This window comes from Pristiophorus japonicus, chromosome 5 (assembly GCF_044704955.1).
Source record: "Pristiophorus japonicus isolate sPriJap1 chromosome 5, sPriJap1.hap1, whole genome shotgun sequence".
Classification (NCBI taxonomy): domain Eukaryota; kingdom Metazoa; phylum Chordata; class Chondrichthyes; family Pristiophoridae; genus Pristiophorus; species Pristiophorus japonicus.
In genome coordinates this window covers 153929138-154073316 of record NC_091981.1, presented here as the reverse complement: position 1 = coordinate 154073316, position 144179 = coordinate 153929138, and positions in this window count along the sequence as shown.

The following is a 144179-nucleotide window of genomic DNA, read 5'->3' as shown; positions in this document are numbered from 1 at the left end:
TTTCAAGGTTGAGGGGGATTAAAATATCAGAATCGGATAACCTGACCTCATTTTTGCCCCTTTAAATTTTAAAGTGCAGAATTCAGCCCATGGACGAGGCTCCTACAAAAGGCAGACGGGAGCCAAATTTACACACTAAATAGCGGGCTGATGACATCATTGGTGACATGACTTAAATTTCACAGTGAAATTTACACTAAATTAACATCGCCCAACTCCAACCCTGCCTCAGTTCATCTACTGCTGAAACCCTCATCCATGCCTTTGATAACTCGAGAATTGACTATTCCAATGCTCTCCTGGCCAGCCTCTCATCTTCCACTCTACATAAACTTGTGCTCATCCAAAACACGGCTGCCCATATCTTAACTCACACCAAGTCTCGTTCACCCATCACTCCTGTGCTTGCTGACCTACACTGGCTCCCGGTCCAACAACGTATCAATTTAAAAATTCTTATCCTTGTTTTTAAATCCCTTCATGGCCTCGCCTCTCTCTATCTCTGTAACCTCCTCCAGCCCCACTTGCCTTCGAGATCTCTGCGCTTCTCCAATTCTGGTCTCTTGCGCATCCCTGGTTTTAATTGCTCCACCATTGGCAGCCGTGCTTTCAGCTGTCAAGGCCCTAAACTCGGGAAATCTCTCTCTAAACCTCTTTGCTTCTCCACCTCTCCTTCTCCACCTTTAAGATGCTCCTTAAAACCTATCTCTTTGACCAAGCTTTTGGTCATCTGTCCTGATATCTCCTTCTGTGGCTCAGTGTCAAAAATGTTTTTATTGATAACGCTCTTGTTAAGCGTCTTGGGATGTTTTGCTATGTTAAAAGTGCTATATAAATGCAAGTTGTTGTTGTTGACTAAGGGGGGTACCCGGCCTATGGGATTCCCAGCAGCTGAACCGAATCATGAGCTACCGGTTCCCCAAGGTAGATGGTTCTTTTAACACTCCTTGTGGGTGTGCTCCCTCTAGGCCCCACAAGGAAGCCTTCAGCCTCCCCCCAGCCCTGACCTCCAGCCTCCCCCAGCCCCGATCTCCAGCCTCCCCCAGCCCTGATCCCCAGCCTCCCCCCAGCCCCGATCGCCAGCCTCCTCCAGCCCCAATCTCCAGCCTTCTCCAGCCCCGATCCCCAGCCTCCCCCCAGCCCCGATCCCCAGCCTCCCCCAACCCCGATCCCCAGCCTCCCCCCAGCCCCGATCCCCAGCCTCCTCCCAGCCCCAATCTCCAGCTTCGCCCCAGCTCCGATCTCCAGCCTCGCCCAGCCCCGATCCCCAGCCTCCCCCCAGCCCCGATCTCCAGCCTCGCCCCAGCTCCGATCTCCAGCCTCGCCCCAGCCCTGATCCCCAGCCTCCCCCCAGCCCCGATCTCCAGCCTCACCCCAGCTCCGATCTCCAGCCTCGCCCCAGCCCCGATCTCCAGCCTCACCCCAGCTCCGATCTCCAGCCTCGCCCCAGCCCCGATCTCCAGCTTCGCCCCAGCTCCGATCTCCAGCCTCCCCCCAGCCCCAATCTCCAGCCTCACCCCAGCTCCGATCTCCAGCCTCGCCCCAGCCCCGATCTCCAGCCTCACCCCAGCTCCGATCTCCAGCCTCGCCCCAGCTCCGATCTCCAGCCTCGCCCCAGCCCTGATCTTCAGCCTGCCCCCAACAGTCCTTATCACGGCCTGGAACTGATGCTATCTCCCCAGTCCCCAAGGGCCCCCAGTTGCAGCTTCCTGCCATTAGTGTTCCCTCCCATCCGCCGGCCAGGCTGTCAATGTGGCCTCTGCCAGGCAGGAGGAGGGACTGCAATACTCTATTGAGGCCCTACCATTAAGATCAGCAGGGCCTCCACGTCCCCAGTCTTGCTGGGTTTTCCCCGCGGTACAGTGCTCACCCACATCCTCCCCGCCAATATTAGGACCTCAGTCTCTTGACGATATGTACATTTTAGTACAGGCAAAAGTCAATATTTGACTGTAGTTACCCAACTTCATTAATTAATAAGTATCTGAGTCTCTGAGTCTTTCCATCAGCACTGCTTTAAGTCAAACTGTTATCAGCAATGATAACTAAATTTAAAATCCTTTCTTCTCCTTTATTTCTGGCTTTGAGTATTGTCCCCCAATGGGTTAGTAAGCTTATGATCAGCTGACCCACATGAACAGGTAAATCCTAGGTTTGATTGCAGGCCTTTGCTGTGTTAGCTGATCTCAGCCAGGGCAATTGTAGGCATACTATTGTTGTCCTGAGCAACCCTGGTCCACAGAAGAGCAAAATGTCCAGGGTTCACATGACTAGTTGCTGTCCAATGACTTCAGTCGGAAAGTGTGTGTGAACTCAGCTCAGTTGTGATGCGCTCACAGTTGAATACTCTTCTGACATTAACTTTTAAGGTTCATATGTCAACAATCGCCATATGGCGCCCATGGAACTATACCTCAACAAGAAATTTACACCTTCAGGAGGGCTGGGATGCGGCGGGAGCAGGGAGAAATTAGTGCAGAAAATATAAGGAGAGAACATATCTTGTCCTTCTATCTTAAATATCCTGATTATTCTTTCTGTTCAAATGGATTTCCTATTAGGTGCTTTATAATTGCCATTATGATAAGATTGTCAGGTCAGGGCGGGGAAATGGAGCTGAGTCCATGATCAGATCAGCCATGATCTTATTGAATGGCGGAGCAGGCTCGAGGGGCCATATGGCCTACTCCTGTTCCTATTTCTTATGTTCTTATTGTCATGTATCTTACATTATTATATATAACTGTATCCTAACATGCTATACATGACTGCAATAAGATCTGACCTGTAACCACCAGCATACCTTACCACCAGGGGTGCACTTGCAAGAGACAGGTATATAAGGACAGGTCTCAGGCAAGTGCAGTATTCCAGAGCTGTGAAATAAAGGTGCAGGTCCAGAGTGACCTTGACTTCACTACATGCCTCGTGTCAACCTGTACTGAGGGGACAGGACTTTACACTTATAATCTAGGGTTCTGAAAACAAGTACAAGCAACTTTAATAAGCACTAAGGGGGAAATATTTGGGTCATTTGCTCCTCCCATTAACGGGGTGCAAACGACCTTTTGCCCAGGCACGGCACTGCTACCGACTCCCGCGAAATTCCGAGGGAGTATAGAAGCAGCGCTAACCGGTAGCGTACCGCTCCTGCTGGTAGCACCCTGGGCCGCTGTGCCAGCAATGACAATGTCATCACCATGCACAGCGACCCGCTTTCACCTTGGAGCAAAAATTCGGTAGCACCCTGTGAAGCTGTCATTGGCAATGCTTTAGGCCACTCCCGGGGCAAAAATTAAAGGGGAGGTGCAGCGCTGAAAATTTACAAAATGACCAACTTATCAGTCGCGGCCTTCTCATCTTCATGTCGTGGGGTCTGTGCCGCGATGTTACAGCCCAGCACTCCACTTCTGTATCGGCTGCTGCCATGGCACCCCGCTCCCTGGCAGTTTAGCGGTGGCCCCCTTCTCCATAATGCAGAGTCTGCAGCGTGCCCTCTCCTTTAATAGACGGGGTGGGCCTGTGTTCCCGCCAGCGCTACACGCCTCTCTGCGTAGCACTGGAAAATTCACGTTGGTTAGTGCCCCAGACTCACCCCCAAGAGGAAGTGGAGCACGGTACTTCCTCTCGGGGACAGTAAGCCCGCTTTAGCTGACGGGGTGGGACCTCTGCGCCTGGTGCAGGAAGTCTCGCCTCGCAGCTGTTACCAACCCCAACTGGCCTGGTACACAATTTCGCGCTCTAACAAATACCAGAATAGTTTGTATTAGTAGCAGACTTTAGGGCTGATTTTCCCAGGCCCCTCCCCGGGGGTTATACAGGACCAGTGCACTCGAAGTGCACTGTACCATCCAGCTGCAGGATCACCTGGATCTTGTTCTTTTTCCTGACCCTTACGACATAGGGAACTGAGTGTCCAATGGGGACGGAGCCTAATAAATTCATCCGTTTAAGGTTATTCTTGATTTAGTACAAAATCGCAACTTTTGATCCCAGTATTTTCCTATTTTGTTATGTTAAAATGTAGACTTAAGGGGGGCAAAATTGCCCCCCAACTAAGAGTAGACACACTTACCAATATTTAAGATTTTTCTCCGCCACAATCCATGGTCATGGTGGGGCGGTGCTAAGGTGCGGAAGTGTCCTTCAGTCGAGTTGGACGCCCCAACAAGTCATCAGTGCTGCATCATGCTGCCGTGTCACAACATCCCTCCTCTTTAGTTTACTTAGGCCCGCTGGGCCACCAGAGAGGGTTTCGGCCTGATCAGCGACCTTGCATCCAAGAGGAGGTGCCGGGCTACCTGTTGGCGGCCTGGCCGGACCCGTGGCCACTATTGTCGGACTGACCTCAGAGAGGGCCCGACAATTAAATTAAAATGGAAGTTCCGGCCCTCCCATTTAAAGGCGGACGCACCGCCCAGGCATGCACAACTTCCCGCAGGGGAAAGCTGTCGGGGGTACCAACCGGTGACCGTGCCGCTCTTGCGGGCCAATTTCCCACTAGGGTCAGTAAGGGGGTTGCCGCTGGTCGGTGTGGGGTCGGTACATGCCTGACGGGGCAGCAACACGGGCGCCGCGGAAACCCGTTCCCGCTATTCCCAGCCCGGGGGCAATTTCGGATGGGTCAGCTCATCCGCTCCATTTCTGCCACTTCAAGGCAGTAATGGAGCTTAGGGAGGTGGGCAATTTCAGCCCCAAGATCTTTGAATCACATTATGTAGTTCAATTCATGATTGACAGCATTATCATAATATATTCAAGTGGATTATAATCCACTAAAACGCTATTATGTTTTTCAGTTTAAAGCTGTCTTCCTGTCATGTGAAAAGATCAAACATGTTTTCTAGTTTGAGAAAATATTTGATCCAGCATCACTTCACAGGGAAAGATCTTCCTGATACATGATACAAAGGAGCATGTCAAAACTCAGCAACAGAAAGAGGAAAAATATGGCATTGTAACGGGTAGTACGATTCCTCAATTAGACAACTGCAGCGCTTGCTGCGAACACTGGTCAGGACATTGTGGGCCATCCATCCATGATTTTCATTCTATGTGGGTGATTTTCATTTTGGCCGTTTATTGTGTGAGCTCTGCTTTGCTCTGCAGTTGGTGGGAGCACGATCAATTTTCATGGTCGGGCCTTATTAACATTGAATAGGTGAGCTGCCAGCACTAATGATCTCTTTATAGGCAGTTGCCAATTGGAAGTGTAGGAAATCCAGTTGGGTGGCCTCTAATTAAGGGCAGACCTCAGTCCCTTAAAGGGGGGCTGCACTTTTCAATGGATTTTAGTGGGGAGTGAGTTGTTGAAACAGCAGGTAGAATGACATAACAACATAAGAAATAGGAGCAGGACCCCTCGAGCCTGCACCGCCATTCAATAAGATCACGGCTGATTGGTCTTGGCCTCAACTCCACTTCCGTGCCTGTTCCACGTTACCCTTGCAACCCATGACATTCTCCAGGGCCCACCAATTCTCTGATGTAGCTGCGAAGGTGCTTGTCGAGTAAGTGATCAAGAGGAAGGAGGTTGTCTTGACCTCCGATGGGCGACAGATGCTCCATCAAAGTAGTTTGCAGAAATGGAGAGAGGTAGTTGATCACGTCAATGTAGCAGCATTGTACCTGCAGTAAAGAAAAACATTTAATGTTTCCACCAGGATTGCCAAGTTAGGACTCCCCTACACAGCTCTCTTACTCTCTGTACTACCCTACTTTAGCCCCAGCACTATCAATACTTTGCTTCTCCACTTCTCATGCCTCTCCTCCAATCACAATGGGACGTTGCACTACATCTACTTCTGCTTACACTGATGCACTCAACACCTACTATTGCCCTCACAACTACTCTAGCTCTTGGCCACATTTTCATTTTACTTGCAGGAAAAGCTGGCATACAACTGAAGGGACAGTACATTAACAGAAGGCGGTCCCAATACAGTGCAAACTCTAACACTAATGGAGGAAGTGGTCATTAATGCATACAATAAATGGGGAGACCCAAGGCTGCCCAACTATTGGCTCTCAGGCCTCATTACAATGGAGCCGATGTGGCATCAGAGCTCACCAGTGAAGAGTAGTGTAAACTCGAGCAGTTGCGAATGTCGCAGCAGCTCTCAGGTAAGTGGGTCCGAGGGTCGGGTCCGCGATCAAGGCCATAGACTGAAGGTAGGGCCAAGGATTGGGGGAGGAGGTCGAGAATTTCAGGGCCTGGGATTGGAGGGCCAGCGAATGCAGGGTCTCAGAGCCAGGGATCAGTCGACCAAGAATCGGAGGGCCAGCGAACGCGGGGTTGGGAATCTTAAGGCTGGGAAATTCAGGACATGGGATCAGGCTATATCTCACCATGTTGGGTCCTTAAACGGGCACTGCATGGACCAATTTATAGGCCCATAGCGAAGAGTGACCATAATAAGACAGAATTTTATATTGAGCTTGAAAGTGATTAGTGAAATCCAAAACTAGGGCCTTAAATCGAAACAAAGCAAACCACGTAGGTATGTGGGGTGAGTTGTCTAAGGTAGATTGGGAAACTGTTTAACAGTAGACATGCAATGGCTAGCATTTAAAGAATTAGTACATAATTTACAACAAACGTACATTATTTTCAGGCCCAAAAATCCAACAGGAAAAGTGGTCCAACCCTGGGAGCAAGAGACGTTAAATATAGTATTAGATCAAAGGAAGAGGCTTATGTTGACAAAAAGAGCCATAAGCCTGAGGATTGGGAAGATTTTAGAATTCAGCAAAGGAGGACCAAGAAATTGATAAAGAAAGGGAAAATAGAATATGAGAATAAACTAGCGAGAGACATAAAACAGACTGTAAAAGCTTCTATAGGTATGTAAAGTGGAAAAGATTAGTGAAAATAAATGTGGCTGCCTTACAGGCTGAGACAAGAGAAATTATAATGGGGAATCAGCAAATAGCAGGGAAATTAAACAAATACTTTGAGGGAGAAATTCGGGAGCGGCCTGTTTGGGGCACTAACTTTTAATACTCGAAAAAATTAGCACCAGGAGCTAATCTTTTTCTGCTTTTAAAACCTTCGGGGGGTAGCACTCCACGAAGGAAGTGCAGTGCTGAATCAGATGCTCCACTTCCTTCCTGGAGTGCAAGTGGCAGCAGGCGGGGCGGTAAGTTGAGCAGCACTGCCGCATTGAAAGTCTCCTTCTCTCCCCTAAAGGGAAGGGAAAAACTTATCTTCTCCCCGACGGCAACCACGATCCAGTCCAATCAGCCTGATGCACTGAAGTAGAGTGCCGGGCTGATCGATCACAGGCAGAGAAGAGCGACAACAAACCTGAAAGAGAGTAGGTAAAAAAATGTTTACTTACTTTGGCCACCTCGCCTTTAATCATCGCTCCCAAAGAGTCTGGCCTCCCGATGGACGCCTCCTGCAGCTGTCATTGCTTTCACCCAGCGATGCTGCAGGGAGCAGAACCCAAGTTCGGGTCCGGGGTGCTACCGGGGCGATGCACACGGCGATAATGTCACAATCTCTGGGTGAAGGAGATCGGGCTGCAACGCTGTACCACCACCGCAAACCTCCCGCCGAATATGGCAGGAGTCGATGCTATCGCCGCACACGTTCGGTATCTTGAAAGCCCCTTGGAGATGATAATGGGAGGCGCTGAGGCTGGCAATTTCTTGGCCTTTGTGTCTGTCTTCACGGAAGAAGATGCAAAAACTTCCCGGAAATAGTGGAGAACTAAGGGACTAGCGAGCATGTGGAACTGAAAGAAATTAATATGAGTTAAAAACATTGTACTGGAGATATTAATGGCACTGAAAGCCGATAAATTCCCTGGACCTGGTGGCCTACATCCTGGGATTTTGAAAGAGGTGGCTGTGGAGATAGTGGATGCATTGGTTGTCATCTTCCAAAATTCCATAGATTCGAGAACAGTTCCTGTGGATTTGAAGGTAGCAAATGTATGAAAGGAGGGAGAGAGAAAATGGGGCACTACAGACCAGTTAGCCTGACATCAATAGTAGGAAAATGCTAGAATCTATTATTAAGGACGCGGTAACAAGGCACTTCGAAAATAATAATAGGATTGGGCAGAGTCAACACGGATTTATGAAAGGGAAATCCTGTTTGACAAATCTGTTAGAGTTTTTTGAGGTTGTAACTAGTAGAATAGATAAAGGGGAACCTGTAGATGTGATGTATTTGGAATTTCAAAACTCATTTGATAAGGTTCCACACAAAGGTTATTAAACAAAATTAGGGCTCATGGGATGGGGGTAATATACTAGCATGGCTTGAGGAAGCAGAGAGTAGGAATAAACAATAAACAGGTTATTTTCGGGTTGGAAGATTGTAACTAGTGGGATACCACAGGATCAGTGCTTGGGCCTCAGTTATTCACAATCTATAGCAATGATTTGGATGAGAGGACCAAATGTAATATACCCAAGTTTGCTGATGCTACAAAGCTAGGTGGGAATGTAAGTTGTAAGGATGGTGCAAAGAGGCTTCAAGGGGATATAGACAGGCTAAGTGAGTGGGCGAGAACATGGTAAATGGAATATAATGTGGAGAAATGTGAAGTTGTCCACTTTGGTAGGAAAAATAGAAAAGCAGAGTATTTGTTAAATGGTAAGAGATTGGAAAGTATTGGTGTTCAGAGGGACTTGGGTGTCCTTGTACACGAATCACTGAAAGTTAACATGCAGCTACAGCAAGCAATTAAGAAAGCAAATGGTATGTTGATCTTTATTACAAGAGGATTTGAGTATAAGAGTAAAGACGTCTTACTGCAATTATATAGAGCACTGGTGAGACCGCAACTGGAGTATTGTGTACAGTTTTGGTCTCCTTACCTAAGAAAGGATATACTTGCCATAGAGGGAGTGCAACAAAGGTTCACCAGACTGATTGCTGGGATGAGTGGATTGTCCTATGTGGAAAGAATGAGTAGACTAGGCCTATATTCTCATGAGTTTAGAAGAATGAGAGGTGATCTCATTGAAACATACAAAATTCTTACAGGGCTTGACAGGGTAGATGTAGGGAGATTACTTCCCCTGGCTGGGGAGTCTAGAACCAGGGATCACAGTCTAAGAATAAGGAGTCGGCCATTTAGGACTGAGATGAGGAGAAATTTCTTCACTCAGAGGGTGGTGAATCTTTGGAATTCTCTACCCTAGAGGGCTGTGGAGACTCGGTCATTAAGTATATTCAAGACAGAGATTGATAGATTTGTGGATATTAAGGGAATCAAGGGATATTCAGTCAGGAAGAGTCAGCATGGATTTTTGAAGGAGAAGTCATGTTTGACAAATTTGCTGGAGTTCTTTGAGGATGTAACGAACAGGGTGGATGAAGGGGAACCAGTGAATGTGGTGTATTTGGACTTCCAGAAGGCATTTGACAAGGTGCCACATAAAAGGTTACTGCACAAGATAAAAGTTCACGAGGTTGGAGGTAATATATTAGTATGATAGAGGATTGGCTAATTAACAGAAAACAGAGAATCGGGATAAATGGTTCATTCTCTGGTTGGCAACCAGTAACTAGTGGGGTGCCGCAGAGATCAGTGCTAGGACCCCAACTATTTACAATCTATAATTAACGATTTGGAAGAAGGGACAGAGTGTAACGTAGCCAAGTTTGCTGATGATACAAAGATGGGAGGAAAAGCAATGTGTGAGGACACAAAAAATCTGCAAAAGGACATAGACAGGCTACGTGAGTGGACAAAAATTTGGCAGATGGAGTATAATGTTGGAAAGTGTGAGGTCATGCACTTTGGCAGAAAAAAATCAAAGAGCAAGTTATTATTTAAACGGAGAAATATTGCTAAGTGCTGCAGTACAGCAGGACCTGGGGGTACTTGTGCATGAAACACAAAAGGATAGTATGCAGGTACAGCAAGTGATCAGGAAGGCCAATGGAATCTTGGCCTTTATTGCAAAGAGGATGAAGTATAAAAGCAGGGAAGTCTTGCTACAGATCTATAAGGTATTGGTGAGGCCACACCTGGAATACTGCATGCAATTTTGGTTTCCATATTTATGAAAGGATATACTTGCTTTGGAGGCAGTTCAGAAAAGGTCCACTAGATTGAATCCGGGGATGCGGGGAGTGACTTATGAGGAAAAGTTGAATAGGTTCGGCCTCTACTCTTTGGAATTTAGAAGAATGAGAGGTGATCTTATCGAAATGTATAAGATTATGAGAAGGCTTGACAAGTTGGACGCAGAGAGGATGTTTCCACTGATGGGGGAGACTAGAACTAGAGGGCATGACCTTAGAATAAGGAGCCGCCCATTTAAAACAGAGATGAGGAGAAATTTCTTCTCTCAGACGGTTGTTAATCTGTGGAATTCGCTGCCTCAGAGAGCTGTGGAAGCTGGGACATTGAATAAATTTAAGACAGAAATAGACAGTTTCTTAAACGATAAGGGGATAAGGGGTTATGGGGAGCGGGCGGGGAAATGGAGCTGAGTCCATGATCAGATCAGCCATGATATTAAATGGCGGAGCAGACTCGAGGGGCCGTATGGCCTACTCCTGCTCCTATTTCTTATGTTCTTATGTTCTTATATGGGGATAGTGCAGGAAAGTGGAGTTGAGGTAAAAGATCAGCCATGATCTTATTGAATGGCAGAGCAGGCTCAAGGGGCCAAATTGTCTATTCCTGCTCCTATTTCTTATGTTGTCACACATGATCTAGACATTGAGGAAAAGGAAGCCTTTTCTGTTGAAGATGTTGAGGGGTTAATTGTAGAAGCAATTTGTGTGCTCCTCAGTCCACAATCAAATACTAAGGATTCCTGCTTCTTGACCTTGCCTATTCTTCATCTGGTTGTTCACTCACTCCCTCTAACTCTGGACAATTAATTTCTCTCACATATTCTTATGAGCCAAGAGTAGCTAGAATACTAACCACACCCTTTTGGTGTGGTGTCAATAAATTGCTAAATCATTGCTGGGAGTAGCTCCAAATATAGATTGAATTAGAGAGTTAATTACTTTAAATCAACTTAATTAATATCGGCAGACAGTACAGAAATTGTTCCATCCTGAATGATGAGTAAACAAAATAAATAAAATAAAAGAGGGTTGTTTTAATTGGACTTGTGATTGATCTTTTAAAATTATTTGTGTCAATATGTAAATAAAGTGAATGCGATAATTGAATTTTCCAGGACATGCCTGTCTTGCTCAAAGTAAGATAAAGGGATTCATTCTTTTTGGTCTTGTACCTAGTCACATTAAATTTTATATTTAGAGCCTAATTTGAGAGATACAATTTATGGTACATTTGTTTAGTTCGATGAAAACAAATAAACGGGTTTGTTCTCCTTGGTCTTATGGCCTGGAAAGAAAACAAAATAATCATTAAAGTCACACTATTATACTACATATTTTGACATGCACAACTTTAGAGGAAAGTTTTCCTTAACTGAATCACCTCTTTCAAAATTACTGATGAAAATGGATTTATTTGCTCTGATTGGTTCAGTTGCCTGCAGTGATGTGAAACTGTTGTAGTTTAAGGTATTTAAGGTCAAACATCCTTCACCGACATTGGAGAAGACTTTTGGCAGGATTTTTTAATATCAGACGGTTTTGAAAAGAGAAAGAAGATTGCCAACCAGGAACATGAAAAATGAACAGAAGAAACCTGAAACAGCACATTATCAAAACAGACTGAATTATTCAACACTTCAGCTAATCTGCTATTACCTGAAAACAGATCATTGGGTTGAAATTGCCCCTGTTGAAAAGGCCCATTGGCACTTCCTGCCAGTGCTAATAGGACAATAAGTGGGTTGCGCCCGGGGGCAGGCATCGGGAGCGATGTAGCCGGAATTGCCCTCGGGATGCCAGGTGAGGAAATGGCTTTGTGCCACGCCCCGACCAAAACCCTCCCTGGTGGCCCAGTGGGCGCCACGGAGCCCACGCTACACCTCTCAGCATCCCTTCCCTTTAAGAGAGGGGGAGGGACGTTGCGACGCAACAACGCCACACTGACTCGCTGCGCCATGCTGACACCTCCCTACCGCCCCAAGATCGCCAGCGATGCCAACAGGAATTTTTGCGTTCTCAGAGCCCAATTCCGGGGCTCATGTGTCTTCCTGGTGCCAGGCATTAAAACTTCGGTTTATTCAAAATTACTGCCCCAAACCCAACACGGGACAATTTCGGCCCCCATATCTTTTGCAATTAAAAAATTCAAAGTTAGAGACTTAAGCATATTAGTGCTTCTTTGGACTTTGAACATGACTAGGTGTGTGCTGTAACCTTGTAAGCTGATGATTAACTTTAATATTGGTTTAAACAGAGATAATACTGTGATTTTATATAGTTCAGATTTTGTTATTTTTACTGTGATCATTGATACTGAACCTTATTATAGTGTTATAGATATAGTTAAAATAAAATCATTATTAGTAGTACATCAGTTTTATGTCATGTTCTTGAAGTTTTCTAGTGTGGTAAGAGTTGGGCCGGATTTTCGGCAGATTTGCAACCTGGTTTTCACCACAATTTGACCCTCCGCGGCGCAAACCTGCTCGCAAAGCCTGGGCGGGATCCTCGGGTACCTGTTTGCGGCAGCACTTTCAAGTATCACTGGGGAGAGGTGCGCCGACGTGTAACGACGTGAATTCATTGCCGTCATACTTTCAGCACCCTCCCGACCCGTATGCCGCGCTCAGGATACCGACAGGTCAAACCTGTCAGTCATCATAGGCAGTCCCTCAGAATCGAGGAAGACTTGCTTCCACTCCTGAAGTGAGTTCTTTGGTGGCTGAACAGTCAAATACGAGAGCCACAGACTTTGTCATAGGTGGGACAGATAGTCGTTGAGGGAAGGGAGGGGTGGGACTGGTTTACCGCATGCACTTTCCGCTGCCTGCGCTTGATTTCTGCATGCTCTTGGCGCTGAGACTCGGGGTGCTCAGCGCCCTCCCGGATGAACTTCCTCCACTTAGGGTGGTCTTTGGCCAGGGACTCCCAGGTGTCAGTAGGGATGTTGCATTTTATCAGGGAGGCTTTGAGGGTGTCCTTGTAACGTTTCCATTGCCCACCTTTGGCTCGTTTGCCATGAAGGAGCTCCGAGTAGAACACTTGCTTTGGGAGTCTCGTGTCTGGCATGTGAACTATGTGGCCTGCCCAGTGGAGCTGATCAAGTGTGGTCAATGCTTCAATGCTGGGGTTGTTAGCCTGGTTGAGGACACTGATGTTGGTGCATCTGCCTTCACAGGGGATTTGTAGGATCTTGCGGAAACATTGTTGGTGATATTTTACCAGTGACTTGAGGTGTTTACTGTACATGGTCCATGTCTCTGAGCCATAGAGGAGAGTGGGTATTACTACAGTCCTGTAGACCATGAGCTTGGTGGCAGTTTTGAGGGCCTGGTCTTCAAACACTCTTTTCCTCAGGCAACCGAAGACTGCACTGGCGCACTGGAGGCGGTGTTGGATCTCGTCGTCGATGCCTGCTCTTGTTCACAAGAGGCTCCCGAGATATGCGAAGTGGTCCACATTGTCCAGGGCCACGCCATGGATCTTGATGACTGGGGGGCAGTGCTGTCAGTACAACCCTGCCAGAAGCGGTATGTATGAAAACCTGCAAAAAGGTAAGTTAAAGATTTTATTTTTATATTTTTTTCAGCGATTTGCTAGCTAAGGGTTTTGTGAATGTTTTTGGAATGTTTTTTGCAATTTCTTTTCCCCCTCCCAAGGCCTCTATCGCAGCACAAATGACCATGGACTAAAATTGACGAAATTCGCATTTTGCACCGCGAATAATCGTGCAATGCTTCCTTTACCGGTGTGATACATAATGGCCAAAAATTCGGCCTAAAAACGGTAGTGCAATGTAAACGTTAATTTTCACATATCGCTACCGTTTTTGCTGAAAGACCCCGAAAGCCGAAAATCCGGCCCGATAGGTAATCATTGCAGGACTGCATTATGTTCAGGTTAGCCACTGGCAGTGATAGCCTCTTTAAGTGAGGCATCTCATGCAGGGTGACACCCAAGCCAAACATATAAAACTCCAGACATAAATGGTATTTCCCACTGCAATTTTTCCAACAGGATTTTGAATTCAGTTCTTCCAACATTAATCAGCCACATCCTTCTGACATCATAGAATCATTGGGCCCAAAAATTTTTGGAGCAACTTGATTTTTCTGGAGTATCTTAAAAATCCCCATTTTGCACATTCAATTTGCGCCAGTGTAAGTGAGTTAGTTAGGATTTTTTTAGTTTAGTTTAGTTTTGTTCAAAAGGGGGCGTTACCAGCCACCTACGCCCATTTTGGCCATTTAAGCCAGTTTGGACAACTAATAGTTGCTCCAAACTAACTTAGGCCAGCATATGTGGCCACTTGTGGCGGCACAGAAAACCTTGGCGGAGAGTTAAAAAATCAGTGCAGGTAGGTACTTAATGACTTGACTGACGAATGTGAATAGGATCAAACAGCTATACAGGACTGATAAACTTCGCAAAGTTAATTTACTATACAACAGAAGCATTCATGGAAGCTTAAACTACAAAAAGTAAAGAGACAAAACATATTTACAGAATTTTTTCAGAATATCCAAATAAAAAATAGAACTACCTCCTGCTTGTAGAAAAGTATTTTCATCAACAGAGTTAAGGAAAGTCTTAAGTTCATTAAAATTACTGGCTACACAGTTATCCGCCCCTCCCCCCCACTTCCCCATCAAAACTTTCCTCTCTCCCCCCCCCCCCCATCAAAACTCTCCTCTGTTGCCCACCCCGCCATCAAAACTCTCCTCTCTCCTCTCCCCCGGATCAAAACTCTCCTCCTCCCCGTCCCCCCCACCCCCGATGAAAAGTCTCCCTACACCAACCTGTTTCTTGTAGCCCTCAGCGCGGGAATGCAGCGGGCCGGCCTGTGCGGCAGGCCACTCGGCCCGGGTTAGGGGTGGGACATGTCGGATCCCATGCTGCAGGCATGCATCATCATAATCATGGGAGGAGTTACTGTGCATGCGCGAATGCTCTACTGAGCAAGCGGACAGCTGCCGGCACTCTTTTAGGCGCAGGGCCCTAGCTCCGCCCCCCCCCAATGGACTCGCCACACTACGCCAAGCCCCAGGAGAGTCACCAGAGGGGCCGGAATCCGGGGACATCTTTTTGGCGCCGTTTGGATCATAGGAAGTCGCTGCATCTCACGTGAGTGCGCCGTAAACATGGGTGAGCCAAATTTGGGCCCATGGAACCATAGAAATTTACAGCACAGCAGGAAGCCTTTTCAGCCCATCGTGTCCACGCTGGCTGACAAAGAGCCTAATCCCACTTTCCAGCTCTTGGTCTGTAGTCTCGTGGGTTACAGCATGACATCAATAATTTTCTAAAATGACAATAATAGAAACATAGAAACATAGAAGCATAGAAAATAGGTGCAGGAGTAGGCCATTCGGCCCTTCTAGCCTGCACCGCCATTCAATGAGTTCATTGCTGAACATGCAACTTCAGTATCCCATTCCTGCTTTCTCACCATACCCCTTGATTCCCCTAGTAGTAAGGACTTCATCTAACTCCTTTTTGAATATATTTAGTGAATTGGCCTCAACAACTTTCTGTGGTAGAGAATTCCACAGGTTCACCACTCTCTGGGTGAAGAAATTCCTCCTCATCTCGGTCCTAAATGGCTTACCCCTTATCCTTAGACTGTGTCCCCTGGTTCTGGACTTCCCCAACATTGGGAACATTCTTCCTGCATCTAACCTGTCTAACCCCGTCAGAATTTTAAACGTTTCTATGAGGTCCCCTCTCATTCTTCTGAACTCCAGTGAATACAAGCCCAGTTGATCCAGTCTTTCTTGATAGGTCAGTCCCACCATCCCGGGAATCAGTCTGGTGAACCTTCGCTGCACTCCCTCAATAGCAAGAATGTCCTTCCTCAGGTTAGGAGACCAAAACTGTACACAATACTCCAGGTGTGGCCTCACCAAGGCCCTGTACAACTGTAGCAACACCTCCCTGCCCCTGTACTCAAATCCCCTCGCTATGAAGGCCAACATGCCATTTGCTTTCTTAACCGCCTGCTGTACCTGCATGCCAACCTTCAATGACTGATGTACCATGACACCCAGGTCTCGTTGCACCTCCCCTTTTCCTAATCTGTCACCATTCAGATAATAGTCTGTCTCTCTGTTTTTACCACCAAAGTGGATAACCTCACATTTATCCACATTATACTTCATCTGCCATGCATTTGCCCACTCACCTAACCTATCCAAGTCGCTCTGCAGTCTCATAGCATCCTCCTCGCAGCTCACACTGCCACCCAACTTAGTGTCATCCGCAAATTTGGAGATACTACATTTAATCCCCTCGTCTAAATCATTAATATACAGTGTAAACAGCTGGGGCCCCAGCACAGAACCTTGCGGTACTCCACTAGTCACTGCCTGCCATTCTGAAAAGTCCCCATTTACTCCTACTCTTTGCTTCCTGTCTGACAACCAGTTCTCAATCCATGTCAGCACACTACCCCCAATCCCATGTGCTTTAACTTTGCACATTAATCTCTTGTGTGGGACCTTGTCGAAAGCCTTCTGAAAGTCCAAATATACCACATCAACTGGTTCTCCCTTGTCCACTCTACTGGAAACATCCTCAAAAAATTCCAGAAGATTTGTCAAGCATGATTTCCCTTCCACAAATCCATGCTGACTTGGACCTATCATATCACCTCTTTCCAAATGCACTGCTATGACATTCTTAATAATTGATTCCATCATTTTACCCACTATCGATGTCAGGCTGACCGGTCTATAATTCCCTGTTTTCTCTCTCCCTCCTTTTTTAAAAAGTGGGGTTACATTGGCTACCCTCCACTCCATAGGAACTGATCCAGAGTCAATGGAATGTTGGAAAATGACTGTCAATGCATCCGCTATTTCCAAGGCCACCTCCTTAAGTACTCTGGGATGCAGTCCATCAGGCCCTGGGGATTTATCGGCCTTCAATCCCATCAATTTCCCCAACACAATTTCCCGACTAATAAGGATTTCCCTCAGTTCCTCCTCCTTACCAGACCCTCCGACCCCTTCCATATCCGGAAGGTTGTTTGTGTCCCCCAGTTCTGAATGAATAATTTATTAGACCTCCTTTACTGTGGTGCTATACTGAGGTAGTTCTGCCATTGCAGCATTTTCAGTATTTTGATGACAGCAAGGCTGACTTGGGAATGGGAATGGCAATAAAAACAAAAAATGCTGGGAATACGCAGACCTTTCGCCAGAAGGTCATCGACCTGAAACGTTAACTCTGTTTCTCTCTCAACAGATGCTGCCTGACCTGCTGAGTGATTCCAGCATTTTCTATTTTTATTTAAGATTTCCAGCACCTGCAGTATTTTCCTTTTGTAATGGGAACAGTAATGTTGGGAAAGATAAAAATGGTTACCGGGATTTGAAACTGACTTAGGATGAAGAAGAAGGGGAAGAGAGTGGGCAAAGTGGAGACATGCTGGGAGAGGGCATAAATAGCAGCAGGAAAATCTGAGTAATAAGGACAAATCTTGGAGTTGCAACGACACAAATTGAGCAGGAATAATATCAGTAGCTGATGATTTTTCACACTTTTACCAAATACAATTCTGTGTGTTTCTGTGTGAGTGAGAGATTTTTTTGATCCACAAGATGTCAAACATGCACATAAACCCATCACACTGGTTAATGGTCTAAGATGCGAATTTAAGATAATCACAAAAAGAATTAAAAGGGGAGGTGGAAAAAAATTATTTACATAGAGCATAATTACTTTATTGCATTTTTCTGTCACAAACAGATTTTGGGGCTAACATTCCAGCTTCGCTAGGTCCGTGTGAAGTGTGCACGGACTCGCAAACTCTGGTTTTCGGAGCGTGATGCACATGCGCCGAAAACGAGCTTTTCTGATCTGTCAAAATTTGTCTTTGACTGATCCTCCACATCCCTGGGAGAAGGACATTCGCGCGGGAGAGATTGGGCTATTTGCCCAGTGAATGCCCAGCCAATGTCCTTCAGACTTTTACGCCTGATTAAAAGCAGGCATATAGCCTACTTTTACCAGCGTAACAGTTTTAAAACATATAAAAATTATATTTAAAAACACATTTTATGTTAAAAATTCTGTCCATTAAGGTGAGTTTATTTTAAACCGTATCAAAACACATTAAAAAAAAATCAAAAAAAATATTTTTTTCTAGAACATTTAATTAACTTTAATTTCAATTAATTTTAAATATGTGAGATGTTTTATTTATATATTATGTTGTTTTAGGGTGTTTTAGGGATTTTTCTCATTGATAATAATGGGAACTTGCACAGAGTTCCCGTTATTATCAATGAGAATATTGCATCTTGATTGGTTGTCCAGGCCCACGTGACTCCAGCTTGGATTTACGTACCTCGAAGACAGGTCCCCATGCGCTGCGCAGTGAATCTAGACCTCCGACCGGGATTCTACGTTTCTCCGGGACCAGCAGGTACTTCCATAGATTTTTTTCGGGTCGGAGGCGTTCATACGAAGGAAGCATCCGACCTCAATTTTAGGCCCATGAAAACAAAGGCCAAAAATACTTTCAGAAGGGATTTAGATAGCTGCTTGAAAAAGAGCAATATTAAAAAGATTGTAGAGTGGCACAGGTGCAAAAAGGCTAGTGGTCACCTAATGTGCTGCAATTTCTATGGCCGCAATTTTCCCTACCTCGGCAGGTCGGTGGTGGGTGATGTCGGTGAAGGGTCTCGACCTTGCTGCCGGCCAGCTCCATCTCGACCTCTGACATGACTTTCCCCTGATTGGGCTTGTTAAGCCTGCCCTGCGAGTTTCCCAGTCAGTTGAAGGAGACAGGGGTCTGATGTCGTAGTTTATGATGCGTCATCAGTCGGTTTCTTTAAAGGGACCATGCGCAAATTTACTTTGACATTTGAGTTGTCAGGTTCTACAGCATTGAGGTGCAGCAAACACTGACAAGCACTGCACAGAGATGCAGGGCTGCACCCAGACTTTTCCATGACTCCCTCCACATGCTAATAGAGGGAGTCACAGCATGCAGGGACGTCCTCTTCCCTTCCCATGGGCGGAAGAAACCACCTCAGAAGGTACCCACACTCAACCTCATCCTGCTGTGCCACTCATCACACTGCCTTCCCTACTCTACTGCTGCATCCTTACTCACACCAACTTACCTTGCACCTCCACCCATCTTTCTCTATCTACATTATCACATTCCCATCTCACTAGCCACCCCTCAAATTCACCCTCATTCTCGTCCAATTATACCAACTAACAACACATGTGCTCTCAAACATTGAAATCTTTATTTTTGACACTTTGCATTCTTGGACAGATTTGTGTGCACCTTTGCAAGTGGCTTGGTGAGTTGCAATGAATAGTGAGACATACGGTAACCCCCGCAATGCTGATGTGTGAAAGGAATGGTTTGCACATTGTAGGAATGCTTTATGCTGTTGGTGTGCACTGGTGCCAAACAAGCACATCGTGTGGCAAGTGAAGTAAATGTGGCCATGCTGAGGCCATCCCTAGCATCCCAGGCATCAATGTGATTGGGTGCTGATGCCCCCTGTCCTGTGCAGCATCAGGTGATTACGGAGAAGGTTGGAATGGTTGTTGGTGCTGCTGGTATGTCTGGTGATGCTGGTGTTGGGGCTGATCGTGGTCAGATTCTGTAGACCAAGGTGAGAGAATATAAAGTGCAACCATGTTGATGGAATAGATGGCCGGTGAAGTAGGCATGACAGAAGTGATCTGTCAATGGTAATAGAGGTAATGAGGTCAGACTGGATGGAGACTTGTGGAAAGACTTGCAACATGCTGAATCTGTTGTGGAAATGTAATTTAAAGAAGTTAGTGCTTAAAGGAAGATGTCTTAATCAGCTGTGAACTTTGAGTTGACATTTGAAGCTTCACTGACGAGGTCCAGGCACAGAGGGAAACTCATGGGAGACCTGTGAAAGTTAAAAAGCTGGGGAAGGAACCATTGTTAAGTGGCTGTAAGCAAACCACGAATGATTTGAATTGGGTCCCCTGCTGCTGCTGGTCGGATCTGCTTAGTGGTGACAGATCTGACATCCTGAGTTCCCGACCCAGTGTAAATCATTTTAAATTTCACAGCTGAGGCACCACCAATCTGATCTGCTGAGTGCCGGCAAAATTGTGGCCTATAATTCTATGATTTCCACCTTCTCCTAATCTCAAAATATAAATACACAGCTTGGCTCAGTCACAAGTGTGCAGCTTCAGTAGCAATTGCTTACTTTTTGCATCCCAAATGTTATGTATGTGAATTTTACTAGTGTGTAAGACTTGCCACCAGGGTGCACACCTGTTGGAGACCCAAGGGTCACCTGCACACCCCGGGCAAGCAGACATAAAAGGCAGTCTACCATGCTACTTCCTCACTCTTGAGTTACATTAAAGAGACCAAGATCACAACAGTTTGAGCTTACAGTATACAGTTTTGTGCTGTTATTCCGAACATAACAACTTTTTCACGCAGTTATGGCAGCTGTTGGTATTCTTGAGAGATTTGTCGAGGGTGATGATTGAGAAGCCTTCGTTGAGCGTCTTGACCAGTACTTCGTGGCCAATGAGCTGGTTAAGGACAGTAATGCAATCAAGCGCAGGGCGATTCTCCTCACCGTTCGTGGGTCTACGATATATGGCCTCATCAAAAATCTGCTAGCACCGATGAAACCAACGAAGAAGACATATGAAGAGCTGGGCACACTGGTTCGGGAATACCTCAAGCAGAAGGAGAGCATCTTAATGGCCAGGTATCGCTTTTATACGCGCCATCACTTCGAGGGCCAGGACATGGCGAGCTATGTCGCCGACCTAAGATGCCTTGCGGGGCCGTGTGTATTTGCTGGATTTTTGGGGGAAATGTTGCAGGACTTTTTCATGCTTGGAATCGACCACGAGGTTATTCTTCGCAAACTGCTGTTTGCGGAATCCCGAGATCTGAGCAAGGCCATCACGATAGCCCAGGCCTTCATGTCCACGAACGATAATACTAAACAGATATACTTGCAGCATCGAAGCTCAACGGCAAGTACTGCGCATAAAATAACACCTTCAGCAGGCAGAACTGTACATGGCAGGGCCGACACGCCTGCAGAAGCCAGACCGAGGATAACTCAGAGTCCGCTGTGGGGCGTGAATGAGAATCCATTAACACCATGTTGGCGCTGTGGGGGCAGTCATAGAGCCCATCAATGTCGATTCAAGCACTACGTGTACAAGGGCTGTGGAACAATGGGACACCTCCAGTGAATGTGCAGACGTGCTGTGACTCACCACGTGGCAGAGTCAGCAGAAGATGTCCGATCCGGCGCGGATCATGCTGAACGAGTAAGAGAGGCAACTCAACCCGAGGCTGAAGAGGAAGTGTATGGGGTACACACCTTCACCACCAAAAGCCCTCCGACAATGTTGAAAGTCAAATTAAACGGCATTCTAGTTTCCATGGAATTGGACACGGGGGCGAGTCAGTCAATTATGAGCCAGAAGGCTTTTGAGAAACTGTGGGGCAACAAGGCACAAAGGCCAAAACTGAGCCCGATTCAGACAAAGATGCGTACTTACACCAACGAGCTTATACCAGTCATTGGCAGTGCGGCAGTGAAGGTATCGTACGATGGAACTGTGCATGATTTATCACTATGTATTGTGCAAGGCGATGGCCCAACGCTGTTCGGCAGAAGCTGGCTAGGAAAGATCAGATGGAACTGGGATGACATCAAAGCACTGTCTTCGGTGGATGATGCCTCGTGCGCCCAAGTGCTAAAAAAAATCCCGTCCTTAATTGAGCCAGGCATTGGCTACTTCACAGGCGTCAAAGTGCAGATCCATCTAGCCCCTAATGCGTGGCCTGTCATCACAAGGCCCGAGCAGTTCCATAAATGATGCGAGAGAAAGTCGAGATCGAGCTGGACAGACTTAGAAACATAGAAACATAGAAAATAGGTGCAGGAGTAGGCCATTCAGCCCTTCAAGCCTGCACCACCATTCAATACGATCATGTCTGATAATTCCTTCAGTACCCCTTTCCTGCTTTCTCTCCATATCCCTTGATCCCCTTAGCCGTAAGGGCCATATCTAACCCCGTCTTGAATATATCCAATGAACTGACATCAACAACTCTCTGCGGCAGGGAATTCCACAGGTTAACAACTCTCTGAGTGAAGAAATTTCTCCTCATTTCAGTCCTAAATGGGCTACCCCTTATCCTAAGACTGTGTTCCCTGGTTCTGAACTTCCTCAACATCGGGAACATTCTACCTGCATCTAACCTGCACCGTACCGCCAGAATCTTGTATGTTTCTATGAGATCCCCTCTCATCCTTCTAAACTCCAATGTATAAAGGCCCACTTGATCCAGTCTCTCCTCATATGTCAGTCCAACCATCCCGGGAACCTTCTCTGCACTACCTCAATAGCAAGAACTTCCTTCCTCAGATTAGGAGACCAAAACTGAACACAATATTCCAGGTGAGGCCTCACTGAGGCCCTGTACAACTGCAGTAAGACCTCCCTGCTCCTATACTCAAATCCCCTAGCTATGAAGGCCAACATACAATTTGCCTTCTTCACCACCTACTGTACCTGTGTGCCAACTTTCAATGACTGATGAATCATGACACCCAGGTCTCATTGCACCTCCCCTTTTCCTAATCTGCTGCCATTCAGATAATATTTTGTTTCGTGTTTTTGCCCCCAAAGTGGATAACCTCGCATTTATCCACATTATACTGCATCTGCCATGCATTTACCCACTCACCTAACCTGTCCAAGTCACCCTGCAGCCTCTTAGCATCCCCCCTCACAGCTCACACTGCCACCCAGTTTAGTGTCATCTGCAAACTTGGAGATATTACACTCAATTCCTTCATCTAAATCATTAATGTATATTGTAAAGAGCTGGGGTCCCAGCATTGAGCTCTGCGGCACCCCACTAGTCACTGCCTGCCCTGCCTACCCCGACTCTCTGCTTCCTGTCTGCCAACCAGTTCTCTATCCACGTCAGTATATTACCCCCAATACCATGTGCTTTGATTTTGCACACCAATCTCTTGTGTGGGACCTTGTCAAAAGCCTTTTGAAAGTCCAAATACACCACATCCACTGGTTCTCCCTTGTCCACTCTACTAGTTACATCATCCAAAAATTCCAGAAGATTTGTCAAGCATGATTTCCCTTTCATAAATCCATGCTGACTTGGACTGATCCTGTCACTATTTTCCAAATGCGCTGCTATTTCATCCTTAATAATTGATTCCAACATTTTCCCCACTACTGATGCCAGGCTAACCGATCTATAATTACCCGCTTTCTCGCTCCCTCCCTTTTTAAAAAGTGGTGTTACATTAGCTACCCTCCAGTCCATAGGAACTGATCCTGAGTCGATAGACTGTTGGAAAATGATCACCAATGCATCCACTATTTCTAGAGCCACTTCCTTAAGTACTCTGGGATGCAGACGATCAGGCCCCGGGGACTTATCGGCCTTCAATCCCATCAATTTCCCTAACACAATTTCCCACCTAATAAGGATATCCTTCAGTTCCTCCTTCTCACTAAACCCTCAGTCCCCTAGTACTTCCGGAAGTTTATTTGTGTCTTCCTTTGTGAAGACAGAACCAAAGTATTTGTTCAATTGTCTACCATTTTTTTGTTCCCCATTATAAATTCACCTGAATCTGACTGCAAGGGACCTACGTTTGTCTTCACTAATCTTTTTCTCTTCACATATCTATCGAAGCTTTTGCAGTCAGTTTTTATGTTCCCGGCAAGCTTCTTCTCGTACTCTATTTTCCCCCTCTTAATTAAACCCTTTGTCCTCCTCTGCTGAATTGTAAATTTCACCCAGTCCTCAGGTTTGCTGCTTTTTATGGCCAATTTATATGCGTCTTCCTTGGATTTAACACTATCCTTAATTTCCCTTGTTAGCCACGGTTGAGTCACCTTCCCAGTTTTATTTTTACTCCAGACAGGGATGTACAATTTCTGAAGTTCATCCATGTGATCTTTAAATGTTTGCCATTGCCTATCCACCGTTAACCCTTTAATTATCATTTGCCAGTCTATCCTAGCCATTTCAAACCATCGTAGTTACTTTTCCTTAAGTTCAGGACACTAGTTTCAAAATTAATTGTGTCACTCTCCATCTTAATGAAGAATTCTACCTTGTTATGGTCACTCTTCCCCAAGGGCTCTCGCACAACAGGCTTGCTAATTAGTCCTTTCTCATTACACATCACCCAGTCTAGGATGGCCAGTTCCTCGACATATTTGGTCTAGAAAACCATCCCAAATACACTCCAGGAAATCCTCCTCCAGCTCATTGCTACCAGTTTGGTTAGCCCAATCAATATGTAGATTAAAGTCACCCATGATAACTGCGGTACCTTTATTGCATGCATCCCTAATTTCTTGTTTGATGCTGTCCCCAACCTTACTACGACTGTTTGGTGGTCTGTACACAACTCCCACTCGCGTTTTCTGCCCTTTGGTATTCCGTAGCTCCAGTCATACCGATTCCACATCATCCAAGCTAATGTCCTTTCTTACTATTGCATTAATTTCCTCTTTAACCAGCAATGCCATCCCACCTCGTTTTCCTTTCTGTTTATCCTTCCTAAACATTGAATACCCTTGGATGTTGATTTCCCAGCCATTTAGAGTAAGCGTCCACTGCTACATGGAACATCTTTCCTAGAAGGGGGCCAGCAAAATCTATGTGGACCCTGGACCACGGTTTGGAGGGCCATGACCATAGACTCAGTGGGGCCTCCCTTGGTGCATTGTTCAACTGTGAGCAAGTGTTACATTGGTGTACGTATGACTCCAATTCCAAGTCAAGGTCGGGCCACCAAACATGCGACCTGGTGATAGCCTTCATCATGACTATGCCTGGGTGGGTACTGTGTAGGTTGCGTATCAACATTTCCCTGCCTTTTTTTGGCAAAACCCCGCGATTCCCCCAAATGAGACAATCCGAATGGATGAACATTTCATCCATGCGTCGGTAAAACGGCTTAATTTCATCTCGCATTTCCCTGGGAACAGCCGACCAGTTCCCATTAAGGACGTAGCTTTTTAATAGTGATAGCACCGGGTCCTGGCTAGTCGAGGTCCTGATCTGGCGAGCTTCGACGGGTGACCCCTTGCTCTCAAAAGCATCCATTACCAGAAGCAAGTCTGCGGGTTGCGCCATTTCCACCCCGGTGGTGAGAAATGGTAGCCGACTCAGTGCCTGGTTTTTGGTGGATTACATAGTCATACGCAGATAATGTTAGTGCCCATCTTTGGATGCGGCATGAAGCATTGGTGTTAATACCTTTGCTTTCTGAGAACAGCGAAATGAGCAGTTTGTGGTCGGTTTCGAGTTCGAACCAGAGTCCAAATCGGTATTGGTGCATTTTCTTAACCCCGTATACAGATGCTAATGCTTCATTCTCAACCATACTGTAGGCTCTTTCAGCCTTAGCTGAACTTCTGTACGCATGTGCACCCGGTTGCAGTTTGCCTGACACATTGGCTTGTTGTAACACACAACCGACCCTGTATGAAGATGCATCACAATCTAGTACTAAACATTTACATGGGTCATACAATACAAGTAACTGGTTGGAACATAGCAGGTTTCTGGCCTTATTAAGGCTGTCACTTGAGATTTACCCCAAACCCAGTCGTCACCCTTGCGTAGCAATAAATGCAAAGGTTCCAGCAAAGTGCTCAACCCCGGTAGAAAGTTACCAAAAGAGTTGAGGAGTCCCAGGAACAAACACGGCTCCATCACATTCTGTGGTCTGGGTGCATTCTTGATGGCCTCCATTTTGGAGTCCGTGGGTCTGATGCCATCCGCCGCAATCTTTCTCCCCAAAAAGTCGATCTCTGGCGCCAGGAAAACACACTTGGAACATTTCTGCCTGAGTCCCACTCTGTCCAGTCACTTTAGAACCTCTTCCACATTGTGCAAGTGTTCAGTGGTGTTGCGACCAGTGATCAGGATGTCGTCTTGAAACACCACGGTGCGCGGAACCGATTTCAGCAGATTCTCCATGTTCCTCTGGAAGATGGCCGCAGCCGAGCGAATCCCAAAAGGGCATCTGTGGTATAATGAATAGTTCTTTGTGTGTGTTGATGCACATCAATTTTTTCGAAGGGTCAGCCAGCTTCTGTGTCATGTAAGTAAAGGTTAGATCCAGCTCGGTGACCGATTTCACCCCTGCTGGCGTTGTGAACAGGTCACCTGCTTTGAGTAGTGGGTACTGGTCCTGTAACGAGATTTGTTTGATCGTTACCTTGTAGTCCCCGCAGATTCTGACCATCCCATTGCTTTTCAACACCGGAACAATTGGACTGGCCCACTCGTTGAACTCGACTGGCGATATGATTCCCTCTCGATGCAAGGATGAAATGTCCATCCATTCGGATTGTCTCCTTTGCAACACTTGCTCACAGTTGAGCAATGCACCAAGGGAGGCCCACTGAGTCTGTGATCATGGCCCTCCAAACCGTGGTCCATGGTCCACGTAGATTTTGCTGGGCCCCTTCTAGGAAAGATGTTCCTTGTAGCAGTGGACACTTACTCTAAATGGATTGAATATATAATAATGTCATCATGTACGTCCACTGCCACCATTGAAAGCCTCCGGGCCATGTTCGCCACCCATGATTTGCCCGACATCCTTGTTAGTGACAATGGACCATGTTTCACCAGCTTGGAATTCAATGAGTTCATGACCCGCAATGGCATCAAGCATGTCAGGTCTGCGCCGTTTAAGCCCGCATCCAATGGTCAAGCAGAATGGCATTCCAAACTATCAAGCAGAGCTTGAAACGCGTGACGGACGGTTCCCTGCAGACCCGTTTATCTCGGGTTCTGCTCAGCTACCGGACGCGACCTCATTTGCTTACTGGTGTTCCCCTGCAAAATTGTTAATGAAGAGCGCACTCAAAACCAGGCTCTCCTTACTCAACCCAGATCTCAATGATCATGTAGAAACCCGGCATCACCGGCATAACGTGTACCACGATCGCGGGGCTGTATCGCGTGACATTGAGATTAATGACTTTGTGTTTGTTCTTAATTACGGTCATGGTCCCAAATGGGTTGCTAGCACTGTTTTAGCCAAGGAGGGGAATGGAGTGTTTGTTGGCAAACTTTTGAATGGACAAATGTGCAGAAAGCACTTGGATCAGACCAAACTGCGATTCGCTGACAACCAAGAACAGTTTGAAGAGGACATTACCATCATTGATCCACCAACACACACCCAACCAGCAACCGACCTCGCTCTCAATCACGAGGATGAACCCACCATGCCCGACAGTCCAATCAGACCAGCTGCGCAGTGCAGCAATGATCCGACCAACTCACCCATGCCGGGACTTCAACTCAGGCGATCAACCCGGGAACGTAGAGCTCCGGATCACCTCAAATAGTAAATAAATTGTATCTAAAACTTTGGGGGGGGGGAGTGATATTATATACGTGAACTTTACTAGTGTGTAAGTCTTGCCACCAGGGGGCGCACCTGTGGGAGACTCAAGGGTCACCTGCACACCCCGGGTAAGCAGGTATATAAACAGTCTACCATGCTGCTTCCTCACTCTGAAGTTACATTAAAGAGACCAAGTTCACAACAGTTTGAGCTTACAGTATACAGTCTTGTGGAGTTATTCCGAGCATAACACCAAACATGGTAAACACCAACGTAAAACTATATATATATGGGACATGTTCACAAACCTTGCTTCTAGATAATGGAGAAGAATAGCTATTGTCCCAAGTCTCAGAGATTCCACAGCAGCTGTTTGACATACACCTGCCTAAGTACCTGTGCAGGACAGCTCGCAACCTGTTAGCCACTTTGATGTTCAAAATGTCTAAATCTAATGCATGCACCAGGCTCATGCTAATTTCAGGTTTTCACAGCAAAGAGCCATGCCCACATCTGACACATTCTGCAGACTGCTAAGGGATGGGCTGGTGTAGGTTAGAGTTCTCCCTCTCTGCAAACATTACCACAAATACACTCATAGCTTGGTCATTGATATTATCTCATAGTTTGGAGCTCTTACATATGTGTATGAAAGAGGGGAGAATGTGGAAAGACAGAGAGATGAAAGAGAAAGAGGTTGGAATAAAGAAAGACTGAGAGAGAGGGTAACAGAGATACAATATACAGTACTGCAGTCTGGCCAATTAGGGTCAGCTGTTCGCTGGTGAATTAGTTTGCTTCACGGATCACTTCAGAGACAATAATTAAATAAAGCTCCATTGTCACACCTTGACTTTGAGTCAATAAGTGATTAAATAAATCACTTTTCCTCAAAGCTAATTAGTGTCCCTCCAGTTTGATTAAGACCTCATTCTTGATTCCACTATGTGATTCTCCATTATTGATGCTGTTGTCCACTCTGTCCTCAAATTTCAACTGTTTTGTCTTCCTCATCAGTAGATGTCACTTCTAATTAACCTCATAATGATCTTTTTCCATCCTATTCTTATTTTCTTCATCCTCCTAACTTGTCACTCAGTTTTTTCCCTCCTCTACATATTATCCCTCTTAGGTCACTTGCCAGCTACCTTGCAACCCTAACATAGGAACAGGAATAGTTCAGTCAGCCCAACGAACTTGTTCCACCATTCAATTTGTTCATGGATGGTAGAGTTGTACCTCAACTCCATTTATGGCTTTGATTCATTAACCTTGATACCCTTATCTAACAAAAATCTATCGATCTATTGACCCAACATCCACCGCCTTTTGGGGGTTAGGATAGAAGGGGATGGGGGGAGCGGAAAGAGTTCCAGATTTTCACTATTCCTTATTGAAAAAGTGCTTCCTGATTTTCCTCATAAATGGCCTATTTCTAATACCTTTTGATCCACTGCTGTGTTTGACCCAGTGCTCCTTCGTTTTAACATGAATATATGTTACCTATTGTTATTTGTCATTTAACTGCCTGTTTCTTCTTATTCCTCTTTTAACTCATTGTGAACATACACATACAAATGTTTTTTTATCTTAAACCTGTCATGGTCATCTATGATACATGTCAATCATTGAGCCTGCCTACTTTACTACCATATGGCCCTTTTCCTGAGTTTTTTCTTGCTTTTTCTAGAACCTTTCTCATTACCAGTTTTCTCTTTCGGACCAATTTTGTGATGCTGAGGAATATGGCCCCACGGTATTGCAGTCCATGAATCTCTCTTGTGATTGTGAACTGAGATCTGACCTCATTAGATTCAGTGAGGTCAGTGAATTATCAGAGTCTTAATTTGCTCCCTATGTGTTTTCCACCTGTGCAGGAGCACCATGGCTGCAAATGTGGAGGTACTAGTAACTGCAGCACTTCTCAAAGGACTGATGCTCCTTTCAATTGCAGAAGACTTCTATTGTTGGCTGAAAGAAAGAAAATGTATTGTCACCAAGGACCAAGTGCCGGAGCTGGCCCCTTTGATGAGGGTTACTAAATACTACTTGATGGAAGAGATGCAACAGAGGAAGATCTTCATTTTGATTGGAAGAGGGGAATCATTTTCTCATAGCCAATGTGTGCACAAGCATAGTGGGAGGAAGCCTCACAAAGTCAATGCTGTTTTCCATGTCCAGGGCATGGGATAAAATCAGGAAGGTTTTATGGCCTGAAGAAGAATGTCCATGTGTGGTTGACTATAATAAAATAGAAAATACTGGAAATACCCAACAGGTCAGACAGCATCTGTGGAGAAACAGAATTAACATTTCAGGTCGATGACCTTTCATCCACCACTAAACACATCTTCCCCTCCCCTCTTCTTTCAGCATTCCAAAGGGACTGTTCCTTCCGCAACACCCTGGTCCACCCCTCAGTCACCTCCAACAACCCCTTCCCTTGCCATGGCACCTTCCTGTGCAAATGCAGGAGATGCAACAGCTGCCCTTCTACCTCCTCCCTTCCTACTGCTCAGGGCCCCAAACACTCCTTCCAGGGGAAACAGCGATTTACTTGTACTTCTTTCAATTTAAGAACATAAGAATTAGGAACAGGAGTAGGCCATCTAGCCCCTCGAGCCTGCTCCGCCATTCAACAAGATCATGGCTGATCTGGCTGTGGACTCAGCTCCACTTACCCGCCCGCTCCCCATAACCCTTAATTCCCTTATTGGTTAAAAATCTATCGATCTGTGACTTGAATACATTCAATGAGCTAGCCTCAACTGCTTCCTTGGGCAGAGAATTCCACAGATTCACAACCCTCTGGGAGAAGAAATTCCTTCTCAACTCGGTTTTAAATTGGCTCCCCCGTATTTTGAGGCTGTGCCCCCTAGTTCTAGTCTCCCCGACCAGTGGAAACAACCTCTCTGCCTCTATCTTGTCTATCCCTTTCATTATTTTAAATGTTTCTATATGATCACCCCTCATCCTTCTGAACTCCAACGAGTAAAGACCCAGTCTACTCAATCTATCATCATAAGGTAACCCCCTCATCTCCGGAATCAGCCTAGTGAATCATCTCTGTACCCCCTCCAAAGCTAGTATATCCTTCCTTAAGTAAGGTGACCAAAACTGCACGCAGTACTCCAGGTGCGGCCTCACCAACACCCTATACAGTTGCAGAAGGGCCTCCCTGCTTTTGTACTCCATCCCTCTCGCAATGAAGGCCAACATTCCATTCGCCTTCCTGATTACCTGCTGCACCTGCAAACTAACGTTTTGGGATTCATGCACAAGGACCCCCAGGTCCCTCTGCACCGCAGCATGTTGTAATTTCTCCCCATTCAAATAATATTCTCTTTTACTTTTTTTTTTCCCAAGGTGGATGACCTCACACTTTCCGACATTGTATTCCATCTGCCAAACCTTAGCCCATTCGCTTAACCTATCTAAATCTCTTTGCAGCCTCTCTGTGTCCTCTACACAACCCGCTTTCCCACTAATCTTTGTGTCATCTGCAAATTTTGTTACACTACACCCTGTCCCCTCTTCCAGGTCATCTATGTATATTGTAAACAGTTTTGGTCCCAGCACTGATCTCTGTGGCACACCACTAACCACCGATTTCCAACCCAAAAAGGACCCATTTATCCCGACTCTCTGCTTTCTGTTAGTGAGCCAATTCTCTATCCATGCTCATACATTTCCACTGACTCCGCCTACCTTTAGAATACTCTGTTCGCTGCTCACGATGCGATCTCCCCAAATTGGAGAAACCAAACACAGATTGAGTAACTGCTTTCCGAAACATCTCTGTTCAGTCAGTGTGACCTCAAGCGTCCAGTCATTTTAATTCTCTGTCCCACTCCCACTCCAACCTCTCTGACCTCGGCGTCTTATATTGTCCCAATGAAGCTCAACTTAAGTTTGAGGAATCTTTCGATTAGGCACTTTACAGCCTTCTGGACTCAACATTGAGTTCAACATTTTCAGATCATAACTTCTGTCCCCATTTTTTTGGATGGTAACTAGGAGGACAAGGGAGTCAGGTGCATGGGAACACCATCACCTCCAAGCTCCCTCCAAGTCACGCACCATCCTGACTTGGAAGTATAGTGCCGTTCCTTCATCGTCATTGGGTCCAAATCCTGGAACTCCCTCCCTAACAGCACTGTGGGAGTATCTTCACCACACGGACTGCAGCGGTTCAAGAAGGCAGCTCACCACCACCTACTCGAGGGCAATTAGGGATGGGCAATAAATGCTGGCCTTGCCAGCGATGCCCACATCCCATGAGCAATTTTTTTAAAAGCTGTTGATGATTCTGCTATTCCCATTTACGTCTCATCTAGACCCATCTCTTGTTTCTTTACTGGTCTAATTACCATCTCCTTCTGCCTTGTACAAGAGTTTTAAGGACATTCGCTGGGCAAGATTTGGGCAACTAGCCCAAATCTGCACCCGCAAAGGCTCTTCTCCCGGATTTCGACACATGTATTTTCCGTGTCTAAACCCAGAACTTGTGGGGCCTCTTCAGACACGTGCACACATCGTACGCACCTGGAGAGGCCACAATTTATGGCCCAATGTCTCTCCCAGTAGATACAAGTATGAAGCAGGCAACTTATGAGTGCCCAACAAGCATTCAAGATCCTGCAGACACAAGCTCACATTCCTGTACCTCAGGAGAATCTAAATAGGACAGTCAATAAGCACAATCTGGTGAGGCACAACTGAGGAGAAGCAAGTGGAATAGCAGTAAGTGAGAAAGGAAGGACTAAGGCGAGACTTGCATCTGCTGCAAGACTGATGAATTTGTATACAGGGCTGAAGTAATTGATCAGCAGAATCACTTCATGCAGTGCTTTGAAGATCTTCAGAGCTCCCTACATGTTATGACAGTGACACACACGTGCAATTCTGATATGTGTGAAGAAATGTAAGAGGCTTGAGGAAATCATGGAACAAATTGTAATTCCGTGGCCTTCTGCAGGGGACCCCTAATGACTCAGGAAACATGAGCCCAACAAGCTTTTAAAAATTGCTCCTTAACTCTTTATAATATGAGGAGAGATATGGGGCTAGACTTTCCATTATTTTTGCAGTGGATACCGCCCACTTAATGTAAATTTTAATGCTAAAATTAGGTATAACATCCATATATCGCCCATTTAGCCACAAAATGGAAACTAACGCCCATTTCTCGGTCACTTATCGGCGAGCGTTACTTTCGGCATTAACTTAACATCGATAAAATATAATACCGCCCGCTCACTTTTTTCGACGGATAGATCAGAATGGGCGAAACCACGCCCTTCATATCACCCAGTGTTAAATTCGGCATGTAATTATCACCGAGATTTAATAATACCGCCCGCCCACTTCTTTTTTTCATAAAGATCGCATTTGCCGAAACTAACGCCCAGAAAATCGCCGAGCGTTACTTTCGGCACCTCGCACACATATTGCCGACAATATCACTCCCCGCAAACTGCTGTGAAAAAGTTGCTCTCACCTGATCTAATCACAGCGGTATGGATGCCAATTTTTAAATCGCAGTCGCTTCATTTAAAAGGCTGCTTCAATTTCAGGGGAGTTTGGATGTACTCTGAAGTTCTTTAAAGGTGATGTGAACATCTTAACAAACATCTTATCATACTGTGGATGATTGGAATTTAGTTCAGATGACTTAGTGGGCAAATTTATTGTTTGTGTACAATAGATGTAATGTGATACTTATTGCAATGGGGCCTGTCATTTTTCAGTCTGTCTTGATGAGTATGCACATACTGCAGTCTAGAGATGGCAGAAGGTATATTCGACAGCATTATGTGCACAGTCTAAGACGGGCCAGACTGCTGAGGACGACGAGGCTTTAAATCCCTCGCAATTACAGGGAGAAGTGGTCTTACCTCAATTTGTCCGATATTACCTGCCTTAGGAGACTGCGCTTCCACAAAGAGGTTATCAGTGAGATATGCCAGCTCATCAGGGGAGACCTGCAGCCTGAGAGCACCATCAGGACCACAATGTCCGGTGAGGTCAAAGTCACTTTTGTTCTATGCATCGGGTTCCTTTCAGGCCACAGCTGACAACATTTGCGCTGTATCTCAGCATGCCACACATTGCTGCATTTGACAGGTCACTGAAGCCCTTTACGCATGCAGGATGGACTTTATCAGCTTCCCTATGACCATGGAGGCTCAGACTGAGAGGGCGCTAGGATTCTACCGAATAGCTAACTTCCCCAAAGTGCAGGGAGCTGTAGACTGCATGCACATCGCCATGCGGACACCTTTTCAGGATGCAGAGGTTTTTCGCAACCGAAAAGGATTCCACTCCCTGAATGTGCAACTAGTTGTCGACTACCAGCAAATAATTATGGTAGCGAATGTCAAATTTCCGGGCAGCATCCATGATGCTCATATCCTGCGTGAGAACACTGTATCTGACATGTTTACCAGTCAGCCCCAAGGTCAATGCTGGATACTTGGTGACAAAGGATATGGCCTCGTCACCTGGCTGATGACCCCACTGTGTGACACCGACACTGAAACCGAGAAGCGATACGAGAGCCACAGAGCCACATGCAATATCGTCGAGAATACCATTGGAGTGCTTAAGCAGTGCTTTAGATGCCTGGACCACTCAGGAGGGGAGCTACAATACCACCCTGAGCAGGTGGTGTGCTCCATGCTGCACAACTTGGCTATCAGGAGAGGACAAGAATTGCCAGAAGGGACTGCCGGTCCACCTCAGGAGAGAGAGGAAGAGAAGGACGAGGAGGTGGATGCTGACCTCGGGCCAGACAATCAGGCTGACGCTGAAACCATGCCCATGTCCCCCTCTAGACCACAGGAAAGGGCCCGTGGTGGCTACATAGCTGCAAGACTCTTACGTCAGCAGCTCATAAATGAGCGCTTTACTTGAAAGAACGTTGTTGTTATTTACAAAGCTGCAACACTGCTGGGTGTGCAGCTCATACATCAATGGTGTGCATCACCTTGGTGACAGTTAAAGTTTAAGTTGATTCAAGTGACGTTGAATTATCCCCTTTCATGTTAAGGAATCAGCAGTGTGTAATGGTGCAGCTATCTGAGACAATGCGCAACAACGTTATGTTACATAAAAAACATTTAATCTGAACATTTGCGTGAAATCATAATTATAACTGTAAAAAAAAAACACCCCACCCTCACCCCACCCCACAACAAATTGATCACATTTAGATCATTCAAATGGTCAACATTTCCAGCAACACAGAACATAAGTGCAAACCAACAAGGTAGCCCTCCTCGCCCCTTCCCCCAACCCTCCCAACAAAATAGCACCAACAACATAAAAATATTCCCAAGACAATACCTGAGGCCATGCACCTCACTTTCCTTTCCCCCCGCCCTCCCCCACCCCCCCCCGCCGCTTCTCCTCCCCACCTCTAGCCCTTCCCCTTCCCCTCCTGACTCCAAGCCGTCTGGCCAAGGATCTCGTCATGTGCTGTTTCATTGGGGGGGATGACGGCAGAACTGCTGCTTGGAAGGATACGGGAAAGGATGGTCCCAATGTGGGAACGTGCTCTGAGCCAGAAGCAAGATCTTCCTCCTAGCTCTCATGTGTCATTGGCAATGGGGGTGTGGCACCTTGGGGTGCAATGCCGTGCTCCGGGACCACTGGGAAACCTCTGCCACCAGTGTTCCTGGTTATCAGCTCCAGGGCCTCCGCCATCCGCGGCACGTACTCCATCATGGTGGCGGACATGCTGGCCAGCTGGTGTGATATGCCCCCCATTGTCTGGAGGATCTGCTGACCTATGTCAACACTCCTCCTGGACAAGTGTACCATGTTCCCGCTCAGATCTGCCGCTTGTGGAGCAGTCCTGCTTTGTTGAACCAACCTCCGCTTGGTCAGCGCTGACCTGGAAACACCTGGGTTGCTCTGTGGCAAGGTGCTTGGGCCCGGTACCTCCATGGTGGAGGTGGGAATGGCCGCAGGAGCACTAGATGTCATTGGTGTCGAATGGATTATAGAGCTTGGCCATGCAGGCTCCTCAAAGTCAGCACTGTCATTTGTTGAGAAGGGACCCAGCAGATCCCCGGGCAAGAATCGGGGCTCCTCAGCACCAGATGGAGGATCGTCCAGCAAGTCCATGCCTCCAGCTTCTGGGCTCAGTGTTCTTGCATGGGACTGTGCTGCTGGCTGAGCTGCAAAACATAAATGAGGTTATTAGAGGAGAAGGGGGTGCTAGGGTCACAAGGTGATTCCAGCGCTACACACAGCATATGCACGACAAAAGCAGCATTGCTATCAAAATCATCCCGGACATCACATTTCATGACCATCACCAAATTCTGCATTGCAATGATTATGAGGCCATCATTATTTAGAGAACACTTTTATGATTCATCTATCATATATTATTGGTCGGATATGAGTGGGTGTGGCATCTATTGAATTTATATCACGCAACGGTGTATACTTTACTCACGTGGCATCACATCAGGTTCTGCAGCTGCATGCGTGGCCAACTGGGAGTGACTCCCTACAAGTGCCAGCACCCACTCCTGATATCGGTGAGGTCGATGATGACTGGTGGCCCGCCACCCGTTTGCCTCTGCTTGGCTTTATTCTTGGAAAGCTTCTTCTGTAAAAGGTAACAACAACACGACATGCCATGAGATCATTGCTAGGTACTGTCACAGAAACTGATACAACACATAACCGACAGAGTGTAATCATGATTATTATGAAACTTATCATTCTTTACCTAAAGACGTACACCGTGAATGCAGGCTTTGAGTACAACATTCCCAGTATAAGTGCAAGACATCACATCTGATTTTAATCACTCATTACACTTACAATTCAAATTATATAAATATATAAGTACATGTAAATAAATGTAACACTTATTCTGGCAGATCTGACAAGGTCATTCCAGCGCTTGCGGCATTGGTTGCCCTCACGCATCTCGTTGGTTGCCAATGAGACCACCTCGGGTATATCAGCCCATATCTTCTGGTAGGCCTTTGAGATGGGTTTCCCATGCCCTCCCTGGGTCAATTGACCCCAGCATGACTCGAGCTCCTGCATGAGGGAGGCATTTGCCTCATCCGAGAACCTCCTCGCTCTTTTTTGTCCTCCCAATTGTTCCTCTCCCAGCTCACTGCTTTCGCCAGCATCAGTCTCCACAGTGTGCTGTGTCGCCTCCTCCATCCCTTCCATTTTAAATATTATTTTTGCGACAAAAACTCGCTGCCAGCTATGTTCTTTGTGCTCAGTAAGCTTTTTGTTACTGGTGAATCTCCCTCCTGCCTCCCACAACAGCCAAACACCCACACAACATACCTACACATGCTTTCAGTTCCTCTCTGCTCCCTCTCTCTCTCTGTCTTCTCTTATGCGCATGTAATGATGACCCCTGACCTCGTGAAATGCAGGAAACGAGCATTGTCATGCCGTTGCTATGGACGCCGACACTTTACGGAAGAAGGTCAAAAAAAATTTAATGCCAGCACCCATTTCAGATCACTCGCAGTATCGCACATTTAAAAAAATAGAAAGTTAGGGTTTTGAAAATGGCCGATAATCCGCCGATCTCAAAACCCATATTTACTGCCCACGTTGGGAATAATGCCCATTTTGGGGCGATCTGCACAAAAGAGGAAAGTCTAGCTCATGGGAATTAAAACATTTCTTTTTATTATCAATAACAGAACACACCAACACAAGGTGATTTTATTTCACTTTTTGAACACATTTTAAATGGGTATCCTGATGATTCTGTGAGTTTATCTACTGAGAACCTGAATAATACAGACCAGGAAGGCTCTGAATTTAATCTCTAGCTGTGCTGGATTAGATGGTCTAAATTAGGACAGTGACATTTGCTGCTCTTTCTACTTCTATTTGCCAGCTAATGATCTCACCTGTGTAAATGTAAGGTGGGAACAGGATGCGCTCAGCTGTAAAGCCCTATAATCTTGGTTGAATAGCCTGTTGATACTTACTGTCAAGGGTCACATATGATTAATGATGACTTGTGCAAGGTACCCAAAGCTCGCCCTTGGAAACATATACCAATAAGGAATTAAAATCTGCAGGAGAGCAGAGGCAGGGAGGGATGAAGATTGGCAACAAAATCTAAAGATAATCAGTAACTCCCATTTCAAGAATATAGAAGTGTATATCCAATCTCTATTTTCTCAACATTAACCATCATGTCAGACTAAATGTACTTAATTTAACAGAAAATCGGGGCGAAATTGTGCGTGTGATATTTGTATTTGAATATCTTAACATGTTCATATGAAATTCCTCTGCCCACTACTTAACTGAAGGCATTAACTCGTGCATTAAAATGTCCGTATGCTAATACTTATAGCACATTTTCATGCCACTTATACTTGACAAGAGAAAACTGAAATGTAGACTGGCTAAGTGTGAATGAAATTCTGGTGATAAAACACGACAAGTCAATTAATTCCCAGCCAACTTTGACAATTGTAATGATGATTGATATTGAGCCTGAATTTGCGGTCGGCGGTGAAGCTAAGGAGTACGCCGCTGACAAGTATATCCACACCTACCTTGTGTGAGAACTTCCTTTAAAAGGCAGCAGCATTCCGCGCAGCGTACACCCCAGGACCACAGAGCCAAGGACTGCACCGTTGTGCGTATGCAAACCTGGGATCACATGGGGTGATGTTCATTTTACTTCCTGATTCTTATCCTGTAAGCTACAGCTGAGCACTTAAATGCGAAGTGACAAGAGGAGGGTTTCAATCATATAAGATAAGAATGGAAACGAAATTACGAGACAACTGGAAGATTATTAATATTGAAGGCCATCTCCTTTTCTTTCACTAATTTCATTTTTTGCATGGAAATCCTTGCATTATAACAGTATAACAAAAGACAAAACGAATATTTTAAATTCCATCCTAATTTCAAGAGTTCTAAATTTTCACATCTGAATTGTATCAATTCCAATCATATTTAGGACAATTTTGAAACTAATTTAAGCCAAGATCTTTAAAAGCTGATGCATTACATAAGAATATAAGAACATAAGAAATAGGAGCAGGAATAGGCCACCTGGCCACTCGAGCCTGCTCTGCCATTTAATAAGAACATGGCTGATCTGATCATGGACTCAGCTCCACTTCCTTCAGAACCCTTTACTCCCTCTTCGCTCAAAAATCTGTCTATCTCCATCTTAAATGTATTCAATGACCCAGCCTCCGCAGCTCTCTGGGGCAGAAAATTCCATAGATTTACAACCCTCTAACAGAAGAAATTCCTCCTCATCTCAGTTTTAAATAGGCGGCCCCTTATTCTGAGACTATGTCCTGCAGTTTTAGTTTCCCCTATGAGTGGAAATATTCTCTCTGCATCCACCTTGTCGAACCCCCTCATTATCTTATATGTTTCGATAAGATCACCTCTCATTCCTCTGAACTCCAATGTGTATAGGCCCAAACTTCTCAACCGATCTTCAGAAGTAGAAAAAGGAGACAAAAGCAAAAGACAGAAAGGAGATGAGTAAAAGTGGAGGGCAGAGAAACCCAAGGCAAAAAACAAAATGGGCCACTGAATGTAAAGGGGCTGCAGGAGGGGTCAAAAATAAAAATCATGGTTTAAAAACTAGTATTAAAACACTCGACCTAAACGTATGCAGCATTTGAAATAAAGTAAATGAGTTGACGGCACAAATCATTACAAATGGGTATGATTTGGTGGCCATTACAGAAACGTGGTTGCAGGGTGGCCAAGACTGGGAATTAAACATACAGGGGTATCTGACAATTTGGAAAGATAGACAAGAAGGGAAAGGAGGTGGGGTAGCTCTGTTAATAAAGGATGATATCAGGGCAGTTGTGAGAGACGATATTGGCTCTAATGAACAAAATGTTGAATCATTGTGGGTGGAGATTAGAGATAGTAAGGGGAAAAAGTCACTGGTGGGCGTAGTTTATAGGCCCCCAAATAATAACTTCACGGTGGGGCGAGCAATAATCAAGGGAATAATGGAAGCATGTGAAAAAGGAACGGCAGCAATCATGGGGGATTTTAACCTACATATCGATTGGTCAACTCAAATCGCACGGGGTAACTTGGAGGAGGAATTCATAGAATGCATACGGGATTGTTTCTTCGAACAGTATGTTACAGAACCTACAAGGGAGCAAGCTATCTTAGATCTGGTCCTGTGTAATGAGACAGGAATAATAAACGATCTCCGAGTAAAAGATCCTCTCGGAATGAGTGATCACAGTATGGTTGAATTTGTAATACAGATTGAGGGTGAGGAAGTAGTGTCTCACGAGCATACTATACTTAAACAAAGGGGACTACAGTGGGATGAGGGCAGAGTTGGCTAAAGTAGACTGGAAACACAGGCTAAACGGTGGCACAATTGAGGAACAGTGGAGGACTTTTAAGGAGCTCTTTCATAGTGCTCAACAAAAATATATTCCAGTGAAAAAGAAGGGCGGTAAGAGAAGGGATAACCAAGGAAATAAAGGAGAGTATCACATTAAAAACCAATGCATATAAGGTAGCCAAGGTTAGTGGGAAAATAGAAGATTGGGAAAATTTTAAACGACAACAAAGAATGACTAAGAAAGCAATAAAGAAAGGAAAGATAGATTACGAAGGTAAACTTGCGCAAAATATAAAAACGGATAGTAAAAGCTTTTACAGATATATAAAACGGAAAAGAGTGACTAAAGTAAATGTTGGTCCCTTAGAAGATGAGAAGGGGGATTTAATAATGGGAAATGTGGAAATGGCTGAGACCTTAAACAATTATTTTGCTTCGGTCTTCACAGTGGAAGACACAGAAACCATGCCAAAAATTGCTGGTCACAGGAATGTGGGAAGGGAGGACCTTGAGACAATCACTATCACGAGGGGGGTAGTGCTGGACAGGCTAATGGGACTCAAGGTAGACAAGTCCCCTGGTCCTGATGAAATGCATCCCAGAGTATTAAAAGAGATGGCGGAAGTTATAGCAGATGCATTCGTATAATCTATCAAATTCTCTGGACTCTGGGGAGGTACCAGCGGATTGGAAAGCAGCTAATGTAACGCCTCTGTTTAAAAAAGGGGGCAGACAAAAGGCAGGTAACTATAGGCCGGTTAGTTTAACATCTGTAGTGGGGAAAATGCTTGAAACTATCATTAAGGAAGAAATAGTGGGACATCCAGATAGGAATAGTGCAATCAAGCAGATGCAGCATGGATTCATGAAGGGGAAATCATGCTTAACTAATTTACTGGAATTCTTTGAGCATATAACGAGCATGGTGGATAGAGGTGTACCGATGGATGTGGTGTATTTAGATTTTCAAAAGGCATTCGATAAGGTGCCACACAAAAGGTTACTGCAGAAGAGAAAGGTACGCGGAGTCAGTGGAAATGTATTAGCATGGATAGAGAATTGGCTGGCGAACAGAAAGCAGAGACGTGGGATAAATGGGTCCTTTTCGGGTTGGAAATCGGTGGTTAGTGGTGTGCCACAGGGATCAGTGCTGGGACCACAACTGTTTACAATATACATAGATGACCTGGAAGAGGGGACAGAGTGTAGTATAACAAAATTTGCAGATGACACAAAGATTAGTGGGAAAACGGGTTGTGTAGAGGACACAGAGAGGCTGCAAAGAGATTTAGATAGGTTAAGCGAATGGGCTAAGGTTTGGCAGATGGAATACAATGTCGGAAAGTGTGAGATCATCCACCTTGGGAAAAAAAACAGTCAAAGGGAATATTATTTGAATGGGGAGAAATTACAACATGCTGCTGTGCAGAGGGACCTGGGGGTCCATGTGCATGAATCCCAAAACGTTAGTTTGCAGGTGCAGCAGGTAATCAGGAAGGCAAATGGAATGTTGGCCTTCATTGCGAGAGGGATGGAGTACAAAAGCAGGGAGGTCCTTCTGCAACTGTATAGGGTATTGGTGAGGCCACACCTGGAGTACTGCGTGCAGTTTTGGTCACCTTACTTAAGGAAGGATATATTAGCTTTGGAGGGGGTACAGAGACGATTCACTAGGCTGATTCCGGAGATGAGGGGGTTACCTTATGATGATAGATTGAGTAGACTGGGTCTTTATTCGTTGGAGTTCAGAAGGATGAGGGGTGATCTTATAGAAACATTTAAAATAATGAACGGGATAGACAAGATAGAGGCAGAGAGGTTGTTTCCACTGGTCGGGGAGACTAGAACTAGGGGCACAGCCTCAAAATACGGGGGAGCCAATTTAAAACCGAGTTGAGAAGGAATTTCTTCTCCCAGAGGGTTGTGAATCTGTGGAATTCTGTGCCCAAGGAAGCAGTTGAGGCTAGTTCATTGAATGTATTCAAGTCATAGATAGATATATTTTTAACCAATAAGGGAATTAAGGGTTATGTGGAGCGGGTGGGTAAGTGGAGCTGAGTCTACGGCCAGATCAGCCATGATCTTGTTGAATGGCGGAGCAGGCTCGAGGGGCTAGATGGCCTACTCCTGTTCCTAATTCTTATGTTCTTATGTTCTTATGTAAACCCCTCATCTCCCGAATCAACCTCGTGAACCTTCTCTGAACAGCCTCCAATGCAACTATATCCTTCCTTAAATACGGAGACCAAAACTGTATGCAGTACGCGAAGTGTGGCCTCACCAATACCCTGTACAGTTGTCGCAGGACTTTTCTACTTTTATACTCTATCCCCTTTGCAATAAAGGCCATTTGCCTTCCTGATTACTTGCTGTAACTGCATACTAACTGTCATGTATCTTACATTATTATAGATAACTGTATCCTAACATGCTGTACATGACTGTAATAAGATATGACCTGCAACCACCAGCATACCTTACCACCAGAGATGCACTTGCAAGAGACAGGTATATAAGGACAGGTCTCAGGCAAGTGCAGCATTCCAGAGCTGTGAAATAAAGGTGCAGGTCCAGAGTGACCTTGACTTCACTGCATGCCTCGTGTGACTCTGTACTGAGGGGACAGGACTTTACAGTGGCGACAAGGATGGGATCGGACGCGTTTTGCAACATGTCAATAGTGCGGGCAAATTACAACCCATAGCTTATGCCTCCAGGTTACTTTCGCGGGCGGAGCGCGGGTACAGAATGGTAGAGAAGTAGGCGTTCGCGTGCGTGTACGTTGTCAAAAAGATGCACCAATACCTTTTCGGGGCCAAGTTCGCATTAGAAACCGACCACAAGCCCCTCACGTCCCTCCTATCCGAGAGCAAGGCAATAAACGGCAACGCCTCGGCGCGAATTCAACGGTGGGCACTCATGCTGGCGTCCTACGACTATACCACAAGGCACAGACCAGGCACAGACAACTGTGCCGACGCGCTCAGCAGGCTACCCTGGCGACCATGGAAGGGTCTGACAAACAGGACTGTGAGATAGTCATGGCAATCAATGCCTTTGAGTCCACAGGTTCGCCCATGACGGCTCGCCAAATCAGAGCCTGGACAGCCAGCGGCCCCACGTTATCCTTAGTAAAAAGATGTGTCCTAATCGGTGACTGGGCAGAGGTTCGCGATGCCTGCCCCGAGGAATTAAAACCCTTTCACAGGCGCATGTATGAGCTATCACTACAAGCAGACTGCCTGATGTGGGGCAGCCAAGTAGTCATGCCTCTGAGAGGCAGAGAGGCATTTGTCCAAGAGCTCCACCGCGAGCACCCGGGGATCGTTCTCATGAAGGCCATAGCCAGATCCCACGTCTGGTGGCCTGGTATTGATGCGGACTTGGAGCTCTGCGTCCAAAGGTGCACCATTTGTGCCCAACTCAGCAATGCCCCCAGGGAGGCTCCCCTGAGCCCCTGGCCCTGGCCTACCAAACCGTGGTCGTGGGTGCACATAGACTATGCGGGCCCATTCATGGGCAAAATGTTCCTCGTAGTTGTAGATGCATTTTCAAAGTGGGTCGAATGCACCATTTTAAACTCGAGCACAACCTCCACCACTGTGGAGAGCCTCGCAACCATGTTTGCAATGCACGGAATCCCTGACATATTGGTCAGTGACAATGGTCTGTGTTTCACCAGCGCAGAATTCCAAGATTTTATAATTGACCACGGCATAAATCACGTCAAGACGGCACCGTTCAAGACGGCCGGCAACGGCCAGGCGGAGAGAGCAGTGCAAATCATTAAACGAGGCATGCTTAAAATCCAAGGTCCCACGCTGCAGGGTCGCCTGTCGCGACTGCTGCTGGCATACAGATCTCGTCCGCACTCACTGACTGGGATCCCCCCCGCGCAACTGTTGATGAAAAGGACTTTAAAGACAAGGCTCTCATTAATCCTCCCAGACATGCACAAAATCGTTGAGGCAAAGCGCCGTAAGCTGACTGAGTACCATGACAGAAATTCAAGGGAGAGATGGAATGAGATAGGGGACAAAGTGTTTGTACTAAACTATGGCAGGAGTCCCAAATGGCTTGCAGGGACAGTAATGGGCAAGGAAGGAAACAGGTTACTGGTAGTACAAATGGACAATGCAAAACCTGCCGGAGGCATGTAGACCAAGTCAAAAGCAGATTTACCAACAACACTGCGGAACCAAAGGCAGACTACAATGTGGAACTCGCACCACACCTGGTGGACAGACAGAGGGAACAACCTGAGGAAAGGGCAATCCCAACAGACTGCCCAGGCGAGTCAACAACAATCACACCAATCGAAACAGACAGCCCAGGCAAGATACCAGCAACCACACCCAAAGAAAAACAGACACCAAGGCAAACAACTGAACCACAACTCAGACGCTCCACGCGAGAGCGTAGACCACCTGAGAGACTGAACCTATAAAGACAATAAGATCTTGGGGGAGGGTGATGTCATGTATCTTCCATTATTATATATAACTGTATCCTCACATGCTATACATGACTGTAATAAGATATGACCTGTAACCACCAGCATACCTTACCACCAGGGGTGCACTTGCAAGAGACAGGTATATAAGGACAGGTCTCTGGCAAGTGCAGCATTCCAGAGCTGTGAAATAAAGGTGCAGGTCCAGAGTGACCTTGACTTCACTACATGCCTCGTGTGAATCTGTACTGAGGGGACAGGAATTTACACTAACTTTTTGTGTTTCATGCACAAGGACGCCCAGGTCTCTCTGTACTGCAGCATTTTGCAATTTTTTTCCATTTAAATTATAATTTTCTTTTCTATTTTTTCTGTCAAAGTGGATAACCTCACATTTACCCACATTATACTCCGTCTGCCAAATTTTTGCCCACTCACTTAGCCTGTCTATATCCCTTTGCAGATTTTTTGTGTCCTTCTCACAATTTGCCATCCCACCCATCTTTGTATCATCAGCAAACTTGGCTACATTATACTCGGTCCCTTCATCCAAGTCATTAATATAGATTGTAAATAGTTGAGGACCCAGCACAGATCCCTGCGGCACTCCATAGTCACTGTTTGCCAACCGGAAAATTACCCATTTATCCCAACTCACTGTTCTCTGTTAGTTAAGCAATCCTGTATTGATGCTAATATATTACCCCCAACCCCGTAAACTTTTATTTTGTACAGTAACCTTTTATGTGGCACCTTATCGAATGCCTTCTGGAAATCCAAATACACCACATCCACTGGTTCCCCTTATCCATCCTACTCGTTACATCCTCAAAGAACTCCAGCAAATTTGTCAAACATGATTTCCCTTTCATAAAACCACGCTGGCTCTGCTTGATTGAATTATGCTTTTACAAATGTCCCACTACTGCTTCCTTAATAATGAACTGCAGCATTTTCCCAACGACAGATGTTAGGCTAATTGGTCTTTTTTCCCTGCTTTTTGTCTGCCTCCTTTTTTAAATAGGGATGTTACATTTGCGGTTTTCCAATCCACTGGAACCGGCCCCAGAATCCAAGGAATTTTGGTAGATTACAACCAATGCATCCACTAGCTCTGCAGCCACTTCTTTTCAGACCCTAGGATGTAAGCCATCAGTTCCAGGGGACTTGTCTGTCTTTAGTCCCATTATTTTACCGAGTACTACTTCATTGGTGATAGTGATTGTATTAAGTTCTTCCCTCCCTATAGCCCCTTGATTATCCACTATTGGGATATTTTTAGTGTCTTCTACCATGAAGATCGATACAAAATATTTGTTCAACTTCTCTGCCATTTCCCTTTTCTCCATTATTAATTCCCCAGTCTCATCCTCTAAGGGGACCAATATTTACTTTAGCCACTCTTTTCCTTTTTATGTACCAGAAATTCTTACTATCTGTTTTTATATTTCGGGCTAGTTTACTTTCATAATCTATCTTCACTCTCTTTATCATTGTTTTTGTCGTTCTTTGCTGGCTTTTAAAAGTTTTCCAATCCTCTGGCCTCCCATTAGTCTTGGTCACATTTTATGCCCGAGTTTTCAATTTGATACCATCCTTTATTTCCTTAGTTAGCCACAGATGGTTATCCCTTCTCTTACAGTCTTTCCTTCTCATTGGGATACAAAAATCTATTTAGTTGCATCATTGAGCCGAGGGAAATGGCTGAGCCCTTTCAGATTACAGTTGATAAAAATAACCTGAGACAGAGCTTCAGAGATTCAGAGACAACCCGAAAGCAATAAACGTTTCCAAAGTCCGGCTTGGTGGTGACCACTTTCCCTGCAAGAATCTGAAATTCCTCATTTCAATTTTTGCTATTTTACAAATTAAAATTAAATGGAACATATCCTGCTGTGAATTTCCAATATTTTCTATTCTTTTTTAATGCAAGATTTCCAGCATTCTGTTCTAAAAAAACATCTGTTCCAGTCCCTTTACGCTGTGTAACAGGCTTCCTGTGCCTGTTTGCACAAGACTAAGGGCGAGAACCTCCACTTTTTTTGCCTGCTTACCACCCACTTAACGCCCATTTTACCGCTGAAATGAAGTATAACGCCCATATATCGCCCATTTTGGCACAAAATGGAAACTGACGGGCATTTTTCAGAAACTTATCGCCGAGCGTTACTTTCCACATGGGCTTAACGGCGATAAAAAATATTACTGCCCGCCCACTTTTTTGGGATGGAATCAGCAGAATGGGCAAAATCAACGCCCATAATATCGCCCAGCGTTATTTTCCACATTGATTTAATGCCGTGATTTAATATTACGCCCACCCACTTTTTTTTGGTCGTAAAGAGCATATTTACCGAAACTAGCGGCCATGAGATCGCCCAGCATCAATTTCAGCACCTCCCACACTTATCGCCCACAATATCGCTCACCCAAAAAAACACCCACAGAAAGTGGAACTAACCGGAACTAATCACAGCATTATGGACGCCATGTTTTAGATCACATAATCGCATCCTTTAAAAGGTTGCTCTGCTTCAACCTCGGTGGAGTTCGGATGTACTCTGCAGGTCATTGGAGTTGATGTGAACATCTCTGAAAACATCTTGATCATACTGTGACCGATTGTAATTGAAGAGTTGTCTTCGTCGAGACATTCCTTGTTTGTGAGCAATCGGTGGAAAACAGAGAGCGACTGCAATGGGCCCTGTCCTTTCTCAGCCTGTCCTTTCTCACCCTCTCTTGGTAACCAAATTCATGCAGCAGACTCGACATCACCGAAGGAATGCTCCACTGCATTATGTACCCAATGTAAGACGTGACAGACAGACGAGAAAGACCAGACGTTACACCCCCCGCAAGTATAAGGAGAAGCATTCTTACCTCGACTTGCCCAACACCACCTGCCTTCGGAGACTGCGCTTCCACAAAGAGGTTTTCACAGAGGTATGGCAGCTGATAAGGACAGATCTGCAGCCTGCCAGCACCATCAGTACTGCACTGTCTGTCGAGGTCAAAGTCACCGCGGCACTGTCGTTCTACGCCTCGGGTTCTTTTCAGGCCACAGCTGGCGACATTTGTGGATTTTCACAGTGTATTGTATGAACAAAGAGTCTGACCAGATACTGTGAGCTCAAAGTAAAGTGTGACCGTAGTCTTTTATTACAGGTCTCCAGAGTGCATTTCCAGCCTGTGAGGCCTCCTTAAGTACACGTGCTCTCAAGGGATTGTGGGATCCCTTGTGACTCCAGGGGATGAGCCCTCTAGTGGTTAAACAAGGTATTTACAGGTTTACATATATAACAACACTCCCCCCCCAAAGTCAATCGTGTAACTATTTACAAGGTGACTCGATCTGGGGCCTTTCTTTCCTTGGTTCATTGTCTCGGTGCAAATGCTGGTTTTGATGATTCGCTTGTTGGACCCTCCCTGGCCTGCTGTGCAGCTGGCCTGGCTGGGCTGCCTGGTGTGGTGAGTCCTGCTGGGCTGCTGCAGGTGATGGGTTCTGTTTCATGGTCAACCGCTGTGTCGGTTGCCACTGGTGTGTATGTTGGGGGATCAACAAAGGTAGGATCTAAAGTGGGTTGCTCTGGATAGTCCATGAATCTGAGTTTGGTTTGGTCCAAGAAAAAGATTGTTGAAAACAAACGTAGGTCCCTTGCAGTCGGACTCAGGTGAATTAATAATGGGGAACAAAGAAATAGCAGACCAATTGAAAAAATACTTTGGTTCTGTCTTCACGAAGGAAGACACAAATGACCTACTGGATATACTAGGGGACCGAGGGTCTAGTGAGAAGGAGAAACTGAAGGATAAACTTATTAGGCGGGAAATTGTGGTGGGGAAATTGATAGGATTGAAGGCCGATAAATGCCCAGGGCCTCATTGTCTGCATCCCAAAGTACTTAAGGAGGTGGCCCTAGAAATAGTGGATGCATTGGTAATCATTTTCCAACAGTCTATCGACTCTGGATCAGTTCCTATGGACTGGAGGGTAGCTAATGTAACACCACTTTTTAAAAAAGGAGGGAGAGAGAAAACGGGTAATTATAGACCGGTTAGCCTGACATCAGTAGTGGGGAAAATATTGGAATCTATTATTAAGGATGAAATAGCAGCGCATTTGGAAAGCGGTGACAGGATCGGTCCAAGTCAGCATGGATTTATGAAAGGGAAATCATGCTTGATGAATCTTCTCGAATTTGTTGAGGATGTAACTAGCAGAGTGGACAAGGGAGAACCAGTGGATGTGGTGTATTTGTACTTTCAAAAGGCTTTTGACAAGGTCCCACACAAGAGATTGGTGTGCAAAATCAAAGCACATGGTTTTGGGGTTAATGTACTGACGTGGATAGAGAACTGGTTGGCAGACAGGAAGTAGAGAGTTGGGATAAACGGGTCCTTTTCAGAATGGCAGGCAGTGACTAGTGGAGTGCCGCAGGGCTCAGTGCTGGGACCCCAGCTATTTACAATAGTCATCAATGATTTAGATGAAGGAATTGAGTGTAATATCTCCATGTTTGCAAATGACACTAAGCTGGGTGGATGTGTGAGCTGTGAGGAGGACGCTAAGAGGCTGCAGGTTGACTTGGACAGGTTAGGTGAGTAGGCAAATGCATGGCAGATGCAGTATAATGTGGATAAATGTGAGGTTATCCATTTTGGAGGCAAAAACACAAAGGCAGATATTATCTGAATGGTGGCAGATTAAGAAAAGGGGAGGTGCAATGAGACCTGGTTGTCATGGTTCATCAGTCATTGGAAGTTGGCATGCAGGTATAGCAGGCGGTGAAGAAGGCAAATGGCATGTTGGCCTTCATAGCTTGGGGATTTGAGTATAGGAGCAAGGAGGTCTTACTGCAATTGTACAGGGCCTTGGTGAGGCCTCACCTGGAAAATTGTATTCAGATTTGGTCTCCTAATGTGAGGAAGGATGTTCTTGCTATTGAGGGAGTGCAGCAAAGGTTCACCAGACTGATTCCAGGGATGGCTGGACTGACATATGAGGAGAGACTGGATGAATTGGGCCTTTATAGACTGGAGTTTAGAAGGATGAGAGGGGATCTCATAGAAACGTATAAGATTCTGACGGGACGGGACAGGTTAGATGCGGGAAGAATGTTCCCGATGCTGGGGAAGTCCAGAACCAGGGGACATACTTAGGATAAGGGGTAGGCCATTTAGGACTGAGATGAGGAGAAACTTCTTCACTCTGAGAGTTGTTAACCTGTGGAATTCCCTGCCACAGAGAGGCGTTGATGCCAGCTCATTGGATATATTCAAGAGGGAGTTAGATGTGGCCCTTACAGCTAAAGGGATCAAGGGGTATGGAGAGAAAGCGGGAAAGGGGTACTGAGGTGAATGATTTGCCATGATCATATTGAATGGTGGTGCAGGCTCTAAGGGTTGAATGGCCTACTCCTGCATCTATTTCCTATGTTTCTATATTTCTAGTCAATTTATATGCCTCTTCCTTGGATTTAACACTATCCTTAATTTCCCTTGTTAGCCACGGTTGAGCCACCTTCCCCGTTTTATTTTTACTCCAGACAGGGATGTACAATTGCTGAAGTTCATCCATGTGATCTTTAAATGTTTGCCATTGCTTATCCACCGTCAACCCTTTAATTATCCTGTGCCAGTCTATTCGAGCCAATTCACCCCTCATACCGTCGAAGTCACCTTTCCTGAAGTTCAGGACCCTAGTTTCCGAATTAACTTTATCACTCTCCATCTTAATAAAGAATTCTACCATATTATGGTCACTCTTCCCCAAGGGGCCTCACACAACAAGATTGCTAATTAGTCCCTTCACATTACACATCACCCAGTCTAGGATGGCCAGCTCTCCAGTTGGTTCCTCAACATATTGGTCTAGAAAACCATCCCTAATACACTCCAGGAAATCCTCCTCCATCGCATTGCTACCAGTTTGGTTAGCCTAATCAATATATAGATTAAAGTCACCCATGATAACTGCTGTACCTTTATTGCACACATCCCTTATTTCTTGTTTGATGCTGTCCCCATCCTCACTCGTACTGTTTGGTGGTCTGTACACAACTCCCACTAACGTTTGCTGCCCTTTGGCATTCTTGAGCTCTACCCATACAGATTCCACATCATCCAGGCTAATGCCCTCCCTTACTATTGTGTTAATTTCCTCTTTAACCAGCAACGCCACCCCGCCTCCTTTTTCTCTCTGTCTATCCTTCCTAAATGTTGAATACCCCTGGATGTTGAGTTCCCAGCCTTGGTCACCCTGGAGCCGTGTCTCCGTGATGCCAATTGCATCATATCCGTTAACTGCTGTCTGCGCAGTTAATTCGTCCACCTTATTCCGAATACGCCTCGCATTGAGGCACAGAGCCTTCAGGTTTGTCTTTTAACCACACTTTGCTGGTTTAGAATTTTGCTGTAATATGGCCCTTTTTGTTTTTTGCCTTGGGTTTCTCTGCCCTCCACTTTTACTATTCTCCTTTCTATCTTTTGCTTCTGCCTCCATTTTATTTCCCTCTGTCTCCCTGCATTGGTTCTCATCCCTCTGCCATGTTAGTTTAACCCCTCCCCAACAGCATTAGCAAACACTCCCCCTAGGACATTGGTTCCGGTCCTGCCCAGGTGCAGACAGTCCGGTTTGTACTGGTCCCACCTCCCCGATAACCGGTTCCAATGTCCCAGGAATTTGAATCCCTCCCTTCTGCACCACTCCTCAAGCCACGTATTCATCTGAGCTATCCTGCGATTCCTACTCTGACGAGCACATGGCACTGTTAGCAATCCTGAGATTACTACTTTTGAGGTCCTACTTTTTAATTTAGTTCCTAGCTCCCTAAATTCGTCTCGTAGGACCTCATCCTGTTTCTTACCTATATCGTTGGTACCTATATGCACCACGGCAACTGGCTGTTCACCCTCCCTTTTTAGAATGTCCTGCACCCGCTCCGAGACATCCTTAACCCTTGCACCTGGGAGGCAACATACCATCCTGGAGTCTTGGTTGCGGCCGCAGAAACGCCTATCTATTCCCTTACAATCAAATCCCCTATCACTATAGCTCTCCCACTCTTTTTCCTGCCCTCTTGTGCAGCAGAGCCACCCACGGTGCCATGAACTTGGCTGCTGCTGCTCTCCCCTGATGAGTCATACCCCTCAACAGTACCCAAAGTGGTGTATCTGTTGTGCAGGGGGATGACCGCAGGGGACCCGTGCACTACCTTCCTTCCAATGCTCTTCCTGTTGGTCACCCATCCCCTATCTGGCTGTGTACCCTTTACCTGCGGTGAGACCAACTTGCTATTCACGTCATTCTCAGCATCGTGGATGCTCCAGAGTGAATTCACCCCTAGTTCCAGTCAGGAGCTGCAGGCGGATACACTTCCCGCACACATAGTCGTCAGGGACACCGGAAGCATCCCTGACTTCCCACATATTACAGGAGGAGCATAACATGTGTCCCAGCTCTCCTGCCATGACTTAACCCTTAGATAAACTTAATTTGGCAACAACAATGCTAAATGTTATTTACTGAAAAGAAAAAAGAAAAGCTACTCACCAATCACCAGCCAAGCACTTACCCTCTTGGCTGTGATGTCACCTTTCGATTTCTTTCGAATACTTTTTTGCCTCCCTGCTGCAGCTGCACCGGCTGGCCTCTCCGACTCACGAACTCCCGAGCCTTTCCTCCATGCTGGGCCTTTTGTAGGGAAACGAGGGATATGAGTGGCTTATGGTCAGTTTCCAATTTAAATTTGAGCCCAAACTGATATTGATGCATTTTCTTTACCCCATAAACACACACCAACGCTTCCTTTTCAATCATGCTGCAGGCCCTCTCAGCCTTAGACAGACTTCTGGATGCAGAAGCAAAAGTTGTAATTTCCCAGATTCATTAGCTTGTTGCAATACACACTCGACACCATATGACGACGCATCACATGCTAGTACCAAACGCTTACATGGTTCATACAACACAAGCAATTTGTTTGAGCAAAACATTTTTCTAGCTTTTACAAAGGCATTTTCTTGGCTTTTGCCCCATACCCATTTGTCTCCTTTACACAGTAAGGTGTGCAGTGGTACTAACAGTGTGCTGAGACACGATAAGAAGTTACCAAAGTAGTTCAGGAGTCCTAGAAACGACCACAGCTCCGCCACGTTCTGTGGCCTCGGTGCGTTCTCGATTACCTCCGTCATCGAATCGGTGGGCCTGATGCCGTCTGCCGCGATTCTTCTCCCCAGGAACTCTACTTCAGGTGCCAGGAAAACGCACTTCGAGCATTTTAACCTGAGCGCCACGCGGTTGAGCCGACTGAGAACCTCCACCAGTTTCTGCAGGTGCTCGACTGTGACCCGACCTGTAACCAAGATGTCATCCTGGAAGATCACAGTGCGTGGGACCGACTTCAGTAAGCTTTCCATGCTTCTCTGGAATATCACCGCGGCTGATCGAATCGCAAATGGGCATCTGTTGTAAATGAAGAGGCCATTGTGCATGTTGATGCAGGTGAAGCCCTTCGATGATCCCTCCAGCTCCTGCGTCATGTCGGCCGAGGTCAAGACCAGCTTCGTAAACGTCTTTCCTCCTGCCAGTGTCGCAAAAAGGTCATCTGTCTTTGGTAGTGGGTATTGATCCTGCAGGGAGAAATGATGGATAGTTACTTTGTAATCACCACAGATTCTGACGGTGCCATCTCCCTTGAGGACTGGAACAATCGGACTGGCCCACTCATTGAATTCGATCGGTGAAATAATGCCCTCTCGTTGCAGCCGGTCCAGCTCGATCTCCACCCTCTCTCTCATTGTGTACGGTGCTGCTCTCGCCTTGTGATGGATGGGTCGCGCCTCCGGAATTAGGTAGATCTACACTTTTGCTCTTTGGAATTTCCCGATGCCTGTTTCGAACAGTGAGGGGAACTTGTTTAAGACCTGGGCACACGAAGTGTTGTCGACAGACGAGAGCGCTCGGACATCGTCCCAGTTCCAGCGTATCTTCCCCAGACAGCTCCTGCTGAGCAGCGTGGCCCATCGCCCGGTACCACCCAGAATGATAACTTGTGCACCACTCCATCATAGGAGACCTTTACAGTAGCACTGCCGATTATGGGAATCAGTTCCTTTGTGTAAGTTCTCAGTTTAGTGCGAATGGGAGTCAGGACTGACCTTGAGGTCTTGCTGCACCACAATTTATCCAAAGTCTTTTATCTCAAAATGGACTGGCTCACGCCCGTGTCCAGCGTCATTGACACTGGGAGTCCATTTAATTCAACCTTCAGCATTATCCGGGGACACTTTGTGGTAAATGTGTGCACCCCATATAACTCTGCCTCCTCGGTCTGAGGCTCTGGTTCATCATGATCTGCCGTAGATCTGTCCTCCTCTGCAACTTGGTGGTTTGCAGAATTAGTAGGATTTACAGCTCGCCTGCACATACGTTGGAGGTGTCCCATTGTTCCACAGCCCTTGCAAACATATCCTTTGAAGTGGCATGAATGGAATTGATGATCACCCCCGCAGCACCAACAAGGTGTTAATGGCCTAGCATCATAACCCTTGATGGTGGACTCTGAGACATCTGCAGACGTGCAGCTGCAGGCATGTGAGGCCTGCCCTTTATGTTGTGATTCGAAAACAACATTACTTTGTTCACAGTACTTGTAGCAGCACTCGTGTGCTGAGAGATTTGCTTGGCATTGTCATTGGTGGCAATGAACACCTGGGCTATTGCTACGGCTATCCTCAAGATTGGGGTCTCTACAGTCAAAAGTTTGCCAAGTATCACTTCAATGCCAATGCCAAGTACAACGACGTCCCTGAGCATGTGTCCCAAATGTCATTCAAAATTCACAATCTCCTGCAAGGTGTCTTAGCTCGGCGACATACCTCGCCACTTCCTGGCCTTCAGACCTTTTGTACATGTAGAACTGGTACCTCGCCATCAGAACGCTTTCCTTCGGGTTCAGATGCTCCCGGACCAGCGTGCACAAATTATCATGCGATTTCTCTGTGGGTTTCGCTGGAGCAAGCAGATTTTTCATGAGGCCATACGTTGGTGCCCCGCAAACGTTGAGGAGAATTGCCCTTCGTTTGGCCACGTTCGCTTCTCCTTCCAGCTCGTTGGCCATGAAGTATTGGTCAAGTCGCTCCACGAAAGTTTCCCAATCATCTCCCTCCGAAAATTTCTCCAGGATGCCCACTGTTCTCTGCATCGTTGGGTTCATCATCTGTATCTTGTCGGCAGTTGTTATGTATGAATAAAGAGTCTGACCAGATACTGTGAGCTCAACGTAAAGTGTGACCTTAGTTTTTTATTGCAGGTCTACAGAGTGCCTCTCCAGCCTGTGAGGCCTCCTTAAGTACAGGTGCTCCCAAGGGAATTGTGGGATCCATTGGGACTCCAGGGGATGAGCCCTCTAGTGGCTACACAAGGTATTTACAGGTTTACATATATAATACTCAGCATGCCATACATCGCTGCATTAGACAGGTCACTGAAGCCCTGTATGCACACAGGAGGGACTTGATCAGCTTCCTGATGACCAGGGAGGCACAGAGTGAGGGAGCTCTAGGATTCTCCAGAATTGCAAACTTCCCCAAGATGCAGCAAGCAATACACTGTATGCACATCACGATGCGGGCACCTTTTCAGGATGCTGAGGTTTTCAGGAACCGCAAGGGTTTCCACTCCCTGAATGTCCAACTGGTTGTCGACCACCAGCAAATTATACTGGCAGTGAATGCTCTATTTCTGGCCAGCATCCATGTTGCTCACATCCTACGTGAGAGCACTGTATCTGGCTTGTTTAACAATGAGCCACAAGGTCAATGCTGGATGCTTGGTGACAAAGGATATGGCCTCGCCAACTGGCTGAAGACCCCCTGCGTGACACCCACACCGAGGCTGAGAGGCAAAAAAACGAGAGTCACAGAGCAACTCGCAATATCGTGGAGAAAACCATTGGAGTGCTGAAGCAGTGCTTTAGATGCCTGGACCACTCAGGAGGCGAGCTCCAATACCACCCTGAGCAGATAGCTCAATTCGTGGTGGTGTGCTCCATGCTGCACAACTTAGCTATCAGGAGGGGACAAGAATTGCCTGATGAGTCTGACAGTCCAACTCACCAGAGAGAAGCACAGGAGAACGAGGAGGCGGACGCTGACATCGGCCCAGACAATCAGGCTGACGCTGAAGCCATGCCCCCGCCCCCCTGTAGACCACATGAAAGGATCCGTGGTGGCATGATAGCTGCAAGAGCCTTACGTCAGGAGTTCATCAATGATCGCTTTGCCTGAAAGAACGTTGGTGTTATTCACAAGGCTGACACATTGCTGGGTGTACAGGTCATACATCAATGGTGGGTATCACCTTGGTGTCAGTTAAAGTTTAAGTTGATTGAAGTTAAGTGTGATTATATCCTTTGATGTTAAGGAATCACCAGCGTGTAATGGTGCAGCTATCTGAGCCAATGTGCTGCAAGGTTTTGTAAAATAAAAAACATTTAAATCGAACATTGGTTTGAAATCATCAGTATTTCTGTACAAACCAATCCTTCCCCGCCACCTACCTGCCCCCTCCCCCCCGCCCCGCCACTTCTCCCCCCCATCTCAACCCCTTCCCCTTCCCCTCCTGACTCCAAGCCATCTGGTCGAGGAGGTGCTCAGGTGATGCTTCATTGGTGGGGGCAGGGTGACGGCCGAGGCACTGCTTGGACGGCTACGGGAGAGGACAGTCCCGAGGTGGGAACGTGCTCTGAGTCAGAAGCAAAATGTTGCTGCTGGCTCTCATGTGTGGTTGCCAATGGGGGTGCGTCACCTTGGGGTGCAGTGCGGCACTCCGGGACCACTGGGAGCCCTCTGCCACTAATGTCCCTGGCTACCAGCTCCAGGGCCTCCACCATCCCTTCCATGTTATATCTTATTTGTTGGACAAAAACTCGGTGCCAACTATGTCATTGGTGCTTAGAAGGCTTTTTGCTACTGGTGAATCTCCGTCATGCCTCCCACAACAGCCAGACAAGCACACACCACAGCCACACACGCTTTCAGTGCCTCTGAGCTCCCTCTCTCTCTGTCTCTTCTTCTGCGCATGTCATGATGACCCTTGACCTCCTGAATCATGGGAATCGAGCGTTGCCATGCCGTTGCTAAGAACGACCACACTTTACGGCAGAAGGTTAAAATAATTTACCGCTACCGTCCATTTGATACTGCTCGCGGTAACGCCCATTTTCAAAAATGGAAACTCGGTGTTTTGAGAATGGGCGAGAAGCCAGCGATCTGTAAACCCTTTTTTAATGCCCACGCCGGAAATAACGCCCTTAAACATTTTCAGCGTAATTGCTTCAGAGTAGCTGGAAATTAGCCCAACTTTTCACCAGCATATTGATTCCTATCAGGAGGTGAAAGACGCAACAAGACCTCTGTGTATTCTTAACTTGACAGATTGCAAGTTCGGGATTTATCACATGTGTAAGTGCATGTGGAAATCCCGAAATTGCAGTAAGTTTCAAAGGCGCTACGATAGCGTACTCCGATAGTTCACCGTCATACCCAGCCCAATGTCAGGACCATTAATTGTAATAACCTTTTGAATGAGAAAATAACTGGAATCACAGCATTGTGAATGGACACCAGAGGGTGCTGCAATTAATGACATTGTGGATCTCCAGCACCAATAAGTACAGGTTGAGTGCTAACAAAAGTGAAAAGTGAAGATATATATTGTATACAATAGAGTGATATATAGGGATGCATTGTTTAAAACTAAACTAATTCTATGAATCTTTTTTCCTGTTAAATATATTATTTTCTTTAAACAAAGGTACAATAAAAATCAATGATACTGTTTATCCCATAGGCCACTACTAAAGATTTCTACTTTGGCATGCAATGTTTTGAATATTATCAAACATAAGGGGATTTGGCATCTATAGAATATAATTAAAGCTTCATTCATCAATGTTAAACATGAGAGGCATTCTGTAAATCTACAAGATAGTTATAATTCCTATGGAACTGTTGATGCACAGCTTTCTATTGCAATATATTTTTAGTAATATCCCGCAACTCCATCTTTGAACCTCTCCAATTAGCCTAGATTCCAACTAACCAAGGAAAGGTTCAATTTAATCTTTACCAAACACCCATCAAACAAACATCTTGCTTGGCCTCATAAAGGTGTTGTTACCTTCTACAGACTCAGGGGAATGGTATTGGACATATTGGAGAAGTGAGAGTTAATAATCTGAACTATAGTAACCATAACTGGTTGATGGACCAGCAGTTTGCCCAGAAATACAAGAATAGATGAAACATGGAACATGAACAAAGGGGTTCTATTCTCTCCAGATGTCCACTTATCAACTAGAATGAAAAGGTGTGCTGGCTAGAACCGACATCAACCATGACTGATTAATGTAACACTATAGTCCATAGTATAACTGGAATACAGGTGCTTTGCAATAAACATAGCGGCTTGAAATATCTGCTCAATTGCTTTGATTTTTTCGGCACAATTTGGCCAAAATTGGCGTAACCGGTGCAAAAGATCACAGAATTTCAAGTGCAATTCGTGTTCAATGCAACTCAAGTTTCTGCGATCTTTTGTGTTCGTTTTTAAAACATTGTGCTCGAAACAGGCCCTGCCCACAAAATTGTCCACACCCCCAAGGTGAATTAATCACCATTGGGAGTTTCTGCTAATTGCGCTTGTTTGCAGGCCTTCGAGGTGGCTCCCAAAAAATAATTGATTCTTTTGGGTGCAAGGACTCTAAAAGGTACATTTTTAAAGCTTCTGCGCTCTATTTTTGCCACCGTTGGGTGCCGTTTTTTTGGTGTCCACTGATTTTTTTTGCAATTTTCCTCAAAATTTGTCAACATTATAGGCAGTCCCTCGAAATCAAGGAAGACTTGCTTCCACTCTAAAAGTGAGTTCTCAGGTGACTGTACAGTCCAATGCGGGAATTACAGTCTCTGTCACAAGTGACGCAAACAGTGGTTGAAGGAAAGGGTGTGTTGGGAGCCTGGTTTGCCGCACGCTCCTTCCACTGTCTGCGCTTGATTTCCGCATCCTCTTGGCGAAGAGACTCGAGGTGCTCAGCGCCCTCCTGGATGCTCTTCCTCCACTTAGGGCGATCTTGAGCCAGGGCTTCCCAGGTGCCGGTGGGGATGTTGCACTTTATCAAGGAAGCCTTGAGGGTGTCATTTAAACGTTTCCTCTACCCACCTAGGGCTCGCTTGCTGTGTCGGAGCTCTGAGTAGAGCACTTGCTTGGGGAATCTTGTGTCGGGCATGTGGATGATGTGGCCTGCCCAACAAAGTTGGTCGATCGTGGTCAATGCTTCAATGCTGGGGATGTTGGCCTGAGTGAGAACACTGACATTGGTGCGTCTATCCTCCACCTGCTCCACGATGACATGCAAGCCGTGATCCTGACCAATGGATCCACCACAGATGCAATCTACGTCCAGACTGGGGTCAAGCAGGGCTACATCATCGCATCAACGGTTTTCTCGATCTTCTTTGCTGCAATGCTCCATCTCACTCTCAACACGCTCCCCGCTGAAGTGGAATTAAATTATAGAACCAATGGGAGCATGTTCAAACTTCGCCGCCTCCAGACTAGATCCGAGGTCGTCTCATCCTCTGTCATTGAACTACAGTATGCAGACGACTCCAAGCCATCGTCAACACCTTCACCAAGGCGTATGAAAGCATGAGCCTTACATTAAACATCTGTAAGACAAAGGTCCTCCACCAACCTGACCCCAACACACAGCACTGCCCCCCAGTCATCAAAATCCACGGCTGGGCCTTGGACAACTTGGACCATTTTCCATACCTCAGGAGCCTACTATCAGCAAGGGCAGACATCAATGACGAGGTTCAACACCGCCTTCAGTGTGCCAGTGCAACCTTCGGTCGCCTGAGGAAGAGAGTGTTTCAAGACCAGAACCTTAAATCTGGCACCAAGCTTATGGTCTACAGGGCAGTGGTGATACCCGCCCTTCTATATGGCTCAGAGACGTGGACTATATACAGCAGATATCTCAAAGCGCTGGAGAAGTACCACCAACACTGCCTCTGCAAGATCCTGCAAATCAAAGTTTCTATGCCGGCGGCGACTGTCAGCGTCGGTTTTTCATATGCAAGAATTGTTGGCGCAGATCTGGTTGAAAACTGATTTCCGTGCCGTTTTTGGCCCTTTAACCAATTTTTGTCAACAACAAATTTGTTGAGGGTGGTGATCTGAAAAACCCGACATTAACTTAAGGAAATCGGCACTGAGTATATTTCTGAGTTTTTGGGACATGGCAAGAAGACAATTTAAACACAAATTCATGATGATTTTTGCAGAGGGAACTTAGAAAATAACTCGGAAAGTTAATTTTTCCCACAAAATGTTTTTGCGATTGGGTAAATTGTGATTCCACCCCACCACACCATTAAATCTCTGCTCACCGGGCGCTAAGCACAGGTCGGAGGAATGCCAGTCGGCTGAAGGATTGCTCCCTCGGCCCGACACAAGCTCATGAGCTCGGCGGTGGATTCCACACCACTGCCCCCCCCCCCCGCCCCCCCACGCGGGGCTCAGCTTATAAAGAAGCCCGGGGGAGGCCAGGTGGAATCCAAGCGCCGAGCTCCTGTGTTTCTATCCATCCAAGGGAGCAATACTGCTGGCATGCACTCCAAACTGTGCATCGGAGATGCCACAACACAGCAGCAAACATAGGCATTTCGGCACAAGCTATAATTAAAGTGCCATAATTATAGCTCGTTGTCGGCCGATGTGGATATGATGGGCTGAAATGGCCTCCTTCTGCACTGTAAATTTCTATGTTTCTATAAATCTCTGTGCATCATGTCTCCATAGAGACAGAGCTCAGTGTTGCGCGTGCGTGCAGACCAGGGTGTGGTATGTTCTGCTAGGGAGTCACCCAGCACAGGTGTGTGTCTGCTGTGCTTCAGCAAGCCTCACAGTATCAAGAATAACAAAGTTAAGAATAACAATTATGGGTGCAAATCTTACTATGTCTCATGTAGTAAGATTGGTTTACATGCATGGCATATGGAGGTGACAGATAATACCACGACGCCGTCATCGTACAAACCAGATTGCTCGGACCTTAATGGGGAGGAGGCCATACCCTGATCAAATCTACAGGGACAGGTGTTCAAACCTACATCTGAGTGGGGAAGACTGCATTCGCAGGCTGCGATTTAGAAAGGTCATCACCGAAATCAGGTGAGCCACACAGCCAAGATGTGGCAGGAGGATTGTCCTACCTGTGGAAGTGAAGGTCACTGCAGCACTTGCCTTCTATGCTTCTGGCTCATTTCAATCAGCAACTGGGGACATGTGCTGCATCTCGCAGCACGCCACACATTGCTGTATTCGACTGCTGCAATGTATGCCAAAAGGCACCAGTTCATCAATTTCCCTTTCATTTTCATCAATTTCTTCAAAACGAGACAGGGCTGTGGGGTTCTCCAGAATTTCTGGTTTTCCAAAGGTACAGGGTGCGATCGACAGTACCCACAGTGCGTTGAGAGCACCTTTGGACGACTCCAAAGTCTATCGGAACAGGAAAGGTTCCATTCCCTAAATGTGCAGCTCGTCTGCGATGATCTGCATCGGATCCTGGCAGTGGATGCCAAATACCCATGTAGCATCCATGATGCTTGCAACCTACACGAGAGCACTATATCCACGATGTAAGAGATAAATTGTGGCAGACAGAAAGGTGGTCAGAACACAATGCTGAAGGTGGTGAACTGATCAGTATTAGGGGGGTCTGAGAAATTGCCTATGTATGTAACACTTGCTTATGTAGGTATAGCACAATTGTAACACTTTAAAACTGTATCCTTAACATTAGTAACACTTAAACAGCCGAAGTCAGCAGTTACAATTTTGATTAAAAGTCTCTGAGGAAGAGATAAGGAAGCCAGTATTTTGGAACAGTTACTTTAGGCGACGTGCAGACTGAGGTAGGGGGCAAAATCATGGAACAACACAATGATGGGAGATGGACAGTTGCATATACCACTCAGAGCCAGTCTGATAAGAGTCGACAAATTAATGTAACACCGCTGATAGCAATAGACCTATCGATGATTTTGTAGGAGGGTAGCTCCTCTCCAAAGCCTGTATAAATTATATTCAAAACCTCATGTATTTCGGAGGTTCCATGACTGAACCTTCCCTTGCATTGCTCGAAATAAACCTAGTAAACCTGAGCTTTCGTTTGTTTACTTCCGTGGTCATTATACCGAGGGCGAGGTGTCGATTATCTATATCAGTTAATCCACCCCGAGGAAGAGAAGCCTTCTTTTTTACCCCTACATTTGGCACTGCAAGCAGGGTGCAGGCCCTCCAACCTGGGTGATGTGATAGCTGAATGGCAGTGAGTATGATTTTGTACCACCTGCAGCTGTAGCATTAACAGGGAAGATGATAATCTGTATAAAGAATTAGGAGGGGGTAATCCATAGAACAAAGTTACAGTGAAATAGCAGAGAACCCGGGGACTGGAAGAAATTTAGAACTCAGCAGAGGAGGACAAAGGGTTTGATTAGGGCAGGGAAAATGGAGTATGAGAAGAAGCTTGCAGGGAACATTAAGACGGATTGCAAAAGTTTCTATAGATATGTAAAGAGAAAAAGGTTAGTAAAGACAAACGTAGGTCCGCTGCAGTCAGAATCAGGGGAAGTCATAACGGGGAACAAAGAAATGGCGGACCAATTGAACAAGTACTTTGGTTCGGTATTCACTGAGGAGGACACAAACAACCTTCCGGATATAAAAGGGGTCGGAGGGTCTAGTAAGGAGGAGGAACTGAGGGAAATCCTTATTAGTCGGGAAATTGTGTTGGGGAAATTGATGGGATTGAAGGCCGATAAATCCCCAGGGCCTGATGGACTGCATCCCAGAGTACTTAAGGAGGTGGCCTTGGAAATAGTGGATGCATTGACAGTCATTTCCCAACATTCCATTGACTCTGGATCAGTTCCTATGGAGTGGAGGGTAGTCAATGTAACCCCACTTTTTAAAAAAGGAGGGAGAGAGAAAACAGGGAATTACAGACCGGTCAGCCTGACATCGGTAGTGGGTAAAATGATGGAATCAATTATTAAGGATGTCATAGCAGTGCATTTGGAAAGAGGTAATATGATAGGTCCAAGTCAGCATGGATTTGTGAAAGGGAAATCATGCTTGACAAATCTTCTGGAATTTTTTGAGGATGTTTCCAGTAGAGTGGACAAGGGAGAACCAGTTGATGTGGTATATTTGGACTTTCAGAAGGCTTTCGACAAGGTCCCACACAAGAGATTAATGTGCAAAGTTAAAGCACATGGGATTGGGGGTAGTGTGCTGACATGGATTGAGAACTGGTTGTCAGACAGGAAGCAAAGAGTAGGAGTAAATGGGGACTTTTCAGAATGGCAGGCAGTGACTAGTGGGGTACCGCAAGGTTCTGTGTTGGGGCCCCAGCTGTTTATACTGTACATTAATGATTTAGACGAGGGGATTAAATGTAGTATCTCCAAATTTGCGGATGACACTAAGTTGGGTGGCAGTGTGAGCTGCAAGGAGGATTCTATGAGGCTGCAGAGCGACTTGGATAGGTTAGGTGAGTGGGCAAATGCATGGCAGATGAAGTATAATGTGGATAAATGTGAGGTTATCCACTTTGGTGGTAAAAACAGAGAGACAGACTATTATCTGAATGGTGACAGACTAGGAAAAGGGCAGGTGCAAAGAGACCTGGGTGTCATGGTACATCAGTCATTGAAGGTTGGCATGCAGGGACAGCAGGCGGTTAAGAAAGCAAATGGCATGTTGGCCTTCATAGCGAGAGGATTTGAGTACAAGGGCAGGGAGGTGTTGCTACAATTGTACAGGGCCTTGGTGAGGCCACACCTGGAGTATTGTGTACAGTTTTGGTCTCCTAACCTGAGGAAGGACATTCTTGCTATTGAGGGAGTGCAGCGAAGGTTCACCAGACTGATTCCCGGGATGGCAGGACTGACCTATCAAGAAAGACTGGATTAACTGGGCTTGTATTCACTGGAGTTCAGAAGAATGAGAGGGGACCTCATAGAAACATTTAAAATTCTGACGGGGTTAGACAGGTTAGATGCAGGAAGAATGTTCCCAATGTTGGGGAAGTCCAGAACCAGGGGACACAGCCTAAGGATAAGGGGGAAGCCATTTAGGACCGAGATGAGGAGGAATTTCTTCACCCAGAGAGTGGTGAACCTGTGGAATTCTCTACCACAGAAAGTTGTTGAGGCCAATTCACTAAATATATTCAAAAAGGAGTTAGATGAAGTCCTTACTACTAGGGGAATCAAGGGGTATGGTGAGAAAGCAGGAATGGGGTACTGAAGTTGCATGTTCAGCCATGAACTCATTGAATGGCGGTGCAGGCTAGAAGGGCCGAATGGCCTACTCCTGCACCTATTTTCTATGTTTCTATGTTTCTATGTTTCTAAGGACGAAAACCAAGGTTGGGGATAGGTATATTGCCTGAAAAATAAGGAATACAACCTAAAAAGGGGTTGGGACCCCAGGATATTTAGGAAAACTGGCCAGTGGGATAAAATGAAGATCAAGAGGGGTCTCAGGAATATGGATCAAAAGGGTCCCGGGTTTAAGTGCTAACAGGGAAAAGACGAAAAAGATAAAGACGCAACCTTGAAGTTGCTGAAAAAAACAGAGGATAAGCTGTATTGGATGTGAATGTCTGTCTTTCAGTGAAAATGCTGGAAAAAAACATTGAATTAACAAAGGACAGCTTGTTTTTATCAAAAGATAAAGATGCAACCTTGAAAGCTACAACTGTTAAAAAGGAAAACAAATTGAACGAATTTGGGGGGGGGAAAGTGTTTGTGATTGTCTTATGATTTTAATTAACAAATTTACAAGCCCTCTGTGTAAAATACAAAACCTAATTTGAAGAAAGGAGATTTAAATTGGCTGTGAAAAATATATTGGTTTGATTGGAGGGTAATTAACCAATGAAAGTCGAATTTTCATAATGGCCACAGTGAAATCTCAGCTTTGATTCAAAGTGTGATTATTGGAAAAGATCTAAGCTATGCGAACTGGACGGTGCTTATCGAGAAAAAGTCCCGAACAATCTAAACAAGCAGGAGAGGGTTTTGAAAATAACAAGGGGAAAAAATTTAAGCTATGCAAACTCAGCAAAGGAAGGAAAAAAACTGGGAATTAGAAAATTCTTAAAAAGCTGGAACCGGCACGGAATTTAGATGTCGTGCCGAGAGAAATAAAACACAAGATTTGCTCAGTGAACGGGTCCTTAAAAAAACTGAAATGCTGGAATGTATATAGCTTGTGTGAAAATGTAAAAAGTGTGGCGGTTTCCCTGATTGTTTTAACTATGATTTGCAGAGCTAAGAAAAATAAGCCACAGTTGCCAGTATTTATTTTAAATTGGAAACAAAATAGCTATTAAAAATGTGTGGCCTCGTTTTAAATCAATTAAAAAAATCTTTTGAATTGGAAGTTTAGAAAAATTGGAGTTTAATCTAAAATGTTGTCTTTCCCGATGAGAAGGTTTTATTTAAAGGTAATTATGACAGCTTTATTAATGATCTCTGCTGTTTTAACGGATTCCTCATTTCGAAGCAAGTTTTGAAGGCACGACTCGGGAAAAAATTCTGATATTGGGAAAGGCTTAAAAAAATTACACAAAGTCAAGTAATGACGTCAGGCCTTCTTATAAATCTGTAAAGGAGTTAACCCTTTCCAGTGACAGCTGATTTATACTGGACATTATTAATTTGGGTTTCTTAATAAAAGAAATGAAAAAGAAAGGATGGCAGCCAGAAGAATCACCTGACAGACAAAGGAAATGGTGGGATAGTCAGAATAAAAGTAAAACAGAACGAGCCTATGTAATAATACTCTCTTGCTACAGAGGACAGATAAAAGAAATAGATACTCAATCAAAACAAATTCAAGAGTTAGAAGCTAAGATAAATAAGCTGGAAGAGATAAAAAAAAGTGGGACCAGACGGATAGTTCAGTGCGCAGCCATAGCACTATCACCTACGGCAATAGAGCCAATGTACCCCACGGTGGGTAAGTGTAGTCCACAAACCCAACCTAACAGTAAACCAGACTGGGATAACGAGTGCGGAGTAGAATGGCCACCAGCACATGATGGCTACCTATCAGCGGCCCCAATACGCATTACTACAATTCCCATCAACGGACATGGAACAGCCCACATTACCATACAGGAAGTATCCCTCAGCCCACAGGAGAGACAAATTCTATTGAATGAGTTACCAACCCCTAAAGCAAATAGTAGAAATACAGAATTCTGGCAAAAGGTGGAAGAAATGCTTGAGGCCCATGGGGAATGGCAGAATAAGGAAAGAGCGGATCTAGCAAAAATGCAAAGATTGGAATTCCTCAAGCATGGGATGTTTAAAGACGAGCTAGGAGAAGCCCATCAAAAGATAATTAAGTTGAGATTTAAAGTGGGGCATGATTATGATGATACTTTAGAGTGGGCAGAAGATGTAGAGGAGTTAAAGTCAGAACAAAGGGAGAAGATAGTAAAAATAGCAGCAGAGACGAAGGAGGAGGAGACACCTCCCCCCCACCACCGCCCCCCCCCCCCCCCCCCACAGCTCCCCTAATATGTTTTAGCTGCAATAAGGGAGGAGGCGCAGGAAGGCGAGGTCCCCAACAGGCAAAGAAGGGAGCACCCTTTTGCAATATGTGGATGATATCCGTATTGCCTCCAGCACAGAACAACAACACGTACTAGCTTTAACTACAGTGCTGGGAGCTCTACAGAGTGCAGGATTAAAAACAAATCCTAGGAAGGTACAGGTGGGAAGGAGCGAAGTAACATATGTAGGATACATAATATCACAAGGGAAGAGACAGGTGCCTAAGGATAGAAAGGAAGCAATTCGATCAATTGTGGTTGTAAGATTTAAACAAGCTCCATCCCTGGGATTACCCGACCAGAATAGACTCTTCCACATCTATACCCACCACAGTAAAGATCATTACATGGGGACAGGCATAGGCCAGTGGCATAGTAATGGCGGGACACGTACCCAGTGTACCTTTGTAGAATTGCTTAACATAGACTTAAATAACGGGCATAAAACAACGTAACAAGGAAACGAAACAACATTGGGGATGGGCCAGTAATACGGCACCAATAATTAGTGGGAGTAAGACCCAGGAGGGACAAAGATACTGCACCAGGGGGAAGTGGGTGCAGACTTCACTCAACATCTAGGAATGGTGATGGAGGGCTATCTCCCAAGATAGACCCACCAACACGGCCCCACCCACTACTTTAGCAACAGTGAGCACTACCAGGGCCCTGACCACCACACCCCCAGCGCCACAAACATGTCCAACTATGAACGCTGGGGCAAAACTGGGGTTAATAAGGCAGACCAAGGATAAGATATACTTCGGGGTATGCCAGCGACTAATTACTGTATTCCTAAATTTAACAGACTTAACCATCCCCAACTTTTGTGGGTTAAACACTATAAGCCTGTATAAAAACCTGACCTTGGGCACTTGATGGCCCTGAATCAAAAACCATGAAGTTTAATGTGGAAAGAGGGTCAGTTAAAAAGTGGGACCAGGGAAAAGGAGGGATACTAGAAATGGTTGGCAGGCTCTTTGGCAGGAGTATCCTCCTCCGCGGCAGGATACGCGGCGGGATACGCAACGGGAGTTGCGACGGTAAACATTATAGACTTGCCCACGATAGATGATCGAGTTAACGCCCTAACACGAACCTTATAGGGACTGCTGGAAAGAGATGAGGAGAATGAAAAGGTACAGACACAACTGGGTAATGGCGCAGAAAGGGTATTATTGCAAGTGGCCCACACATTACGAGACCACGCCAGAACTATAAATTTGATAAATAGAGCAGAACAAAACTTGAGTAAAACCATACAGCAGAACTAGTATGTACAGGATACGGAGCATGGTTGCTCAGTGGAATACAACATAAAATACAATATAACCTAGAGCAGCTTCAGAATGGAAAGGTGCCGGATTGGATAACACTTGATGTATTTACTAACTGGATCTTGGACAAAAACATAACTCATGCCTGCGAGGTGCGGTGAAACAGTCATGCTTGGGTCCCAAAGGCCAGATGTGTAACCGGACATTTAAATATAATAGGTTTTGTATTATCTATACCACAGTATGATGTGACAAAGGGAGATCCTCTACACCAAACAAATAATTTAGGAGAAACTCGTGTGAGGTACCATGACAAACCAGAAATGTAACTGAAGAGAACAACAGTACTAAGAGTCTCAGCATAGATGATTGTTATAAAAATAACCAAGTCGCTTTATGTCGAGATCCACTACGAATGATCAAAGATGACTGTGGATATGACCAAGTGGATGGGTGAACCTTGAGTATCACCCCTCGAACACAGGACTACGAAATTCCATGAGATTGATGTGTGAGCACCACGGCGACTGAAATGAAGAAAGGAACACCTCATGCACTATTATGGATACTGACTTCTGCTTTACTCCGCTTGACGAGACAGATATAAACAGGTTTATTATAACCCCCGAGCTTAAGGAGCAAAGATCGATGGGACAATGATGGATATTACCTGAGGAGGTTATCCGAAGGCCATCGGGCCGCAAGGAAAACCGATACTCAAACTGAAAGAGGAACAAACTCGACTGAATTGGACACCATTCGACAACATAGAGGATACCCCAGGCAGGGCAGAAATTTGGCAGAATAGAGAAAACCCCAAGTAGAGGAAAGATAGAAGAAACAGAGAATACCCCAGGCAGGGCATAATTCGAACACCGAGAAAATGTTGGCTAGAAAGGACTTATACACGAACTATGCTGGACTAAATGTGCTCGTTGTAGTGCAAAGGAACTCATCTTGCTAATATTATCCTATAAAAAGATGTAATCAACTTAAGAGGCAGGCCCTAGCCCGTACTATAGTTCAAACATTGAATAAAGGGAAATCAGACAGTCCAGCAGAAATGACTTATTTAGTATAACCTTGATGGGAAAGCCAACAGGTAGATCCTGCAGCTCGGGAAGTAGCACTACCCAAACGAAAGGACAACCTGGAAGCTCACCCATGAGGAATTAATTGGGAAATGGCCTATCTTGGGCATGTAGCCAAGGGCCATTAGAGGGGAATTGTAAGGGATAAATTATTGTAGCAGACAGAAAGGTGGTCAGAACACAATGCTGAAGGTAGTGAACTAATCAGTTTTAGGGGGGGTCTGAGAAATTGTCTGTGTATGTAACACTTGCTTATGTAGGTATAGCACAATTATAACACCTTAAAACTGTATCCTTAATCTTAGTAACACTTAAACAGCCGAAGTCAGCAGTTACAATTTTGATTAGAAGTCTCTGAAGAAGAGATAAGGAAGCCAGTATTTTGGAACAGTTACTTTAGGCGACATGCAGACTGGGGTAGAGGGCAAAATAATGGAACAACACAATGATGGGAGATGGAGAGTTGCATATACCACTCAGAGCCAGTCTGATAAGAGATGACAAATCAATGTAACTCCACTGATAGCAATAGACCTATCGATGATTTTGTAGGAGGGTAGCTCCTCTCCAAAGCCTTTATGAATTATACTCAAAACCTTATGAATTCCATGACTGAACCTTCCTGTGCATTGCTCGAAATAAAGCCGGTAAACCTGAGGTTTCATTTGTTTACTTCCGTGGTCATTATACCGAGGGCGAAGGGTGAGGTGTTGATTATCTATATCAGTTAATCCACCCCGAGGAAGAGAAGCCTTTCTTTTTACCCCTACATGCGATGTTTGAGGAGCTGCCGGAAGGGCGCAGCTGGTTGTTCGGGGACAAAGTGTACGGGCTCGCCATCTGGCTTATGACCCCCATATGCAATCCCCGCACTGAGCCAGAGCGTCGGTACAACATGTCACACATAACAACACGGAGTATCATAGAGCGGACAATTGGCATACTGAAGCAGCGGTTCCGATGCCTGGACCACTTTGGAGGCTACCTGCAATACGCCCCTCACCACACCAGTCAGTTCACTGTCGTGTGCTGCATGCTGCACAACTTGGCCATCATGAGGGGCCAGGCACTGGACATTGAAGGTCCTCCTGAGGGGAGAAGTGGGGTGGGGAGGAAGAGGCGGGCGAGGAGGCTGACAACAAGGTCGATGAGGAGGAGGAGGAGGAGCAGCAACAGCAGCAGCAGGAAGACGAGGAGGACCAGCAGCAGAAGGAGGACGATGAATCCATGCCACCACCTCCACCCACAGGACGATGGCGGAGGAGGCAACCTCGTACACCTATAGCCATAGCTAGAGACTTGCTATAGGTGATCACTTTTTCTGCCTGAAGGCTAAACGGCTCGACAGTGTTGAATCTTTGCACCTGTTAGTGTGAAAAAATAATGTACATCATATGTACGTAATGTTGTGTTGCTTTATATTGCTTTAATTCAAAAAACAATGTGCAGGATTCTGCTTAAATTTTAAAAATAATTAGGTTTATTAAACATTTATACAGTTTTACTTAACTTTAATTAAAAAATTGTATCAAACTTTAAACTTTTCAATGAAGAAAACAACAAGTAGCAGCAACAAACAAACAAACAAACTCTAGCTGCAGCCATTTGTCCTCCCCCTTATTCAAAAACCTTAGCACTGTGCACCCCTCTTGCCGCCTCTACCCCTACCCGTGCCCACTGTCTCAGACTTCTGCTTCCTCACCATGACCCCAAGGTTTTTTCTGCTTTCTGCGCAAAGGCGCATTTGTTGTTGGTAGGGTTGGACAAGGACAGACCTAATAGGCAGCATTATGGAAGGCCCGGGTTCATCGTCGGACTCTTCTTCAGCCTGTGGATCAACCCGCGGCACACTACCTGACTTTGGTTTTGGGATTGGTCAGTGAGTGTCAGCAGTTGATGCTGTCAATTGCTGTTGGGCAATGACAGCCTGGGTGTGTGCACTTACTGCAGCAGCTATCTCCAACATTCTCTCCCTAATCTGTACCGACACTGCACCAGCTGCCTCAGCCATTCCCTCCCTTATCTCTGACATTCCCTCCCTACTCTCCGACATCCCCTCCCTCATCTCTGGCATCCCCTCCCTAATCTCTGACATTCCCTCCATCATCTGTCCAGTCACTGCTCCCATTCCTCCAGATGGTGTTGCTAGTTCTACTGAAAGTCCCCCTAGTTCTACCCTCACTGCACCCATGATGGCCAGGAGCGATCTGGTTAGCTCATTGCTCTCCCTACTCATTCCCATGATCTGTGCTATGTCTCCTGCATCCTGAATTTCAGGTTGAGCTCTCCTTCCCACCCTCCTCAGCCGTCTCCCAGGTGTGGCTTGCTGCAACCCACTGGGACCCGCAGCCTCAGACTCTACCCCATGAAGTGTCGCATCGGTTGTATCGCTCAGCAAAGGGCTTGACATCCTCAGGAGGTTCACCGGCTCCAGTTGCAATGTAACCATCTCAGCATTGGGATCTTTCTGCTGCCCTTCATTGTCCAGTTCAACCTCATCCTGAAGTTGATGAAGAAAATCTGGAATGATAGCTTCCTGATCTTCTGCTTTAGCTTCTGTCTTTTCTTGATGCACAACATCTGCAAAACATAACAGAGCAGATGTTTGGTTAGCAACAGGGGAGGGGGCAGAGGTGGCAGTCTTATGCTCTCTCGGTAACCTAGGCCCAGTGTCCACATTGGTGGTTGATCTTCTCTTGCGAGATTGAAACATATCAGCAATCCTCTATTCCACGGCTGTTAGTTGCAGCTTACTTGGTGCACCTCCTCCAGTTTTTGACCTTTCTCAGTTCATCAGTGACACCTTCCTCTGCAAAGCTGAAAATAGAACTTTTTAAGAGAGGATCCTTCTGCTGTGGTGGCCACACATACACACATTAGTCACATTTGCAAATGTAATTGCAGTGCATAATACTTACCATAACTGCTTGGCCAAGGTCCTGCCACTACTTTCTGACCTGCTCGCTGCTTCGCGGGGTCATGGCCACTGCATTAAACTCTTCTGCAACTTGTTCCTAAAGTTTTGCTAGTAGCGAGGGTTTCAGTTTCTTTTGTCCCATTCTTCCATTTGTTCTCAAGCACATCCCATCTCCTCTCAATGATTTCTGCCAGGGCTCAATTTCTTCTGCTTAAAATCTCTTGGCCCTTCTCCCTTCCCCTTCCCCTTCTCCTTGTCCTTCTCCTTCCCCTTCCCCTGCCCTTGGATCCATTTTGTGTATCTAAAATAGAAATGTCCAGATCCAGCGCCTATCCCAGTGTGTTCTCACAAGTTGCTGATCCAGACCAGGAAGTTCACCGTGGATGCGTGGACACACCGGTCATGTGGAAAACTTTTTTTTTCCCGGCGCATGCTCACTGACTTTTCAGCGCTCACTTGAAGCTCCACCTCCAGAATTAACTCCGGCTTCCGCAGCGGCAAAATTTAATTTTACTTTGGCGAAAATTGTATTTTCTTTTCCGGCACAAATAGGTACATAGAAATTGGCCATACATCCTCCTGGGCACCAAAAATCAGCAAAGAGGAAAATAGAGCCCTTTGAATTTAATTTTTGTTTTAATTTACTAAGAAACTGGCTAATGTACCCGAATATAACTAGAAAATAGTTATTTTTTAAGTGAATTTCATTAATTTAAAATCAGGTTACTCAGAGGTGGTGGATTGGCACTGCGATTAAAAATACTTATTTTATGAGATCAACCCATTTTCAGCTGCTTAATCTAATTTCATCAAGTTACCACTCTTAAATATATAAAGGAGAATTATTTAAAGCAAAATATTTTTTTATAAAATTATACTTTAAAAAGCTGCTCGATTGCACTGGTTCATGATTTTGCATTCGGCGATATGCAAATGAGTTTGAGTAGAAACTCGGGGGAGGGGGGGAATACTTTTCAAAACGGTGAAATTTTGGGTGCAATAATTGCCGATAGCATCAGAAATGGAAACTCTATCCCAGTGTCCTTGAAAGAGTCGGGAAGTACTTAATCGTAAAGAAGTTAGCAGGAGTTAGCAGTCCAAAGGTCTGACTATGCATGAAACATCATTTTATAGTTCACAGCCAGTGTATAAAAGAGGGTGGAAACCCGAATTACTATCCTTTGTATCATATGGACTGAAACATTTCTCCTCATCACCCCTCTAGATATTTTGCCAATGATTTTAAATCTACAAATTCTGGTTATTGACCCACTCGGCAGATGGAGCAGCCTTTCTCTATCTACTCTAACAAAACCTCTCATTATCTTGAAAAGCTCTATTTGGTCACTTCTTAACCTTCTCTGTTCCAAATAGAACAATCCTAACTTTTACAATCTTTCCTCATAACTGAAGTCACTCATTCCTGGTAACATTGTGGAAAACCTCTTCTAAACCCATCCAAAGACCTTGATATCATTCCTGCAATGTGGTGCTCAGAATTGTCCACAGTACTTCAGCTGATTTATAAATTTCTAGCTGTATATACTGTATAACTAAAGTCTGTTCCGTACACACAACAGTCTCATGCTTACTCGAAGCATGTTGCCAGAAACACAAAGAGAAGGAGGCACTTTCTTGGGGAAGAGTATTGAACATTTTGCCCTGCATCTCACTTTACTATACCTGGCATTGGAGGACTCAGTGCTGACACTGGATGGCAAAGCTGGAGAAAGTATCCCATTCCCATCATTCAAATTCAACGTTCCAATAGATTATTGAAGTATAACAGGACTTTACATATTTGGCCATACTAAACATTCCCTGCTTCAGACAAAGGAGCCCAAGATAAATATTTAAAAAATATATACTTGCTGTTTGGCAAGTAGAGCTTGTTTAATTTTGCCAAGATTCATTTTTCACTTTTGTAAACTGTTATTTAGGAAATGTGACGGCTCCAGCTGGCTGTAATGTGTATGTCAGAATGTCATAGTGGGATTCATTGAATGTATCAATACTGCCTGCTGCCCAGAGCAGTATTTCTCCCATAACCACATTCACACTCACAAAACAAACTGCAAAACATACCATCTGACAAATATTTATTACTTTAACCCACAGCTACCTCCAATCTCTGCTACTTTTTTTGGCTCAGATACCAGCCAAGCATTTCTGTTTCTAACCATTCTCGGTCTGTTTACATGACATTGCTCAACGGTGATTTCAATCACTTTTGAGTTTTTCTTGTCAAAAAAATAGCACAAACTGTCAAACAATCAGGAAACTTTTAAAATGAGTGGGTTACTCACTAAAATTTGGACAATATTTATTATCATTTTGAGAATCATCCAGGCTAATGACATATTTCTAAAAGGGCACCAGAGCAAAGTTTTAATAAGAAGAACAGTAATACAAAAGCAAAATGCTGGAAATCGGAATTAAAAACAGAAAATGCTGGAAAACACCAAGCTAGTCAGGCAGCATCTGTGGAGAGAGAAACAGAGTTAACGTTTAAACCGCTCTTGGGTGCTGGGCCACTGGCCTGGCCGAAACTCTCCCTGGTGGCCCAGTGGGCTCTATGCTTCACAGCATCCCTTCCCTTTAAGATAAGGGGAGGGACATTGTGACGCATCAGTGTGATGCTGCATGTCCGCATCGCGCTGATGTCATCAGTATGGCGCTGACTGACAGCGCCCCACTTCTCCCGTGCACCCGTCCCTCTCCCACCCCACGGAGGCGCAGATAGCGCTCGGACAATTTTTTCAAGTTAAAGACAAGAATTCCAGGTCACTTTCCTTCCCTTGGTGCCGGGCAATAAATTTTCAATTTATTCGGATTATGCACCCCAAACCCGGAGCAGAGCAATTTTACTTCCATTATTTCATTTATTTTAAATGGATTGATGCCCCGATAAAATAACAGAGACAAATTTCAGCCCACCAAATTGGGCCTAAAATTGAGGTCAGAGGCTTCCTTCATCCGAATGTCCCCGACTCGAAAGAAATCTTTGAATCTACCTGTTGGTCTTAGAGAAATGCAGGATCCCGGTCAGAGGCCTAGTTTTGCTGCGCAGCGCATGGGGACCTGTCTTCGAGGTATGTACGGAGAAACTGGAGTCACATGGCCTGGACCACCAATCATGATGCAGTATTCTCATTGATAATAATGGGAACTCCATTTGTCAGATTTCCCATTACGATCAATGAGAAAAACCCTTAAAACACCCAAACACAGCATAATAAATAAATAAAACACCTCACATATTTAAATATATTGAAATTAAATGTAATTAAATGTTTTAGAAAATATATATATATTTTGGAATTTTTTAAATGTGTTTTAATAGCGTTAAAAATAAACTTACCTTAATGGAAAGGGTTTTTATTATAAAAATGTGTCTTTAAATTTAATTTTTATATGTTTTAAAACTCTTACGCTGGTAAAAGTAGGCTATATGCCTGCTTTTATCAGGCGTAAAAGTCTGAAGGACATTGGCTGGGCATTCGCTGGGCAAATAGCCCAATCTCTGCTGAGCAAATGACCTTCTCCCAGGGATGTGGAGGATCTGTCAAGAGAAATCTTGACAGATCTGAAAAGCTGGTTTTCGGCGCACGCGCCTTGTGCCCCTAAAACCGGCTTTTGCGAGGCCTCGTTGGGTCCATGCACACTTCGTACAGACCCGGCAAGGCCAGAATTTTAGCCCCAATAAGTATTCCTATGCTAGGAGTCTACACCATAATTATAGATTCATATAGCACAGAAGGAAGCCATTTAGCCCATCGTGCCTGTGCCAGCTCTTTGAAAGAGCTATGCGATTAGTTCCATTCTCCTGGACTTTCCCCATAGCCTTGCAAACTTTTCCTTTTCAAGTATATATCCAATTCTCTTTTGTAAGTTACTGTTGAATCTGCTTCCACCACCCTTTCAGACAGTGCATTCCAGATCAAAACAACTTTCTGCATAGAAACATTCTCCTCATCTCCCCTCTGGTTCTTTTGTCAATTATCTTTAAAAAGTCTAAACATTATCTCAAAAATATTTCAAGTCCAGATTTGCAAACCAGCATAGAAACAGATTTAATGATTTGCAACAAAAATGAATATTAAATATATCCACAATTTTTAACAAATGTTTTGATGCTTGGTAAAACAGAAGATCATCTTAAAATATTAAATACCACATAAAATTGACATGACTTTTAAGCAATTTCATTTAAAGTACCAGGCTTGTTAGCAAAGTTGAAGCCCATGGAATACAAGAGACCATGGCAGCCTGGACACTGCTGGTGCCACCTGCTAGTGAGTACAGAAATAGGAGGCATCATCATAGGCAGTCCCTCGAAACGAGGATGACTTGCTTCCACGCCAAAAAAGGATGAGTTCACAGATGTTTCAGTGAAGGACATAATATTCCAGGTCCTGAACTATATCCTGAAGAATAGAAGATGTCTGTGCGTGGATTTTTTTAATGTGTGGTGGCTGTTGCATACCAGCCACCACATGGGCTTTACAGAGCTAGGTCTTGGTCCAGTGGCAAGCGTTAACCAGGACGACTGGAGACCTGATGTGCTGCACGGATCTAGTGTGCACACATCTCGCGGTGTGGGCTGGCCCTGAGCCCTTGCCTCTTCTGGGCCCCAAACTCACGCCTCTCCTGGGCCCCGATCACGTCCCTCTACAATCTCTCGCCGCTCCTTCGCCCCGACCTAGCCGCTCCTGCTATACCTACCCACACTCCAGTCACCGACCTGGACTCTTAGAGGAGGACAGAGCAGATGAATACGTGGCTGGAGAGATGGTGCAGGCAGGAGGGCTTTAGATTCCTAAGGCGTTGGGAGCGTTTCTTGGGGAGGTTGGACCTGTACAAGCCGGACGGGTTACACCTCAACCAGTATCCTCGCTGGAGGTTTTGCTAGTGCTGTTGAGGAGGGTTTAAACTAGCAGGAGGATGGAAACTGGAGAATAGATTTAGTGGGGAGATAAACAAAGCTGGAATTGGGCAGCAGAGAAGTAGAGGTAGAAATTGACTTTGGAAGACAGAGGAAACAAGGGCTGGAAAATAGACAACAAGGGAGTTTGGGAATACTAAATGGTGTATACTTCAATGCAAGGAGTATAGGAAATAATGCAGATGAGCTGAGAGCACAGATTGACACTTGTGAGTATGGTATTATAGCTATTACTGAGACATGGCTGAAAGAAGGGCAGGAATGGCAGCTCAACATTCCTCGTTGCAGGGTTTTCAGACGGGATAGAGAGGGGTGTAAAAAACGAAGGCAGTCACAGTATTGATTAAAGAAACAATTACAGCTGTGAGAAGGGATAAAGAGGTCATCAAATGAGGCCATATAGGTTGAATTAAAGAACAAAAAAGGGATGATCACACTACTGGGAGTGTACTATAGACTCCCCAAGCAGTCAGAAGGACATAAAAGAACAAATATGTGGGCAAATTGCTGTGAAGTGCATAAACTATAGACATGTAATAGTGGGGGATTTCAACTACCCTAATAATAACTGGGGAAAAGTGTGAATGGTACAGAAGGTGCGGAATTCCTAAAATGCATTCAGGAGAACAGCATGTAAAAAGCCCAACAAGGGAGGGGCCGGTTCTGGATTGGTTTGGGAGAATGGAGAGGGGCAGGTAGAAGGGGAATCAGTGGGGGAGCAGTTTGGTGCTAGTGATCATAATTCAGTAAGATTTAGGGTAGTTATGGAAAAGGACAAACAGGGACCAGGAATAAAAGTCCTCAATTGTGGTAAAGCCAATTTTGCTGAGCTGAGATGGGATTTGGCCAAAGTGGACTGGAAACGGCTACTTGATGGTAAATCAGTGTCAGAGCAGTGGGAGGCATTCAAGGAGGAGATCCTGAGGGTACAGAGCAAGTATGTTCCCTTAAAGAAAAAGGGTGGGGCTAACAAATCTAGAGCCCCCTGGATGTCAAGGGACATTCAGGGTAAGATAAAGAAAAAAAGGGAAGCTTATGACAGATACTGGGAACTCAACACTGCAGAAACTCTAGAGGAGTATAAGAGGTGCAGGGGTGCAATTTAAAAAGATATCAGGAAAGCAAAGACAGCATGAAAGAACGTTGGCAAGTAAAATCAGAGAAAACCCAAAGATGTTTTCTAAATACATTAAGAGTAAGAGGATAACTGGAGAAAGCGTAGGAAATGTGTGTGTGGAGGCGGAAGACATGGGTAGGATTCTTAATGAATACTTTGCATCCGTTTTCACAAAAGAGAGGGGCGATGCAGACTTTGCAATGAGGGAGGAGGGGTATGAAATATTAGATGAGATAAATATAATGAGAGAAGAAGTATTAAGGGGCTTAGTAGCTTTGAAAGTGGATAAATTACCAGGCCCAGATGAAATGTATCCCAGGCTGTTAAGAGAAGCAAAAGAGGAAATAGCAGAGGCTCTAACTATCATTTTCCAATCCAGTGAAGTGCCAGAGCACTGGAGGACTGCTAATGTTGTACCTTTGTTTAAAAAGGACGAAAGAGAGAGACTGAGTAATTACAGGCCAGTCAGCCTAACTTCGGTGGTGGGAAAATTATTTTTAAAAGCCCTGAGAGACAGGATAAATCTTCATTTGGAAAGACATAAATTAATCAAGGACAGTCAGCATGGATTTGTCAAGGGAAGGTCATGTCTGACGAACTCGATTTAATTTTTAGAGGAGGTAACCAGAAGGGTCGATGAGGGCAGTGCATATAATGTATATGGATTTTAGCAAAGCTTTTGATAAGGTCCCACATGCCAGACTGGTCATGAAAGTAATAGCCCATGGGATTGAGGGCAAAGTGGCAAGTTGGATCCAAAATTAACTCGGAGGCAGGAAGCAAAAGGTAATGGTTGATGGGTGTTTTTGTGACTGGAAGGCTGTATCCAGTGGGGTTCCGCAGGGCTCAGTGCTGGGCCCCTTGCTTTTTGTGGTATATATCAATGACTTGGACTCAAAAGTTAGGGGTATGATTAAAAATTTTGCAGATGACACTAAAATAGGCTGTGTGGTTGATAAGGAAGAAGAAAGCTGCAGAATGCAGGAAGATATCAATGTACTGGTCAGGTGGGCAGAACAATGGCAAATGGAATTCGATATGGATAATGTGTGAGGTAATGCATTTGGGGAGGTCTAAGAAGGCAAGGGAATACACATTAAATGATACGACACTGAAAAGAGTAGTGAAACAAAGGGACCTTGGAGTGCAGGTCTACAGATCCCTGAAGGTAACAGGCCAGGTAGATAAGGTGGTTAAGAAGGCATGTGGAATACTTGCCTTTATAAGTCGAGGCATGGAATACAAGAGCAAGGACATTATGCTTGAAATGTATAAAACACTGGTTACGCCACAGCTGGAGTACTGTGTGCAGTTCTGGTCACCACATTACAGGAAAGATGTGATTACACTGGAAAAGGTGCAGAGGAGATTTACAAGAATGTTGCCTGGACTGGAGAATTTTGACTATGAGGAAAGATTGGAGATGCTGGGTCTGTTTTCTTTGGAAATGAGGAGACTGAGGGGAGACCTGATTGAGATGTATAAAATTATGAAGGGCCTGGATAGAGTGGATAGGAAGGACCTATTTTCCTTGGCAGAGGGGTCAACAGCCAGTGGGCATGATTTAAAGTAATTGGGGGGAGGTTTAGCAGAGATATAAGGGGAAATTTCTTCACCCAGAGGGCAGTGGGGGTCTGGAACTCATTGCCTGAAAGGGTGGTAGGGGCAGAAACCCTCACCACATTTAAAAGATATTCGGATGTGCATTTAAAGTGCCATAACCTGCAGGGCTACGGACCAAGAGCTGGAAAGTGGGATTAGACTGGATAGCTGTTGGTCGGACGGCACAGACACGATGGGCAGAAACAACCTCCTTCTGTGCTGTAAATTTATCTGATTCTATACAAAATTGGCTCAGTGACAGGAAAGAGGGAATAGTGGTGTACGGTTGTTTTTCGGACTGGGATAAGGTACACAGAAGATTTAGGAGCAGGAGTAGGCCATACAGTTCTTCCCCACGGATTGGTACGAGGACAACTGCTTTTCTTGATAAATGTTAATGACTTGGGTGTACAGGGAACAATTTCAAAATTTGCAGATGACACAAAACTTGGAAGTGCAGTGAGGAGGATAGTGATAGACTTCAAGAGGACATAGACGGACTGGTGGAATGGACGGACACATAGTAGATGAAATTTAATGCAGAAAAGTGCAAAGTGATACATTTTGGTCGTGTAGGGGTTGGTGTGTGGGGTCAGGATCACCTCTGATCTTCTGAGCAGTTCGAATCGCTCCCACTCCCTGGGTTCTAGACTCTAGATTTATTTTGGGGATGTGACAAAGTGCAAGAGACAACTGGTTTGGTGCAAAGAACTTCGATTTTATTGAGGACAAGAAAATACAATGTCAAACTTGTAATCATTCAAATAAAAGAACACTATATCACACATTCAAAGGGGTTACAGAAATAATACACCTCCCACCTCCCAATTCCTAACTCTGACTAGGTTAAACTCCAGGGTAAACAGGGACTATGCTCACCAATCCTTTATTGTCAGCTGGCGGTGGTTTGCGATTTCGGGGTTCACTGGACTCTGTAGGTTCTGCTTGCCATAACCAGAATGTCGTAGAGGACTTCTCACTACATAGTCTTTAGTTGGGTGGTGTCCACTGATGCGGTAGGGCGAATATTGGACTTATGGGGTGAGTACCCACTTTCTTTCGTTAGAAATAGGTTTCAAAAGTCTCTTTAGATAATGCTTCACCTATTGGTAGTCAGGACTAGATTGCAGAGTGGAAACTTTCAAATCTCCGGTTTCTTCTTTGAGGAGTGTAAGGGGTGGTCCCGGGGGTTAGGTTCACATCTGACCTACTTGATAAATGTTAATGACTTGGGTGTACAGGGAACAATTTCAAAATTTGCAGATGACACAAAACTTGGAAGTACAGTGAGGAGGATAGTGAAAGACTTCAAGAGGACATAGACGCTCCCACTCCCTTGGGTTCTGGACTCTGGATTTATTTGGGGAATGTGATAAAATGCAAAAGACCACTGGTTTGGTGCAAAAGAACTTTGATTTTATTAAGGGTAAGTAAATACAATGTCACACTTATAATTACACTAATAAAGAACAATACATCACACATTCAAAGGGGTTGCAGTGAAAATGACACCTCCCACCTCCCAAATACCTAATACTGGCTAGGTGAGACTCCAGGGCAGACAGTGACTATGCTTACCAATCCTTTATGGTCAGTTAGTGGTAGTTCGCTGTTTCGGGGTTCATTGGATTCTGTAGGTTCTGCTTCCCGTACCCCGAACGTCGGAGAGGACTTCTTACTGCGCAATCTTCAGTTGGGTTGAGTCCGCTGATGCGGTAGGACGTGTTTTGGATTTGTGGGGTAAGTACCCATTTTCTTTCGTTAGAAATAGGTTTCAAAGTCCTTTTAGGTAACGTTTTCATCTGTTGGTAGTCAGGCCTAGATTGTAGAGTGGAAACTTTCGATTCTTCGGTTTCTTCCTTGTGAAGTTTTGTTTCGAGGTTGGTCGATCGCGGTGGTTTCAGTGGTACCACATTGGCCATGGTCGGTTGCTGCCGTGATGGTGATGTTCTTCCTTCCTTTTCGATTTCAGGACGTCAAGGCTGGAGAAGTTCATTTACAACTGTCGTGTTGGTTTCTCTCCCTTCTTGATGGCATAGCCGAAGTATGGCATTAGCACTATCACAAGCAGTGTCTCTTGAGGCAGCAGCATAAGCAGCAGCAAAGCATACCCTTTGTTAAAACAGAGGCCCAGTTATACTGTTTTGAGCTGTCCTAATCTTCGCGCCAAATCAATCCAGAATTCTTTGTTTAATTTTGGCGGACCCGAGAATTCTTTGTCATATTTTGGCAGGCTCATTAAAAGTTAATATGTCTCGGGTGAGCTGACCTTCTAAATCTGTTTCTTGATGGAAATATTAGCTTGGTAATCGCAATGTTCTTTTGTGCTTGGTTTTTGCATGCAAGCTGGAGTGGGCCTTTTGTTTTTATGCATAGGCTGAAAATGGCTTTCCAGGTTCAGGTTGATGGCTGGCCATCTCTGAGTTAATTTTTGCAATGTTAATGTCTCTTGTGGAGAAGGGTTTTCGAGTATCCATTTTCCAGACAATTTACTTTAGTCACAATGCCTCAGGCAGTTTCAATAATCAAACTGGCTTCTTTGAGGGATAGTTCCTTAGCCCTGCCCACATAGTTTCAATCTGCTTTGTAAAATCCCAAATTCGATTAAAGTTCATAGTTTCTTCCATGTGCACTTTAGGATTTCAAACTTTCTGGTAGATAGTTCCAAATTAAATTTCCTTTCCAATGAGTCCAAACACTAGGGCGGGGGGGGGGGGGGTGTTTCCCATGAATTTTGCCCTTCTACAGGAGTTTTGTTTTGGAGTTGGTTGATCGCGGTGTTTTCGATGGTACCACGTTGGCTGTGGTCAGTTGCGGCCGCGATGGTGATGTCCGGAGTAACTGGGGCTGCTTTCTCTGCCATGGTGATGTTCTTCCTTCTTCTTCGATAGCAAGGCAATGTGGCCCCGGGAGTGTCGTAGAGGCTGGAGAGGCTGGTTAAAACTGCTGCGGTGGTCTCTCTCCTTTCTCCCTCTGATGCATTGCCTAACTTCGTTAGAACAGGGTCCCAGTTATACCTTGGGAGCTATTCTAATCTTCGCGCCAAATCAGCCCTGATTCTTTGTTTAATTTTTGGTGGGCTTGATATCTCTTTGTCATATTTTGGTGGGCCCATTACTGTTAACCTGTCTCGGATCTGTCGATCTTTTAAATTTGTTTCTTGATGGGGAAAAATTAGCTTTGCTATTTGCAATGTCTACCTAGGCCTGGGTTTTCCATGCGGGCTGGATATGCCATCGTCAGTATGTATATGCTGGATTGGTTTCTTGCTCAGGATGATGGCTGGCTATCTCTGGGTTGATTGTTAATGTCTCCCGGGGAGAAGGGTTTTCGAGCTTACAAAATTCCCCAGACAATTTGTTTAGCTTCAATACCCCAGACAGCTTCAATACCCAAAACTGGTTTCTTTTGAAGGATAGTTCTCCTTTAGTTCTTAGCCCTTCCCACATGGACCCAATCTGCCGTGTAAAATCCCAAATTCGATTAAAACTCGTAGTTTCTTCCATGTGCATTTTAGGATCTCGAACGTTCTGGTTGATAGTTCCAAATTAAATTTCCTTTCCAATGAGTCCAAACATTGGGGGAGGGGGGACGGTGGTTTCCCACACATTTTGCAACTCTACAATAGGAAGCATGAGGACAGTCAATATAAACTAAAGGGTACAATTCTAAAGAAGGTGCAGGAACAGAGAGACATTTGCAGGGATATATTTGCGCAAATCGTTAAAGGTGGCAGGGCAAGTTGAGAAAGCGATTAAAAAAGCATATGGGATCCTGAACTTTATAAATAGAGGCTTGCGGCCTGAAATTCAGTATCGCTGGAAAGCTAGTGCTCTCCCCACCTTTTTGTGGTCATGACGCCAACATTTTTTGGTAGCTGGGCCACCCCATATTCAGCTCCAAAAGTGAACAAATGGGTTCCAGCACAAATGAACCCTTCCAAAGTGGATTTTTCAGCAGTGTGGCCGTCTTAGTTTGAGCGTTATTACCACTGAGAAATTCAGCATGCAGTTAAGGGTTTCTAACAAGCCAGTTGCTCCCTGGCTTTTTTAAAGGCCAGGGTTTGCAGCAAGGCCTTGAGGGGCGGGGGGGGGGGAAGGAGTCTGGAAGAATGGCTGGTGTAAGAGGTGTAAGGAGAGCCAACAGGTTCACTGATATGGAGCTGGAGACACTGATGGACGGTGTGGAGGACACGAGACGAATACTGTTTCCTGACGTGGGGCAGACCACCAGTGCATAATGCATGGAGGGAGATTGCAGGGGAGGTGTTAGGCACCTCCATATATGTGAGGACGCACCCTCCCAGGAGGGTGCTGACCAGTCTGCACCCTGCCCTTTCAGGGTGGCGATGCGTCGACGCCTCCTAGCTCTGGGCTGACGGGGATCCTCCTCCTCCTGCACCGCCTCCTCCTCCTCCTTCTCCTGCACCTCCTCCTCCTCCTGCACCGCCTCCTCCTCCTCCTTCTCCTGCACCTCCTCCTCCTCAGGTGGTACAGCTGGCTTGACCTCCAGCGGCTGTCCCCTCATGATGGCCAGGTTGTGCAGCATGCAGCAGATCACGACGATGATGGAGACCCATTGAGGAGAGTACTGCAAGGTGCCACCAGAGCGGGCCAGGCAGCGGAACCTTTGCTTAAGGATGCCTATGCACTGCTCGATGATACACCTGGTGGTGCAATGAGCGTCATTGTATGCATGCTCTGCCGCTGTCCTGGGGTTCCGCAAATGAATGAGCAACCAAGTGGACAGGGAATATCTCTTGTCCCCAAGCAGCCAATCACAATCCTGATTCGGACCGGTGAAGACGGCGGGCACACTCCCTTGCCCGCTGCCTGTCTGCACGGTGCTGACGGCGACGCCTTCTCCTGCGTGCCGCCCTGTTGCTGAGCAGGTGTACCAGGTGTCGCCCTCCCAACACTCCTCCCATCCTCAGGGTGAACCCTACCAAGCAGGGCTCTGCAGCCCACAGGACTCCACTAAAGAGTCAGACCTGAAAGTTGTACAAAAGTATGTGCAAACCTCTGAGCAGCACTCAGCAGGTTGAATGGAGCCAAAACAATTAATAAAACTATTAAAAGATAAATACAGTGGATACTGTAATCTTAAATAAAATAACTCATAATGAAAGTATTAAAAGATAAGTACAGTGGATACTGTAATCTTAAATAAAATCATTAATTATTAATAAAACTATTAAAAGATAAATACAGTGGATGCTGTAATCTTAAATAAAAATACTAAAATTAATAAAACAATTTCCCGACCAAAGGGCCCCGATCGCGACAACCCTCCAGCGGTGTCCCGTTCGAGCACCGACTCGAATACCTTGCGGGGGCACTGCTGGGAAATGGTTTACCTTTTTGCAGCTGAAAATCCCGGTCCTTGCCACTTTCCAACGACCTGCACGCTGCAGAGCTCTCCCCTGGAATGTCACCTTTACAGCGACTTCACCACGCTGTTTCCGGCGGAAGTGCACACCTCTCAAATCTCTCCCCCACCCTGAGCTGAATATGGCTCGGGAAGGGAAAATCATCCGACCGCGGCAGCCCATCGATTTTATCGGTCATCCACCCAAACTCCACGGTAGCCGTTCCTTCAGGGACGGTGAATTTCGGCCCCATAGAGTGCAACAGCAAGGAAGTTATGATGAACCTTTGTAAAACACTTGTTCGGCCTCAACTGGAGTATTGTGTCTAATTCTAGGCACCAAACTTTAGGAAGGATATGAAGACCTTAGAGAGGGTGCAGAAAAATGTACATAATGGTTCAAGAGATGAGGGACTTCAGTTACGTGGATAGATTCGAGAAGCTGGGGTTGTTTTCCTTAGAGCATTGAAGGTTGAGAGGAGATTTGATAGAGGTGTTCAAAATCATGAGGGGTCAAGACAAAGTAGATAGAGAGAAACTGTTCCTATTGGCAGAATAGTCGAGAACCAGAGGTCACAGATTTAAGATGATTGGCAAAAGAACCAAAGGCGAAATGAGGAAAAACTTTCTTATGCAGCGAGTGGTTATGATGTGGAATGCAATGCCTGAGAGGGTAGTGGAGGCCGATTCGATCTTGGCTTTCAAAAGGGAATTGGATAAGTAGCTGAAGGGAAAAAAATTGCAGGGCTGCAGGGATTGGGTGGGGGAGTGGGACTAGCTGAAATGCTGTTGATGAGAGCTCGATGGGCCTCCTTCTGTGCTGAAACCATTCTATGATTCTGTGGGCTCAATTTTCCCCAAAGCTTTTTTTTGGCGTACTTGAAGAGTTATGCCCGTTTTTGGGGGGCCCAAGTACGACCAAAAAAATAATCTAACTTTCCCCGTTGGATTTCTTCATTTTGGCGTGGCCTAACCTGTCCTTTAGTTTTGGGGGTGGAACCTTGACCTGCGCCAAAAAGATCAGGTTGCCACGGTAACCAGGGACACAATGCAAGCTGAGGCTGTGAAGTGAAACATACAGCCAGCTCCCAACACATTAAAACATATTGCATCAACTGAAAAACACATTAAAATATATTGCAGCAACTTACCTCCAAGTATTAAAGTCAGTCTCGCTCCCCACCCCTAGCCCTGGCCGAAGGGCTTGCTGGTCTGCTTGCCTAGCCCGCCCCAAGCCCCTTGCCGGTGCCAGTCATACTCCCCCACCGCACACCCCCCGGCCCCGAGTGCCTTGCCAGTCCTGCTCCTCTGCCCCTAGCCCAGACCAAAGGGCTTGCCGGTCTGCTCCCCCACCCGACCCTGGCCGGTCCGCTCCCCCATTCCTAGCCCTGGCTGAAGGGTTTGCTGGTCCGATCCCCCGCCCGTCCCTGGCCCCGAGTGCCTTGCCAGTCTGCTCCCCCACTGCTATCCCAGGCTGAATGGCCTCCCGGTCCGCTCCCCCAATCCTATCCCAGGCCGAATGGCCTCCTCCCTCCCGGTCTCCGCACCTAACTACACCCAAAATGCTTACCCCCACCCCCTCTCTCTCCCCCCCACACCACCTCTCTCCCCTGCACCTCTCTCCCTTCCCCCACCTTTCTCTTCCCCCCCTCTCTCTCTCCAACCCCCTGCCCCACCCCCCATCCCTAGCCCCCACCCCTCTCTCCCCCTCTCTCTTACCTTGCCTGCTGCTGCTGTCCGGGCATCTGCTGCACTTACCTGCACCAATTTCCTTACCTGCGCTGATTTCTTTAACTCTCCAGAAGGTTTTTCTGCAGAGGCCACATACGCTGGCCTAAGCAGAACTGGAGTAACTCTCAGCTGGCCAAACTTGCCTAAATGGCCAGAATTGGCGCGGGTGGCAGGTTACGCCCCCTTTGGCTGAAAAAAAAAGTACCTAAAAAAAATCATAACTAACTGAGTTACGCTGGTGCAAATTGATTGGGAAAACTGTGGTTTGCAGGTCATTTCCTCTTTCTCTGGCCGCCTGAAAGCGGTGGCTACGGTCAGTGTGGAATGGCTGGCGAATCTCCACGGAGGGGGCCACCATTTTGAAAATTGCCCTACCTGAGGTCTGGAGCAGTGTTTGGGACCGCTCCGCCTGTTTTCCCACCACCACATTCACGCGCCAACCCTTTACCAACTGGCCGGGACCCCTTTCCGAAATTGCCCCTCAGAAAATTGCCCCTTTCCCGGAATTGCCCTGCGGCGTTGATGACTTACAGCATCGGTCACTTCGCCCCCCCCCAGAGCAGGGAAGGGCAGACGCTGCTGTGAGCAGCGAAATCCCGACCGCTCAGGTAATCCCACCTCCCTGACGAGCACGCATCCATCCTGAGTACCTGTGTTTGCTCACATACAATGAGTGGAGTAGACCATGCGTGAGGATGGGGGTGGAGAAGGTAGAGGGGAAATACGTGGTGGACACCGGAGCTTCAAGCACGGTGATCTATGCGTGTAACCCGACCGATTCATCCTAATCCAGCAAGGTCCTATTCAGTCTCGTGGGGTTCACCGGGAACGAGCAGGAGGGGGTGCTGTACAGGCCGTTAGCCATAGATTTAGGATCCCTCCACAACAGGTGGGAATGCATCCTAATAAAGTGGGAGCAGCCAGGGTCAGGAGTCCTCGGGGCCGACTTTATGTTAGCCCGCAGAATTATCGTGGATTTGAGGAATCACTGCCTTTGTGGGGCAGTGGGTTCCGACAAGTAGAAAGAAGTTGTAGTGATCCCAAGGAAAGGGGAAGGAAAAGGCAATATGTGTACCATGAAGCCGAAAGGAAGTTACGACCTCGAGCAATTTGTCAATACTACTCTGGCCAAGTACCAGGCATACGTGCGGGACACCCTCACATTGTTCGCCACACACAAGCACAGTGTGGTAGCATGATGGGGGTGGAAGTCCGAGTACAGGGGGACCCCATGTCACGGCCACAGAAGCAGTATAGTTTCCCCAGAGAGGCAGAGGCTGACTTGGAGATGGCACTGGGATCCCTGGTAGCACAGGAAGTGTTGAGGCCCATAGTCACACAAGTGAACTCACCACTTTGGCCGGCTAGGAAACCGGACCAGTCGTGGACAGCCACCGTGAACTATCGGGTGCTCAACAAAAACATCCCAGCCTGCGCGCCCACAGTCACGGCCATAGCTGATCTGATAGGGAGTATTCCAGCAACTGCAACCACATTTACAGTGTTGGACATTTCAAATGGGTTTGGGTCAATTCCCCTAAAGCGGGAAAACCAGTACAAGTTTAAGGGACAGCATTACACATGGACATCCCTTCCCCAGGGATTTCATAGCAGCCCCTCCATATTCCATCAGTGCATGGCAGATGCCTTAAAACGATTCAGCAGACTGTTAATAAAAGCCGTGGAGCTCTCGCAGAAACATTAATTTACATTGGAACAGACAAACCGGAACACAGGGGAGGAAATTAAAGGGATAAGTTCCCCATGCTAGTGGGACATTGGTTTGAATGCAGAGGTTCCTCTGTGGATCCGGAGTTGCTCGCACACTCTTGTAATTATACAGTTTCTCATTGTAATATATTTGTTGTGGCTGTCTTGCAAAAGGCGAAGCAAGGTGCTCCGAAGTGGTGGGAGGCCTTGGTTAAAGTTTGAACCTGATTGTTTTTCTCTGTAAATATGTTGTACGAATGTGTTTTGTGTTGTATTTTAAGAGATGTATTCGAGGTGCTTAAAAGTAAAGTATATAGGGTTGGTTGGACCACGACATGTTGTCACCAGCGGACGTTTGATATTCCAGAGGGATTCTTGAAATATCAAAGGAGGGACTGTAAGAATCGGCAGAAACATCGACAGCATCAGCGTAAACATTTTGGACTTTAAGTTTTGGACATTGCTTTTCCATATTTTCTGTTACTGCAGAAGAGCGGACTGGGATAGGTCCAGACATGTTTCACAGGAATACACATCAGATGGACGGGGATGGGTCAATGGCTAAAATTGCAGGAAGATGACTGATGGAGGACCCTTTGTCATATAATGGGAACTCATCAGTGAGAGATCAGGTAAACTGGTCAGTGCACAAGCCTTCGAAATGACTCAGAGCCCCTGAGCGCAGGAACCTCAGGACAAAGGAAGCCATTTGGCCACCCAGACTTGTTGGAGCCTTTATCCCCAGGAACAGCCCAGTAACAAAGGCACAGGCCGAAGATGTGATTCATTGCTCTTTAGTTGCACTGCCTCAGGAAAGGACTGGTTTTTGGTGCGAATAATTCAGAAGCATTTTTCAGATATAAGAGACAGCAATTTGCAGCCATCTCTCTCTCTCTCTCTCCTCCTCTACGCTTGCTTGCTTCATTCAACGCACTCAAGGACCAAGCACTCCGTCTGGGATGGAGAGAAGAAACCACCATTTATGAGCAAAGAGAGCCTCGCTCATCGGGAGAAGCAGCGAGTAAACCAGAGGGGTAACTGGTGAGCATTATCCCAGCCCACACATCTTTAAGACCACCGCATAATGTGAAAGGGTATCGTGTGCCCCAAACAAGCCTTAGAGGTTTTGTGGGGAGGTTTCTGCGCAGATCATAGGCGTATGCACAGTCTGTTGGACAGATTCGAGCCAAGCAGGGATATTTTAATCATGGTACTTTGCGATAGGGGCCTGTTCAGACGGGCCAGTATTGTGTGTTGTACTGTTTTTTTTGTTTTACGCCACCAGAGTGTGTTTTACTGGAAACAGATGTGTGCTTTAACTTGAATAAAAGCATTGTGACAGTTGAGACCGAAAGATCTGACTATAACTGTGTATTCTGTTCATGTTGTAAGGAGCGGGGAGGTGATTCGAATCCACCAAGGGCAAAGGCAAAACTACTTACAGCAGGCAAATGATAAGCTTCCTCAACATGACTGAGCAGCAGGAGGTGGCGTTTATAACTTGCTGGAACAAGGCCTGCTGCTCAAAGGACCTGATGGATTCGCCTTACCAGGGGCTGTCAAAGTCACCACCGCCCTCAACTTCTTCATCTCTGGTTTGTTCCAAGGATCTGCATCATTCAGGTGACTGATGCCATGTTTCACAAATCAGCCAATTATGTCAACTTTGCCACTGATGGAGCCAGTGTTACTGTGCGGGCTCTCAGCTTTGTGACTCTAGCTGGCTTCCCAAAGGTGCAGGAAAGCATCGATTGCACACATGTGGCCATCAAAGCGCCCTCAGTTCAGCCAGGAATGTTTGTGAACCACAAAGGCTTCCACCCCCTCAATGTGAAGCTCGCCAGCAACCATAAAAAAATCATCATACATGTATACGCCACATTCCCTGGAAGCTGTCGTGGCTCTTTTGTGCTGTACCAGTTCACCCTCCTTCAGCTCTTCACACCTCCAAACAGACATCGGCTGGCTGCTTGGAGATAAGGGCTATCCGCTGAAGATGTGGCTAATGACACACTTGAGGAAGTCAAGCAATGAGGCCGAGGAGCATTTTAAAGAAAGTCACATGTCCACCTAATGTGTCATAGAACAAGCAATTGGCATGATGAAGATGCGCTTAAGATGCCTTGACAGATCTGGAGGAGCCCTTCAGTAAGCACCAGCCAGGGTCACCAGAATCATTGTCGTATGCTGCGTGCTGCACAACATAGCGCAGCAGCGAGGATTGGAGCTACAGGAGAAGCAAGGTGCACAGCCTCTTCAGAGGAGGAGGAGGAGGAGGAGGAGGATGAACAGGTGGAACATGAGGAGAAGAAAGAGGCGGAGGAGGAGGAGGAACCTGAGGTAGAGATGGCACTAACAGTGGCACACATTGCTGCCTGGGAGGCCCGGGATAGCCACATAATGGCTCAATTTACTTAACATGCACCAGTGCAAGTATATGGCTCCCTGATGTTGTACCAACTTCTTATCATACTCCCCCCCCCCCCACCACCACCACCACTACCACCACCAGTCCGACAATGACCAAGCCATTCCTCTCACCCAAACCCCCATTGCTCGAGGTTCAGTCATGTCTCATCATTCACTCCAATTGACAAAGCCTCTTTCAAGGTTAGAGGTAAAAATGGACAAGACAGGAAAGTTGTGCAAAGAAATAAATTTATGTGCATCATTAACATTTTGTTAAACTCGTGTTTTCATTAACACGTGCTTCTACGTGGTGCAACCCTTGTGGCTTCAGCAGAGGTAGAGGCAGGTTGCTCACTTCCCTGCTGCGACTGCTTTGACACTTCTGGTGGATGTCCCCTGGGTTTTGGAGCCTGTGAGGATCCCGCCAAAGACTGTTCCTCCTGTACCTGTGCAAGGGCAGGCTCGGCAATCGGATCCGAGGCAGCTTATGGGCCTCTGACAGAGGGGGAGGTAACGGGGGAGAAGTGGGTGCACTTTGAGAAGAGCCCCCACTTTCATGTCCCCTCTCACCATCATACCTCTCATGGGCCACCCGCACTTCCCTGCTAGCAAGGAGCTGGAGAGCACCTTGCTGCACATCAGTAGGGCGATGAACGCCCAAGTCTACTTTAGTATTTCTCCTCGAGATGAGGTCAATAAGCATCTGCAGTCGGTTGTTCACAGCAAGAATGTTCTCTTTGGACTTGCACATTTGCTGCTCCATGCAGGTGGCCCTCCTTTTCATGGAACAACACATCATCACCATTGCCTGCAACATGGTAGTGCTCATGTTGGAGATGGATTCCTTCATTCTCTGTGCAGTCGCACACATCGCGAGTACAAAAACTGCCAGAACTTCATGCAATTGTAGTTGCCCCTCCAAGATCACCCTCTTTCTCGACGGCCCCCTGGGTTCAGCATCTACATGCAGCTCAGCAGAGCTTGGAGCATCCTGCGCCCTCCGGCGAGGAGTCTCCACTGCTGTCCCTGTCAATACCACCTGCTCTTGTTCACTTGTGATCTGTGAGACACCAGGTGACAAAACTATTCTATCTCTCACAGGACCCACCGAAGTGTGCGTATCTGCGTTGGTGCTGGGTGCGTTTGGGTCTGCTGACGGTACACCCTCAGAGACTGGAGTTTCCGCTGAGGACTTATCTTACTTCCCTAGCTGGACAATCGGGGGGCACTTGATGGGCCTGTGGGAGAGTAAAGAGATGATTTATAAGTGTTATGATAAGAATATATAACATTATCATTATGCACATGATAACATTTCACTGGCTGCTGACATCAGTCACCGTATGAGTGAGTGTTGTATACCATGTGGCTGTGTGGATGTAATTCTGTCCCCAGGTTGCTGGGATGTCCCCCTTTCTCCATCTCACACTGCCAGCAGCTCTGCAACTCCAGAGATTTTGAGGGCGTGCTCCTCTGCTGGAGTCAAATTTGTGAAGACTGGAGGGCCACCTCTGCCTCCCCCTGTTGTTGTGGGCTCTCTTCTTCTGCAAGGAGAGAAAGAAGTGAACTTTGAGTGAGAATGATGGAATGAGTGAAGGAATGGATGTGCTACATCTGTAGAGGTTGACTATGAGGGAGTGGGGTGATATTGCCAAATTACCTCCTTCTGTGATGTTTATTCCTATGAATGCATTAGGATGAGGCTGAGTGTCAGGTATAATTAGTCAGATAGGGATGTGAGTAGGTGCATAGACAGAGAGGGATGGGTGCATCTGCATGATAGGTAGGTGTGAGGAATGATGTGCAGGAGTAGGCTTGGGAAGGCAGAGTGATGGGGATGTGTTGACAGACACATCAGAATGTAGGTGAGTGTGACATTGCCCTTACCTTTCCTGACCTCATGAGATCATTAAATCTTTTGCAGCACTGGATCTAGGTCTGCCTCACGACATCCCTGCTGCTGACTTCCTTCGTGATCTCAAGCCATACCCTCTTAGTGTCTCTGATTGGTCTTTTGCACCCATCCACAGGGTAGAGGACTTCCCAGATGCTCTGACTCCCTGAACCAACACTTCCAGGGAGGCATCAGGGAATCTCGGCGCAGCCTTCTGTCTGTGTGACTCCATGACCCACTCAAATCTCAGTGATATACAGCAATGTCTACCTCTCTCAAACACTTTTATCTCTCCTACAACAACCTTCAACTGGGATGTGTGCAAGGCTGCTTTAAATATCCGCGCTGAAAATGAGTCATCGCTGACATCAGCAGACCCGCTCCATTTAATTGGGCCAGATAAACCAGCATGACTGTTTCAATTGATGAATTGAGTTAAACATGCAGTGCAGAATGTGTTGTTGTAAAGTTTGGGATGTTGACGCTCTATGCGGCCCGCACGCATCCGCCCTTATGATCAGGTAAAGATTCCGGCCAATGTTTCTGGTTGATGACCTTCCATCAGGTTCTGTTTTTATCTGAGGATGTGAAACGTGATTTATAAATGCAAGTTCTTTGCTGGGCTGTGGGGCTAGAGCAGGGGAGTGGGATTAATTGGCTAGCTCTTTCAAAGAATGAGCCAATGGCCTCTTCTATGCTGTATCATTCTATGATTCTTTCTTTCTTTACACCACAGTAGAAAAACACACAGTCATGTTCAAAATATCGATTATGAAAAAAAATCCATGCAATGGAATTATTTGGGGGAATATATTTACTTCACATTTTACTCTGGAATGTCTGAATTCTGTTAGCCAAACACTTAATCCAAGCATAATTCCAATCCAATCCCAGGAAATCATGCATTAAACCATTTCCTATTGACGTACGTTACCCCTTTGAAAATAGCAGTCACATTTCAGAATAAAAGCTGAAACAAAATGATAACTCTGTTATGTTCAAAGAATAATTTAAATTGAAGAATTGTCTGTGATTTCATAGATTTCTTTAACCCTGTTCCATAATAACAAGTATTAAACACTGACAGGAAATCAATTCTGTCGATGGTTATCTGACAGAAAATGCTGGGTAATCTAAAAGCTGCACGGAACATTCCAGATTCAAAGGGTTATTGTTTCTGATACAGACATAAAATGTAAATGTATTTAATCCTAATAGAGATAAAACATAATTCCCAGCTATTCATACTTTTGTTGGTCAATATACTAAAAATTATCAATATTTTGCCGAATTACCACTTGAAATACAATTGTATGTCAACTGTGTAGTATTGTGCATATCAACACTTTCAATAAGATTATTTTAACTTTACCAAAACACAATTTTTTGCAACAATCAATAATAATCTATAAATATATGAAGGAAAAATCATTTTATACAACGTGGAATAAATTTGCCAACCATGAAATCTGAAATGTATTGCATGCAAATGAGATAGCAGGATGAGCAGTGTTCCTTCTATCTCAACAGTGGTAATAGAGTTTCTACGCTGTCTCAAGTGCCATGTTAAAAATGTCTTTAGTGAGGGTGACATCTTGGCTCAGAGTTGAAGCTGAATCACCACTGAATCATAAAACCAGGATGAGACTGAAACCTCACTGACTTAATACAAAGGTAAACAACTGGCCGATTAACAATTAAAGTTCTACTGCTAAATTGTATTGAAACAGTAATGGTGCATTTCAGTTTTGCAAAATAAAACTCTGATGCCTAAAAGAATTTTTGACATTCTGGTCTTTGGACTGAATCACAGATTTTTGCCTATATGTTCTATTACATTGGCATTTTATTTGAGTGTCAGCTTTGGCTCAGTGGGTAGCATTCTTGCTTCTGAATCATAAAGTTGTGGGTTCAAGTCCCACCCCAGGAACTTGAATACAAAAATCTAGATTGACACTCCAGTGAGGTGCTTTTTTTTCGGAGGAGAGGTTAAACCGAATGGATTGCTCTTTCAGGTGGATGTAAAAGATCCCATGACACTATTTTGAAGAAGAGCAAGGGAGTTATTCCCGCTGTCCTAGTCAATATTTATCCCTCAATCAACAAAAATAGATGATCTGGTCATTATCGCATTGCTGTTTGTGGGAGCTTACTGTGCCCAAATTGACTGCTGCGTTTCCCACATTACAACAGTGACTACACTCCAAAAGTGCTTCATTGGCTGTAAAGTGCTTTGAGACATCTGGTGGTCGTGAAAAGCATTATATAAATGCAAAACTTTCTTTTTTTATCCGCACCGAGGGACTTTTAAGATAGCAGCTATACATATCTAGAGAAAGATGACAAGCTTTAGTACAAACTACTGTTCATGTTTGTAACATTCTCAGTAACTACTTTTTAAAAGTTATTTACTTTTCTGTTGTATGAACGGAATATTCAATGGAAAACTATGACTAAAAATGCATGCATATTTTGATAATACACATTGCTTTGTTCCTCATGCATGATCATATGTTCCTAACTCATAGAGGAATAAAATACTTATTCCATCAATGATATTCAACCTTTCATTACCTATAGGATGATGTCTGCAGTGAAAACCTACCTTATTGATCAAGCTTTTGGTCATCAACCCTAATTTCTCCTAATGTGGCTCAGTGTCAAATTTTGTAATACTCCTGTGAGGCGCCTTATAAGAACATAAGAACATAAGAATTAGGAACAGGAGTAGGCCATCTAGCCCCTCGAGCCTGCTCCGCCATTCAAAAAGATCATGGCCGATCTGGCCGTGGACTCAGCTCCACTTACCCGCCCGCTCCTCATAACCCTTAATTCCCTTATTGGTTAAAAATCTATCTATCTGTGACTTGAATACATTCAATGAGCTCGCCTCAACTGCTTCCTTGGGCAGAGAATTCCACAGATTCACAACCCTCTGGGAGAAGAAATTCCTTCTCAGCTCGGTTTTAAATTGGTTCCCCCGTATTTTGAGGCTGTGCCCCCTAGTTCTAGTCTCCCCGAACAGTGGAAACAACCTCTCTGCCTCTATCTTGTCTATCCCTTTCATTATTTTAAATGTTTCTATAAGATCACCTCTCATCCTTCTGAACTCCAATGAGTAAAGACCCAGTCTACTCAATCTCAATCATCATAAGTTAACCCCCTCATCTCCGGAATCAGCCTAGTGAATCGTCTCTGTACCCCCACCAAGGCTAGTATATCCTTCTTTAAGTAAGGTGACCAAAACTGCACGCAGTACTCCAGGTGCGGCCTCACAAATACCCTGTACAGTTGCAGCAGGACCTCCCTGCTTTTGTACTCCATCCCTCTCGCAATGAAGGCCAACATTCCATTTGCCTTCCTGATTACCTGCTGCACCTGCAAACTAACATTTTGGGATTCATGCACAAGGACCCCCAGGTCCCTCTGCAACGCAGCATGTTGTAATTTCTCCCCATTCAAATAATATTCCCTTTTCCTGTTTTTTTTTCCAAGGTGGATGACCTCACATTTTCTGACATTGTATTCCATCTGCCAAACCTTAGCCCATTCGCTTAACCTATCTAAATCTCTTTGCAGCCTCTCTGTGTCCTCTTCACAACCCGCTTTCCCACTAATCTTTGTGTCATCTGCAAATTTTGTTATACTACACTCTGTCCCCTCTTCCAGGTCATCTATGTATATTGTAAACAGTTGTGGTCCCAGCACTGATCCCTGTGGCACACCACTAACCACCGATTTCCAACCTGAAAAGGACCCATTTATCCCGACTCTGTGCTTTCTGTTAGCCAGCCAATTCTCGATCCATGCTAATACATTGCCTTGTGACGTTTTACTATGATAAAGGGGCTATATTGTTGTTATAAAGGGGCTATAACAGGTTGTTGTTGTTGAAAAAAGTGTAGTGTATGAAATGATACAATGAACTCCATACTGTGAGCCAGTCACCAGGTGTAACCTAGTCAGTCTTTAATGGCTTCCAGAAGTGAAGATACAAAGATGAAATTCAGGTTATACACGAGTGTACCTATGACCCTAGGATCTCCGACGGTAGTGCCCCCTGTTGGTGGGCAGACCTTATGTACATACATTACATAATTTCCCCCCCCCAGTTCTTGGCACAAGTCCATACTACGAGTTCAGACAGTCCGGAGCCCTTCGCTCCCTGGCTGACTGCCTCAGTACAATCCCAGTGCTTTCCATCTCTCATGACTTGGGGCTGACCGTTGACTACAGTGGGTTCTTCTGATGGCTGGACGTGAGTTGGTTGGTCATCTAAGCTCACGGTGTCTTCTTCCAACTGTTCCGGTTCGTCAGTGTGTCTTAGCTTGATTTAATCAACGTGTTTCCTACACATCTGCCCATTCTTGAGTTTAACCATATTCACCCGGTTACCACTGGTCGTGATACCACTGCTGGCATTGACATCAGGTTTCGACATGATCGTTAACGTCAGGATGGACTAGAGTGAGCCTGGTTTTGAGGCCTCTCCATCAATAGTTCTGCAGGCGGGACTCCGGTGAGCGTGTGTGGCTTTGTCCTGTAACTGAGAGTATGCGTGTCTGCAAGGAACCATGAGTTACTTGTTTCAGGCTCTGCTTGATGCTTTGAACTGCCCGCTCCGCTTGACCATTGGACGCGGGTTTGAACGGGGCTGACCTCACGTGTTTTATGCCGTTTCGTTTTATGAACTCTTGAAACTCCAGGCTCATGAAACATGGTCTGTTGTCGCTGACAACAATGTCTGGCAGACCATGTGTGGTAAACATGACTGTCAGGTTCTCAATGGTGGCAGTGGAAGTGTTGGATGACATGATCACACATTCTATCTGTTATATATGTGGACTTGTATTTACTCTGTAGAGCCAGCAGAGGGCTCATTCCCCGGAGTCCCAAGGGATCCCATAATCCCTTGGGAGCACAGGTATTTAAGAAGGCTTCACAGGTTGGAGAGGCACTCTGGGGACCTGCAATAAAAGACTAAGGTCACATTTTACTTTGAGCTCACAGTGTTCAGTCTGACTCTTTCTCCATACACAACGACTGGCGACGAGATACAGATAGCGAACCCAAAGATGCAGAGAACAGTGGGCATCCTGGAGAAATTTTCGGAGGGAGATGATTGGGAAACTTTTGTGGATCGACTCAACCAATACTTCATGGCCAACGAGCTAGATGGGGAAGAGAGGGCTGCCAAACATAAAGCAATCCTCCTCACCGTCTGTGGGGCACCAACATATGGCCTTATGAAAAATCTGCTCACTCTAGCGAAACCCATGGAGAAACCGTACGACGATTTGTGCACATTGGTCCGAAAGCATTTGAACCCGAAGGAAAGCATTCTGATGGCGAGGTACCGGTTCTACTGCTACAAAAGGTTTGAAGGCCAGGAAGTGGCGAGTTATGTCGCTGAGCTGAGAGCCTTGCAGGACATTGCGAATTTGAAGGATATTTGGAGCACATTTTCGTACTTGGCATTAGCCACGAAACCATACTTCGCAAGCTTTTGACGGTAGAGACCCCAACCTTGAGTAAGGCCATAGCGATAGCCCAGGCATTCATTGCCATCAGTGACAATACGAAGCAAATCTCGCAGCACAAAAGTACTGCTACAAGTACTGTGAACAAAGCGATGTTGTTTTCGAATCATAACGTACAGGGCAGGTCACATACCTGCAGCTACATGTAGGGGTTTTTCGTTCTACTGTTGCTTGTGACCAGGCGCAACCTTCAGACTATGGTGATTTGAGTTGCTATCACCAGTGGACCCCTTTTCTGCTTATACCCAATTACAGCTTAGTGATATGTTTGATACCATCAATAGGTCTGAGGCTGCTTATACCCAATTACAGCTTAGTGATATGTTTGATACCTCGAGAGAGGCAGCGGCCTATAAAAGGCTCAGCAGTCCGGGGAGCGTCGAGAGACACGGGAGTCGAGAAAGGCAGCGGCCTATAAAAGGCTCAGCAGTCCGGGGAGAGTCGAGAGAGGCAGCGGCCTATAAAAGGCTCAGCAGTCCGGGGAGCGTCGAGAGAGGCGGGAGTCGAGAGAGGCAGCAGCCTATAAAAGGCTCAGCAGTCCGGGGAGAGTCGAGAGAGGCGGGAGTCGAGAGAGGCAGCGGCCTATAAAAGGCTCAGCAGTCCGGGGAGTCGAGAGAGGCGGGAGTCGAGAGAGGCAGCAGCCTATAAAATGCTCAGCAGTCCGGGGAGAGTCGAGAGAGGCGGGAGTCGAGAGAGGCAGCGGCCTATAAAAGGCTCAGCAGTCCGGGGAGAGTCGAGAGAGGCGGGAGTCGAGAGAGGCAGCGGCCTATAAAAGGCTCAGCAGTCCGGGGAGCGTCGAGAGAGGCGGGAGTCGAGAGAGGCAGCGGCCTATAAAAGGCTCAGCAGTCCGGGGAGCGTCGAGAGAGGCGTACCGGTGCAGCTCCAGCTGAGAGAAGTCAAAAAAGAAGTAGAAAGAAATCAAAAGGTGACATCACAGCCAACGTGGTAAGTGATTGGCTGCTGATTGGTGAGTAGTTTTTCTTTTTCTTTATTAATCAGTAACTTTTAACATTGTTGTCGGCAATTTAAGTGTATCTAAGGGTTAAGTCATGGCAGGACAGCTCGGTCACGTGATATGCTCCTCCTGTACCATGTGGGAACACGGGGACAACACCAGTGTCCCTGACGACTACATGTGCGGGAAGTGTGTCCACCTCCGGCTACTGACGGTCCGCGTTGCGGAGTTGGAGCTGAAGGTGGATTCACTCTGGAGCATCCACGATGCTGAGAATGACGTGAGTATCACATGTAGCGAGTTGGTCTTACCGCAGGAGAAGGGTCCACAGCCAGCGAGGGAATGGAAGACCAGCAGGAAGAGTAGTGCAAGGAAGGTAGTGCAGGGGTCCCCTGTGGTCATCCCACTGCAAAACAGATACACTGCTTTGAGTGCTGTTGAGGGGGATGACTCATCAGGAGCGGGCAGCAGCAGCCAAGTTCATGGCACCGTGGCTGGCTCTGTTGCACAGGAGGGCAGGAAAAAGAGTGGGGGAGCGATAGTGATAGGGGATTCAATTGTAAGGGGAATAGATAGGCATTTCTGCGGCCGCAACCGAGACTCCAGGATGGTATGTTGCCTCCCTGGTGCAAGGGTCAAGGATGTCTCGGAGCGGGTGCAGGACATTCTAAAAAGGGAGGGAGAACAGCCAGTTGACGTGGTGCACGTTGGTACCAATGACATAGGTAAAAAAAGGGATGAGTTCCTACGAAATGAATTTAAGGAGCTAGGAGCTAAATTAAAAAGTAGGACCTCAAAAGTAGTAATCTCGGGATTGCTACCAGTGCCACGTGCTAGTCAGAGTAGGAATCGCAGGATAGCTCAGATGAATACGTGGCTTGAGCAATGGTGCAGCAGGGAGGGATTTAAATTCCTGGGGCATTGGAACCGGTTCTGGGGGAGGTGGGACCAGTACAATCCGGACGGTCTGCACCTGGGCAGAATCGGAACCAATGTCCTCGGGGGAGTGTTTGCTAGTGCTGTTGGGGAGGAGTTAAACTAATATGGCAGGGGGATGGGAACCAATGCAGGGAGATAGAGGGAAACAAAAAGGAGGCAAAAACAAAAGACAGAAAGGAGATGAGGAAAAGTGGAGGGCAGAGAAACCCAAGGCAAAGAACAAAAAGGGCCATTGTACAGCAAAATTCTAAAAGGACAGAGGGTGTTAAAAAAACAAGCCTAAAGGCTTTGTGTCTTAATGCAAGGAGTATCCGCAATAAGGAGGATGAATTAACTGTGCAAATAGATGTTAACAAATATGATGTGATTGGGATTACGGAGACGTGGCTCCAGGATGATCAGGGCTGGGAACTCAACATCCAGGGGTATTCAACATTCAGGAAGGATAGAATAAAAGGAAAAGGAGGTGGGGTAGCATTGCTGGTTAAGGAGGAGATTAAGGCAATAGTTAGGAAGGACATTAGCTTGGATGATGTGGAATCTATATGGGTAGAGCTGCAGAACACCAAAGGGCAAAAAACATTAATGGGAGTTGTGTACAGACCTCCAAACAGTAGTAGTGATGTTGGGGAGGGCATCAAACATGAAATTAGGGGTGCGTGCAATAAAGGTGCAGCAGTTATAATGGGTGACTTTAATATGCACATAGATTGGGCTAACCAAACTGGAAGCAATACGGTGGAGGAGGATTTTCTGGAGTGCATAAGGGATGGTTTTTTAGACCAATATGTCGAGGAACCAACTAGGGGGGAGGCCATCTTAGACTGGGTGTTATGTAATGAGAGAGGATTAATTAGCAATCTCGTTGTGCGAGGCCCCTTGGGGAAGAGTGACCATAATATGGTGGAATTCTGCATTGGGATGGAGAATGAAACAGTTAATTCAGAGACCATGGTCCAGAACTTAAAGAAGGCTAACTTTGAAGGTATGAGGCGTGAATTGGCTGGGATGGATTGGCGAATGATACTTAAGGGGTTGACTGTGGATGGGCAATGGCAGACATTTAGAGACCGCATGGATGAACTACAACAATTGTACATTCCTGTCTGGCATAAAAATAAAAAAGGGAAGGTGGCTCAACCGTGGCTATCAAGGGAAATCAGGGATAGTATTAAAGCCAAGGAAGTGGCATACAAATTGGCCAGAAATAGCAGCGAACCTGGGGACTGGGAGAAATTTAGAACTCAGCAGAGGAGGACAAAGGGTTTGATTAGGGCAGGGAAAATGGAGTATGAGAAGAAGCTTGCAGGGAACATTAAGACAGATTGCAAAAGTTTCTATAGATATGTAAAGAGAAAAAGGTTAGTAAAGACAAACGTAGGTCCCCTGCAGTCAGAATCAGGGGAAGTCATAACGGGGAACAAAGAAATGGCGGACCAATTGAACAAGTACTTTGGTTCGGTATTCACGAAGGAGGACACGAACAACCTTCCGGTTATAAAAGGGGTCGGGGGGTCTAGTAAGGAGGAGGAACTGAGGGAAATCCTTATTAGCCGGGAAATTGTGTTGGGGAAATTGATGGGATTGAAGGCCGATAAATCCCCAGGGCCTGATGGACTGCATCCCAGAGTACTTAAGGAGGTGGCCTTGGAAATAGTGGATGCGTTGACAGTCATTTTCCAACATTCCATTGACTCTGGATCAGTTCCTATGGAGTGGAGGGTAGCCAATGTAACCCCACTTTTTAAAAAAGGAGGGAGAGAGAAAACAGGGAATTATAGACCGGTCAGCCTGACATCGGTAGTGAGTAAAATGATGGAATCAATTATTAAGGATGTCATAGCAGTGCATTTGGAAAGAGGTGACATGATAGGTCCAAGTCAGCATGGATTTGTGAAAGGGAAATCATGCTTGACAAATCTTCTGGAATTTTTTGAGGATGTTTCCAGTAGAGTGGATAAGGGAGAACCAGTTGATGTGGTATATTTGGACTTTCAGAAGGCGTTCGACAAGGTCCCACACAAGAGATTGATGTGCAAAGTTAGAGCACATGGGATTGGGGGTAGTGTGCTGACATGGATTGAGAACTGGTTGTCAGACAGGAAGCAAAGAGTAGGAGTAAATGGGTACTTTTCAGAATGGCAGGCAGTGACTAGTGGGGTACCGCAAGGTTCTGTGCTGGGGCCCCAGCTGTTTACACTGTACATTAATGATTTAGATGAGGGGATTAAATGTAGTATCTCCAAATTTGCGGATGACACTAAGTTGGGTGGCAGTGTGAGCTGCGAGGAGGATGCTGTGAGGCTGCAGAGCGACTTGGATAGGTTAGGTGAGTGGGCAAATGCATGGCAGATGAAGTATAATATGGATAAATGTGAGGTTATCCACTTTGGTGGTAAAAACAGAGAGACAGACTATTATCTGAATGGTGACAGATTAGGAAAAGGGGAGGTGCAAAGAGACCTGGGTGTCATGGTACATCAGTCATTGAAGGTTGGCATGCAGGTGCAGCAGGCGGTTAAGAAAGCAAATGGCATGTTGGCCTTCATAGCAAGGGGATTTGAGTACAGGGGCAGGGAGGTGTTGCTACAGTTGTACAGGGCATTGGTGAGGCCACACCTGGAGTATTGTGTACAGTTTTGGTCTCCTAACCTGAGGAAGGACATTCTTGCTATTGAGGGAGTGCAGCGAAGGTTCACCAGACTGATTCCCGGGATGGCGGGACTGACCTATCAAGAAAGACTGGATCAACTGGGCTTGTATTCACTGGAGTTCAGAAGAATGAGAGGGGACCTCATAGAAACATTTAAAATTCTGACGAGGTTAGACAGGTTAGATGCAGGAAGAATGTTCCCAATGTTGGGGAAGTCCAGAACCAGAGGTCACAGTCTAAGGATAAGGGATAAGCCGTTTAGGACCGAGATGCGGAGGAACTTCTTCACTCAGAGAGTGGTGAACCTGTGGAATTCTCTACCACAGAAAGTTGTTGAGGCCAATTCACTAAGTATATTCAAAAAGGAGTTAGATGAGGTCCTTACTACTAGGGGGATCAAGGGGTATGGCGAGAAAGCAGGAATGCGGTACTGAAGTTGAATGTTCAGCCATGAACTCATTGAATGGCGGTGCAGGCTAGAAGGGCCGAATGGCCTACTCCTGCACCTATTTTTTATGTTTCTATGTTTCTATGTTTCTATGTAATATGTCTGAGGCTGCTTATACCCAATCGCAACCTTGACGTTTTGAGACGTCCTGCACCCCTATCTGGTTCTGACCTCAGAATTTAGGTGGATAATGAGCTTCCCACAATAAAACACTCAGAGATGCAAAAGACAAGAAATATTCCTGGAAAAGTCAGGTAAGTCCTACTTTATTAAAACCCAGGCGAGCGTTTAAACAAGGTTAAGTTGCTAAAGACAACACAAAACTAATACACACATAATAAAAGTGGTGCGAACCCCCAAAGTATGGACCAAGTGAAATACAAGGTCGACACACTGGCTTGTTGAACTACTTTGAACTGAGGAAAAAAAGGTTTATGGGAGGAACGGACACAATGAAATTCTACACAAGTTTAAAATCCTTATACCCACTCTATCACCCACCCCCTCCTTTACACCTAACTAGCCTAAGCTGACAATTGGGAGAAGACTCCAGGGTGATACTCACAGTTTCCTTTGACGGGTATAGTGGGTCCCACCTTAAATCGGATTTGCACCAGTTACCCTCGGAGGTTGTATGGGCTCGCAGTTGTGTTTCTTTTCGGCCGATTGAGTTGTCGGTGTGGACTGGGGTGAATGTTGCCTCCCCCGGTCACCTCGGTCGTTGGTTGTCCAGTTGGTGGGCCTCGGAGCGCGGTCCTGGTGTGCGGCTCGGTTGCTTAGGGCAAGGTTGCGCCCCCCTTTTTCTCTCCCTTGGTTTTCGGTCGCTGGTTCAGCACACGGATAGAGTCTAGGTCCGCTGGTGGCAGTTGTCTTTGGCCGCTCCGAAGTTCTTTAGCCTGGGTCGTTGTTTTGTGAGGCCGAGTCACTCTCTCTTCCTTCGAGATGTCGTCAGGTCCCCTTGTCTGTGTTCTTCAAGAGCTGCCAGCTCTCACTTTTATACCCGGTTCGGTTCCGGCCCTTTTCGCGCCCAAACTGAATCAGTATCTCATTGTTTGAGTCGAGGTGGGGTGAGGTGTTAAGGTAAAGCATTGTTTCTTGTGCACCTCGGTGCCTGATAGTCAGGCTGGCTATTGTGTCAGGGTCGGGATGCACTGAGGTGTTGGCCTTTCCTATTGTCTTTATGTACATGGGTAATGGGCTGGTGATAGGCCATTCTCCTTGATTAGATCCAGGTAAGCTGTCCTTTACCAAATGGACCGGGTATTCCCTATTGGTCGAGGATTTCCCTGCTTCTGGCCTGGTTCTATTCACTGATTGGCCGGCCCAGGATGCACTTTCCCGGGATTGGCTGGCTTCTCAGCCTGCCTGTGGCCCCCGAATTCACATAGTGGTTGGCCACAGACATATTTCCCAGCCTGCATTTCTTCCTGCGGCTTGCCTTGGCCAAAGTTCGATTAAAAGGGTGTATGGAATGATCCCATGTTCTGTTTCCTTGTTACCGGGTGCCTTTTTTTGTGTAGCACTGGATTTTCGACACTTACATACACGTCCGCAGATGTCTCAGAGTGCACCATCAAGGATGATGAATGCAAGGCCATTAACACCTTGTTGGCACTGTGGGGGTGATCATTGTTTCCATTCATGCTGATTCAAAGGAAGCGTTTGCAAGGGCTGTGGAACAATGGGACACCTCCAACGAGTGTGTCGGCGAGCTGCTAAGCCTGTTAAACCTGCAAACCAGCACATTGCAGAGGAGGACAGATCCACGGTGGATCACTACGAACCAGAGCCTCAGATAGAGGAGGCAGAGCTACATGGGGTGCACACATTTCACCACGAATTGTCTCCCGACAATGCTCAATGTTGAACTAAAAGGACTCCCGGTGTAAATGGAGCTGGACACGGGTGCAAGCCAGTCCATCATGGGCAAAAACACTTTCGAAAGGTTGTGGTGCAACAAGGCCTCACGGCCAATCTTAACTCCAGTTCGCACGAGACTAAGAACTTACACTAAAGAACTGATTCCTGTAATCGGCAGTGCTACCATAAAGGTCTCCTATGATAGAGCGGGTGGTACCAGGCGATGGTCCCACGCTGCTCGGCAGGAACTGGCTGGGAAAGATAAGCTGGAACTGGGATGACGTCCGAGCGCAATCGTCCACTGACGACACTTCGTGTGCCCAGGCCTTAAACAAATTTCCTTCGCTCTTCGAACCAGGCATCGGAAAATTCCAAAGAGCAAAAGTGCAGATCCACCTAATTCCGGGGGCGCGACCCATCCATCACAAGATGAGAGCAGTACCGTACATGATGAGAGAAAGGGTAGAGATCAAGCTAGACCGGCTGCAACGAGAGGGCATCATCTCACTGATCGAGTTCAGCGAGTGGGTCAGTCCTATTGTCTCAGTCCTCAAGGGAGACGGCACCGTCAGAATCTGTGGCGATTACAAAGTAACTATCAATCATTTCTCCCTGCAGGACCAATACCCACTACCAAAAGCCGACAACCTCTTTGCAACTCTGGCGGGAGGAAAGACGTTCACGAAGCTGGATCTGGCTTCAGCCTACATGGCGCAGGAACTGGAGGAATCATCGAAGGCCCTCACCTGCAGCAACACGCATAAAGGTCTTTTTGTTCATAACAGATGCCCGTTTGGAATCCGATCGGCGATGGCGATATTCCAGAGAAACATGGAAAGTTTACTGAAGTCGGTCCTGCACACCGTGGTCTTCCAGGACAACATCTTGGTCACAGGTCAGAACACAGTCGAGCATCTGCAGAACCTGGAGGAGGTTCTTAGTCGACTCAACCGCGTGAGGCTCAGGTTAAAACGCTCGAAGTGCGTTTTCCTGGTGCCTGAAGTGGAGTTCTTGGGAAGGAGGATTGCGGCAGACGGCATTAGGCCCACCAACGAGAAGACAGAAGCAATCGAGAATGCACCGAGGCCACAGAACGTGACGGAGCTGCGGTCTTTTCTGGGACTCTTGAACTACTTTGGTAACTTCTTAGCGGGTCTCAGCACCCTGCTAGAAAAACTACATGTCTTACTATGAAAAGGGGGCAAATGGGTTTGGGGCAAAAGCCAAGAAAATGCCTTTGTAAAAGCGAGAAAATTGTTATGCTCAAACAAATTACTTGTGTTGTATGATCCATGTAAGTGTTTGGTACTAGCATGTGATGCGTCGTCATATGGCGTCGGGTGTGTATTGCAACAAGCTAATGATTTCGGGAAGCTGCAACTGGTTGTTTATGCATCCAGGAGTCTGTCTAAGTAAGGCTGAGAGAGCCTACAGCATGATTGAAAAAAGAAGCGTTAGCGTGTGTCGATGGGGTAAAGAAAATGCATCAATACCTGTTTGGGCTAAGATTCAAATTGGAAAGTGATCATAAGCCACTGATATCCTTGTTCTCTGAGAGTAAAGGGATAAATACCAACGCATCAGCCCACATCCAGAAATGGGTGCTCACGTTGTCCGAATACAACACGCCATCCGCCACAGGCCAGGCATAGAAAACTGCGCCGATGCTCTCAGTAGGCTGCCGTTATCCACCATGGGGGTGGAAATGGCGCAACCCATAGATCTAGCCATGGTTATGAAAGCATTTGAGAGTGAGTCACTGCCAGGCAGATCAAAACCTGGACAAGCCAGGACCCTTTATTATCTCTAGTCAAGAGCTGTGTGCTTCACGGGAGCTGGTCCAGTGTCCCAGTGGAAATGGAGGAAGAGGTAAAGCCATTCCAGCGCGCAAAGATGAAATGTCTATACAGGCAGACTGCCTTCTGTGGGGCAATCAAGAAGCCCCCAAGAAGGGCAGAGACACCTTCATCAATGACCTCCATAGTACCCACCCAGGCATCGTAATGATGAAAGCGATAGCCAGATCCCACGTGTGGTGGCCTGATATCGATGCAGACTTAGAGTCCTGTGTTCACAGATGTAATGCATGCTCGCAGTTAAGCAATGTACCCAGGGAGGTGCCGCTAAGTTTATGGTCTTGGCCCGCAAAACCATGGTCTAGAGTACACGTCTGATAGAGAATTCAAACAAGCAGTCTGTGAGAAAACACAGACTTCCCAGTCAGAGCTGCTACATGAGTGGGAGCATGTTGCATTAAGTCATCAATCAACTTGACATTTCAGGACCTTTGGCAGCGAGCCAATTAGAGGTTAACAATATATCAATTGAGCCAATAAGGTCAAAGAAGGCGAGTTCTTTTCTATAAATTGAGCCAGGTATAAAAACAGCCATGTTTTGCCATGTGTCTCAGAAGGACAAAGGCCTGGCTTAAAGCCAAGAGCTTGTTGCAGCTGCCAGAATAAAAGTTATGTTAAACCTACAACCGGAGTTCGCAGTTCATTGAAAATTAAGAGATCTAACAATTTTGGCGTCACAAACAGGATCGCTGAGGGAAGAAACTGAATTTTGAACATCGGACCTACATACTGAGGTAAGGACTCCTCTTTATAAAAGTCCTCGGTCAATAGTCTTGCAGTGTATGTAGCACTCAAATCACTGACTCCACACGGTCTGGTGTTGTAATAACTGCAGTGACCTTGGTCCTTTATTGTTCAGCTCCAGAGTGCCTCTCTGGTGTGGTGGGCAGCCTTTTATACTGCCTCTTGCAGGTACTTTCAGGTCTCCCACCACAGCGTCCTCTGTGGTGCACCATTGTACTTATTAATACATTTAATGTACCTAGACAATACATAACATCTCACTCCCCCCTGCCCCACAGTTCCAAAAGCCGTTGCCGGTAACCTCGGCCTTGTTCGTCCTGGTGGGTTAGTGAGTGTGAGTCCATGACCATCCCATGCAGAGATTATTAGGTGCAAGCATATGGTGTTTGCAGTCCTCGCATGGGTGATGAAGTGTTGGTTATAACCTCCAACAGAAAACAGGTATACATAGACGGTACATTAGTATGGTACATACAATATGTGGTACAACTGGCATGTCAAAAGATTACAGATCCATTGAACAGTTGTTTAATCCCAGCTCCACTAGGTAAGGTACGGTGGCGGTATACTGACCCCTTTTTACTGGGCTGCGCTGAGACAGGGTATCGCAACTGGTGCGTTGCCTCTGTGCTCAGTAGTCACCTTAGCAATTCATCTGCGGCCGCTGAACCCTTGCATTATTAGTCACGGGTCCATTAACCCTTTTACTTGTTTTACTGTACCCCGTGATGTGACTCTTTTCGTAAATCATTCGTGTCCATCATATTTAAACACAGTACCCATTTAGCATTGTAAATCCTTCATATTCCTCGTTTCACCTTTTTAAACACAGTAACCAACCAGCATCAACACAAAAAAATTTAACTCTTATCCACACACGTCACCATACCAGTCTCATTACCCCTCTAGACTTGCTCTGGCCTTACAAAAGTCTCTTTGTTGGGACCACCAATGGTGTGGGGCCTTTTTAAGGCTCCCGGGTGCATTGCCCTTTTAAGATGCCATCTTGTGGTTCCTACGAGGCTTTCCTTGGGCACCATCATTTTAGTCACTCTGCTGGCCTTTGTCTGCCGAGCACTGCTGCCACGAGGCTCGCCGCCATCTTGAGCTCGCTGACAAAGAAGAAAGTATAAAATCACGCTTGAAGGGGGGAAATTCTGTCCTCAGCTCCAGCATTGCAGGTAGCACCGATAATCCGCACATTGGTGATGATCCGAGCCCTCTCATTACAACAATCATGGTAGGAGGGACTGCGGTGGAATGATTGCGTCCTTCGGGTAGTTGTTGTAGATGTCGGGGAAGTAACACATAGCAAAGCAGTAGAAGCTTTTAAGGAGGCTGGATCGATTGTGCGATTATAGGTGCAGAGAGAGAAGCCTGTCTGGAAAGATCTTAGAATTGAAACGTCACGTTCTCCTGGGTCATAGCTGCCGCCGCTGTAACTTCCTCTCCTGCCGTTCCGGCCGCCGCTATAGTCTCTGCCGCCGCCCGACTTTTTCTCTGCATGGGCCCCACCAGTTTGTTGGCCATCGATGGTTTGTCGGCCATCGATGGACCTCCCGCTCATCGCCTACAGTGCCCCGCTGGCTCGCACCCCAGCAATCGGCCTGCACCTACAAGACTGCTCTTTGGGAACCCGGGGAGCAGCAGTCTGTGGAGGAATGAAGACTTCTCAGCTCCCACGGACTTTCCCCATCCATCTCCTGCCGAGTAATGTCGGCCCATCGCCTGCAATAACCCACAAGGGTAAACCGTGCGTCTCGCCCCCATGAGATACCTGCACGTCCGCTCTGCCGAGAACAGGTATCAGGTACGCAGCTTCGCCAGGACCGGGACCAGCTTGGGTCGTGCAGCCAGGTTACCCACAGTTTTTCAAAAGTTCTGTGACTCATCAACGACGGACCTGATCCCGTATCCACTGCCATACTCACAGGGACTCCGTTGATTTTGACTTCCATAATCACTGGGGGCGAATCGTCGGTGCACGTATACAGTCCCAACACCTCATCTTCTTCTGCCTGCTCCTCGCTGAACAGTGGATCATCCCCCATCTCCTCAGCCACATGGTGAGTCAGATTTCTTTTACGCATACGCTGAAGGTGGCCTTTGATGTGGCAGGTATTGCATGTGTACTCCGCAAACCTGCACTGGTGAGCCCCATGGCTTCCTCCGCAGCACCAGCATGGTGCTACTTGATTGGCCCCCCCTTAGCAGACTCTGAGTTCCAGAACTCTGAAGTCCGTGCTCTCTGCCCCTGGCAGAGCCACGTTCTGCAGTTTTGTCCGTGGTGGGCACTATCCTGTGGACAGTGCCTGCCGGGTTCGAGACTGTGTGGATCATTTGCTTGGTGCTGCAAGTCGAGGTCATATATGCCTGGATGATGGTGATGGCCTTTGTCAGGGTGACTGTGGGTTCCATGGATAGCAGCTTGTGAAGGAGGTCCTCATGGCCAACCCCATAACAAAAACGTCCCGCAACGCCTCGTCAAGGTGTGTGCCAAAATCACACGGCGCCGCGAGTCTCCTGAGGTCCGCAGCATTTTTGGTGACATCCTGGCCCTCAGGTCTGCAGTGATGGTACACTTTTGTGTCTGGCCGTGAGGATGCTCTCCTTTGGTTTCAACTAGTCACGAATGAGTGCGACCAGCTCCTCATATGACTTGTCCCTGGCGCTCGCAGGTGCCAGCAAATCCCTGATGAGACAGTAAACCTCATCGCCACAACTGGAAAGCAATATCGCCTTACGCTTAACTCTCATTGCATCCATGCTCCCCGTCAGGTCGTTAGCTGTGAAGTAGTACTCGAGCCTTTCCGTAAAGGCCTCCCAATCATTGCCCATGCTAAAGTCCTTTAGCGAGCCCAGAGTAGCCATGTTTGCGTGAAGTTCGTCCATGTCCTCGTTGCCAATGTAGTGTATGTTGCACTCAAATCACTGACTCCACACGGTCTGGTGTTGTAATAACTGCAGTGACCTTGGTCCTTTATTGTTCAGTTCCAGAGTGCCTCTCAGGTATGGTGGGCAGCCCTTTATACTTGCAGGTACTTTCAGGTCTCCCACCACAGCGCCCTCTGTGGTGCACCATTGAACTTATTAATACATTTAATGTACCTAGACAATACACAACAATAAATTCGTCTCTCCTTCTACGCGATTCCGAACGCCTCCAGTTTGCGAACCCTCCGGTTGGTAGTCAGCTCGAGCTCCCATAGACGTCTAAACTTTGGCGGTGTGTTAGTTAATTAATCACCGATCCACTGATCGGCTGGAAAGCCTACGACTCGAGACCCCAGTAAAGAAATCAGTATTATGGCAGCAGGAGATAAGAGCAAAGAATTGCCTACAACTGTTAAAGGCGGGCGGGCACCATCTGAGGTTTCGATAGATGAAATCCTCCAACAGTTCAAAGAATACATAGGGCAACAATTCAACTTATCTAAAACCTGTATTAAGATCGAACAAAAATATGGTACCTCCAAAGGACAATGGTCCTTGAACGAGATCAAAAGGGTCTGGGGAAAAACGACCTGTATGAAAAATAAAGAGCGAATCAGATGGTCCCTAGTTGTTATGGGACAGATCCGACAGCGGAATGAAATTATAACGCTTTCCTGATATGATAGGGACCTGACCAGTACAAAGGACCAATTGCAAACTGTTTGTGAACAGCTCCGACAGAAAAAACTTGAACTTGAAAAGTTGGAAGCGGAAGTTAAAGATCTTAAAGGTGAAATTAAAGAATGGAAAAAAATCATTAGGTCAAGAGACAGTAATAGGAAAAGGAAAATGTATTGGTCAATTCCCAGGGTACCCATGTTTGGATAAATTAAAAGCGCAAACCCGAAGACGCGACCAAGGAATAGATACAGGATCGGAGGATGAAGAATTAGGGGTGCGCTTGCCCCTTTTAAAAGAAGACGAGTTGTAGTCAAATCAGAAGAGACTGCGGATGAAGACGGAATCAAAACAACGAAGAAAAAGGTGTATGCAAAATATTTAGTTCATGATCCGGCAGTCCCAGAGAAAATTGATAAATGGTCCAAGGAATTGCCCAATCCAAAGAAAGGGGGAGTGAAAAAGTGGGACCAATTGGACCACTTAAGAAATATATATCAACTTCATCCCTGGGATGGAGTGCAAATTTTGACCATAATGGTGCCAAAAACATAGGGAAGAAAATTGCACGACAAGGTAGAAGAAGCTTTGGGGCAGGATGAGCAAGAATAAAACACAGGATGGGAGGCGATTAAACACTGGCTGCAAGCCTTCAGTCCAGCCAAGCAGACTGTGGAAAAATTGCAGCCTGCCAACAGAAAGGAACAGAGGAGGTCCTGGAGTATGACGAGCGGTTTAGATGCACGTGGCTAGAACATTCGGGTATGAATAATACGGATGAGGAACTGTTTGGACCCTTGAAAGCAGCTTTCGTGGCAAGTCTAAAGCCAGAACTGTCCAAAATGCTTAAGGTTGTATTACCGGACTGGGAAGGGAGAGGAACTACCTTTGCAGCATTGGTGGATCGATGTAACTAATTAGATCGGGATATGGGAGCTAAAGTCCGAGCCCTGCAGGCTGTGGGATGGAAATCCCAGGATTCCGATAAACAGTTATTCGGAAAATTACCCGGAAAATGTCATTATTGTGGGAAAGCAGGTCACTGGGCCAAGACGTGCAGGGCAAAACAGCAAGGTCGTGGCCGGGGAAGAGGATGCAGCCAGGGATACAATTCAACCAACAAACCAGGCTTGTCACAAGATACTGACCTCATAGAAGCATTTAAGCGACTGACAATACAACAACAGAAGGAGTTACTTGGGATAGCAAAAAACGATTAGAGCCTGCCCTGGCCCCACTCCTTGCACGAATACAACAGAGGGGAGATGGGCTATATATAACTGTGTGGGTGGGCGATAAGGATGTGGACTGTTTTTTAGACACAGGGGCGGAATTAACATGCTTACCCCTACAATATGGAGACTCTTTGCTGTTGGATGGTAGGGCACGTACAGCTTATGGAGTTGGGGGCCATAAAATGGAAATTAAAAGGACAACACCGGTACTTATAGGGCTGGGTCCACATGAACGAACCACACCGGTCTGGATAGGCCCAGTAGATCAACCCCTTTTGGGAATGGACGTTCTAATCCAAGTAGATTCATCGTTGCATTTTGAGGATGGTCGGGTGACATGGTCAATTAAAACTTTGAAGAAAGAAGAATTGAAGGAACACCCGATATGGGCTAAAGATAAGAACGATTGTGGCCTACTCCAGATGGAGCCTGCGTCATTTACCGGGACCAAGCCTCCATGCACTAAACAGTATCCCATCAGTCCAACTGCCATCGTGGGAATCTTACCGGTTATTCAGCAATTGGAGAAACAAGGGGTGCTTATTAAAACGCATAGCTCCTCCAATAGCCCCGTGTGGCCGGTACAGAAATCTAATGAGACTTGGTGTTTGACTGTCGATTATAGGAAAGCTAACCAGTGTATTGATCAAAAAGCTCCTTTCGTCGCAGATCCCTCCACCATTTTTAATGCCCTCAAACCGGAACATAAATATTTCTCGGTTATAGATATGGCCAACGGATTTTGGTCGGTGCCTCTGGCACCGGAGGTTCGACAGTGGTTTGCTTTCACGGTCCAAGGACAACAGTATACTTGGACCCGGTTACCGCAGGGTTTCCATAACAGCCCTACGGTATTCCACATGGCCTTACATGGCCACATTTGCGAGAATTACCTCCCCTGTCAGCCACAGTCATCCAATATGTAGACGATATCCTGCGAGCTTCAAACATGGAAGAACAGCATGAACAAGATTTACGAGCTTTGCTGGACCACCTTTGGCTGAAAGGACATAAAGCCAGCATCGACAAAGCACAAATATCCCAAGAAGAGGTTGTATACCTGGGACAAAAGATTTCACAGAGAACTTACCCAGGATAGAATTGCAGCCATTCGGGCTGCTAAAACACCCACCACTATTCAGGAACTAAGGTCGTTTTTGGCATTGTGTAACTTTAACAGAAATTGGATTGACTCCTTCACACAGCTTGCTCAGCCATTAAATGATATCTTAAAGGGGAACCGTGCCTCAAAAGAAGCCATCACCCTCACTAAGGAACAGCAAGAGGCCTTCCTGAGTTTGAAAAAGGCTTTGTGTACGGCACCGGCTCTGGGAATCTCTGACAGTGGTAAGCCATTTACCCTGTTTGTCCATGAGAAAGAAGAATACATAACAGCTATACTGACACAAAAACACGGGGATCAGCAAAGACCTATTGGCTATTATTCGGCAAAACTGGATGTGGTAGCCCGCGGATGGGGAAGTTGCCTAAGGGCCATGGAAGCTACATGTCGAGCGGTAATGATCACTGCGGGTCTCGTCCTCGACCAAAAGCTGATTGTCAAGTGTCCCCACACCGTACATGCTTTGCTGTCTATGAATAGAATGTCTCAGGTGACGGCAGCTCGATGGACCCGCTGAACAGCAGTTTTGGAAGCTCCTATTCGCCATATCGTCTGGGCCAGCCCGTTTAATCCCGCAACTATGCTCCCGATGTCAGAATCGAGGGAGCATGAGGGGGGAGAAGGTGAAGAGCATGACTGCGTGGAGATTTTAAAAGAAAAAGAAGAAGCAACCTTAGCAGCAGAGGAGCCTCTACAGAACCCAGACCAAATCCTGTTTACAGATGGTTCCTCCTTTGTTGACAATGGTACCAGAAAAGCAGGATAGGCAGTTACAACCTTATATGAGGTAGTGGCAAAAGGATGTTTACCCTCAGGAACGTCAGCACAACAGGCCGAGTTACGGACCCTGTCAGAAGCATGTCGTATAGCAGAAGGACAGTCAGCTAATGTCTACACAGATTCGCGTTATGCTTTTGGAATCGCTCACAACTTTGGTCTGTTATGGCGGAAAAGAGGATTCCTCACTGCTGCTGGTACACCTATTCGAAATGGAAAAGAAGTCCGAGACTTACTGGAGGCCATACAATTACCTCAGGAAGTGTCCATCCTAAAGTGTAAGGCCCATACCAAGGAAAATACCACAGAAGCACAGGGAAATGCCCTAGCCGACCAGGCAGCTGAAGATGCCGCCTCACAGGGCGTTCCCCCAGAAGAACCAACACAGATGTGCAGATTGAAAGCACTCAGGACTCTGACACGAGACCTTCAAACAATGCAAGGCGAGTGCTCCCGAGAGGAAGAATGGACATGGATTGAGGCAGGAATTAGCTATGTGAAGATGGTGTCTGGAGACAAAGAGTTACCAACAAGCCAGTTGCGCCACAAGCGCTTATGCCTTTTTTAGCCCAACAGATCCACTCGTGGGGACACTTGGCCTCACAACAGATGACGGCACGGTTCCAGAAAGGCTGGTGGGGTCGGGGATTTAAAAAACATGCCCAGCTGGTAGCAGACCGCTGTGTGGTCTGCCAGAAAAATAATTCTGGACACATCACGGTAATGCCCCACCTGAGGCCCCCTGCCCCTGTTGGACCATTCCAGCGTCTGCAGGTTGATTATATATCTCTTCCTTCATGCCAAGGATACACTAACACTCTTGTCATGGTTGACAGATTCTCTAGATGGGTAGAAGCTGTCCCAACTAAAAGAGGCACAGCTAATCACACTGCAAAGGTCTTGTGTAAAGATTACATTCCCCGATGGGGAGTTCCGAGTAGCATTGACTCAGATCAGGGAACACACTTCACAGGTGCTGTCTGCCAAGAAGTCTGTAGGTTACTGAACGTTACATGGGATTTACACTGTCCTTATCATCCACAATCATCAGGACAAGTAGAACGAATGAATCGAACTCTGAAACAACGACTTGCCAAATATCACCAAGAAGGAACACCATGGCCCCAGGCACTACCAATAGTGCGATGTAGTATTAGGGCAACCCCAAACAGAACTACAGGTCTAAGCCCATTTGAAATTATAACAGGAAGACCCATGTCGCTGCCAGGAACTATCGATTTACGGAAAGCTGATGTTCACTTAATGAATGACACTCTGTTATCATACTGTCAGGACCTAACCAATGCTATTAGTTCTGTTTCCCGTCAGGTATCGGCAGCTTGGGGTAATCCACCCAAAGGAGGACACGACATCATCCCGGGAGTCTGCGTCTTTGTGAAAAAGTTGCATAAAGAACCTTTGGGTGCCAAGTGGGAGGGACCTTACCAAGTGTTATTGACCACCCAGGCAGCTGTTAAAGTCCAAGGAAAGAAAGCCTGGATCCATGCCTCACACGTTAAACGAGCACCCGTAACTGAAGCTGAAATCTGATAAGGACAATTACTTTTTGCCAAAATGTATACATTTACTGTATTACTGACTGTAGGTATTCTAGGCATAGGCCTACTTCTTACGAGCCGACCCTCTGCATCAAAGGGAAATAGTAGGGTAGCCAGGGAATTACATGTAAATACCTTTTTATATATGTCATACATTTATGCCAAACAAGGTAACATTTCTCGTTGTTGGGTGTGTGCGCATATTCCTATTCACTCAAAGGGAGGGATTCCCTTGAGGCCAGTTCCCTTGAATATCTCAGAAATGGCTGAGTGGATAATTAATCAAAATAAAACAGGCAATGCGTTTCAGGATATGGAAAACTGGGCACGTAAATGGAAGTCAGCAGGTTGCAATCTGACTACATTTGAAGGGGGATACCAACCGTGGTCCAATAATTCCAAATGGCCCCCATTTTTTGTTATCACTAATACAACGGGAATAGGAAGACCGGGGAATCGGTCTGTCTGATTAGAAACATCAAAGGAGGCCAAAATATGGGGTATAGTAACTGCTCCCAGAATTATAATATAATTAAGCCATGGAACCGTCCAAACTGGGCCGATGTGGGAGTTTTTAACGTAACTGGGATTCTGAACAAAACAGATGGAAAAGCCTGGACATGCCCCGGAGTGTTGCTGACAAAGAAACAGCTAACACTTATTGCCTATAATGGCACCTATTGGGTGTGTGGCCACAAGGCCTACCCATGGCTGCCCCAGAATTGGACGGGATCCTGCTATTTAAGCTATATTGTGCCATATATGTTTCATATAAAGTCACTGTCGGAACATTTACACCGTCCGAAGAGAGCTATCACAGCAACAGAGAGGTTCTTTGCCATTCTGATCCCCAGGTATCGGACCGTCAGACTGGCAAGGGAATTCATTAACATGGCATCCATTGTGGAACAGGTAGCCAATGATACTTCAGAGGCCCTAGTTAAAATCAATGCAGAAATGGTAGGAATCCACACAGTAGCCCTACATAATAGACTGGCCCTTGACTACATCCTGGCTGAAAAGGGAGGTACTTGCGCCCTACTCGGAACTGAGTGTTGCACATATAACCCAGATAGCTCCGAAGAAATTACCCACTTAGCGGAGCATATCCAAAAGGAGGTAGAAAAATTTAAGCAACCCCCATCATACACTTTGTGGAGCGGAGCCACTGAATGGCTAGGTTCAGTAGGAACTCCATTGGTGGAAGGTTTAATTCTATTCATTGTAATTATTTTACTTTTATATTGTTTGTTTATGTTGATTAAATGTTGTTGCAACCAGGCGGCTGTAGCTGCTGTCCTGCAGGTGAGACACCTTGCAGGTCCCAGCAGACTGTCTGTACGTGGCATAGGAGTATGTTATGCTTAAGGGAAGGTTGTTTACTGGTTGAATTAAGATATTGATTTGGATTAAATTGGAATAAGGTTAATTAACCTACTAAAACCAGACTTCCATTGTGGCCATGATGGAATTCGGGTTGGTGTAAATTTGTGTGGAAGCTACTAGACCGGACATGTGGCGAAACACATCAACAAATTTTAGAAGGAAACTCTATTAATATGTATGAAATTATTTTGTAGAATGTTTAACCAGTGATACCTGATGTTTTATGATTCAGTTTGTGAAAGAATCAAAGGGGGGATTGATAGAGAATTCAAACAAGCAGTCTGTGAGAAAACACAGACTTCCCAGTCAGAGCTGCTACGTGAGTGGGAGCATGTTGCATTAAGTCATATCAATTGAGCCAATAAGGTCAAAGAAGGCGAGTTATTTTCTGTAAATTGAGCCAGGTATAAAAACAGCCATGTTTTGCCATGTGTCTCAGAAGGACAAAGGCCTGGCTTAAAGCCAAGATCTTGTTGCAGCTGCCAGAATAAAAGTTATGTTAAACCGACAACCGGAGTTCGCATTTCATTGAAAATTAAGAGATCTAACAACGTCGACTATGCATGCCCGTTCTTGGGTAAAATGTTCCTTGTGGTTGTAGACGCGTACTCTAAGTGGGTTGAATGTGAGATAATGTTGGCAAGCACATCTGCTGCCACCACTGAAACCCTGCGGGCCATGTTTGCCATGCATGGCCTGCCTGATGTCATTATGAGCGACAATGGGCCATGTTTCACCAGTGCCAAGTTCAAAGAGTTCATGATCCGCAATGGGATCAAACATGTTACATCTGCCCCGTTCAAACCAGCATCTAATGGTCAGGCAGAGAGAGCAGTGCACACCATCAAGCAAGGCTTGAAGAGGGTAACTGAAGGCTCACTGCAGACTCCCCTATCCCGAGTCCTGCTTAGCTACCGCACGAGACTAAACTCACTCACTGGGATCCCACCTGCTGAACTGCTCATAAAAAGAGCACTTAAGACAAGGCTCTCATTAATTCACCCTGATCTACATGAACAGGTAGAGAGCAGGCGACTTCAACAAAGTGCATACCATGATAGCGCAAATGTGTCACGCGAAATTGAAGTCAATGATCCTGTATTTGTATTAAATTATGGACAAGATCCCAAGTGGCTTCCCGGCACTGTCGTGGCCAAAGAGGGGAGCAGAGTGCTTCGGGTCAAACTTTCAAATGGACTCATTCACCGGAAACACTTGGGCCAAATTAAACTCAGATTCACAGACTACCCTGAGCAATCCACCTTGAACCCTACAGGAAATTAGGGGTGCATGCAATAAAGGTGCAGCAGTTATTATGGGTGACTTTAAAATGCATATAGATTGGGCTAACCAAACTGGAAGCAATACGGTGGAGGAGGATTTCCTGGAGTGCATAAGGGATGGTTTTCTAGACCAATATGTCGAAGAACCAACTAGGGGGGGAGGCCATCTTAGACTGGGTGTTATGTAATGAGAGAGGATTAATTAGCAATCTCATTGTGCAAGGCCCTTTGGGGAAGAGTGACCATAATATGGTGGAATTCTACATTAGGATGGAGAATGAAACAGTTAATTCAGAGACTATGGTCCAGAACTTAAAGAAGGGTAACTTTGAAGGTATGAGGCGTGAATTGGCTCGGATAGATTGGCGAATGATACTTAAGGGGTTGACAGTGGATGGGCAATGGCAGACATTTAGAGACTGCATGGATGAACTACAATAATTGTACATCACTGTCTGGCGTAAAAATAAAAAAGGGAAGGTCGCTCAACCGTGGCTAACAAGGGAAATCGGGGATAGTATTAAAGCCAAGGAAGTGGCATACAAATTGGCCAGAAATAGCAGCGAACCCGTGGACTGGGAAAAATTTAGAACTCAGCAGAGGAGGACAAAGGGTTTGATTAGGGCAGGGAAAATAGAGTATGAGAGGAAGCTTGCAGGGAACATTAAGACGGACTGAAAAAGCTTCTATAGCTATGTAAAGAGAAAAAGGTTAGTAAAGACAAACGTAGGTCCTCTGCAGTCAGAATCAGGGGAAGTCATAACGGGGAACAAAGAAATGGCAGACCAATTGAACAAGTACTTTGGTTCGGTATTCACTAAGGAGGACACAAACAACCTTCCGGATATAAAAGGGGTCAGAGGGTCTAGTAAGAAGGAGGAACTGAGGGAAATCCTTATTAGTCAGAAAATTGTGTTGGGGAAATTGATGGGATTGAAGGCCGATAAATCCCCAGGGCCTGATGGACTGCATCCCAGTGTACTTAAGGAGGTGGCCTTGGAAATAGTGGATGCATTGACAGTCATTTTCCAACATTCCATAGAATCTGGATCAGTTCCTATGGAGTGGAGGGTAGCCAATGTAACCCCACTTTTTAAAAAAGGAGGGAGAGAGAAAACAGGGAATTATAGACCGGTCAGCCTGACATCGGTAGTGAGTAAAATGATGGAATCAATTATTAAGGATGTCATAGCAGCGCATTTGGAAAGAGGTGACATAATAGGTCCAAGCCAGCATGGATTTGTGAAAGGGAAATCATGCTTGACAAATCTTGTGGAATTTTTTGAGGATGTTTCCAGTAGAGTGGACAAGGGAGAACCAGTTGATGTGGTATATTTGGACTTTCAGAAGGCCTTCAACAAGGTCCCACACACGAGATTAATGTGCAATGTTAAAGCACATGGGATTGGGGGTAGTGTGCTGACGTGGATTGAGAACTGGTTGGCAGACAGGAAGCAAAGAGTAGGAGTAAATGGGTACTTTTCAGAATGGCAGGCAGTGACTAGTGGGTTACCGCAAGGTTCTGTGCTGGGGCCCCAGCTATTTACATTGTACATTAATGTTTTAACGAGGGGGTTAAATGTAGTATCTCCAAATTTGCGGATGACACTAAGTTGGGTGGTAGTGTGAGCTGCGAGGAGGATGCTATGAGGCTGCAGAGTGACTTGGATAGGTTAGGTGAGTGGGCAAATGCATGGCAGATGAAGTATAATGTGGATAAATGTGAGGTTATCCACTTTGGTGGTAAAAACAGAGAGACAGACTATTATCTGAATGGTGACAGATTAGGAAAAGGGGAGGTGCAACGAGACATGGGTGTCATGGTACATCAGTCATTGAAGGTTGGCATGCAGGTACAGCAGGCGGTTAAGAAAGCAAATGGCATGTTGGCCTTCATAGCGAGGAGATTTGAGTACAGGGGCAGGGAGATGTTACTACAGTTGTACAGGCCCTTGGTGCGGCCACACCTGGAGTATTGTGTACAGTTTTGGTCTCCTAACCTGAGGAAGGACATTCTTGCTATTGAGGGAGTGCAGCGAAGGTTCACCAGACTGATTCCAGGGATGGCGGGACTGACATATCAAGAAAGACTGGATCAACTGAGCTTGTATTCACTGGAGATCAGAAGAATGAGAGGGGATCTCATAAAAACGTTTAAAATTCTGACGGGTTTAGACAGGTTAGATGCAGGAAGAATGTTCCCAATGTTGGGGAAGACCAGAACCAGGGCTCACAGTCTAAGGATAAGGGGTAAGCCACTCAGTACCGAGATGAGGAGAAACTTCTTCACCCAGAGAGTGGTGAACCTGTGGAATTCTCTACCACAGAAAGTTGTTGAGGCCAATTCACTAAATATATTCAAAAAGGAGTTAGATGTAGTCCTTATTACTAGGGGGATCAAGAGGTATGGCGAGAAAGCAGGAATGGGGTACTGAAGTTGCATGTTCAGCCATGAACTCATTGAATGGCGGTGCAGGCTCGAAGGGCCGAATGGCCTACTCCTGCACCTATTTTCTATGTTTTTTGATCCCTCAACACACACACCAGTCTGCGGTCATGGCGATCCAAACTATTGTCAAGAATCTATATCGACTTTGCGGGCCCCTTCCTTGGTAGAATGTTTTTTTGTGGTGGTGGATGCACACTCCAAATGGATTGTGTTGTGTATGGAGAAAGAATCAGACTGAACACTGTGAGCTCAAAGTAAAGTGTGACCTTAGTCTTTTATTGCAACCGGCACCACGGTTGACCACGAAGTGGAACCCATCATCCACAGCAGCCCTGCATGGTCCAACACATCAGGCAGTCCAGCAAGGCCAGCTGCACAGCAGCCCAGCGAGGGCCCAACAAATGATTCAACAACACCAGCTTTCACACCGAGATGATCAACCAGGGTAAGAAGAGCCTCAGATCGACTCACATTGTAAATAGTTACACTCTTGACTTTGCGGGGGAATGTTGTTATATATGTGGACTTGTATTTACTCTGTACAGCCACCAGAGGGCTCATTCCCCGGAGTCCCAAGGGATCCCATAATCCCTTGGGAGTACAGATATTTAAGAAGGCGTCACAGGTTGGAGAGGCACTCTGGAGACCTGCAATAAAAGACTAAGGTCACACTTTACTTTGAGCTCACAGTGTTCAGTTTGACTCTTTCTCCATATACAACACAATTCATTTGGAGTATGCATCCACCACCACAAAAAACATTCTACCGAGGAAGGGGCCCGCAAAGTCGATGTGGATTCTCGACAATGGTTTAGATGGCCATGACCGCAGACTCAGTGGAGCTTACTTTGGGGCATTGCTTAACTGCATGCAAATGCTGCATTGACTCTAAGTCCGAGTCAATGGCATGCCACCAAACATGGGACCTGGCGATGGCCTTCATCATGACAATACTGTGATGCGTACTATGTAACTTCTGTACAAATCTTGCCCTGCCTTTCTTGGGCATTACAACACGATTACCTCACAGTAAATAGTCGGACTGGATGGAAAGCTCATCTTTGCAATGCTATACAGTTTGGTTTCATCACCCATTTCCTTGGGGATGGTCAACCAGTCCCCGTTAAGAACACAATGTCTTACAACTGATAGGGTCGGATCCTGGCTGGTCCAGGTCTTAACTTGTTGAGCAGGGACAGGCGACCCTTCACTCTCAAAGGCATCCATGATCATGAGTAGCTCTGCGGGCATTGACGTTACAACCGGTGTAGGCAACGGTAACCGGCTCAATGCATCAGCGCAGTTGTCGGTGCCTGGTCTATGGTGAATGACATAATCATAGGCAGATAATGTCAGTGCCCATCTCTGGATGCGGGATGACGCGTTGGTATTGATACCTTTATGTTACGAGAACAACGATATAAATGGATTGTGATCGGTTTCCAGCTCGAAGCGAAGCCCAAACAGGTATTGGTACATTTTTTAAAATTCCATGAACACATGCTAAAGCCTCTTTCTCTACCATGCTATAGGCTCTTTCCTCCTTGGACAACCTTCGAGACGCATATGATACTGGTTATAGTTTGCCTGACTCATTGGCTTGCTGGAGTACGCAGCCAACACCATAGGACGATGCATCACAGGTCAAAACTAGACGCTTGAATGGGTCATACAGTACCTGTAGCTTGTGGGAACACAACAGATTTCTAGCCTTCTCAAAGGCTCTGTCTTGAAGTTCACACCACACCCAGTCATTTCCTTTCCTGAGCAACTTGTGCAAAGGCTCTAATACTGTGCTCAATTTGGGTAAGAAGTTCCCGAAATAGTTGAGAAGACCCAGGAACGAATGCAGCTCCGTCACATTCTGGGGCCTGGGCGCATTTTTGGTGACCTCTGTTTCCGGGTCTGTAGGCCTGATTCCGTCTGCAGCAATCTTTCGTCCAAGGAATTTGACCTCTGCTGCCATGAAAACGCACTTTGAATGTTTCAGCCTGAGTCCCACTTTGTCCAGACGGCGCAGAACCTCTTCCAGATTGTGCAGGTGCTCGGCGGTGTCACGACCTGTGAATAGGGTGTCGTCTTGGAATACCACGGTCCTGGGGACAGATTTCAATAGGCTCTCCATGTTTCTCTGAAATATGGCTGCTGCCGAACCAATGGCAAAAGGGCACCTGTTGTAAATAAACAGTCCTTTGTGCGTGTTGATGCACGTAAGTTTCTTTGATGATTCAACCAATTCCTGTGTCATGTAGGCCGACGTTAGATCCAATTTGGTGAATTATTTTGCACCGGCTAGCGTTGCAAACAGGTAGCTTTCGGTAGTGGGCACTGATCTTGTTTCGAAACTCGGTTGATCGTGACCTTGTAGTCTCCACAAATCCTGACCGTGCCATCGCTCTTTAACACCGGAACAATGGGGCTGGCCCATTCATTTAATTCAACCAGTGAGATGACCCCCTCGCGTTGTAGCCTGTCCAATTCGAGCTCGACCTTTTCTCTCATCGTGTGCGGGACCACCCTGGCTTTGTGATGGATGGGCCTTGCATCTGGGCCTAGGTGAATCTGCACCTTGGCTCCCTCGAAGCTGCCAATTCCCGGTTCAAACAGTGAGGGAAATTTGCTCAGCACTTGAGCACACAAATCATCATCTGCTGATGACAAAGATTTGATATCGTACCATTTCTATTTTATTTTCTCAAGCCAGCTCCTGCCGAATAACGAAGGGCCGTTGCCCGGGATAATCCATAACAGTAGATCATGAACCGCTCCCTCGTACGACACTCTTACTGCTGCACTGGTATGAGCTCTTTGGTGTAGGTACGCAACTTTGCATTTATCGGACTCAGCTTGGATCTCTCTGTCTTGGTCTCCCACAGCTTTTCGAAAGTCCTCTGGCTCATTATCGATTGACTCGCACCTCCCCCTTATTGAATCTCTCGAGAATTCCAACAGTGCTTGATCGTGCTGTGCTCGCCATACTTTTGCGTGGGTTCGTATTTGCCTTATCACCAGCTGTAGTATATGAAATGATACAATGAACTCCGTACTGTGAGCCAGTAAATAGATGTAACCTGGTCAGTCTTTAATGGCTTCCAGAAATGAAGATACAAAGGTGAAGTTCAGGTTATATATCGGGACCAGCATGAGTGTACCTATGACCCTAGGACCTCTGACAGTAGTGCCCCCTGTTGGTGGGCAGACCTTATGTACATACATTACAAAAAGTATGGCAAAAATTAATCAATTCCTGTTAACAAACAGGACCATTAGTTCAAAGTAAAGAATCTGATTGGAGATTTGGAACAATCAGCTGGATGTACCATATATGTGATTAACCCTGATTCTCCTGCATTAATGCTAGGTGTCTGTGTTGCTAATGTTGTTATCAGTTCATTGCATCAGGGATGACATCAACCTAACCAGCAATGCCTCAACTGACATGAGGAGCAGGCTCTCCAAGTAATAAACATGGTGGATATTAAGGGAGTGGACACGGGAAAGCTTGGTGCTTTGTGCCAGCCCAACAAGGTAAGATTTCACATCAGCTTTCACTTCCTGCTTGCATTTTATACTTATTGCATGACTAAGAAGTTGTCACATCTGCGCCTCTGCTGCAAGGAATGGCTTAGCCAGGACAGGAACCCCATAACCAACCATCCGTTCTATCTACTCCCCAAATAGCGGCGGTAAGTATTATGGCTACTGCTGGGGTATCTTGTAGGCAGCTGTATTATTCTCTTGTGGTGGTCCAAGACCATCTAGATATTAATGGAATGGAATCCTTTGCAATTTATATATGCTGCAGGATTGTTGTTTGGCATCCGAATAACTGCCCGAGTGCTATTGGTGCCTTCTTGTCATAACTGAGCCGATATAGTGAGCTTGTCTATTGAATAATTTGCTTTATTCTTAGATAATCATATTTTCATCTCCCTCCTCCAGGACAGCAATGATACACAAAGCCATATGTTCAGCTGCTACACCCAATGCTTATGTGGCTGATTGAGTATCTCAATTATAAACTGCCACAATGCCTTTCAACGACTGTATATGGACCTGCAAGTGAGCCTGTAATGTATTATTCTTCACTAACAGCAGTACCAACATATTATGGCTAACCTGATACTCCTGGTGCTTAGCATTGCATTCATATCAGATTTTCTGGCAGCCACGCATACATTTTAGAATTGCTTGTGTCAGTTCAACCATAATATGTACTGTTTCCCTCGCTGACTCCTGTTAGGCATAGGGCCAATGGTATCGATACCCACTCATTTGAAAGGTTTGTTAATAATGGGCATGGGTTGCAATGGAGCGTTGTTGCAGTCCCCCAGTTTATATCAACATTGATTGCAGGTCTTGCATATTTCAGCCATGTCTTTAGAGATACTCAGCCAATGTCTTCTCAATGTTTTTTTTAAAATTAATTCACAGGATGTGGGCATCGCAGATAGGATCAGCATTTATTGCCCATCCCTGATTACCCTTGAGAAGGTGGTGCTGAGACGCCTTTTTTAACCACTGCAGTTGATGTGATGAAGGTACTCCCACAGAGCTGTTAGGGAGGAAGTTCCAGGATTTTGACCCAGCGACAATGAAGGAACAGTGATATATTTCCAAGTCAGCATGGTGTGTAACTTGGAGGGGGACTTGGAGATGGTGGTCTTCCCATGCACCTGCTATCCTTGTCCTTCTAGGTGGTAGAGGTCGCGGGTTTAGGAGGTGATGTCAAAGAAGCATTGGCGAATTGCTGCAGTGCTTCTTGTAGATGGTACACATTGCAGCCATGGTGCACTGGTGATGGAGGGAGTGAATGTTCAAAGTGGTGGATGGGGTGCAGATCAAGCGGGCTGCTTTGTCCTGGATGGCATTGAGTTTTTTGAGTGTTGTTGAAGCTGCCCTCATCCAGGCAAGTAGAGAGTATTCCATAACATTCCAGACTTGTGCCTTGCTGCTGAATACCCAGCCTCCGACCTGCTCTTGTAGCCACAGTATTTATGTGATTGGTCCAGTTACACTTCTGGTCCATGGTGATCCCCAGGATGTTGATAATCAGGAGTTTGATGATGGTAATGCCATTGAATGTCAAGGGCCAGCAGTTAGACTCTTGTTGGTTGGAGATAGTCATTGCCTGGCATTTGTGTGACGTGAATGTTACTTACCACTTATCATCCCATACCTGAATGTTGTCCAGGTCTTGCTGCATGCGGGCAGGGATTACTTCATTACCTGAAGAGTTATGAATGGAACAGAATACTGTGCAATCATCAGCGAACACCCCCACTCCTGACCTTATGATGGAGGGAAGGTCATTGATGAAGCAGCTGAAGATGGTTGGGCCAAGGACACTACCCACTGATGTTCTGCATCTTGGCCACCTTTAATAAATCTTTTCAATTTTCCCACAGCATCACTTTCTGTCGGAACTTTTCCAGCTCGCATATCTCATCAGGTTTGGATTGGCAATGTCTGACCAAAAGTCCAATGTCATAACTATATCTTTCTAATTGTTCAGTCTGTGTGTCCCCAGGTTGCTTAAGCCACACACCCACTAATGTAGGATTAGTCGACTGAGCCTCTGCATGGCATAAAAGCCTCCAGCAGCCTATGTACTGAGCATGAACTGTCATCCATTATCTGCACAGTCACTGTCACAACAAATATTTTAAAAATTGAGATAATTCTGGTAATTAGAGTTGAGATACAGATTTTTTTAATTTAATGTTGAATATTGTGAGATTGACATCAATGTTGTTTTCTAAACTTCAATTCTTCAAGTTGCGTCTATTAAAATCTTGCTTCCAGAAATAGCCCAAAAACAATATTTATGTCTTGTTTCATGAACAGCAGATACTAGTTCATGTAAATAACTAACAGGAAGAGAGAACTTAGAGACAGACATAAAGGCCTAGAGGTTCGTTTACCACCAAAAACGGGTGCAGGGATCACGATGCCCATTCAACTAGCGTCTGCTCGGAGGAATGCAAGCAACACGCGATCTTCGTGTTCTGTTCATTTCCATGATTGTGGTGTGCAGCCCAGCGCTGAACGTGTTGCTGAGTGGCTGAACACTCAGTGGGGGCCCAAGTTTGTACGAGGCTAGTACCATTTAAAGCTAGCTTGCGCTACTTAAAGGCAGTCTGCATCTCTCGATGGGGGGAGGTACATTCTCCCTCATTGAACTGGCTGAGGAATACAGTGGAAAAAAAATATTAATGATGGTACAACAGGGTGCATCAATGATCTCCAATGCACTAGAAGCCTTGGTGCAGGAGGTCAATAGGAAGAGAGATGCCCCCTTTCCACAGGGGCCCAGGAGGCCCTCGGGGTAACAGTGTAACGTGCAGTGGGAGAAGATGTCACTGTGGTGAATACAATCTGTTTAGCACCAAGGACCTGGACACAGTGCAGGAAGAAGTTTAATGACCTCACACGAATGGTCAAGATCAATGAATTCATCTTCAAATGCTGTATCCCACCAACTACACCACGAGCCTCACACACTGCTCAATTTGTCACACCCCCATCACTCACCTACCAACAATCTCTATCAATCACGACTCATATCTCACATTCACATGCTCTATCTCACCCTCACACACTTGCCACTGCTGCATGCCTCAAACGCACATCTCACAGTTTGCAGAAACTGTCAGCTATTCAACCTTAATAGGCATATCACCCAAACACATTGCACCACACTCATTGACACACTTCCCTTTCTATTGCAGGAAAAGATGGCTCTTGACCGGCATCAGCAGTGGGGGACAGGCTCGACTGCATCACTTCACCCCCATGGAGGAGATGGTGCTGGCCATTCTTGGAAAGGGCCACGCGAGCCCTTGGCCAGCAGCTGGGCTGAAAGAGTAGAAGATGCTGGTATCCTCATACGTTGTCCTCCTTCTCACATCCCACTTCCCCCTCATCCCACAATCTATGCTGGTTTACAAGTTGAACATGGTGTGACCATGCACCTCTTGCTTTCTCCTCCTCCCCTCACCACAACCTTAAATGTAACCTTTAGGGCTGCTGACCAGGGGCCGGGTGGCTCTTTGTCGGCTGGCGCGGACACGATGGGCCGGAATGGCCTCCTTCTGCGCTGTAAATTTCTATGTTTTTATGTTTCTAACCCTACCCTTGTGCCTTTCTAATTTCAGAGACCCAAGATATCCAACCTGTAAAGCCAGTGGTACAAGAAGAAAAGGGAGAGGAAAGTGCTGAAGAAGAAGAAACAGCCACCAGCTTTGGCTTTGCACAGAGTTGAGAGAGTAGCTGAGAGTCAGAATTTGCATGTGATGAGTAACGGGGCATGAGTGGGCCGCAACCAGGGCAGGGGAAAGGGTAGCACAAGTGAAAGCTCCCTGGAGGGCAAGGTCACACACAAGTTCTTCTGCAGAGGACTCAAATGGGGACTTCGATGGGGTGGCCTACAGAAGAACACTGATGGGTTTGCACAATAAAATATGTGATGCATTGGCAGGCCTGCCAGAAAGTCTGAGTGCAATTTCAAGGAGCTTGGAGGAGTCCAGCATCAACCTTACACAGGGCTTTGCGTAGAGCTTGGAATGCATGATTTCGAGCATGGAATGGATGGGCAGACGCACATGGACCCAACCATGATGCAGCAGCTGATGGCTGATATCTCAGCTTTCAATACAGCACAAACACAAGTCACCCTACGTCTGAGTGCTGCAGTGGAAGCTCAGACTGAAGTCATGTAGGCTTAGCTTGCTGCCACGCAAGCTCAGACTGCAGCCATCATGGCTGGGTTTACCAGTGCAGAAAGGGGCTTGCAGAGTTTCACATCAGTCCAACAATCTGTCCTCCAACAGATGGCTAGGAATGGCCGAGGTGCCATGCCAGTAGAGTGGCAATGGCTCCATGGAGTAAGAACCTGCTGTCCTCTCTCAGTATGACAGCATTCGTCCTCCCACTATTGCCACTCCACCAGTGCCCTTGCTGTTGCCTGTCAGCCATCCAGCCCAGACTGCGTCTGCACATGCTGAGTTGGGGCAGTCTACAGCTGGGCCTATGGCCCAGAGGTGCTTGAGGTCATCCTGCAAGGCCATCTGCAGTGTCCCCCACTGAAAGGCAGAAGCCTTCCATCAGCTACGCTGCAGCCACTGGAGTAGCACTAGGACACGTAAAGGCACATTAAAGTCATGCACTAAAGGAATGCACAAGAGTGATTAGTTGACTTTGCTATGTTATATTGGATGTGTTGATGGATAATGGTTGTTTGGAATGCTTCTTTTGTGCTTGTTTTTATTTCAGCATTGTGGCCAAGGACGCTTTGATGGTCAGTAACAGAGGAAAGGTAAGGTGTGGGACTAATGTTGAATGGGCAATTGGGGTTGCATTCACTCATGCCACTTTCGGATGAGTCGACCATGGACAGCCATGCAGAAAGGGAATGAGTGGGTTGCCTCCACCCTTCCGCTTCCTCCTCTTCCGGTTCCTCCTTTTCCACTTTCTCCTCCTCCACCTCCTCTTTCCCTTCTTCCTCCTCTTCCTCCTCCTCCTCCTCCTCAGCTGGTCATTGTATGCCTGTTGGCAAAAGCTGAGCCCTCATAGTGGCGAGGTTGTGGAACATGCAACAGACCATGAAAATCTTGAGAGGCATTCTGGTGAGTACTGCAGGGCTCCTCCAGAGTGGTCCAGGCAGAAGATCAGACTTCATGTCCCTTATTATATGCATAGCTGGAGTCCGAGCTGCAGACATTGCAAGACATCAGGGAGGGAGAAAGTTACCTGGACCTTTTGCTCCAGGAGGCAGCCACACCTTCTAGATTAAATACTTTAGAATTGACAGGTGGTCAAGGACAGGAGGGTGTGACAGCGAGTGAAGCAGGTAAGGGGATCCAGGAGGTCATATAGCAGGAGCCTCAGAGCCTGCGCTTGTCCAATAGATTTGAGGTTCTTGCAACCCTTGTAGACAAGAGTGCAGACTGCGGGGTGGACGAACCGACTGACCTAGGCACCGTGGTGCAGAAAGCCATTCAAGTGGGGGGAGTAAAGAGGCAGGTGGTTGTAATAGGGGACAGTACAGTTAGGGGGTTAGATAGGGTTTTCTGCAGCCAAGCGTGTGCATCCTGAAGGCTGTGTTGCCTACCCGGTGCCAGGGTAAAGGACATCTCCTCCGTGCTGGAGAAGAACTTGGAGTGGGAGGGGGCGGATCCAGTTGTCATGGTACACGTAGGTACCAATGACATAGGTAGGATGAAGAAAGGTTCTGCTGAGAGAGTTTGAACAGCTAGGGACTAAATTGAAAAGCAGAACCACAAGGGTAATAATCTCTACATTATTACCTGAACCACGAGCAAATTGGCATAGGGTCAATAGAATCAGGGAGATGAATGCGTGGCTCAGAGGTTGAGTGGGAGAAGTGGGTTTCGATTCATGGGGCACTGGCACCAATACTCAGGAAAGAGAGAGCTGTTCCATGGGGACAGACTACACTTGAACTATGCTGGGACCAGAGTTCTAGCGAACCGAATAACTAGGGAGGTAGACAGGGCATTAAACTAAATAAGGGAAGGAAGCAATGCAGGAAAGTGATTGTGGTAAGGATAACCAGATTATATCAGGAAGCGACAGATCATACAAACAAAAGATTGCACTAACAAATAGGGTCCAGGTAAGAAAAAATAGCGATAAGACCAATAGGGCTATAGTACAAAATAATGTTAAGTTGTCTAATAATGTTAAAAAGACAAATCTAAAAGCACTGTATCTGAATGCATGAAGCATTCGTAATAAGGTAGACAAATTAACAGCACAAATAGATGTAAACGGATATGATATAGTTGCAAAGACATGGTTGCAGGATGACCAGGGTTGGGAACTGAATATCCAAGGATATTCAATATTTAGGAAGGATAGGCAAAAAGGAAGAGGGGGTGGTGTGGCGTTGTTAGTAAAGGATGAAATCAGAGCAATAGTGAGAAAGGATATTGGCTCAGAAAATCAATATGTAGAATCAGTCCGGGTGGAGCTAAGGAGTACCAAAGGGCAGAAAACATTGGTGGGAGTTGTCTATAGGCCTCCAAACAGTAGTGGTAATGTAGGGGATGGCATCAAACAGGAAATTAGAGATGCATGTAACAAGGGTACTACAATAATCGTAGGTGATTTAATCTACATATAGACTAGCCAAACCAAATTAGTAATAATACTGTGGCAGATGAAATCCTGGAGTGTGTACGAGATGGTTTTTCAGACCAGTATGTTGAGGAGCCTACGAGGGAACAGGCTATACTAGATTGGGTATTGTGTAATGAGAAGGGGTTAATTCACAGTCTTGTTGTGTGAGGTCCTTTAGGGAAGAGTGACTATAACGTGATTGAATTCTTTATTATGATGGAAAGTGAAATAGTCCAATCTGAAACTAGAGTCCTAAATCTAAACAAAGGAAACTACGAAGGTATGAGGAATGAATTGGCTATGATAGATTGGGAAGATTCATTAAAAGGCATGACGGTGGATAAGCAATGGTTAACATTTAAGGAATGAATGCATGAATTGCAACAGTTATACATTCCTTTCTGGTGTAAAAACACAAAAAGGAAAATTGGCCCAACCATGGCAAACAAAAGAAATTAAGGATAGTATTAGATCCAAAGAGGAGTTATACAATGTTGCCAGAAAAAGTAGCAAACCTGAGGTTTGGGAGCAGTTTAGAAATCAGCAAAAAAGGACCAAGAGATTGATTAAGAGGGGAAAAATAATGAGAGTAAACTTGCAAGGAACATAAAAACCGACTGCAAAAGTTTCTACAAGTACGTAAAAAGAAAAAGATTAGTGAAGACAAATATAGGTCCTTTACAGACAGAAGCAGGAGAATTTATAATGGGGAACAAGGAAATGGCAGAGCAATTAAATAAATACTTTGGTTCTGTCTTCACGGAAGAGGACACAAATAACGTTCCAGAAATGCTAGGGAACCAAGGATCTAGTGAGCAAGAGGAATTAAAGGAAATGATTATTAATAAGAAAATAGTGCTGGAGAAACTAATGGGACTGAAGGCAGATAAATTCCCAGGGCCTGATGATCTGCATCCCAGAGTACTAAAAGAGGTAGCCATGGAAATAGTAGATGCATTAGTTGTCATCTTCCAAAATTCTATAGATCATGGACCAGTTCCTGCAGATTGGAGGGTGGCAAATGTAACCTCAATATTTAAAAAAGGAGGAAGAGAGAAAATAGGGAACTACAGACCGGTTAGCCTGACATCAGTAGTAGGGAAAATGCTAGAGTCCATTATAAAGGATGTGATAACAGCACACTTAGATAATATCAATGGGATTAGACAAAGTCAACATGGATTTATGAAAGGAAAATCATGTTTGACAAACCTACTGGAGTTTTTTGAGGATGTAACTGATAGAATATCTAAGAGAGAACCAGTGGATGTAATGTATTTGGATTTTCAGAAGACCTTAGATAAAGTCCTATATAAGAGGTTAGTGTGCAAAATGAAAGAACATAGGATTGGAGGTAATATACTGGCATGGATTGAAAATTGGTTAACTGACAGGAAACAGAGAGTAGGAATAAACGGGTCTTTTTTGGGGTGGCGGGCAGTGACTAGTGGGGTACCACAGGGATCAGTGCTTGAGCCCCAACTATTCACAATATATATATATAAATGATTTGGATGAGGGAACCAAATGTAATATTTCCAAGTTTGCTGATGACACAAAACTAGGTGGGATTGTGAGTTGTGAGGAGGATGCAAAGACACTGCAAGGTGATTTAGATAGGTTGAGTGAGTGGACAAACACATGGCAGATGCAGTATAACGTGGATAAATGTGGTTATCCACTTTGGTAGGAAATACATAAAGAAAAAGTATTATTTAAATGGTGATAGCTTGGGAAATGTCAATGTACAGAAGGACCTGGGTGTCCTTGTACACCAGTCTTTGAAAGCAAACATGCAGGTGCAGCAAGCAGTTAGGAAGGCAAATGGTATTTGGCCTTCATTGCAAGAGGATTTGAGTTCAGGAGCAAGGATGTCTTACTACAGTTATACAGGGCCTTGGTGAGACCACACCTGGAGTATTGTGTGCAGTTTTGGTCTCCTTACCGAAGAAAGGATATACTTGCCATAGAGGGAGTGCAGCGAAGGTTCACCAGACTGATTCCTGGGATGGCAGGACTGTCGTATGAGGAGCGATTGGGTCGACTAGGCCTGTATTCACTAGTGTTTAGAAGAATGAGAGGGGATCTCATTGAAATGTATAAAATTCTGATGGGTTTGGATAGACTGGATGCGGGGAGGATGTTTCCCCTGGCTTGGAAGTCTAGAACAAGGGGTCACATTCTCAGGATATGGGGTAGGAAATTTAGGACTGAGATGTGGAGAAATGTTTTCACTCAGTGGTGAGCCTGTGGAATTCTGTACCACAGAAGGCTGTGGAGGCCAAGTCACTGAATATATTTAAGACGGAGATAGATAGATTTCTGGACACAAAAGGCATCAAGGGGTGTGGGGAAAAAGCAGGAATATGGTGTTGAGATAGAGGATCAGCCATGATCATATTAAATGGCGGTGCAGGCTCAAAGGACCGAATGGCCTACTACTGCTCCTATTTTCTATGTTTCTAAGTGCCTAACCTACATACGTCTGCCGCACGCTCCCAACGTCGATGCTAATGCCCTCACAAAGATGGCGTCCTGCATGGCTCGACCCAAAACGGCACCCGTAGCAACCAAACAACGGGTCTGCACAGTTAAACTTTTTGCCCAAATGCTTTCCTAGAAAAGCTGCAAAGCTAAAAAAAATAGTCTTACACTCAGTAGTAGTGTTAATAGAGAACATTATCTGGCAGAATGGCTGATTGAATGCAGCAAAGTAAGTCAAATTATGCCAAAAGAAAAACTAATTTACGTCCATTTGTAATAGCTTTAATACATAAATATTTATCTGTAGACAACACACGAGAAGCATATGACCACATTTTTCTGCCAACTCAGTAATTTATTCACAGTCTCATTCTCCTTAATCAAAAAATAAAAAACAAATGATCTTCAGAGAGTATTAAAGTAATTAGCACAGAGATAGTTAATTCAAACACTTCATATACTGCTACAATAAGTACTTAACAGAAAAATATAAAACCAATTGGAATAAAAATATACAAGAGTATATTTACACTGTAAGGAGAAAATAGTATAATCACATGAGAGCAACAAATCCCAAATTAATTTAGGGTCTGCAAACACCACATGAGCTCAACAAATACAACTCTTTATTTTCGCAGTATGTCAATTATAAAAACAGATTTAACACAAATTAGTTTTAAGTACCATTCAATATTGAATAAGTAACTAGGTAAAAAATGTTAAATGATCATAGCATCTGGTATCCAGGCCTAAAACCTGGGTTTATTACCTTCTGATCTGTTGCAGATGTACTGTTGCTAGGTGGAATATGGTCAAGTGAAGGAACTTAGAGTATTGGGGAAAAAAACATAGGCCGGAATTTTTCCATTACCGTGGGTTTGGGGGACGAGTTGGCAGTAAAAATGCTGAAAATAACGAGCGCGCCATGAACCCGCTGTAAGGGATAAAGCAGGCAATGAGCAGACAGATAGGTGGTCACAACACAATGTTGAAGGTAGTGAACTAATCAGTATTAGGAGGGTCTGAGGAATAATTGCCTATTGTATGTAACACTTGTTTGTGTAGGTATAGCATACTTATAACACATTAAAACTGTATGGCTAATCTTAGTAATACTTAACAAAACAGCAGAAGTCAGCAGTTACAATTTTGATTAGAAATTTCTGAAGAAGATAAGAAAGCCAATATTTTGGAAGTTATTTCAGACATCATGTAGACTATGGCAAAGTGCAAATCATGGAACAAATACAATTAACCTATGATGGGAGATGGACAATTGCATGTACCACTCAGAGCCAGTCTGTTAAGAGTAGACAAATCAATGTAACTCCGCTGATAGCAATAGACCTATCGATGATGTTGTAGGAGGGTAGCTCCTCTCCAAAACCTGTATAGCTTATACTTGAAACCTCTTATATTTTGAAGGTTCCACGCTTGAACCTTCCCTTGCAATTGCTCGAAATAAAGCCAGTTGAATCTAAGGTTTCGTTTGTTTGATTCCGTGGTCGTTATACGGAGGGCGAAGGGCAAAGTGTCAGCAGTTTTCAGTTCATTTCTGAAATCTCGGAAACCTCGGAAGCCAGGCTCACCACATTGGTAGTCAGTATCGTGACATTGAGGGGTTGGCCCACTGATCTCCACTTTACCTGTCATCTACTACATCAGCATGGGTGTCGCTTATAGTGTCTCATCTTGGACCTCAGAATCGGACCAAGATGAGCCCCACCACCAGCAGCAGCAGCCACAACAGCAGCCTTCTCCTCAATGACCTGAGGCTCCATAGAAGTGCACCGCACCGAAGACAATACCCACAAAACAGGGTGTACAGGCAGAGAGTAACTTCCTCAATAAAACTTAACAGCAGTGTTTCAGCAGGCTTAGGCTATCACACCAGGTCGTCACAGACATTTGTTACTTGCTGGAACAAGAAATGCTGCCCAGAGGTCCTGGTGGACATGCCTTACCAGGGGCTATCATGGACACAGCGCACAGCCTCTTTAGAGGAGAAGAAGGAGGAAGGAGCAGGTGGAGGAGGAACCTGAGATGCCAATGGCTTATCATGGCCAGATTTATTTAACTTGCTCCAATGCAGCCATCTTCCTGCCAAATGCTACACTAAGTTCCCCGCCAACAACATCATAAAGCATCCCTACAATAACCAAGCCATTCCACTCATTCAAACTCCCAATACTCGAGGTTAAGTGATGTTTCATGTTTCACTATTCACTTCAAGTGACAAAGCCTCTTTCAAGATTAGAGGCAAAAATGGACAAGATCCGAAAGTGGTGCAAACTAAAATATTTATGTGTGTCATAAAAAGAACTGAAACTTAACTCTAACATTTTTGATACACCCATGTTCATACCCTTATTCAACTACTTCTGTGTCATTTTTATTTAACACGTGCTTCTATGAGGTGCATCCCTTGTGGTTTCAGCAGAGGTAGAGGCAGGCTGCTCACTTCCCTGCTGCGACACGTCAGATACTTTTGGCAGACATTCTCTGGGTATGGAGCCTGTGATGGCCCTGTCAAAGATTGCTGCTCCTGCAACTTGCAAGAGTCAGTCTCAGTCATCGGGAAAGCATGTGGGGCTCTGACTGAGGGGGATGCAACAGGGTGCCCCCACTTCCATGTCCTCTCTCACCATCATCCCTCTCATGGGCCACCCGCACTTCCCTGCTAGCAAGAAACTGGCAAGCATCTTGCTGCACAGCAGTGGGGCCATGAAGGCCCAAGTCTACATTTACATCCCTCCTTAAAAGGAGGTCTATGAGTGCTTGTCATCTGTTGTCCACAGCTAGCATGTGCTCATGTGAGTGGCACATTTGCTGCTCCATGCAGGTGGCCATCCTTTCCATGGAACAGCACATCATCGCCATCGTCTGTGGGATGGTGGTGCTCATGTTGGAGATGGACTCCTCCATTTTCTGCACATTTACAGACATTGCTGCTGCAAAAGATGCCGGGGCCTCATCCAATTGTTGTGGCTCCTCCAAGATCATCCTCTTTCTTGGCGGCCCCCGGGGCTCAGCATTTAGTTGCGGCTCAGCAGAGCTTGACGTGTCCTGCGCCTTCCAGTGAGGACTGTTCACTGCTTTCCCTGTCAATACCACCTGCTCTTGCTCACTTGTGAATTGTGAGACGCCAGGTGATAACACTACTCTCATCACCATCATTATAGGCAGTCTCTCGGAAGCGAGGAAGACTTGCTTCCACTCTTAGCATGAGTTCTTAGGTGGCTGTACAGTCCATTACGAGAACCACAGTCTCTGTCACAGGTGGGACAGATAGTCGTTGAGGGAAAGGGTGGGCAGGAAGCCTGGTTTGCCGCACGTCCTTCTGCTGCCTGCGCTTGATTTCTGCATGCTTTCGGCGACGATACTCAAGGAGCTCTGCGCCCTCCCAAATGCACTTCCTCCACTTAGGGCAGTCTATTGCCAGGGACTCCCAGGTGTCAGTGGGTGTCATGTATGTAACCACAATGTAACACCACTGTATTACTGTATACACTCAACCTAGATGCACACCTTGACCACAAGGGATGAACTTGTCGGAGATACTCCTTACCTGATCACTCAGGTATAAAAAGGGAGGTCCCACGCAGGGTCACTGTTTTTGGAGTCCTGTGAATAAAGAGTTCAGGTCACAGAGTGACCTTGTCCCCGGAAGGTGCCTCGTGTGGTTTCATACTGTAGAGTAAAGACTTTACAGTGGGGATGTCACACTTCATCAGGGAGGCTTTGAGGGTGTCCTTGTAATGTTTCCTCTGCCCGACTTTGGCTCGTTTGCCGTGGACGAGTTCTGAGTAGAGCATTTGCTTTGGGAGTCTCGTGTCTGGCATGCGAACTATGTAGCCTCCCCAGTGGAGTTGATCAAGTGTGGTCAGTGCTTCAATTCTGGGGATGTTGGCCTGGACGAGGACGCTAATGTTTGTGCATCTGTCACTACTCTATGGCGCAAAGGACCCACCAAGGTGTGCGTATCTGTGCTGGTGCTGTGTGTGCTTGGGTCTGCTGACGTTGCACCTCAGTGACTGGAGGTTCCTCTGAGGAGTCGTCTTCCTCCTCTGGATGGACAGTGGCAGGGGCAGTTGATGACCTCATGGGGGAGTAAAGAGATGAATTCGAAGTTGTCATGTCTCAAATAAAGCAATGTGACTGAGTACTGTAGACTTGAGTAAGTGTGACCTTACTCTCTTTATTCTGACTTCAGAATGCTGACACAGCATGGAAGTCCTGCTTATATACAGTGCTCCCAAGGGATGTTGGGATCCCTTGCGTCTCCAACAGATACGCACTCTGGTGGCAGTAGAATGCTGGTTACAAGGTGTTGCATACATAACATCACTCCCCCCCCCACCCCCCGCCCCCCCCCCCCAAAGTCAATAGTACACTTATCTGGAGCTTTCCATTCCCTAGTCGATTGTCTCGGTACAAACACAGGTGCAGGTGAGTTGATTGGGGCCTTCACTGGGCTGCTGCATGGCTGGCCTTGCTGGGCTGCTGAGGATGATGAGTTCAGCTTCGTGGTCAAGCGTGATGTCGGTTGCCACTTGAGTGTGTATCGGAGGGTCGAATTTGGTGGTGTCCTCTTCAGGTTGCTCGTGGCTGTCTGTGAATCGCAGTTTGGTTTGGTCCAAATGCTTTCTGCAAGTTAGTCCATTTGCAAGTTTGACCTCAAACATCCTACTCCCTTCTTTGACTACGACAGTGCCAGCAAGCCATTTAGGACCATGTCCATAGTTGAGTACAAATACAGGGTCATTGCCTTCAATATTGCATGACAAATTTGCGCGATCATGGTACATGCTTTGTTGATGCCGCCTGCCCTCGACATGATCATGGAGATCAGGGTGGGCTAGAGAGAGCCTTGTTTTGAGTTCCCTTTTCATGAGCAGTTCGGCAGGGGGAACCCTGGTGAGCGAGTGGGGTCTTGTGCGGTAGCTGAGCAGGACTCGGGACAGACGGGTCTGCAAAGAGCCTTCTGACATGCATTTCAAGCTTTGCTTGATGGTTTGGACTGCCCGTTCTGCCTGGCCATTAGATGCGGGCTTGAACGGGGCAGATGTGACGTGCTTGATCCCATTGCGGGTCATGAATTCCTTGAATTCAGCGCGGGTGAAACACGGCCCATTGTCACTGACAAGGACATCCATCAGGCAGGCCATGCAGGGCAAATATGGTGGCAATGGATGTGCTTACAGACATTATTACACACTCAATCCATTTTCAATAAGCATCCACAACAACCAAGAACATTTTGCCTAGAAACAGGCCAGCGAAGTCAAATAGGGAAATAAAATAGGGGCAGAAGCAAAAGATAGAAAAAGAAAAGTAAAAGTGGAAGCCAGAGAAACCCAAGGCAAAAATCAAAAAGGGCCACATTACAGCAAAATTCTAAAAGGGCAAAGTGTGTTAAAAAGACAAGCCTGAAGACTCTGTGCCTCAATGTGAGGAATATTCGTAATAAGGTGGACGAATTAACTGCACAGACAGCAATTAATGAATATGATATAACTGGCATTACGGAGACATGGCTCCAGGGTGATCAAGGCTGGGAACTCAACATCCAGGGGTATTCAACATTCAGGAAGGATAGACAGAAAGGAAAAGGAGGTGGGGTAGCATTACTGGTTAAAGAGGAAATTAACGCAATAGTAAGGAAGGACATTAGCTTGGATGATGTGGAATCTGTATAGGTGGAGCTGCGGAATACCTAAGGGCAGAAAGCGCAAGTGGGAGTTGTGTACAGACCACCAAACAGTAGTAGTGAGGTTGGGGACAGCATCAAATAAGAAATCACGGATGCGTGCAATAAAGGTACAGCAGTTATCATGGACGACTTTAATCTACATATAGATTGGGCAAACTAAACTGGTAGCAATACGATGGAGGAGAATTTGCTGGAGTGTATTAGAGATGGTTTTCTAGACCAATATGTTGAGGAACCAACTAGAGGGCTGGCCATCCTAAACTGGGTAATGTGTAATGAGAAGGGACTAATTAGCAATCTTGTTGTGCGAGGCCCCTTTGAGAAGAGTGACCATAATATGGTAGAATTCCTTATTAAGATGGAGAGTGACACAGTTAATTCAGAGACTAGGGTCCTGAACTTAAGGAAAGGTAACTTCGATGGTGTGAGACGTGAATTGGCTAGAATAGACTGGCAAATGATACTTAAAGGGTTGACGGTGGATAGGCAATGGCAAACATTTAAAGATCAAATGGATGAACTTCAACAAGTGTACATCCCTGCCTGGAGTAAAAATAAAACGGGGAAGGTGGCTCAACCGTGGCTAACAAGGGAAATTAAGAGAAATCAAGGGAAGTTAAATCCAAAGGAGAGGCATATAAATTGGCCAGAAAAAGCAGCAAACCTGAGGACTGGGAGAAATTTAGAATTCAGCAGAGGAGGACAAAGAGTTTAAATAGGAGGGGCATAATAGAGTATGAGAGGAAGCTTGCCGGGAACATAAAAACCGACTGCAAAAGCTTCTATAGATATGTGAAGAGAAAAAGATTAGTGAAGACAAACGTAGGTCCCTTGCAGTTAGATTCAGCTGAATTTATAATGGGGAACAAAGAAATGGCAGACCAGTTGAACAAATACTTTGGTTCTGTCTTCACGAAGGAAGACACAAATAACATTCCGGAAGTACTGGGGGACCAAGGGTCTAGTGAGAAGGAGGAACTGAAGGATATACTCATTAGATGGGAAATTGTGTTAGGGAAATTGATGGGATTGAAGGCCGATAAATCCACGGGGTCTGATAGTCTGCATCCCAGAGTACTTAAGGAAGTGGCCCTAGAAATAGTGGATGCATTGGTGATCATTTTCCAACAGTCTATCGGCTCTGGATCATTTCCTATGGACTGGAGGGTAGCTAATGTAACACCACTTTTTAAAAAAAGGAGGGAGAGAGAAAACGGGTAATTATAGACCGGTTAGCCTGACATCAGTAGTGGGGAAAATGTTGGAATCAATTATTAAGATGAAATAACAGTGCATTTGGAAAGCAGTGACAGGATCGGTCCAAGTCAACATGGATTTATGAAAGGGAAATCATGCTTGACAAATCTTCTGGAATTTTTTGAGGATGTAACTAGTAGAGTGGACAAGGGAGAACCAGTGGATGTGGTGTATTTTAACTTTCAAAAGGCTTTTGACAAGATCCCACACAAGAGATTGGTGTGCAAAATTAAAGCACATGGTATTAGGGGTAATGTACTAACGTGGATAGAGAACTGTTTGGCAGACAGGAAGCAGAGAGTCGAGATAAACTGGTCCTTTTCAGAATGGCAGGCTAGTAGGGTGTCGCAAGGTTCAGTGCTGGGACCCCAGCTATTTACAATATACATTAATGATTTAGACAAAGAAATTGAGTGTAATATCTCCAAGTTTGTAGATGACACAAAGCTGGGTGGCGGTGTGAACTGTGAGGAGGACGCTAAGAGGCTGCAGGATGACTTGGACAGGTTAGCTGAGTGGGCAAATGCATGGCAGATGCAGTATAATGTGGATAAATGTGAGGTTATCCTCTTTGGGGGCAAAAACACAAAGGCAGAATATTATCTGAATGGCGGCAGATTAGGAAAATGGGAGGTGCAACGAGACCTGGGTGTCATGGTATATCAGTCATTGAAAGTTGGCATGCAGGTACAGCAGGTGGTGAAGAAGGCAAATGGTTTGTTGGCCTTCATAGCTAGGGGTTTTGAGTATAGGAACAGGGAGGTCTTACTGCAGTTGTACAGGGCCTTGGTGAGGCCTCACCTGGAATATTGTGTTCAGTTTTGGTCTTCTAATCTAGGAAGGATATTCTTGCCATTTAAGGGAGTGCAGCAAAGATTCACCAGACTGATTCCCGGGATGGCTGGACTGACATATGAGGAGAGACTGGATCGACTGGGCCTTTATTCACTGGAGTTTAGAAGGATGAGAGGGGATCTCATAGAAACATATAAAATTCTGACGGGACTGGACAGTTTAGATGCAGGAAGAATGTTCCCGATGTTGGGGAAGTCCAGGACCAGGGGACACAGTCGAAGGATAAGGGGTAAGCCATTTAGGACTGAGATGAGGAGAAACTTCTTCACTCAGAGAATTGTTAACCTGTGGGATTCCCTACCGCAGAGAGTTGTTGCTGCCAGTTCATTGTCAAGAGCGAGTTAGATATGGCCCTTACGGCTAAAGGGATCAAGGGGTATGGAGAAAAAGCAGGAAAGGGGTACTGAGGTGAATGATGGGCCATGATCTTATTGAATAGTGGTGCAGGCTCGAAGGGCCGAATGGCCTATTCCTGCACCTATTTTCTATGTTTCTATGTTTCTATGTTTCAACGTGGTTCCTAGACCACGGTTTGGAGAGCCATGACCACAAACTTAACGGTGCCTCCCTGGGTGCATTGCTCAGTTGAGAGCAAATGTTGCATGGGATCTGGCTATCGCTTTCATCATTACTATGCCTGGGTGGGTACTGTGTAGGTCGAGTATAAACGTTCCCCTGCCTTTCTTAGGCAAAACCAGGTGATTACCCCACAAAATGCAATCCGCCTGTATGGACATTTCTTTTTTGCGCCGCTGGAACGGTTTGATCTCTTCATGCATCTCCGCTGGGATGCTGGACCAGCTCCCATGGAGGACATAGTTTTTTACAAGGGACAGTAAAGGATCCTGCCTGGTCCAGGTCCTGATCTGGCAGGCCGTAACAGGTGACTTTTCGTTGTCAAATGCATCCATCACCAAGAGCATGTCTGCAGGCTGAGCCATTTCCACCCCGGTAGTGGGCAATGGTAGCCGACTGAGAGCATCAGTGCAGTTCTCTGTGCCTGGCCTGTGGCGAATTACATAGTTATATGCAGACAGCGTTAGCGCCCATCTTTGGATGCGAGCAGAGGCACTGGTATTAATACCTTTGCTCTCTGAGAATAGCGATATGAGCGGCTTATAGTCAGTTTCTAACTCGAACTTGAGCCCAAACAGATACTGCATTTTTTTCACCCCGTATACGCATGCCAGTGCATCTTTTTCAATCATGCTGTAGGCCCTTTCGGCCTTGGTCAAACTCCTGGACGCATAAGTGACTGGTTGCAATGTTCCCGATCGTTTGCTTATTGTAACACATACCCGACCCCATACGAAGATGCATCGCAAGCTAGCACTAAACGTTTACATGGGTCAAACAGAACAAGCAGTTTGTTGGAACATAACATGATTTCTCAACAGCAGTCTCTTGTGATTTCCCCCACACCCAGTCATTTCCCTTGCATAGCAACATCTGTAGAGGTTCTAGCAAGATGCTTAACCCGGTAGGAAATTACCAAAATAATTGAGGAGTCCCAGGAACGACCGCAGTTCCGTCTCATTCTCTGGTCTCGGTGCGTTCTTGATGGCCTCCGGCTTGGCGTCGGTGGGTCTGATGCCGTCTGCCGCAATTCTTCTCCCTAAGAACTCGACCTTTGTCACCAGGAAAACATACTTCGAGCGTTTCAACCTGAGTCCCACACGATCTATCCGACTTAGAACCTCTTCCAGGTTCTTCAAATGTTCGATGGTGTCCCGACCTGTGATCAATATGTCGTCCTGGAAAACCACAGTGCGCAGAACCGACTTTAGCAGACTCTCCATGTTCCTTTGAAAAATAGCCACAGTCGATCGTATCCCAAACGGGCCTCGATTGTAGATCTTTGTGCGTGTTGATGCAGGTGAGGCCTTTCGAAGATTCTGCCAGCTTCTGCATCATGTAGGCCGAGGTCAGGTCCAAATTAGTGAACGTCTTCCCTCCTGCCAGCGTCACAAATAGGTCATCTGCCTTGGGTAGTGGGTACTGGTCATGCAGCAAAAAATGGTTAATCAGTACTTTATAGTCCTCACAAATTCTGACCGTGCCATCGCCCTTGAAAACTGGAACAATCGGACTGGCCCACTCGTTGAACTCAACCGGCATGATGATGACCCTTCGTTTGTAGCCTATCCAACTCGATCTCTACTTTCTCTCGCATCATTTATGACACCGCACTTGCCTTGTGGTGGATGCATCGTGTACCAGGAATCAAGTGGATCTGCAGCTTTGCCCCAGAGAAATTTCTGATGCCTGGCTCAAACAATGACGGGAACTTGCTCAAAACCTGGGCTGTTGAGGCGTTATCGATGGATGAAAGTGCTCGGATGTCGTCTCAGTTCCAGCGGATTTTTCCTAGCCAGCTTCTGCCGAGCAGTGTGAGGCCATCTCCTGGTACAATCCATAGTGGTAGTTCGTGCACCGCTCCATCATAGGAGACTTTTACTGCTGCATTGCCAGTTACAGGGATCAGCTCTTTAATGTAAGTTCGCAGCTTGGTATGAATAGGGCTCAGCTTGGGCCTTTGTGCCTTGTTGCACCACAGCCTCTCGAAGGCCTTTTTGCTCATGATAGACTGACTCGCACCTGTGTCCAATTCCATGGATACTGGAATTCCGTTCAGTTCAACTTTTAACATAATTGGTGGACATTTCGTGATGAAGGTGTGTATCCTGTACACTTCTGCTTCCTCAGTTCGAATCTCTAGTCCAGTTTGATCCGCCATGGATCGGGCTTCCTCTGCAACATGATGGTTTGCAGGGTTTGCAGCTCGTTTGCACATTCGCTGGGGGTGTCCCATTGTTCCACAGCCTTTGCACGCATCGTGTTTGAAGCGGCATTGATGGGCTCGATGATTATTTCCACAGCGCAAACAAGGTGTTAACTGCCTCGCATTCACGCGGACTCTGAGTCACCTGAGGTCGTGTAGTTGCAGGCGTGTACGTTTTGCCATATGCATTCCTGCATGAAAACGACGTTACTTTGTGTACAGTACTTGCCGATGCATCTTTATGCTGCGAAATTTGTTTGGTGTTATCGCTGGTGGACATAAATGTCTGGGCTATCGTTATGGCTTTGCTCAGGTCCGGTGTTTCAACAGTCAATAGTTTGCGAAGGATAACCTCATGGCCAATACCAAGCACAAAAAAGTCTCTTAGCATTTGCTCAAAAGAATCCATCGAATTCGCAATGTCCTGCAAGGCGCCTTAGTTCAGCGACGTAGCTCGCCACTCCCTGGCCTTCAGACTGT